Source organism: Anguilla anguilla, chromosome 16, assembly GCF_013347855.1.
Source record: "Anguilla anguilla isolate fAngAng1 chromosome 16, fAngAng1.pri, whole genome shotgun sequence".
In the NCBI taxonomy this organism is placed as follows: Eukaryota; Metazoa; Chordata; class Actinopteri; order Anguilliformes; family Anguillidae; genus Anguilla; species Anguilla anguilla.
In genome coordinates, this window is record NC_049216.1 from 248770 (window position 1) to 392948 (window position 144179).

Genomic DNA, 144179 nt, shown 5'->3' on the forward strand with positions numbered 1-144179 from the left:
CTGCATTAAGCATTCAGTCTGTGGTAACAGTAAAAAAAAAAACACTGCACCTGGTGAAATTTTATCGATGACTTGGAAAATATTACAATTCTTGATAAATTCTGAGCATGGCTAGATCTAGCTGATTGTTTTCTGGGTTAGAACTTGGGGAACGACGACATTGATTCTGTCTCTGTCTCCATCAACTGGACACAGATAAGATTTTATCATCCAAATGTAAGTGTTACTGCTGAAAATATTTTGGTTATATACGTTATTCTTTAAATATGTTAGTGGTATTTTATAATGAGGATATTTCACACTAACATAAGCGTTCGATGGTTTGCTAATTGTGTTTGTGTTTAATACACTGTATGTGACCTCAACTGGAACATTGCCAAAACATGGAAGGTTGAATATTGTTTTAATGTTGCCCCATCCCCATACAAGAAAACATCACATACTGTAGAGTACAGAAAAACACAGGAGAGTTAATGATTACACATTTAGGACCTGTACACATAGTGTGATAATGTTTTTGCATTTAAAAAAAATCTGATATTAATGCTTTCATCCTTAAACCTTCATAAGGGGCACACATATATGGCTTTTTAATGGACAAAAAGCATTTTATTCATTTTTGAAGAGTTTTTGGATATGTTTCAGGACCCCTAGCCTGACAGAAAGCTTGTAATTGCCACTTAAAAATGATGCAACAGTGTTTCTTGAGTCGAAAAAGTTGATTTGTAGTGAAATACATGATTATGTTGTGATTTACAGCAATGCATAATTTAGACATTTTGGATACATTTGGAGACACTGGGTACACTGCTTACCTTTTGATTCATAGACCTTTAGTAGTTCTGCATATACACCCTTAGATTTGATGCACTTGGCATGTGTAGTTTAACCTTCTGTGTATTTGCAATCTCTCAGTATTTCACTGCAAACTAAAAAAGAACAAATTCATTTTAGATTGTTTTGCCCAGACAATTGCATTTGTGGCACTTTATTTCTTCCTAAGTTATGATTTTAAACTAATCTAAAAGTCTCTGTGATGCTCACATCTGGTGTTATAAAGATTTAAATAGGGTAGTCCCTAAATAGGCAAGATTGGCCAGATTTGGCATGTGCGTTAAGGGGTTAATATGCCAAAAAATTAAACACTAAAGCATCCTATCATAAAAGAAACCTATCACAGTTTTCACTGTGCAGGGGCAGTACGTGATATGATTGCAACTATCATTTGTGTTGATATTATTTCATGCTACTGTACATTAAATGCTCAGTATCATTTGCTGAAATTCAGAAAGCCTTGTGGGAATTTGGTCCTTTGTAAAGTTTAATTTGTTCTTCCAAGTTTAAGTCAATTACAATTTATTAACAAAGCCATACTAGTCTCCTTTACAGCATGAAACATACCAGGTAAAAGCTGGACATTTACAATTATAATAGTGTTATTCAAGCCCCTGCTTTTCACCCATATTCCTGAACAAAATCTACCAATAATTTATCAGCTAACCGAATGGCCATTTTTACCTTTGTGTACTTGTCGGATCCACTCTAATAGATCTGAACACCCCTATTTGTGCTTTCACATCTATGGCAAGTCTATCCAAAATCAACATTCTTGATTATTTCATTAAATAGACATAGTAGCGTTTTTTTTTTTTTTTAAATTTGCAAATAATTTTAAACTGCTGTAGCACTGTATACAAGATGCCATTCAGATGTTATGACAGATGCCATAAATTTAATCTAGTCTTTCATTTATTACTGTTCTGTTAATGCATAATAATTGTTGTCATGTTCCTTTGTAAAGCATTTTAGACTGCTATGGTACTGTTTAAAAGATGGCATAACAGATGCTATCTGTTGTATTTAATGCTTAAGATAGAAATGTGTCACGGTACGGGTAGGGGGGACCCAAACGCAGAGGGAAAAGAAAACACAAATCCAAAATGGGAGGGGAACAAAAGACTTTACTGACGAAAAGGCAAACAGGGAACAGAAAAGGCCACGATGGGCAAAAACACAAACTCAAAAAATATCTAAACAAAACAGAAAACAAGAGGAACTCGCAAACACAGGCAGGGCAGAACACGGTCAGGGCAGAACGCAGGCAGGCAGAGCACAAGGGCAATTCAAACAAACAGGTAGGTCAAACAAACACAAGTCAGGAACAAACACAAGGAACCAGCACCCGAGTCAAGGGCACAAAGAACTTAAATAGACAGGGGGAAACAAGACACAGGTGAACTCAAAAAACAATCAAACCAGGAGGAGGGGATAACAAGACACAGGTGGGAACAATGATGGAATAACGAGACAAACAATAATACAATTAACAGGGGGGAGCAGGACACAAAACAGAAGTGCCGCCATCTGGCGCCCCAACAAGGGAAACACAGACAGGAAAACACAGAACCATGACAGTACCCCCCCCCCCCCCCCAAGGGACGGCTCCTGACGTCCCAGGAGGCCGACCCGGGGAGGGAGTGAACAGAGGGTGGGAGCTGGAGACAGGACTCAGGACAGAAACAGGACTGGACACTGGACTGGAACGGGACTCGGACAGGGAAACAGGACTCGAGACTGGAGAACAGGACTCGGACGGGGGAACAGGACTCGGGACCCGATGGGGACAGGACTCGGACGGGGGAACAGGACTCGGGACAGGACTCGGACGGGGGAACAGGACTCGGGACAGGACTCGGGACTGGACGGGGACTGGACTCGGACGGGGACAGGACTCGGAACAGGAACACCGGGAAACCTACAAGGACAGACAAAGGGACAAGCAGGCGGGGAGACACACGGCAAGACCAACAGACACACTAAGGGACAGACAGAGAGGGAAGGAGAGGGGTGAACTATGACACACAGACTGACAAATGGGCAGACATGACAAAAAACACGCAGACTGACACACCGACAGACAGGCAGACAGGCGGGAGAACAGATTGGCCGACGAGCTGACGGCCAGGGGGGCAGACAAACAGGCCAACATACTGGCTGACACACATGCGGGCAGACAGGCAGGCGGGCAGACAACTAGACAAGGGGGCAGGTGCAAAGGCAGACACACGGTGGGGAACATGGATAGAACAAGAACGGGCACTAGAGGGAGCACGAATGCCAGGGGGAGCACGAACACTAGGGGCAGCACGAAAACTAGGGGGAGCACGAACGCCAGGGGGAGCACGAGCGCCAGGGGGAGCACGAACACTAGGGGGCAAGGCAGGTGGCTTAGCCTGCGTAACAGCGGCCAGAGCAGGCCGCGGCGGCCCCTGCGGGACAACAGACTGAGAAGGTGTCCTCTCCGGGGCTCTGGACGGCTCTGGGGGCCTTTCCGGGGCTCTGGACAGCTCCGGAGGCCCCCCCGGGACTCGAGGCGGCTGCGGAGGCCCCCCTGGGGCTCGAGGCGGCTCCGGAGGCCCCCCCGGGGCTCGAGGCGCAAGCAAAGCCTGAAATCTGGGTTTAGCAGGCGGCAGTGGCCCCTGTGGAACGAGGATCAGAGCAGGCGGACCCCGCGGAACGAGGGTCAGAGCAGACGGGCCCTCCGAGGCTCGGGGCGGCTCTGGGGGCCTCTCCGGGGCTCGAGGCGGCTCTGGGATCCTCTCCGGGGCTCGAGGCGGCTCTGGGGGCCCCTCCGGGACTTGGGGCGGAGCAGGCCGTGAAGGCCCCTCCGGGACTCGGGGCAGAGCAGGCCGTGAAGGCCCCTCCGGGACTCGGGGCAGAGCAGGCCGTGAAGGCCCCTCCGGGACTCGGGGCAGAGCAGGCCGTGAAGGTCCCTCCGGCACTCGGGGCAGAGCAGGCCGTGAAGGTCCCTCCGGCACTCGGGGCAGAGCAGGCCGTGAAGGCCCCTCCGAGACTTGGGGCGGAGCAGGCCGTGAAGGCCCCTCCGGGACTCGGGGCGGGGCAGACCATGAAGGCCCCTCCGGGACTCGGGGTGGAGCAGGCCGTGAAGGCCCCTCCGGGACTCGGGGCGGAGCAGGCCGTGAAGGCCCCTCCGAGACTTGGGGCAGAGCAGGCCGTGAAGGCCCCTCCGAGACCTGGGGTGAAGCAGGCCGAGGCCCCTGCCATCTGGGCTGGGCAGGGGACAGGAACACAGACCCCAGCCATAGGGAACCCGGCTGGGCAGCCGGACGGGACCGGCGGGACCCCCACGGGCCGGACCCCGGAAAAATGAACAGCCGAGACCCCTCAAAAGGGTCAGGATCCGCCGGCTGATCAGCTGGAGGTCCAGCCGACCGGGAGGCAGCCCGACCACGGCGCCTCTGCGACCGCCCGCCCCGGGCATTGGGAGGCTCAAGCTTCCACCACCCCGGTGGCATGTTAAACAAAACAAACAACAAACAACCCAAAAAAAAAAAAACCTTCTGCTGGGTACCGCACTGGCTGGTTCCTTCTGTCATGGTACGGATAGGGGGGACCCAAACGCAGAGGGAAAAGAAAACACAAATCCAAAATGGGAGGGGAACAAAAGACTTTACTGACAAAAAGGCAAACAAACAGGGAACAGAAAAGGCCACGATGGGCAAAAACACAAACTCAAAAAATATCTAAACAAAACAGAAAACAAGAGGAACTCGCAAACACAGGCAGGGCAGAACACGGTCAGGGCAGAACGCAGGCAGGCAGAGCACAAGGGCAATTCAAACAAACAGGTAGGTCAAACAAACACAAGTCAGGAACAAACACAAGGAACCAGCACCCGAGTCAAGGGCACAAAGAACTTAAATAGACAGGGGGTAACAAGACACAGGTGAACTCAAAAAACAATCAAACCAGGAGGAGGGGATAACAAGACACAGGTGGGAACAATGATGGAATAACGAGACAAACAATAATACAATTAACAGGGGGGAGCAGGACACAAAACAGAAGTGCCGCCATCTGGCGGCCCAACAAGGGAAACACAGACAGGAAAACACAGAACCATGACAGAAATGTTTCCAAATATAAATGTACATAAGTGCACAAAAGCTGGAAACCAGATTTTAGCAATTATCCTTCCTGTACTGTAATCAGTACTACTGTAAACAATGAAAATAAACTCTTTTACAAGCACACAGTCATGATTGATTAATATTTATATGTAATTAGAATGTAGAAGATGAACATTCATGTAACAATCACTACTTGTGATTGAAAGCAATGAAGTTCTTGAACACTGAATTAGAATATTTGAAAAAAAAACATTTTGAAGGACTAAAGAAACAAACAAGATTGCACAATAAAACTTTATATTATATATGCACATTAACACTTTTAATATATGATGGTTTTACTCGTGCCAAACTGTTATATTAATAGTTTTATGCCTCTGACATTGTTTGTTAACTTTTTAACTGCGTTTATTTCCGTGCTTTAAAAAAAAAATGCAATTTGCGGTGTATTCGAACCCATATTGTAGCAGGGTCATTCTTGATTACTCGTTTCTATTTCTGGTAGCCCATGGGAAAATCCAAGCAACTCAGCCAAGACCTCAGAAAAAAACTGTGGACCTCCACAAGTCTGGTTCCTCCTTAGGAGCATTTTCCAAACAACCGAAGGTACCACTAGCAACTGTACAAACAAAATTGTATGCAAATATAAAAATCTTGGGACAACACAGGCACTGCATCATTCAGGAAGGAGGCACAAATTAAATCCCAGGGCTGAACGAACTTTGGCCTTCGTTACACCAGTTCTGTCAGGAGGAATGGGTAAAAATTCCGGTTAACTCTTTGATGCACAACATGGGTCAAAAGTGACCCGACTGACTTTTTATTTTCTATATCTTTGCAATAAATTCATTTCATCATTCAGTATTCCAGGTATCCCTCAATTAACTTGTTTTTGATCATCACAAATCCTTATTTTAATTTTTCCTTACTTTTTGAATAAAAATCTTTTTTGTATCACTACCCTTCTAATGCACAACATGGGTCAAAAATGACCAGTATTCATTTCCTATGTTATTTCATGCATGACTGAGTGTTTATTTGCTATATCTTTGAAATAAATGTATTTTATAATTTAATATGCCAAGTATTCATTAAATATCTTGTTTTTGATTACCACAAATCATTATTTTTATTTTTCCTTTCTTACTTTATAAACAAAAATAGTTTTTGCATTTCTGCATCAAGTTTGGGTCAAAAATGATCCATATGTATTCACTATGGAATTTGATAGGAACTTTTGATATTTGTAAATGTTTGCAATTAGGAACATATTTACTGCGGACAACTGCCACACATTTCACAACTCAACACGGCTGCTTTTGCACATCTGATACATGGATACATGTAAGTCTTCATACAGTTTGATGACAAGAGGACCAGGGCTTTGCGACTGGAAACAGACCACATGGCGGTGTTCAGGTATGTGTGGGACTGTTTCCTGGCCAATGGCAGAAGACGGTTCATCCCCTGTGACTGTGTCACCATAGATGAGCAGCTTGTGCCATTCCGGGGCAGGTGCAAGTTCTTGCAATACATGCCCAGCAAGCCTGCAAAATACAGAATAAAAATCTTCTGGATGTGCGATGAGGATCCCTTATGCAATGGAATGGTCTACACAGGGAGACAGCCAGGAGAGGAGGTTCAGAGGAACCTTGGAGAGAATATCGTCCAACAGTTGTGCAGCAGAATCAGACAGACAGGTGAATATAGAATACAGAAGTGAATATACTCTTGAAGTTCTAACGCAATACCTAGATCATTTTTCCAATCTTTCATAGTGTGTATTTTATTTTTAATAAGCAAAAGAGTAGAATGGAATAAAATGCAATGCAATACAATACAATAGATAATGCATTCTGTTTATTTTAGTGTTACAATTTAAAGAATTCCATGTTGAGTAAACCATTGTTTTTAAAATTTATTTTTTATTTTTTAAATCATAGGTCACAACATCACAATGGACAACTTATTCACCATTGTCCCTCTGGCTGAGAAGCTCCTTGAGAAGAACCTGACCATTGTGGGGACTCTTCGCCAGAACAAGCCAGACATACCGCCTGCCATGAAGCCATCCAAATTGAGGGAGATGCATTGCTCAGAATTTGGATTCAATGGCAACATGACCATGGTGAGCTATCTGCCGAAGAAGGGAAAGGCTGTTATCCTCCTGAGCACCATGCATGATGACAAAGCAGTGGATGACAACAGATGAAGAAGAAAACAGATGTGATCCAGTACTATAACAAAACAAAAGGAGGAGTGGACACAATGGATCAGATGGTTCGTACCTACTCATGTAAGCGGAGAACACGGAGGTGGCCCATGGTGCACTGGCACAATGTGCTGGATGTTGCCACCCTCAATGCCTACACCAACTTCACTGCACAACACCCTGATTACATGGGTGGTGTGATCAATGCATGGTGGCTATTCATCAAGGAGCTGGGTAAAGAGCTTGTCATGCCACATATGAAGAGGTGAATGGAGGGCACGCCCCACCTCCAAAAATATTACAGAGGCAATGGGAAGATGTGGGATAAAAAAACAAAATGCAGCCACCACCCAGCCACAGGAGGACATAGGACAGGAGAGCCAAGTGAAGAGGAAGAAGTGCAAGCTGCCAAAGGCAGGAAAGTCAGCAGCTGGTGTTCCCAGTGCACCAGGCCTGTGTGCAAGGAGCACAAGCATGTAGTTGTCATTTGTGCCATTTGTGAGGCATGTAAGCACTGAGATGGCAATTTGCGCTGTACCCATGTGATTTTATTTAATCAGTTTTATTTTCTTTTATTCGGTCACATTCACCACAGTTCACTACAGTTACACTACAGATACACTACAGTTCAATATCAGTGTTACTGGTTTTCAGTGATATGTGTATGTTATGTGTGACAAAGTGACAAATAAACATATTTCAAATATTAAATGTACTATTGTTTGGTCCAAATCACTGCTAAAATAATTATTTTAACAAAATTATTATTATAGTATATCTTTATTTTTTAAAATCACACTTACATAGATGGGTCATTTTTTACCTGTGTGTGTAAACTTGATGTAGTAATACAAAAGCTATTTTTGTTCATAAAGTAAGAAAGGAAAAATGAAAATAATGATTTGGTAATCAAAAACAAGATATGTAATGAATACTTGGAATATTAAATGATGAAATAAATTGATTTCAAAAGATATAGCAAAGAAACACTCAGCCATGCATGAAATAACATAGGAAATGAATATGGGTAATTTTTGACCCATGTTGTGCATTAGAAGGGGTTTGCATAGCTTTTGTGCATCAAAGGGTTAAGCTATTAAAAGGCAATGCCACCAAATACTAACAAAGTGTATGTAAACTTTTGACCCACTGAAAATCTGATATAGTACATAAAAGCTGAAATAAATCTGTCTCTGAGCTATTATTTTGAAATGACCTCTTATGGAAATAAAGTAGATACCCTAATTGACTTAACACAGAAAATGTATGGTAACATGAAATGTGTGTGTAGTTGTGAAAAACCTTATTTTGAATATCTTTAGCTTAGGTGTATGTAAACTTTTGGCCTCAAGTGTAGCTGAATCCGCCACCTTGCCTCCTAACAGTTAATAAAAGGACTATAATACCAACCAAGGTTTCAAAGTAGACAAAGGCAAAACTGGGCTATATCTATGTTATATCTATTTTTATCCCCCTGGAATAATGACAGATCTCCAGTCAGATTTCCAATCTCAACCACTCCAAAATACTGATGGTAGAACCTTATTGGAGAGACAACGAATACTGATTTTCTAAATTGGAGTTACTGAATATACAAATACATTTCTTTACTGATGGTTTTCAGAATCTGAATTACACATCTTTTGTAATTGTCTGGGTAGCAGCACACTGTGCCATGAGTGCTTCCTTGTATAGGAAAGATTGAACAGTACAGGCGTCTCCCACAGTTAGCGCAAAGAGATCCTCTCTTTACTGTCTAAATCTTCAGCATTTACCAAGTTCCGTGCTCCAACATTGATGTGCACAGGGTTTTTCTTTGATTTCACTACCCCTTCTACAAATCTGCATGTGCACACACTGAAGTTGGAATGATAAAGCAAATGTTTCTTTATTTCGAGAGGTGGTAGCCTGTGTTGGTCGATTATAAGATTTGCCATTTAGGGATCAGACTAAAATGAGGAAATGGGTTATGAAATTATTCTGAATGGACAAATGACATTTCTCATCTGGTACTTTTTCCAGAATGAGGTGGGAATGATCAGTTGTATGGGTGTGGAAGACAGCCAGGACTAATACACATTTTACAACTTTTGGACAACTAGAATAGATATACTGAAGTTTAAAAGGAAATCTAAACCAGGCCCTAAGAAAGAACAAGAAAGCAAATGAAAGCAAAACTCAATGAAATTGTTTGCTATAATTGTGTCCCTACTGATTTGAAAGAGGTGTAAAAACATTGAAGTTGATTGTCTTGTGTAAAAACACTAAGTCTGGGATTCTATTGTGTGTGCACAAACAAAGTGATTTTGATGTCAGCTTCATGTCCTCTCCAGACAAATAGGTGAGAAGCAACACATTCTTTGAGCGTCTTTGTTGTAAAGAAATAGTCATATTCCAAGGTGATTTGTCCCTTGTGTGTCTCACATAAAAATCAAACCCTGGCGCCCGTGGTCTCACCCACATTCGCCGTGATTGTGCTTCATTCAAAAACTGATTCTCATTCAAATTCGCAGTTGATCATGAATCCCAATGGGAACATTCATTTAGCCGCTGAACAGGGAGTTTTTTTTGGGGGGGGGGGGGTGTGACAGAAGTGATCCTATGGTAGGAAAGGAGGCCTTCCTTATCTGTCCATCAGCAGTTTCAAAGCTCTCTCTATGTTCATTCTGTGGCCCACTCGAGTCACACCCAAATCAATCAGGTCCTCCTTCTGCAGGTTGGGCAGGTGAGCTCCCTCAATGTCGTTGTACATAAAGGCGTCCCTGTGCTCAGCCAGGTTGAGATTCTCCAGCCAGTCCGCTACATCCTGCTTGGTCCACAGCGGGACAGGCTTGGAGGCAAACGGCTTGTCAGAGACAGCCTGGGCGAGGGTGAGAGGGGACGAGGACCGGCTCCCCCCCGACCCCAGGCTGCACGGCCCGGAACACAGGGGGGGTGTGGGCAGACTGAACACTTCCGTCAGCGTGGGGGAGGGAGAGTGGGACAGGGAGGACGCGTGGCTAGGGGTGGGGCTGGAGTCCGGAGGGGAGGTGAGGGGGTGGGGCTCGCTGTTCGCCTGATGGGCACCAGGCTGTGTGGGGAAGGTGACTGTGGTGTTTCGCTGTGTACCTGAGACTGAGACCTCCAGAGCCCTGGAGAGCGAGAGAGAGAGAGAGAGAGAGAGAGAGAGAGAGAGAGAGAGAGAGAGAGAGAGAGAGAGAGAGAGAGAGAGAGAGAGAGAGAGAGAGAGAGAGAGAGAGAGAGAGAGAGAGAGAGAGAGAGAGAGAGAGAGAGAGAGAGAGAGAGAGAGAGAGAGAGAGAGATGTCATGTCATGCTCTGCTATCTTTGTTAAGAAACAGTCTAAAACTGTATTTTTAAATTTAATTACAACAAAGATAGTTAATCATGTAGATAAGGAAAAGCAACAAATTCAGAAAAAGAAAGGACAATCTGAAGAAACAACACCCTAATCACAGGAGAGGGAGGAGATACAGCAACAGACCTAGCAAACAGGACAGCAAAAGAAATCAGGAGGAAAATCTGACACAAAAAGCAGGAGTGAGTACATTAGTAACCAACAGAAAAACCTATTCAAGTACAGAAGAACATAAACTATATAACTGTTGTTTTTTATGTTTAAATTTTTGTGATTTTTAAATTACAAGCTATTGCTAAGCGCTAAGTAATAAGCTAAAGGGCTAACAAAGTGGGCTAAGAAAAAAAACTTTTAAAAAATGAGATTTGGGCTACCAGTAGTTGAACTCCAGCTCCACTCTGTTTAAATGTAACAATTTAAACTAGCTGCATAAATGAGCCAATCAGAAGAGCAGCAGCCCCTCCCCCACTGCGCAGCAAAGAAAATCCACTCAGTGATACAATCTACCCACACTGCAGACCAATTCACTATCCCCCAGAAATCACAAATGAGAGCAACATAAAACAGTTTAAACAACAGCTTCTGAGGGAGAAGCCAGAGACTGTGTTTGTTGACTGTTATAAAAACGGAGAAGTTAGCAACCTCATTCTGTACTCTGACCAGCCTAAAGCCCTTCTGATCCACTATCCTTCGAGTAAAAAAGAGGGAATTTGCAATGGGTTGAAAGTAAAAATAAAGGAACCTGATGAACTTGACTGCATTATGATGACAGTCAATTTATATAAAAATGGAACAATAATGGTGCAGGGCAACCTCAGAGAATTCCAAACAGCTTTCCTGGCTCTGAAAGAAACAGCTACAAGGGAAAAGGCCTCTGCTAGTCTAAGCCCCCCCCACAGACCCCCCACAGACCCCGATGTTGCAGGTACAGTCAGCAGCCAGACAGAGGAGCAGGGCCAGGAGGAGAGTGAACTCCCAAACTCAGATCAGGCCCAATCCCTCCTAGCCAACAGAGCTCTGACCAAAATAAAGGACAATTTTCACACAGCTGGAAATAGAGCTAGTGCAGCTGAGGGAGAGGGTCCTTAAACAACAGACAGACAGAGACACAGACCAGCAGAATGGCACGCTATCAGAGCTGCACCAGGACAGGGAGAACCACAGGTCAGAGCTGGCAGGACTGAGAGGGCAGGTGAGGGAGCTACAGCAGAACAGGGACAGCTACATGGAGCAGCTAGTAGCACTGGCTGAGCAGGTCAGAGAGCTGCAGCAGGACAGAGCTGGCAGCACTCAGAGAGGAACTGCAGGACAGGGAGAACTACAAGACAGAGCTGGCAGCACTCAGGAACTACAGGACAGAGGGAATACAGCAGACGGAATGAGGGAACAGATCCACTCCACTGACCCAAACCTCCCCACGACATTGAGCTCCACCCAGATCAGCCCGGACCCCCAAACTCTGCAAACGCCCTCAACTCTTATCAGCGCAGATGCACCCCGCAACCAAGAGTCATCACCAGAGCCCAGCACCCACTCAAATGGGAAAGCAGACATTGTGCTGCTAATTGATTCGAACAGAAAATGTATTGAAGAGAAAAAGCTCTTCCCCAGACACAAAGTGGTCTGGTGTCCAACCACCCAAACGGCATTGGAGCTGCTCTCTGAGTCCCAGCTCAGCTGCCCCAGCCACAACCCAATCCATACAGAAACCAACAACCTGAGGGCTGAGCAAGACAGAGTAGCAACATCACTGAGGGCAGTTATAGAGAAGGCTAGCCACACTTTCCCAAGCTCTAAAATTGTGATGTCCACTTTGCTGCCAAGAAAGGACCCACCCTCTCACAATAAACAAGATCAACGCCAGCATCTCAAGGGACCTTGATGTCCACCTGGCCCACCACCCTACACTCGGCATAGACAGTCTGTACAACCACATACATCTGTACAAGCTAGCTGTCCCTACCTTTGCCAAAACACTGAAGGATGTTGCTTTTAACCATGAGACTACCTTCAGCTACAGGACAAACAGACACGCCCCCAGTCCTCTGAGAACAGAAAGACACGCCCCAGCACCAGGACACACAGTACCGCCAGGGAGACACGCCCCCTAGTACCAGGACACACAGCACCGCCAAGGAGACACACCCTAGCACCAGGACACACAGCACCGCCAGGGAGACACGCCCCAGCACCAGGACACAAAGCACCGCCAGGGAGACACGCCCCAGCACCAGGACACACAGCACCGCCAGGGAGACACACCCCAGGACCAGGACACACAGCATCGCCAGGGAGACACGCCTGGACCAGGACACACAGCACCGCCAGGGAGACACGCCCCCTAGTACCAGGACACACAGCACCGCCAGGGAGACACGCCCGGACCAGGACACACAGCACCGCCAGGGAGACACGCCCCAGCACCAGGACACACAGCACCGCCAGGGAGACACGCCCGGACCAGGATACACAGCACCGCCAGGGAGACACACCCCAGCACCAGGACACACAGCACCAAGCAGGACCCCCCAACCGACGTCAGCACCCTCACCTAGGCTATCCACCACAACCAGGCCGACAGGAAATCCCTGGACACTTTCCACCAGACCAGCACACAGCCAGACCGGAACCAGCACTGCCCCCCAGCCTTGCATCAGTACCCCAGCAGGAACCTCAGCCAGGAGCACCCAGCTTCGCTCAGGTTGTAAGTGGAGTAGCAGGCCCAGCCACAAACCAGCTCAGGGACATCCAGCAGATGCTAAGCCTTATCTGCTCACTCATGGTCCACAGACAGTGGCATGAACCACTGAGTATGCATAGCTCCAGTGCAGTGCTATACCACTGTGGTACAAATAATACAACCAACCATAATAACAATAACAATAATAATAATAATAATAATAATGTTCAATAATCTTTTCTGAATAAGGTTCAAAATCAATGTTAATATTATTTCATGTAAAACTTTCTTGTTTTTTAAATGACGAGCAAAAACAAAAATTATTCTAACAAATAGTTTAAAAATTAAATCTTTTAGAATTTCTTCATGGAATATTCAGGGTTTGAGCGCTTCTGTGTTTGGTTTAAAGAGCAAAAACCAAGAATTCATAAAAGAGATAGGAGATGTTGATGTTCTCATTTTACAGGAGACATGGTGCAGAGGAGACACACCCACTGGTTGTCCCCCAGACTACAGGGAATTAGTAGTCCCTTCCACAAAACTAAAAGGTGTTACCCAGGGGTTAAATTGGGATTTGGGAGGTGGGTGGACCCTGAGATCCGGTGGGAGGTGGGTGAAAAAAGGTACACACCAATGAGTGTCTCAGCTCAAAATAGTTGTATTAATGTATTGTGCACATAATTGTAATTAAAGAAAACAATGTTTTAAAAAGAATGCATACTATTGATCCAAGCTTTTACATGAAATATTTCAAGTTTATTGAGTGTCATTAATGCTGAGAATTTTTTTTTACCCACGAAAATAATCGGTCATCCTCCTCTTTTGTCCTCACTTACTTCCTCCATTATCCATCTTTCTTAATCTGGTGCGGCGCAAAACTTTCCTTTAAACTAATCATTGATTTCAAACTGTTTTAATTAATTTCAGTGATTATCAAGCATGCAAACATCAGACTAATCAATTGGAAAGGGACACACAGCTTCTTCGCATTGTGTTAGGGAGATTAAATGATAAATGCGATTTAGAAAAATCAGTTTTAATCACTAAGTAGTGGCGGAATCTTCCCCTGATTTTCCCCCTTGAGTATCAATACAATTAATCCACAAAATAGGCCACTCAATACTATCATATATAGCCAGCTCTCCCCAAACAGGCAGTGTTAGCGAGTAGCCTAGGCCTTATAGCGTACATTTATTTTCATTTGCAGTAGCCTATGAAATTGTGCACATTTTTAATCAACATCATTTGCGGATACATGCACTTCTTTCTCCGCACTCGTATTCATGGAAAATATCTGCAATGCGTTGATTGTAAACAAAATTGAAGTGCAGGCTTTGTTTTTGCTGGTTATTCTGATAGCTAACATGGTAGATAACAGACCGGTGTATCTTGTTTGTTAAGTGTAGACTACTTGGTGATTAAAACTGATTTTTAACGGATAAATTGAATTTATGATTTAATCCCCCTAACACGGTTAGGGGGATTAGACGCTGTGTGTTAGGCTACTTGCCATTTGATTAGTCCGATCGTTGGCACGCTTGATAATAAAGGAAAATTACTAGTGAAAACAGGTTGAGATCAATGATTAGTTTAAAGGAAAGTTTTGCACCCCACCAATTTTCAGCTCATCAGTCGCCGCTGAATAAAACGTTATGTAGCTTATGTGGGAAATATTCAATCCTAGTTTAGCTGCTGACCAGCAACCTGTTGATTTTGCTCAAGCAATCAAAGTTGCCGTTAATAATAGCTGGCGTTCGTGGGGGCTGTTTATTCATCTTTCTTTAAAATGTTCCATAGATGAAATTACTTGTTAATGAAATTCCCTACCGCGTCCACTTCCAAACAATCAAGACAATCAACAATATTTTTCTTTCTGTGCCTGTCTATATAGCCTAGATGACTGTTCCTCCTGAGTTTTTTTTTTCTTCTGATTTTTTATTGGTTGAGCGAGTAATTGGCTAGAGGGAGCACATGGACTGGAGAATTATAACTGATCTATGCATAGGGATACCTTTATTAAACCACCAGTGCAAAGATAAGTTATAATGTGTACGAGAGGTTAGTTTATAATATTTACAAAACACAAAAAATTAGCATCAAAAAGAAAAAAGCTATCTGCTTATGCTATACACAACATGCCCCCCCCCCCCCCATAACCCAGATGTGACTGAAAACCTCCTAAAGTTATTTCTCAAGCTTATTGTATGACATGGTCAACTCTGAGTCTGGCAGCTATTAGCCCTGTTGCCACCTGCACTGGGTCTGCAAAACCCTTAATTTTATTATTTTTTAGTAATCCAGATGGCAAGCTTAGCCATTCCTAATAAGAAGTTTAGCAAAACATGCACATTTCTTTTTCTGGCCTTCATGATGTGTCCCAGCTTCATGTAGAGCAGCTCGTAAACTGGCTAAAGACAGTTTCAGTCTGTAGTAAGTTGTTTAAAGACAGAGGCTCCTCACATTCCAGATGGCTCACCAGCGTCTCTGGAGGCCCTGCCATGAGTGAAGAACTGATGTGTAGAATGGTGTCAGCCCTGTGATGTCCACCTCCTCTAGATTCATCAGTCTATTTGAAAGTGCCCTGGAAAGCACTTTGTAATCTGTGCAAAGAAGTGCAACAAGTCTCCAGTTTTTTAAAAGGGTCAGGTCCCCCCTTTTTCGGAAGAAGTGTGAGGATAGCCCTCCTGTATGATGATGGTACTAAGCCTTTGGGAAAGCATTCCACGATTGCATTCATGAAAATCAGCTCCCAGGCAATCCCAAAACTTATAAAATACAATGGGCAGCCTATCTATCACTGGTTCAGGCCCCAAGGCCAGCTGTTCCACCACCGTGGTCAACTCCTCCAAGGTCCTTGTTTAGAGCAACTTTTTCTCTGGGACATAGCTGAGGTAGTCCCTCCCGGAGCTCTGCTGTACACTGTTCATTACAGTCCTCTACTGCAAAAAAGGTTAGTGTAGAAATGAAAAGCATGTCTCCTCATCTCGACAGGGTCTGTAGTGACCCTTCCATCTGGCAGCATGAGGCAGAACATCTACTTGCTGTATTCTTCTCCAGATTGAAGAAGAATGAACTTGGGGCATTCATGTCCTTTACTGAAATAAAACAAGCTGTGACCAGTGTCCCCTCCTACATAAAGGAGCTGAGCTCCAGTTTCCTTTTCTGAAGCAGTGTTACATTAGCAGAATCTATGTTGAAGTGAATCTCATGTTCGATACCCCTTTTTCTAGAATCTGGACTACTTCTTTGATGTTAGTTGTATTATAGGAGCTATACTGCTGGCACAGAATATGAATCTGGACGTTTACCATTTCCAACCATTGACTTAAGGATTCAAAGTTACCCTTTTTCTCCTTCTTCTTCTTATTTTTCCTGCCAGATTACATCATCAATGCTCCAAGCCCACAAATTGGACATTTCGGGTATGTCAACTATTCAATACATCGGATGCAGATGCAAAATTACATATATACCAGTGCACTTATTTAAAAAGCCACATTTTGATATTCCTACATCTTCTGTGTTAGCTCACCAGGTACTGCATCTGCCTACATTTTCGCACGCTTGCAAAGGGAAACTCTTTCTTTTCACTCGTTAGACAGTCTGGCTAACTCAAAATATAACATTATCACTTCTGCTGTTGCATCTGTATAATCTCTGCGGGAAACTCATTTATTTCTCAAATACATATAAAATACACCCTCACTTTACACAGTTCTGCTTTCACCATTTTCACTGAGTTTTACGTCAGCTACCTTGTTGTTAACGACAACACAGACTGGCTGCATAACGGCAGTTCATTACCACTAAACCCTTTACACAGTTCTGCATTTGGCATTTTCACCGACTTCAACTACTCACGCAAAATTTCATACATACTAGTGCACTCATTTAAAACAGGTAGAACATCTGCCTGCGACATTTTTGCATGACTGACAGGCGAGGTTCAAGTCCTGTTCAGACTCATGAAAACTTTTATTTCACTCATTAGACAGCCTTGCTGGGTGACTCAAAATGAAACATTAACACTTTTGCATCTGTGTAATCTCTGCAAGAAACTAATATTTCTGAAATACATGTACAAAACACCCTCACCTAACACAGTTCTGCAGTTTCACGTCCGCTATACCTTGCTTAAGACACAACAGACTGACTTGCATTACTACTGCAGACGACTGTGAAATTAACAAGCACTAAATTCTGTGTTGGACTTCGGTACGGTAGGTAACGTTACTAGTCGTATAGAAACTGCGGCAAGATAATATTATAATAATAATAATAATAATAATAATAATAATAATAACTTTATTTGTACAGCACCTTTCATGCAGACTGCAGCTCAAAGTGCTTAACAGGAAAAATAAAAACAAAAGGCAAAAACAGGGAAAAGCACAGCAAACCAGTTATAAGGGTTTAAAACATAAAGAATAAAACAGTGTATATTGAAATAGAAACATGAATAAAATATATTTAATATGAAAGAGTCAATGAGTAATGAGTGAAATAAATGAGTAAAATAAAAGATAAAAGATAACAATAAAAATTTTATAAAACAAGAAATAAAAATATGAATAAGTATCGATGGACAGAATAAAAATGAATTAAAAGCCAAATTAAAAAGGAAGGTTTTGAGCTGCTTTTTAAAATTGGCAACTGAGTCTGCTGTTCTAATGTTTTGTGGGAGAGTGTTCCAGAGTTTTGCTGAATAATAGCAGAAAGCACCTTCACCACTTTTATTCTGTTTAACCACAAGTACATTAAGTAAGCCCACTGTGGATGATCTAAGTGCTCGAGTTGGTACATAAGGTGATAGGCTATCTTTGATATAAAAAGGTGCAAGGCCATTTAAAGCTTTATATACAAGTAACAAGACTTTAAAATCAACTCTAATAGAAACTGTAAGCCAGTGCAGAGCAGCAGGGACGGGTGTAATATGTTCTCTTTTCTTGGTTTTTCTTAGGATTCTAGCAGCCGCATTCTGGATAACTTGGAGTTTATCAATAGACTTCTTGGGCAGGCCGGTAAAAAGTTAATTACAGTAGTCCAAGCAGCTAGAAATAAAACCAAGCTTTTCAGCATCTTGGTCAGTAAAAAGGGTCTTACTTTGGCTATGTTTCTGAGGTGAAAAAATGGTCACCTTGTGCAAATTTTTAAGTTGAGGTCAGCATCCAAGATCACTCCCAGGTTTCTGACCTCAGATTTTGTCTGTTGAGCCAGGCTTCCCATCTTTGCCTGCAGCAGGTATCTTTTTGACTTATGCCCACTAGAAGTACATCTGTCTTTCCTTCATTTAATTTCAAGACATTTTTGTTCATCCATTTATTTATGTCGGCTAGACAGGCTGCAAGAACGCTCATGGCATTTGGGTCATTTGGCTCAACAGAGACATATAACTGCGTATCATCTGCATAACCATGGAAATTCACATGGTGAAGCTGATCTTGCCTAAAGGAAGCATGTACAAGGAGAATAACAGCAGTCCAAGAATGCTCCCCTGCGTTATGCCACAGTTTGCATCTACAAGCTTAGAGACATTGTCACCAAGTTTCACTAAACACTTTCTATCCATTACATAGGTACGGAACCATTATAGCACATTACCAGAGAGACCGACTGTAAGAGTAATTTTCTGATTGACAGTATACGTTTGTTAACATAGAGACAATCACATGATTAAATGTATCCTTTATTACTGTCTTGATTATTGTTATACCATATTGTAAGGTCAACCTTATCAGAAGATTAAATAAATCTAGAAGACCAAGGTTGTCCGACGGGGTGTCCACTACTAAGAATGGTGGAAGATTAATTAGGTCAGAGGGCAATTGTTTGTGTGAGAAGGAGAAGGAGTTTGTGTGCATAGTGGAAAGTTACTGTGATTGTGGGTATAAGGAACGGCCTTCATCTGAAACTTCAGAGAGTTTTGTGAGACTCTCTCATTCTTTCTTCTTGCAAGTTGAATAAATTCTTATTGATCTTTGAAAGTGCTGTGACCCTGTGTTATCAAGGAAGGATCTCACCTCTGGTTATGTTGGGATGGAAAACGGTAAAAATGGTAATTTCCCTAACACTGACCCACCTTTCAATGCTATGGTGTATGGTATCGAAAGCGGCACTCAAATCAAGCAGGACAAGAACTGAAACATTGTTACTATCAACACTTAACCGTAAATCATTTACTACTATCCCTAAAGTGATTAGGGATGATTAGCACGGAATTCTGACTGGAAATTTTCAAGAATATTTTTTTAGACAAGATAAGAATTAATTTGTTTAAAAACTACTTTTTCTATAATTTTGCTCACAAACGGCACGTTTGATATTGGTCTGGAATTTTTCTGAACAGAAGTATCCAGATTAGATTTCTTGAGTAGTGGTTTTACCAGACTGGTCTTAAAAACATCTGGAGTGGCTTGGTGACGCCCAAAAATTGTATTAATTTACTAAATTCTTCCTTCAGTCTATTTAGCATTTTGTGTGTCTGTGTCTGCGTGTGTATGCTACATTTCTATATGTAGGCTACTGTTGGCCAGAGCTACTATCTTAACTAGCCTACGTTTTCCATTACCATGTGTGTACTTTCTATTTCTAGAATCAAGTACCTACAACTGCAGGCTAGCTGTATTGTCATAAAAGTGCCTTTGTTAGACCAGCATCATTTCTTCACTAAGACAATCCCAGTTTACATTTAAAACCCCATTTTCCATCGGATATTGAAAGCAAATCCTAAAATAGTTTTCTTGCACCAGTTGCACTGCCAACATGTGTTACTATCAGGTTCAATGTAAGCCAAATTGTATGGCAACCTGTATTGCCATAAAAGTTAATTCATTACACCAATGTCATGTCTGGACAAAATCCCAGCTTGTACATTCACACCATTTTCCGTCGGATATTTACAGTGAAAGTCCCTGCCTAAAATGGACAGGTTTTTATCCAGTTACTACAACGCCTCTGCCCCATATAAAACGCAAGTAATCATGTTGCTGTCATGTCATTGCACATTTAAGTTACCATACCATGAATGAATGCACACGCTTAATGTAACAAAGTTCTCAACAGCAGCAGGTTGGCCACATTTCACGTCAATCAAGCGTACCTGTCTGTCACACAGAAGCCGTTGGGAATGGGATGAAATGGCAAGAATTCTGCATTCTTGCTGGTTGATTGCTGACACGGCAATCTGTTTTTTGTCTTATGAAGTGAGTGAGGCCAATTTGCTATGTTGTGCAGTCAGTCATGTTGATGGAGCTTCAGTTTGACCTCACCCAGGCCATGTGACAGGACACAGAGCCACACTGCTGCCCAACTGTGGTGGCCCATACAGTACATTTTTATTTCTATTTTAATGACTCAAATAACAGAGTAAGTTTCATGTTAAAATATAATTAAGTCTGGAATGACTAGGTCTACTTACAGTGGTTTAGGGTCTCATTTGACGCATTTGCCTCTGCGGGAAAGGTGCTGCCGGCCAGAGGGAAATTGTTGAAGGGTTATGACAGTTAGGGACAGCAGTAAGTCATTTTTCATCACAAGGACAGCTTCTATAATTCTGCATTGAACTTGACATCATGCCACATTGCATTTCGGGGTGATTCGCTATCTTAAGATGACTGCTAAAGCTCTGTGATTTTAAGATAACATTAGTATTTGGGAAAAAATAGAGCCCTAATACCAGCTAATATATCAGCATAGAAACCATTCAAATATTTAAAAATATCATATTTTGAGTTTATTTTTCACAATGTCATAAATGCTACTCAGAAATCAACAGTAAAAATACCTAACTTGTCAGAAAATAACGGCTGTTTCCTTTAAAACGATTTTAAATTAGCTGCTTCCCTCTTCCTGTGGAATCACTCTAGTTGCAGAGGGAGGTGACACTTTCTGTTCACAACGTATTCACGTGTGTTCCATGTACACACATTAAAACAAAATTTGTATCTTGGCTCACTTTAGCAGGTCATTTAACAAATATATTAAATTAGAGTAGATAAAGCTACATATTTTTTTTTAATTGCAGTTAAATGATGTTATTTTTTTCTTGAGAAGTCAGTTATGTATACATGCTTTCTTATATTTAGGTGTCCCTAAATGTTACACTGCTAGCGTCCTGAGGAACTTAGAATTCTAAAAAAGATAACCCCTCTTCAAATGTTGCACAGAAGATTGTGCCTTTCCCTGTAATGACAGTGATTACATGCCGAGGGAAGCGGCTAATTTTTAATGTCATAGCCTATTAAAGAACTGAGCAGTGACCCAGGGAAGGGCTGGCCTGGGAACATTCTCAACTCCCCAGTATGACAAGGCTAAGGGGAAGGAGAGGCGCAGGCTGGTCCAGGAGGAAGTGAGGGCAGCGGTGGAGAATGAGAGGTCCAGCAGAGCTGTAGGCATGAGACAGCAGGGGGCCTGGACAAGGTGGGAGCATGCCATGGACTGGAAAGTCACATGGACAGATCTCTGGCAGGCAGAACCGCAGCTCATCAAGCTCCTGATCCAGGTGGTGTACGACGTCCTGCCCAGCCCATCAAACCTCTTTAGCTGGGGCAAAGTTGAGTCTCCGGACTGCCTGCAATGCCCAGGCTGAGCACCTTGGAGCACATCTTGAGCTGCTGTCCAAAAGCTCTGGGGCACGGGCGGTACACCTGGCACCATGATCAGGTGCTGAAACCTATTGCAGAAGCCATCAGCATGGGAATCAACAGCTGCAGACGAGCACGCCCAACCACCCAGATGATCACCTTTGTGAAGGCTGGAGAGCGGCTGCCCACAGGAACTAAGAAGCCTGTAGGAATCCTGGAAACTGTGCAAGACTGGCAGCTTTTGGTGGACCTGAAAAAACAGCTGAAGTTTCCACGGCACATTGCCACAACCACCCTAAGGCCACACATCCTCCTGGTGTCAGAAGTGGCCAACGTCATCCTTTTTTTTTAACAGTGCCGTGGGACGACCGCCTGGAGGAGGCCCGTGAGAGGAAAAGGACCAAGTACGGAGACCTTGCCATTGACTGCCGTAAGCAGGGCTGGAGGGCTAAGTGTATGCCTACCGAGGTTGGCTGTAGAGGTTTTGTGGGGCAATCACTCTACAAAGTCTTGAGTGCACTGGGCATCACTGGAATGGGGAGAACGGCCATCAGGAACATCACAGAGGCAGCGGAGAAGGCATCGAGATGGCTCTGGATCAGGAGAGGAGGTCCATGGGGAGGAGCAAATGCCACCTGAACACAAGTCGTGGTCTGATCAACCGTGGCTGGGTCGCCTGGAAGAGGGTGTCTGATGTTGAAAGACCCGAAACACCCAATGACCCCAGGTTCTATCAGCATCGAAAGATGTATGCAATCATCTTTCAAAAAAAAAAAAGGAAGCAACTATTTGTTTCTGGAAAGTCAGCGATTTATATATTGTTAGTTGATTACACTGTAGCATTTATGCCATTATGCATGAAAAATAAACTGTCAAAACAAACCCACCCATTTGTGAAAAATAAAATGCTTTATACCACACTGTAGAAAAGATCTTGGATAATGAGCACTACACTACACTACATTACACTACTATTAGGGAGGACAACCGAAAAATTTATTTCAGGAAATTAACATAAGTATTGTGGTTAAAATACCAGTTTAGCCTTAAATTAACGTATTGTGAACAGCGATCGTACATATATGGAATATTAATGTGATATATTGGCTGTTTTTGTGGCCTTTTAGCTCGCACTTTCCCAAAATTCCATCAATGATAAGATCGGGACTCCGACGGCACCGAAAACCGATAGATTTCACTGAACATTCGACTGTTTACATTTATGGGGTTCTGAACCAGTGACATCATAATAACTCTTACTGGTTGATTTTACGCGGTCATTTATGGCAGTTGGTTCTCTCAGAATTCTGACTGATAGCCAGGTCAGTATTTTCACTGGACACTTGATACATCCCGACTTATAACTTCAAAGTCCCAAGTCATTTGTGAATGGTTTAAATGGATTTTGAAAGTAGACACTTCATGCTACAAGCATGCTAAGGGATTTGAGTGTGCTGTGAAGTTTAGGTAGCAAACAACAAGGCTGAATCCTTCTGACGTAATTTACATAGCGACTATATGCTCAGATCGCCTAGTTTCACTCACTATGGCCAAGCGGAATCGATAAGGTTTCAGAAAATATATAACTTTAAAAGATTTAATTCAATCTTCTACTGGGACTTTTGCTGTTTATCGAGGGTGTGACAGAAAATTTCGGTGCCGCTGACTATAATCAAATGTTTTTCACATTTACCGTTCGATTGACCAAGTACCATTCAAAGTACATTTTTATGGGTTAGTACTGTCAGATTGTGCTAGCTACTTCACATTAACCTTGTACAGTGATCAATAAAGGCTAACAGCACAGTACCACTTAATTCTAGTAACTTCTATCACCACTGTAATGAACTAAAAAAAGGTAACAAACGACATTTCTGTGAGAAATGTATTGTCAAGCTCACGCACATACACTGCTGGCGACATTCTAACGCTTCGTTTTGCCCTCCCTACTACTATGCCTGATTATCTGTATCTGTTCAAGCAATAGGTGGCCTAACATAACACTTTTAATCAGTTTCTTTGATGACCGATTGTCCGATTTACACCTCCAATTAGACTACTCATTTGCGAAACAAAAGGAACCTGCTTGATGTATTTTGTAACAAAAAAACTGCCTGTAATTCTTAACTGATTCAAAAAAGAAAACAAAGAGACAAGATAGGCTTAATGATTTTTACCATTTAAATCATGGCACAAGTGAAAACACGTTATCTTTGACCACAGTGGCAGAGCTTGGGTATTAGGACGGGGAGTGCGGGGCCAGTTTAGGAGGGCCATATGACCCATTATTTTAGAAATATTGTGGTGACCCAATGATGCATGTGTGTATCAGCATATCACACTTTGTTACAGAAAAATATCTCATAGGCTATGACCACTGGAATCCCACAGCAAAGCTATATCACAAATTGGTTAGGCCAACAAAAAAGTTTCTGACGCACCAAATTATAGGTATCACCCATAGTCCTGTAATGGTTAACAATGCAGAACCCTGCCAAGATGGCCACAGACTAAACACGGCTGGTGACAATAGCCCAGAAGTGTAAGAGAAGTGTGAAGTCGTTTTTGTTTGTTTAATCACTCTAGCAACCGCGTTACATACTCAAAACAGAAATGGTGATTAATTGCTGAAGTAGGCTAATTGTGCCTTTTACTCTTTTAGCTGCATTTTTAGATGCTACGCCTGCATTTAGGTTAGTGAAGAACAGGTGCACAATTGTATAGCGTCACATGCCCAACATTTTAAACACAAGCGTGAAAATGCCTTCATATCTGCGCTGCCCTCTAACTGACCTGCCTGTTTGGGGTCTCTTCATTGAGCTCTATAAGCCTAAAAAAAAAAATTGGAACTGCTCATGGATTGGTCACTCGGTGTTACAGTTAATGTTCAGCCCTGTAACAAAACTTAAAAAAAGGAACTGGGCTTGTAATCAAAAGGTCATAGGTTCGATTCTTAGGTAGGACACTGCCATTGTACTCTTGAGAGAGACACTATATTTGCCATTGTAGGCATACAATGAAATTGTGTTTGGTACCTCTCAGAGGCCAGCAGCAATAGAAAACACAAACACGTGACCTCTTCTTTGGTTCATGACCAACCTTTCCACAAAATCTTCTGCAAAGGTATGAATCCATTCAGGAGTAATGCAGATTTTTGTGATAGGCCAACGCCCATCACCATGTCCCCTCCCACGCCCTCACACAAACACGTGACCTCTTCTTTGGCTCATGACCAACCTTTCCACAAAATCTTGTTTAAATCTGTGAATCCATTCGGGAGTTATGTGCCTTTTTGTGATAGGCCACGCCCATCACCATGCCCCCTCACACACCCTCACACCAACACGTGACCTCTTTTTTGGTTCATGACCAACCCTTCCACAAAATCTTGTGCAAATCTGTGAATCCATTCGGGAGTTATGCGCCTTTTTGTGATAGGGCACGCCCCCCACCACGCCCCCTCACACACCCTCACACAAACATGTGACCTCTTTGGCTCATGACCAACCTTTCCACAAAATCTTCTGCAAAGGTATGAATCCATTTGGGAGTAATGCAGCTTTTTGTGATAGGCCACGCCCATCACCATGTCCCCTCTTGGTCAATCAGCCTGAAAGTTACTCAGCTCTACCTTCCGGGCATGACTAATGTCCATGCCAAATTTCAGCCTCCTGGGGCTGCTACGGGGTGGGACACTTTCTGTGGACCAACTAACTGACCGACCGACTGACAAATAGAGCTATAGCTGCTGCAAAACTGTTGCTGCCCATTTTTAAAAAGTAGTCTTTTTCCAAAAGATGTCTTTGGAAGATGACCTTATACCGCTCGTATCCTATGTGTCTAAGCACAATCCAGGCCTTCATCCACCGATTACCTTTATAAAAAAGTTCCCTGATTCATTTGGCAAGACCACTGCTACATCCGGCAGCTTTGTACAGCGTCATAATACTGAACAGTCACTGACATTATCTAATCAAAGACTTTCAGCTTAAGAACCTCTCACATAGATCCAGGGTAGATATAGCTTAGGCAGTTCTCTGAAAAGGTGTTGAATGTTCAAATCATAGACATGTCCAGTTCAAGGGTTAACTTGATTATTATTGAAAAGATTTCTTTGGGCAGTGCTAAGAGTGCCATGTTTTCTGTATCTCCTCCTTGGTTTGTTCTCTGATCTGCTGCTTTGGTCTACTGCATCACCTGCTCCCTGGTCTGCTCCATTACCTTCTTTCTGGTGTTCTTCATGGTCTGCTTCCTGGTCTGAACTCCAGTCTGTTCCATTGCCTGCTTCCTGGTCTGAACTCCAGTCTGCTCTGTTGCCTGCTTCATGGTCTTAACATTGGTCTGCTCCATTACCTTCTTTCTGGTCTGCTTCCTGGTGTTCTTCGTGGTCTGCTTCCTGGTCTGAACTCCAGTCTGTTCCGTTGCCTGCTTCCGGGTCTGAACTCCAGTCTGATCTGTTGCCTGCTTCCTGGTCTTAACATTGGTCTGCTCCATTACCTTCTTTCTGGTCTGCTTCTTGGTGTTCTTCATGGTCTGCTTCCTGGTCTGAACTCCAGTCTGCTCCATTGCCTGCTTCCTGGTCTGCTCTTTTGTCTGCTTCCTGGTCTTAACATGGGTCTGTTCCATAAGCTTCTTTTCCACAAAGGTTTCTCTATCATCTCCCTGGTCTGATTCCTGGTCTGCTCTTTGTTCTGCACCACTGTTTGATTCCTGGTCTGCTCCACTGTTTGATTCCTGGTCTGCTCCACTGTCTGATTCCTGGTTTGTTTTATTGTCAGCACTCTGGTCTGCTCCATAACCTGCTTGAACTTCTCCATTAAAATCCATCCTTTCACACTCAGCCTCCTGAATGGCCTGGATATAATGACTAACTGGACCTCCAAGACTTTAATAATGATCCCCATGTCGCTCAGCGATGTGGCCAAGAACCAAAAGAGACAAGGTATCACAATACCTATTGGACGGCATTATAACACAGGTTGCATCAATTCCTAGAGTGGACACAACCAGAAATTGAACATGGAAAATCTGAGAGGCTCTCTGAAGTGTTGTATGATATCCATATGTTCCCTGTTGTGCCATACTTTGCAAGTATGCACTCCAGTTGTTGCCTTCCACATAGTTTGGCAGTGGTGTACCATGACCTGTATGTGGATCACTTGTTAGATCTCCCACAATTTCCTCTCTCAGGGATGTCGCTGAGTGGAAAATTCCTAGTGGCCAACTGATCAGCCATGGCTTCAAACTGGCAATTACCATCTGGGTCTGGGTCAAAACTTATGGTAAGGTCTGAGGATTCATAAGACTCCAATCTCTCCTCGTGTGTGTAAGGCATTAGTAACTGGCTTTGGGGATTTTTTTGCAGACAGAGAAGACTTAGTTAGACATAGTTTTTCTATCTTTTTTGTCACACTGGTCACATCAGATACAGAAAACCATTGTTCTGTCACAGTGAATTTGCCTGGTATCTGAAACTGGACCTTGTATTTTGATACCTTTAAATTTCTCTTGATTATTATACCTGGCAATACCAGATGTATTTTTGAAACTGTGTGTATACTATCCTTAATCTTGACCAATACTTTGTCTGTTACCTTGTAAACAGAAGGTGGATGTTTTCCTGATGCATTCCGAATCATTTGTCTGTTGCAATGCTCAGTGGCCTTCTGTGCCCTTTTTCTTAGTTTACAACCTTTATCCTCAAACTGAAGTCTTTGTTTTAGGGAGGGTAGATTGGCCTGTGGATCTTGTGCGGGGTGTTCATTACTGATCTTGGATGGAGAACATGTTAAGGGATTGGTTATCCTGTGACTTTTTCTTCCATAATATACCTCAAAAGGAGACATCCAATTCAACACCTCTCTTGGATCTTCATTCATTACTCTGGAGTAAACTGGTGTGGCAAGACGAGTGCCACCCCTCTGAACTTCCAACACACAGAAACACGGGAAACCACAAGTTCTTTCCGCACTTACGTGCTCTTTTATTTCTGCCGATCTGGCTTTTTTTTTACACATACTCAGGACACGGTTTTTCTCTCCGTTGTTCTGTTTTATATGACGAACATACGTCTTTTATGCATACAACCGATGCAGGTCCTTTCTCCACGTGCAGCTTCTCCCTTTTAAGGCTCCCGGTCTCCGCTTTTAAAATCCCAGGCTCACTGTTGAACAATCAGATGCAATCAGCGCAATCAAATAATTAGCAATTATTGGCGCCGACTACCTCCACCTGACAGCTGCGACGTTGGATCCGAGAGCTGCTCCTGTCACTCCTTCTCTGCAGCCGACACCAAACCACGCCCACCCTACCACATACCCCCACCGCCCAACTTAGGCCGGGGAGCCATCCGGCCGATGACCTACTGGACCGGATCTGAGGCACCTTTTCGGGTTAAGTCAGTTAGGGGACTGGTCAGCTCCGAAAATGCAGGGATGAACCGTTTGTAATAGCCGGCCAGCCCTAAGAACCTCCTTACCACTTTTTTTGACTTGGGTCAGGTACAGGTTGCAATTGCAGCGGTTTTGTCCACTAGAGGCCGCACCTGTCCACTTCCCAAGTGGTACCCCAAATACCGAACCTCCGCCCAGCCAATAGCACACTTCTTTGGGTTAGCCGTGAACCCCGCCTGCCTTAAGGATTCAAGCACCGCTCCCACATGCTGCAAATGCTGCTCCCAACTGCTGGTATGGATGATTACGTCATCCAGATAGGCAGCAGCATATTCAGCATATGGACGCAATACTCGATCCATCAGGTGCTGGAAGGTGGCAGGGGCTCCGAATAACCCAAACGGAAGTGTTCTATAAAAAACGAGCCGTGCAAAAGCCGATCCAAGAGCTCGTCAACCTGAGGCATTGGATAAGCATCAAACCACTTCATTTACTTTCCTATAATCCACACAGAAGCGAATAGACCCATCAGGCTTACCTACCAGCACAATGGGCCTACTCCAGGGACTGTGGTTTTCCTCTGTTACCCCCAGCTCTAGCATTGCATTTATCTCTGCCTGAACCAATTTCTTTTTGTGTTCAGGCAACCTATAGGGGCAAGTCCGCACTGTCACCCCCGGGGAAGTTTCAATGTGGTGATGTATGAGGTGCGTGCATCCTGGTATGGGGGAAAACACATCAGCAAATGCTTTTGCAACAAGACAAGGTCTGCTCTCTGATTCGGTGAGAGATGGTCATCTAAAAGGGGTGAGATTTGATTGGACAAATTTGGTACCTCCGGGCCCAGCTCATCTCTCTCCTTATCCACCGTAACCAGAGAGCCAGCCACCACCTCCTTCCATGCTTTCAGGAGATTGAGGTGATAAATCTGTTTTGCTCCCTCTCTATCAGAATGCTCTACCTCATAGTCCACCTCCCTGACCCGCTGTGTGACCACAAACGCCCCTTGCCACTTGGCGAGTAATTTAAAACTATCCAAAAATGCCTCGGAGTCGTCATCCTGGGTCATTTTTGGAAGATGCACTTGGGGCCGTGTCTGTCGCTCTCAGGGGCTAGTTTCTCCCGCAGCAGCCGGCTGCAGCAGCGCCTGAGTCTGGAGGGAAGACTGGGCACACAAAGCCTCCAATTGCTCCGCGTGTGCCGCAGCCTGCCTCTCTTGCATGGCTGCCGTCCCCTCCAGCATCCTGGCCAGCGCTACCACAGGTTGTGAAGTTTCGTCATGCTCCGGGCTGTGTTCCATTTTATGCTGTGTCGGAAGTTTTGTCAGACGAACTAACGCTACAGACTTTATTTAATTAGACTAACGTTAACGTTCACTGAATTAAATCGCTTGCCTGTATGTAACATTACAATGTGGCTAACTTATCTAAACTTCGCTAAATTGGTCCGCAAAGTCAATGTTAATACACTCATCTTTATATGTGTTCTTAGATTTGTGTTTGACAGTAGAGAATGTATTTAATCTCAGCTTGCATAGCTCATAAGTAAAAACGTAGGTTTTGACCGTGGAGCTAGTCAGTGTCATGTATTTGCTTTGTCAAGTATGGCCATGGTGATTCTTCCTCAGGCTGAGATTTGGGAGGCTTATCCATGATGAGGCTGTCGCTGTGTGAGCACTGAGCAACGCCCGCCCTTTTGCACATGCACTACACAAAGGTCAAGTGTGTGGTGGTGGCTGCCTGACGAATGCATTGCCTGGGCATGCCTTCACAGCGGTCAGGATGAAAGAAACAGGGGCTGATCAAAAGGGGTTCAATTACAGTAGAGAAGCAATGGTAAAATAAATTTTAAAAAATCATTCCTTTCCTTTTACGGCCCAAAATAGTTTGTAGTTTCAGTAGTTAACTACACAAAAAATGGCAAAAAAGTAATTTAACTACTTGAATCACTATGCAAATATGAATGTAGTTGAATGTGGTGGGGTGTGCGTGGTTTGAGCGTTGGCTGCAGAGAGAGAGTGTGAGAGGAGCGGCTCTCGGATCCTTCGTCACAACTGTCAGCTGGAGGTAATCAGCGCCGATAATTGTTAATTGTTTAATTGCGCTGATTGCCTCTGATTGCTTTCAACAGTGAGCCTGGGGTTTTTAAAAGGAAGACCGGAAGCTGGAGCGAGGGAGGGGCTGATGACAAGACGGCTGCGGAACCGTCGTGTTTGTGTGAAAATTGTCTGTAAAAGACGCATCTGTAAATAAAAGAGCACGGCAGTGCTGATTACGGAAACAACTGTCTCCCGTGAGTGTGTGTTTAAACAGGAGGGGTGGCACTCGCTTGCCACATTGAACTACCAGCAAGCTACTGCAAAATGTTGTTAAACTACTAGTTTAATTACATGTAGTTCACTACTCTCCAACACTGACAATGAATCACATACTTTCAAGGCACTGAAGGGGGAATTCAGTGTCTCTGTAGCAGAGAGATCAAGAACCCAACATGCTGCTCTTGTTTGATTGTGGAGGAATAGAGACCGTTAGGCTCTCAGTGAAGATAGACAGGCAATAACATGCACTGAAAAACTGGTAGCTAAGAAGTGTGCCATCAGACAAATTGTGAAAAGAGGTCTGCATGAGACGAAAGGGTCTGGTGCAAGAAAGTTGCACAAACTACTAAAGGAACAATACTCTGGCATACGTGTTGTGCATGCGCCAAACTAAAACTTCCCTTGGGGATAAGCCCCTGATGTCTTTGAATCCTAGAAATGCCCCTGGTATAGTTTAACCTGTTTATACTGTATATGCAAACTAAAAAAAAAGGAAATTCATTTTTGATTTGTTGCCCAGACAATTGCATTTCTGGCACTTAATTTTTTCCTAAATTATAAATATAAACTAATCTAAGTATTGTAAATGGTACAAATGTCTTGCTTCATGTAAGCCATTTTTCAAGTCTATGTGATGCTCAAATTAGGAGTAATAAAGTTATAAATAGGGTACCACCTAAATGGACAAGGATTGGCCAGATTTGGTATGCGTGCGAAGAGGTTAAAAAACATTTAGAGGGTAAAATATTCAGAAGATTGCTGTCCCTTCTCATGTATGAAAGGTGCTAAGGGGTGAAATAGTCCTGTCAATGTTCACACTGAGCACATCCCAGAGTGTGGATTCACTTTTGGTTACCATGAAAAGGAAAAGGAAGGAAAGGAAAAATACAATTGTATGTAAAATACACAGTTCAATGCAAAAGTACAGTGACACAGTTTTTGTTGTTTTATCTCTGTACTCCAGCACATTGGATTTTAAAATAAAACAATGAATTTATGATTAAAGAGCGGAGTATTTACATATTCTTACAATTACAGCCATTTTTACAGAACCAAAACAGCAAAGTCAAAACAACAAAAATAGCGTCACTGTCCCAATACTTTTGTATTTAACCATATGTGCCAAGTATCAAGAACATACACATTACCATACAAATGGGCACAGGTCCCTGATTGGTCAGCTCACGGGACTACACCTGACAGATAGCAGCTGTGTCTCTGATTGACCAGTTCGTTGGACTCTGCCTAACAGACAGAAGTGTGTCTCTCACACCTGGGAGCTGCCCAGCACAACCACAATCCTCTATTGTTGGCCACTGAGCAGCTCCACTGGAGGGAGAGGACATTTTTTTAGCCAATTGAATCAGGGGATGATTAGGTAGTAAGTTTTTGTGAGAGCCAGATCTGGGATTTTAGCCAGGACACCAGGGAACCCCTACTCTTTGCAATAAGTGTCATGGGATCTTTAACGACAACAGTGAGTCAGGACCTTGGTTTAATGTCTCATCTCCTACAGCACAATGTCCCCGTCACTGCACTGGGGCATTGGGGTTTGTTTGACCAGAGGGAAGATTGCCCCCTGCTGGCCCACCAACACCACTTCCAGCTCAGTATTCCCTGGTGGTCTCCCATCCAAATACAAACCAAGCCCACACTTGCTTAGCTTCACCCAGTCGGCAGGAGCAGAGTATGTGGTGGTATGGCTGCTGTTTCATGTTTCATTCCTGGGCAACATGCACTTCATCTGTGTACCAAAAAAAAACTCCTTTGGTTAGGATAGTGATTATCACTGATAGCTAAAAACCATTAAAATAAGGAATGCAAACTCTGGGTGACCCTGGCTGCTCCACACCACCCCACCCAACCCCCCCACCCGGCAAGTAACTGGGAAAGTTCAGTTCCGCCTGCTGTGTTCCATAAACTGCACAGTTAGGCCCTTTTCAAAAGTGAGTAATGTGTGTGTAATTGTTATGTCAGGAGTGAGTAAAATGTAAAATGTGTGTAAATGTTATGAATGAGTAAAATACATGCAAATGTTACATCAAGAGTGAGTAAAATGTGTGTAAATGGTATGGGAGAATGAGTAAAAGGTGAAGAAATGGTATGGGAGAGTGAGCAACATGTGTGTAAATGTTATGAAAGAGTGAGTAAAATGTGTGTAAATGTTATGAATGAGCATTGGAGGAGGCATGTGGCAGTCTACACCCTCCCCAGACCGACAGAGGATAGCGCATCGACCAGAAATGTGATGCACATGGGGAATTGGTGTAACGACTAAATTGGAGAGAAAATGGGGATAAAAATGGTTTTAAAAAAAAGTAGTGAGTAGTGTGTCTAAATGTTATGAGAAAATGAGAAAAATGTGTGTAAATATTGAGAGTGAGTAAAATGTGTGTAAATGTCAAAAGTTAATGTGTGTAAATGTTATATCAAGAGTGAGTAAAGTGTATGTAAAGTAAAATGTTTGTAAATTGTTTGGAAAAAATGTTTGTAAATGTTATGAGAGTGATTAAAATGTGTGGAAATGGTATGGGAAAGTGAGTAAAATGTTTGAAAATGTTATGTCAAGAGAGGAAAATTTGTGTAAATGTTGAGAGAGTGAGTAAAATGTGTGGAAATGTTATGACAGAATGAGTAAAATATGCGTTAAAATTGCATAAAGAGTGAGTAAAATATGTGTAAATGTAAAGAGAGAGTAACGTGTGTACATGTCATGAGAAAGTGAGTAAAATGTGTGGATATGTTGAGAGAGTGAGTAAAGTTTGTGGAAATATTGTGAGTTAGTAGAATGTGTGTAAATGTTACTCACTCTTGATGTTACATCAAGAGTGAGGAAAATGTGTAAATGTTATGAGAGAGTGAGTAAAATGTGTGTAAATGTTACGAGAGTGAGTAAAATGTGTGTAAATGTTATGTCAAGAGTAAAACGTTTGTACATGTGATGAGAGAGTGAGTAAAATGTGTGTAAATGTTACGAGAGGCAGTAAATTGTGTGGAAATGTTGAGACAGAGTAATATGTGCATACATGTTATGAAAAAGTGAGTAAAATGTGTGAAAATGTTGAGAGTGAGTAAAATGTTTGTAAATTGTATGTCGAGAGTGAGTAAAATGTGTGGAAATGGTATGGGAGAGTTAGTAAAATGTGTGTAAATGTTGACAGTGAGTAATATATGTTGAAATGTTATGTTAAATATGATGTTATGTTAACGAGACGAGACAAGATGAAAACGTTAGTGGTGGACTTACGGACATTGAAATTACATGAATTCTTTTTTCCAATCGTGCATGCATCTACCGGTATCTTGCAAAATCTAAACAAAGCAGTGCATCCTTGTCATTGGTTGAATGCTGCCCGGGTCCTACCCCTCCCCACAGGGAATGGGAATAAAAACCTCATTGAGAGCTTATTAGCTAGCCCAAGTGTACTAAATGCACATTGTGGTGTTGTTACACACTAGCACACTGTTTAGTGGCTATCATTTAATATTGTTGTTCATACTGTATGTAAAATTGTCTAATCTTTAAGTAATCCGATTCTAATTGCGGACAGATTTTTTATATTCACTTGACAGAGCAAAACAAAAATACAGAAGGCAAGATTAAGCAAAATAAATATTAAAGGGAATAAATGAAATAGCTTCTTTTTGAAAAATACACTGCAGTTTTGTGAAACATTAATATGCCAAAAGCTATATTTTTTCATACATTAATGCATATATAAGAGACCCAATCCATACTTAAAGATTAAGGAAAACCCCATTCATTTTTTCCATAGACCGTCTGTTTTTAGATCCACGGAAGTAGATAATGCTAACATTGACACGAAAATGTTGACAGCTCTTACAAGGTCTTTTTTTCCCCTCCCCATCGATGGGGTGCGGCCTATGTGCCTAGTCTCCACCAAGTAATTTCACTGACTTATCAGAAACCTTTGTTGGTTGTTCAGCCAATGAAAAAAAGTTTTTGAATTTCAAGCAAAATAATTCTCTCTGTGTCAGGCAGGTATATAAGACATTTATTGGTAGAACAAGCCACAGACAGATGTTTTCTTGCTTGGTAAGCCACAATAATATATTCAGAGACTTTTTTCATCTTTTTCTAAAACAACAGTTTTTAGAGGCTATTATTTCAACAATCCCTCCTAAGGGCTATTTTCTAACAGCCTTTTTAAAGGGTTAGGGTTATTTTCTTTTATGTGCTTTTCTATTTTTTATATCTTCTATGTACTCAAAGCTGCCTTTAGGTACAAGTAGACTATAAAATACTACCACTTGATTGTATTTTCCAACAACAGTATTAGAAGGGTGTTGTCATTATTAATATATATTCATTCAATTATTATTTAATAAGTATTGACATGCTATAAATATATTCATATAAATAGCATACTAGTTCTGAAATATGGACCACAAATGTTGGAATAGTGGTGCTTCCAAAGGAAAGCCAAAAAAGAAAAGAAGGCAAGAGAGGCAGTTTTGCTTCAAAGTGTTCCACTCATTGTCAACTTCTTTCAAAAACCCTCTGATAGTAATAATGATGACCGCAGCACTATTGTCAGCTGAGAGGAAGGAACTAGCACTAGTTCAGTTTCCAGTAATGTTGTCACTCCCCCAGAGCCATCCATTGAAGGCAAACCCTCAACAGCTATGGTATACAAGAACCATCATTTCCACCTAAGGAGCAATTTGGCAGTTCAAAAGAATCAAATCAGCAACCAAGCCATTCCTGGTGCTATGAGGTCACTGACCCTGCATTATGGCAAAGCACTTCCAGTGACATTGTTAAGTCAGTGCTTATTGAAAGAGGAGCAGTCCCCTTCCAAAACCGCATTGAAAAATACCCAGCTTCAGTGTGAGATGAGCGCTTGATGGAAAGACTAGAAGTTTCAACAATGAACTTCTATACTGTATATTGCCAAATGGGCAGAAGGTTTCTAGACAGTGACTACTCTACTCACCCTCAACAGGTTGTGTGTACTGTTTTGCATGCAAACTGTTCTCCAGCAAGCACGGTGGCTTTGGTCAGGGGTTTAGTGACTGGAAGTACTCTGAAAGAATAGGGGAACACAGAAAGAGTGCAGAACACAGATCATGCATGCTTGCCTTGCACCAGCGGAAAAGGGCAGTGCTCATGCAGATCTCATGCAGCAACTTGATGGGGAACGTAAATACTGGAGGGACATTTTGAAAAGAGTAGTAGCAGTGATCAGGTTCTTGGGTGAAAGAGGACTTACGTTTATAGGGGAGATGATGAACGGTTTGGGTCAACCCATAACGGTAATTTCCTTGGCATCCTAGAATTGCTATCACAATTTGACCCATTCTTAGCTGAACATATTAAAAAGTTTGGCGGAAAAGGAAGAGGCACAGTGTCATATTTGTCATTGACAATATGTGAAGAACTCATTGAGCTAATGGGTCAGAAAACTCACCAAACAATAGCAGATGAGATTCGGGCTGCCAAATATTTTTCAATAATTATTGACTCCACCCCAGACCTGTCACACCCACATTAGAGAGGCCTTCGGTGGTATGCTCAATGATGATAACGAGAAAAGAGATACTCGAATTGAGGCCGCTGGACTAAATTGGACACCTTAGAGACAGGGTTCCTGGCACATTTCTGGGACGTCATACTTGACCGGTTCCACGCTACAAGCATGCACCTACAGAAAGGTGACATTGACATCTCTGTAGCAGCACAGCTTTTGTCTTTGTTGAAGGATATGGGGCCGGACAGAGAGACCATTTAATTGGCTTGTGCTATTGGAGTGGTCAATGAAACATGAGTAGATAGACCATTGATGACTGTGTTACAATTTTTTTTGATTGCTAAGACACATTTTATGAAACAGTTCCCCTTTTTCTCAAATCTATTAACACAATCCCAAAACGACACATCAATCAGTATCCATCAACATCCATGCCAAACTCAAATTCTCTTCTCAAAAAAATGAACTCTTCCATCAAAATTAAACTGACTTCATATGGCACACTCAAGCCATCAAAATCACAGACAATGTAGATTACCTGTAACACACCAGTAAGTTAAATTCAAAGCACTACTGCAAAAGTAGCAGTGAGTCAGGAGTTGCAACTTTCCAGATATTTTATTTGCAGTACTGAAAAGTGAAAAGAACTATACAGTAAACAACACAGTTGAAGGAAGACAAAAATGTAGTAATTTCAAAAGAGAGTAGCATTCAAAAAAGGAACTAAAAAAAGTATGTGTAGCACAATAAAAAACAGCAATTTAGAGAATAGTTTACACATTACTCAGCATCGTCAGCTTGATCGCCGTCTCGTCTCTGGGCTGGGTCAGGCCACAAAATTTCATCCACATCACACATGATGTTAGCTCTTGCAAGGCAGCGTGGGAAATATGCCCTGGTATGCCTGATCCACCCTTGGATGGATTCAAGCGCAACATTTGTACAGGCCTCCTCCATGGCTCTACATGGAGGAGGCCTGTAGAGCCATGGCATGAGATTTTCCTGCACATAAGGGTTGCGATCGTACACCCTCCATCGCCATGCAGAGAAAAATTCCTCAATAGGGTTGAGGAATGGTGAATATGCAGGCAGAAATAACCAGAGCAGCATGATGGACACTGACGTTGTCCCAAATGACAACATAGTGGGACTGCTCTGGCTGCCCTGGCTCCCCTTCTTCCTCTTGATGTATGTTGTTTTCCATATTATTTAGGAATGCAATGAGGTGTGCCGTGTTGTAAGGCCCCAGGGTAGCATGGTGGTGGAGGACGCCCTGCTGGCTGATGGCGGCACACAGGGTCATGTTGCCTCCTTGTTGTCCTGGCACCTTAACAATGGCGAGCTGGCCAATGATATTTCTTCCTCTTCTCCGCCTTTTTGTCAGGTTAAACCCCACCTCATCAGAAAAGACATATTTGTGGGGTTTGGCCAGAGCATGAAGCTCAAAAATTCTCTACAAAAACATTGTATATACATATATTGTAAATACAGTAAGGTATGCAGTGTACACACACTTTGCCACAATGAAAGATATGCCTTGCATACAGTAATTTACAGTAAGGCACTACAGTATGCACATTACATTACCATACAGTACTGTTGTACTGGAGAAGTAGACCATCATAGTATACTCTACAAATATAGTACTGTACATGTACCTAAAAATAGTGTACCATATTGGGCTTATCTGCACATATTGAAACCGTCGGTTCTTCACCCTGATTGCATTCCTTTCAAAAGGTACTCTGTAAACTTGCTTCATCCTCAGCCTATTGCGGTGACGTACGCACTGTATGGTTGATATGGCAATATGGTCAATCCCTCCAAAAATGCCCTGATCTTGAATGATCCTCGTCTGAATTTCACGCCGGCGTATGGTATTGTTTGCAATGACCATGTTCACTACTGCCGTCTCTTGGTCATCTGACAATAGCCGTTGCCTGCCTCCTGCTTGTGGCTACCTCTCAGTTCTGCAAAAACACAATGTGAGAAAACAATTACTGATGATTACTGAGTCATCCATTTTTACAATGAAATCTAAAGAACATAGTCTATAAATACACTTCAACATTTACATAGACAGCATATCATCTCACAATAGTACAGCAGATACAATATGTAACAGTACAGTAAATTACAGTACCTGTTTTCTTGTCTGAAAGTATGGACAATGGAAGCCACTGTGAAACGGTTCAAGTTTGGCTGAACTCTCTGTCCAGCTTTCCTCATCTTCATACCATGCACCAGCACATGGTCAATCAAGGTGGCACATATTTTATCTGGGACAAATTGTCTCCTGCCTCTTCCAGTTTGTCTTCCTCTTTGTCTTCCTGTCGTCCTTTGTCATCCATTTTGAGGATCCATTGTTCAAAAGCACACAGATGCAAACTGTGGCCCTATTTATTGATCCCGAGATTGTGTCTGGTGTGTTAACAATTTTGCTGCCAAGTGTTTGCACGTAGAGAAAGTTGTGTTACCTGAGTTTAGGTTGTGATGACTTGAGTTAAATCTTTTGACTGCTAGTGTTTGTTGCATAAGCACAGTGTGTAACCAGTGATTCATGAGGGCATTTGTTTGTAGAGATTTGCAAAAAAAGATTGACAATTTGCAGCATGTGTTAAAACAAGTGAAAAGTGTTTTTAGTTTTGAGAGATGTGCTGGTGCTCTGAGAGCTGAAGTAATCATTTTGGAGTTTTTGCTAAAAGAACCAGTGTGCTTTTAGTGTGTTAGCAATCGAGAAAAACTGTCATGTTTAAGCTTGTTAAATTGGGCCCCCCATTCCTTCAAAAGGGGGGTGTTCCTTGCCCCAAGCTGATGCTCAATTGTTCACGCAGAGAGTTTATTGCAGGGTCACAAGAGGAAGGGGACAGGCACTTGGTTGACCAGAAAGTTAATGATGAACCTGACTCAGCAGCGTCAATCCCATGGTCAATGAGCCAGAGGCCCCAAAGTTCCTGTGCACAGTTACACATCAGACCTGGACATGAACTTTGCCAACAAACTCATCCAATTCAAGTCTTTCATGTCTAACTCTGAGGGTGAAATGTGCCCAACTAAATTGCTTGAGACGTTGCAGGCACTTAATCATTAAAATGAGCTCTCAGCCAATTCTCTACCTGTAGAAATACAGCCCCAAACTACGATGCCCCAGTTGCCTGCTTTAAGAAAGACTACAACAGATGGGCACTTACAGTCCATGGGCGGGCGACAAAGAGCGCCAGGCACAGGTTGCCACTCCTACAGTGGGGCTGGGCTTAACTTGACCTGGAAGCCTTTCTTCAAGAGCAGGTACAGGTTACCCACTAACAAGCTAGGCACTGAAAAAAGAAAATCTAGGTTTATGGTGTTCAGTTTACTTTAGTGCTTAAGTTCTAGTGAAAAGAAAATTCTGAATGAAGAAATCAATTTTTACAAGATAGAGAGAAAACAATGGCTGACTGAAATTGGTAAGGCTAAAAATCCTTCAAATACTCCTGAGGCAGCTAAAGAATGTGTGAGTGAGTAGCAGGAACTTCAGCTCAGTTGATTTTCAGGTGAACATTCAGGTGGGACTTCTGAGCATACCTAGCGAGCCTTTGCTCGCTCGGCCAATGCTTCACCTAATACGCGAGGTTCGGGTCGATATTTCCAAATTGAAACGAACATGGGTAGACATTATTATGATGTACATCTCTATAGGTCCCTGTCATTCTGTCTGTGGAGAGATTGCTCTAAGAGACTTTATCAGTTATAGAGGGGGGTTCCCCCTCTGATTCTTGTTCTGCTCAAGGTTTCTTCCTGTTTTCCTTGCCACTGTTGCCCTAGGCTTACTCTTTGGGGACCGGTTCTCTGTAAAGCTGCTTTGTGACAAAGCTCCTTTGTTAAAAGCGCTATAAAAATAAAATGGATTTATTGATTGATTGAACATTATAAACACACAGAGTATGCTGCACAATCTACACTGAAAATTATAAACACACAGAGAAAGCTATACAATCAACACTGAACATTATAAACATGGGGCTTGAGAGGGATACTCTGCCATACACTGACACACCAATAACATCATAAATCTAAGGGACCCAGCTCGAAAGCTCCTGACAGCACACAGAATCTTAACTATGCATTGGGGCAGATACTTTATTTCTGAGCATTTTCCCATTTCAGATTGATGCTTAAATATGCACAAATTAGCCTTTCATGTACAACTGCAGAGACAATGTTGTGCACATATTCAACACATAGCTTTTATCCTGTACCATGGGGTGACACTGTGCATCAGTTGTAAAGTTGTCATTTCTGGACAGCCTGACTGTAAAAACATCCATGCTACCTGTAGATTACTGTGGTCTACGTGTTCGATTCCTGGGATCTGCAGTACTTTGTTAGGGTTAGGGTTAGGGTTAGGGTTCTCTGACACCTCCCTCACTTCAAGTTCTTACATCACCCTCTCACACCAGGAGAAGAGAAAATATAAATGACTGTCTCAGACATACATATCTAAATATTCATTCTACATTCAAGGAAGTATACACAGAATCCTAACACAGTAAATACAGATTTTCTGCCCCAATATACATCTGGAGCCGCAAGGCTTCATAGTTGAATTGCTCTCCTGCTATCAGTTATCACAGTGTGATGTGTGTGCGTGTGTATGTGTGCCTGTGTGTGTGTGCGAGTGAGAGTGTGTCTAAGAATCTGTGTGTGTGCATGTGTGTGTTTGTGTGTGTATACAGGTGTGTCTCTGTGCGTGGGTGAGTCTGTGTGTGTCTGTGTGTGTGTTTGTTTTTGTGAGTGTGTGCATGTGCGTGAGAGAGTGTGTGTGTGTGCATATATGGCATACCCAAATCCCCTGCCTCTGGTTGACATTTAGGCAATTAAATTAATATTTCCTGATTCATTAGGAAAAAGCAAGAAAGGCATTAGAAATTAGTTGATTGTTCACGACTGCTAATCACTGTCAAAGAATGGAGTAAAGCCTAGGGCCCCCAGGGACATTTAAGGGCTGAAAATCAGTATTAGCTGATTAATCACGTCCCTGTACATCAGTCCTGGCTGTTTCCGGCTGAGTGACCCTGGCTGATGCAACCCCAATCTATATAATAGCAGTCAAATAATGACAGTCATAACCATGTCAGTCAAATTATATTCCAGTCCTGTTAAACCTCTGTTCCAGCTTGCGGGACAATGTCAGTTTGTTGAGAATGCTATTTCAAAGAAGGTTGGTTGGGGGCGGGTTATTGGTACTCTAGTGAGAGATCACAACTAAAGTCTTAGAGCTGGTTGCTGGCATAACAACATTCTATGCAGCACTTTAGGGCCACAACCACCCCTTTTTAAAAATACTTTTCAGCGACAACAATCTTGTTTAGGGCCACCAAAACCCTAGGGCCAAGTCTGCATGGACTGAAAACAATGAGGAGTGAAAGAGCATGTGTAAAAACAGGGAAGGATTACCTTGCTCCAGAGTTAGCTCTAGATCCTGTGGGAGAGTCCAGTGTTTCCCCAGGCTTGGCTGTTCTATCTCTGTTCATCTGTTGCAGCACGGAGTTGTGTTCACTCATCATGTTGGTTTTGGGGTTGGGCAGGGGTGGGCTTGTGAGCTCTGGTGGGTTGCCCCAGAGCTTTGAGGTCCTTTGTGTGGGGGTTTTGGGAGGGTCCAAAGGGGGGGTGCTACCACCTGAGGGAGGGGGAAGGGCAGGAGCAGGGGGCAGAGGCATCCCAAATGTGTCCAGGTCTTCCTCAATCAGAGCGTCCTTGTAAATTGTATTGGATTTGTTGATGATAGGCTTCATTTTTGGCTTAGGTGGGACCGGGGGCCGATCCGTCACAAATGCCTGCCCATCTGCATAGATGGTGCATGTATCCAAGGGCTCCCCGCCTTCTGAGGACAGGGTGGAGATGCTGGACACGGTTGAGACGGTGCTGGTGGTCTCCAGGCGGGGGTCACCGCTGCTCCGGCTGTCTGCCTCCTCAATTCCTGAATCGTTGACAGGCTCTAAACTCTCAGGGGGCACACAGCTTGTCAGGCTTGCTGGCGACTTCCGCACATCTGCAGTCCCCACCCCCTGGTGAGGGTGGTGGTAAGGGGCAAGAGAGGATGCCCCCGTCCCAGTATTATGCTGTTTGACCAGCTTGACGATGACCCCAGCCTGGTCCTCTGGGATGTCAAAGCTGTTGGCGAACTCCAGCGGTGGCGGTAGGGGCTCAGAGAACACAAACTCCTCAGTGATGTCGACAGAGGCCAGGGGTGGTGGGGGGATGTGGAAGGGTAGCTTTTGGAATGAGTCATCCACTGAGCTGACAGAGATGAAGGCCTTGCTATGTGATGTGGTGGTAGCAGGATCATGCGTGTTAGGGGTCTGAGGCTTGCCAGCGGGGATGACTGGCTGGTTGGAGTCCCGCAGTTCAGATGGGGTGCTGTCTGGGCCCTCGGTGATGGTATTCTCTCTTTCCCCCACTGATGGGCTGTTCACATCAGGTGTGGTTCTGCCAACCATGTGCACCATGAGGAGACCGGCTGACTTGTGCTGTGACGTGTCCACAATGTCAATCAACATGTTTGTCCTCTCGACCTTTTCAGATTCATCCTTTGCCAAATTTGTCTCGTACTTAGCCCCTGTCATTTGCCTCCGCAGCCCCCCCCTGCCTGGCCGGCCCGTGGCAGTGACCGTGTTGGGGCGCAGCTTGGTGTCAATAAAGAGGGGCTTGTTGAGATCAGGCTTGGGGGGGTCAGTCTTGGACTGCTGTGGAGGTGGTGGCTGGTACACCTGCTGTTCCTTCATGGCTCGGTCTCTGGCCGCCAGAGCCAGGGCCAGCGGAGAGCTGGGGTCCAGCACTTTCCCTGTAACTGGGTGCACATAGGTGCCCCCGTTGCTGCTGCTATAGGTCTTGCCCACGGTCACGGGCAGGCTGAGAGGGCTGTCCAGGTGGGGGCTGTTCCCAGTGCACGTGCTCAGGGGGACCCTCACAAGCGTAGATTCATGGGAAGTGAAGTCCGTCACATTTCCACTGCCACCTCTCTCTCCCTGGGGGATAACCAGGAGTGAGGAAGGTGGGTCCATGAGCTTGTGCAGATGCTCATCATTCCTGAACATGCCTTCATCAATGGACTTGGACTGGCGGAGACGGGGGGCGGGGACGGGTACAAGCCCTACGTCCTCATCTCCCAGGTCAGTGGAGATGAAGGCCGAGGAGCAGCGGTGGGCCTCTAGCCGTTTCTGGCGGTTGCAGATCTTTCTGTGGCTGCCATCGGGCCGCAGCTGGCCTGGGTGGTCGGACGCTGACGTGTCGATCTCCATGCTGCTGCCCTGGCTGCTCTTCCCGCTGCTGCTGATGGATGGCTCCTTGATGATGATGGTGGGGATTGGGATGGAGCAGGTCTTCTCTGGGCTGTCCTCTACATTGAGCTGTTTCACCAGCATGCCCTTCCTCCTGGCAGGCTTGGCGGGCACATACAGAGCCTTGACACCTGGCTTCCCCGTTTTTGAGTAGGGATTCTCAAGCACGCTGGACCTGTGGTTGTGCACGTTCTGCAGGCTCAAGACGTTGGTTTTGTAAGGATTTACGGAGTCAAAATGCTCAGAGCTCTGCCGGCAGTACATGCCCTTGTGCCTCCTCATGGTGCCCATGTTGGAGTCACCCCGAGTCAGGGAGCCAGTGTCTTTGGCTGCGGAGTTGGGGGTGAAGCCCGGCCGGATGGTGCCACTGTCCCCCCCGACCACAGGTGGTTTGGGGCTGTTGTAAGGGGGGGCTGGAGGGGAGATTGCGGGTGGAGGCGGGATGTCCTGGTATGTGTCAGGCACAGAGAGGCTCCTGGAGAATTTCAGCAGTGGAGGGGTCAGGAACTGCCTTTCTTCTTCTGTTACTCCTGTGAAAGAGATGTCAGTTACTTGCTTCAAGAAATTCAAAACAGCAGTGAAGCTATGGTGCCCTCCTGGACCTGATAGTATGAGCACACTAGAAAGGCTGAAAAAAATATTTATTTTTAAAAGTATGTTATAATACATTGAATAATACATCTGACCTTATGGAGGCACTACAATATATGTACCTATACAATATATTTAATAATAATACAATGTACTGTGTGTGTCAAATAACAGTTTTTTCTTTGACAAATTGATATTGTTGGAATGCGTAATTAAATGCTTAAAATATAATCAGAACAGCCTTTCATTGTCTCAATGTATCTCCATTCAATTAAAAATATTTTTTTGTTGTGCATGATGGGGAGGTGGCAGCAGCTGCAAATGTCCTTGGGTTAGGGTTAGGGTTTGTTGAAAAAAGGACTGTGGCATCACTGAAAAACCAGAAAGATAATGTGGCTATAATTTATTTATTATTTATTTATTTATTTTTTTGACCCATGGTTATGATTAGTTTCAATATATCTGGCTCACAATTCACATTGTTATCAAAAATGTAAATTATGTTATGTTAGAATCCTTAAAAGTGAATCCTCAAAAGTGACTCTAGCGTTCAAACAACTCCACAAACACACCTTAGCTATCCTGCAGATTTGTTTGTCATGTGCATTTAAAATGAAATGGCTAAAAGCGACATTTCTGATGAGATTAGATATAAGATAATTCAATTGCATAAGGAAGGTGAAAGTCAAATGAAAAAACAGGAGTTTACAAAAGATTGTTGCTAGATACAGAGAACATGGGACTCTTTTGAAATTACTTGGATTGAGAAATTCAGAAAATTCAACCAACTTTTAACACTGAACGTTGAAGTTGTTTACAAGAAGCATGGAAAAATATCCCAGAAGATTTCTTTGAAAAACTGTTGTGGAGGTTCTTGTGTAATTTTGTGTTAGTTATACGTTTAATGTATTTTTTTCTGACACTGAAAAATAAATATCTTGCATGCATGCAATGGCTGTTTTCACTGGAAAGTAAATATACAGTCAAAAGTTTGCACAGTACTCTATATTTTTGTTATGTTAATATGTTGTAAATTATTAAAGACAAAGGCCTGGATTCAATTGAGCTTTGTTCTCATGTTTAATTTATAAAGAAATGTTTGCTTAAGTAAAGCAGTCACTCTATTATTTATTAAGGGGAAAAAAAAAAATATTTTGTGAACATAATCCTGTGCTTGCACTTAACTGCAGTCTAGTCAAGGCCATGTGATGATTGAGGCCTGGGTCAGGTCAAGGTCACGTGTTGATGGAGGCCTGGGCCAGGTCAAGGACACGTGTTGATTGAGGCCTGGGCCAGGTCAAGGTCATGTGATGACTGAGGCCTGGGCCAGGTCAAGGTCATGTGATGATTGAGGCCTGGGCCAGGTCAAGGTCATGTGATGATTGAGGCCTGGGCCAGGTCAAGGTCACGTGATGATTGAGGCCTGGGCCAGGTCAAGGTGATATGTTGACTGAGGCCTGGGCCAGGTCAAGGTCATGTGATGATTGAGGCCTGGGCCAGGTCAAGGTCACGTGATGATTGAGGCCTGGGCCAGGTCAAGGGGACATGTTGACTGAGGCCTGGGCCAGGTCAAGGTCATGTGTTGATTGAAGCCTGGGCCAGGTCAAGGTCACGTGATGATTGAGGCCTGGGCCAGGTCAAGGTCAGGTAATGATTGAGGCCTGGGCAGGTCAAGGTCATGTGTTGATTGAAGCCTGGGCCAGGTCAAGGTCACGTGTTGATTGAGGTCTGGGCCAGGTCAAGGTGACATATTGGCCTGGGCCAGAGCGCTAGACAATGTGCTGTAATGCAGATGCCATGGGCCCTGAGACTCCATGACTGACTGGAGAAATGTCTGAATGTAAAAGAGGCCTGGTCTCCAGGTGCTGCGGAGACTGCTTCACCATGGTTACTCATGGTTACCTATTGACTTCTGCCTCCTCATGGTTCCCTTTGACACCCCCAGGTGGGACCCCCCGGCAGGGGTCCCTGGCACTGTGGGGGACACTACGGCAATGCCCTGGCGCTCGTACAGGGACTGCAAAGAGAGAGAGAGTGAGAGAGAGAGGGGGGAGGGTGACTCAGAGCTAGCTGATGCAACAGCACTGCCTGAATAAATTTGCAAGAACTGTCACACACTGCTGTGGTGTTTTTTCCAGTCCTAACTGATCCATTTATTATTATCATTCATTTATTACTGCAGTTACAAAATATTTTATAAATGATATATATATTTCATTACTTCAGCACTGACACTGACAAGATTCAAGATTCAAAAATCTGTATTGTCTATCACATAGTGTTAGAAAATTGTCTTAGGTTAGGGGCTCACAAACAACATAAAAACATACACCCATGAAAGGCTCACAAAATTACATTAAAAACCCTATAACGGTTGCTTTGTACAATGACCAAGACCGTTAATGACATTGATAATAATAACAATAATAATAATAATAAGAAGGAACGTGGGTCATGCTCAAGAAGATAGTTGTATTAATCTATGCAACTCAGTGAAACAGTAGATAGAATCAATACAAGATGTTAAAGGCTAGAAGTCTAGTTATCAATTTGCTCTACTGATAAAGTCACAGTCCACAGCTGAAGAAGTTCACAAAAAAAAAAAGATGAAAAAATCCAAAATATGAGGAACAAAAAAAGAAATAGGATAGATCTCACTACTCTGTTGTATAGAAATCCATCATTTCAGTTCATAAACTCCAGTAATCCATGAGAGCAAAAGAAAAAAGGTCTTCGGAATCCGTTGGGCCTTTGTCTTTCTTAATCCCAATGGTTCAAGCAGTCCAGCAAAGCAAACAGAGAGATTGCCTGAACTATATGAGCAGTGATATAGAAAATAAGCCCAAAAGACTCCTTTTACTTGTTTTAAAGTGACCAAAATACTCTCACTAGCCAAAACCATGCACCTAGTTTTCCTCCTCACTCCACCAAACATTTTTTCCTTTGTCATCTCTCTAGCACACCCACTTCCTGTCTCCTGGTGGTGTAAAGGTATCGCAATCAAGAGAGAGGGGAGAGTTTACAGGCCCTGCTAATTGATGGAACCCCGTTCATTCTGTGGGTTACAACACAAACAATTACATTTTGGCCAGAGGTACTCTGAAGCGGCGGCCTAACGGGAGTCACTGAAAGGAGGGGTGAAGGGGGTGTGAAGGGTCCTTAGTGATGGAGTGTCATGGTTCTGTGTTTCTGTCTCAGTTTTTCCTTGTTGGGCCACCAGATGGCGGCACTTCTGATTTGTGTCCTGCTCGTTCCCCTGTTAATTGCATTATTGCTTTCAATTATTTTATTATTGTTTCTGATTGTGTCTCGTTGTTCCCACTCTGTCTTGTTTTGATTTTTAATTGTACCCTCCTGTGCCTTGTTGGTTTTGAGTCTATTTAAGTCCTTTGTCTCCCTGACTCGAGTGCTCCTTCCTTGTGTTTCTGACTTTGTTTCTGCCTGCGTTCATGTGTTTTTCTGCCTGCATTTTAACCTGCTTGTGTTTCTGACTTTGTTTCTGCGTGTTTCTTGATGTCTTTCTGCCTTTGTATTTCTGCCTGTGTGTTCTGCTTGTGTTTCTGCCTGCCTGTGTTCTGACCTGCTTGTATTCTGCCTGCCTGTTTTCGTTCACTGTTTCTGTCCTCGTTGTTTGTTTTCTTGTTCCAATTTTTTTCATGTGTTTGAGATTTTTTGGTTTTGCCTGTCGTGGCCTCTTTTTGGTTCCCTGTTTTGTTTATTGTTATAAGTAGTAAAGTCTTTGTTTTATATACCTTTTAAGTCTCTTTTCTTTCTTACTCTGCCTTTGGGTCCAACCCGCCAAAACCCTAACATGGAGTCTGCCTTTCTTTTTACTGTGTGACTGTAAAGGTCTGAGAGTTGGGTCTGAGTGGCACAGATTATAGCACAAAATGCCTGGGGATATAACTTTCTCACTGTGTGGTATGCTTTTGTATTTTTCTAATTGTTTTGATTGAGACATCTTGGTGTGAAGTGCATAAAAATGAGTGATGATGTGATAGTGAATGATGACATTGCTGTGGCGATGTGCACATGATTGTACAATATACACTCACCGGCCACTTCATTAGGTCCACCTGCTCAACTGCAAACTGCACCTGTTAACGCAAATATCTAATCAGCCAAACATGTGGCAGCAACTAAATGCATTTAGGCATGAAGACATGGTCAAGACGATCTGCTGAAGTTCAAACCAAGCATCATAATGGGGAAGAAAGGTGATTTAAGTGACTTTGTGAATGTGGCATGGTTGTTAGTGCCAGACCGGCTGGTTCGAGTATTTCAGAAACTGCTGATCTACTGGGATTTTCACGCACAACCCTCTCTAGGGTTTACAGAGAATGGTCTGAAAAAGAGAAAATATCCAGTGAGCGGCAGTTATCTGGGTGAAAATGCCTTACTGATGGCAGAGGTCAGAGGAGAATAGCCAGACTGGTTCAAGCTGATAGAAAGGCAACAGTAAGTCAAATAACCACTCGTTACAACCGAGGTATGCAGAAGAGCATCTCTGAACGTACACCACATCAAACCTTGAAGTAGATGGGCTACAGCAGCAGAAGACCACACCGGGTGCTTCTCCTGTCAACTAATAAAGTGGCCGGTGAGTGTATAGTATGCTTTCAGAGGTGAGAAAACCCAGCCGCGCTCAGACACACAGCAGGATGCCCAATACATTGATCCCGATCGACCAGTCGATTGCAGAGGCCATGCTGGTTACATTACATTACATTACAGGCATCTTATCCAGAGCGACGTACAACAAGTGCATTAGTTCAAGGTGCAGAGGTGCAGAAGAAACATACTAGAGTTAAGTAAATATCGTAGTGCCAGAACTGACCACATAGATCAGGACTTCAAACCTGTAGAGTAACCTGTTCAGCAAACAAACAATCCTGCCAAGTACAAACTAGCACTGAAATCACATTTGCCTTTGGTTGAATGTCATGTCCTTTTAAAAAAGCATTAGCTTTCATTCCTTATCCCTATGGCTTCTGCCTGACAGACAGGTATATTGGATTGACGTGCAATGTGGCCAACCTGCAGTAGTTGAGAACTATGTTACATTACGCATGTCCATTAATTTGTGGTACGATTACTTAAATGTCCAATATTACATAATAGCAACAACATGATAAGTTGCATTTTATATGGAGCAGAGAAGCTGTGGTGACACGATAAATCAGGTCCATTTTAGGCAGGTAATTTTGCTTTAAATATCCGACAAATAACGGTGTGAATGTAAAATCTGGGATTTTGTCCAGATGTGATACCGATCTAATACATTGACTTTGATGCCAATACAGGTATCTATACAATTTGGCTTACATTTTCATGTGATAGTAACAAACTTTGACAATGCAGCTGGCAAATCGTGGTTGTGACTCAATCTGGTCCATTTTAGGTTTTGCTTTCAATATCCAATGGATAATGGTGTTTTAAATCTAAACTGGGATTTTCTTTGTCCACATATGATGCTGGTCTATGATTTTACTTTTTTGCCAATACAGCTTGCTTACAATTATACCTGACTTTAGACAAAGAAACTACACACATTCTCCTATTCTTACATCATTCCCCTCCCGCTACCCGATATTCCCATTCTCACATCATTCCCCTCTCGCTACATGATATTCCCATTCTAAAATCATTTCCCTCTCTATACCCGATATTCACAATCTCACATCATTCCCCTCTCTCTACCCGATATTCCCATTCACATCATTCCACTCTCTTTACCCAATATTCCCATTCTCACATCATTCCCCTCTCTCTCCCTGATATTCCCATTCTCACACCATTCCCCTCTTTACCTGATATTCCCATTCTCACATCATTCCCCTCTCTCTACCCGATATTCCCATTCTCACATTATTCCCCTCTCTCTACCCGATATTCCTATTCCCCACCCCAACAGAAATCCCTGTCCTCCCCTTCCACATTTTAGAGGAGATGGATTACCCATCACCAAAGTATTAACAGCCAAAACATTGCACCCACATAAATTGGATGGAGCTCAACCTCCCCCCCCCCCCGCCCCCAGCCCTCCACCCAAACAGGATGGAAAAGACCTGCCGTACGTTCATCTCCTTGGGCGTGGCCAAACACCTGCTGGATGGGCGTGGCTTAATGGCGGCCACCCTCATGTCTGTTGACATGTCGTCCCACAGTGGTTTCTGGGAGGGGGTAACTTCGTCCACCTTATCTGCAAAACACAGCCCCCATTGAGCCAGTTGAGAACAGCACTTCTGTGGCCTGAAAACACTCTCTATGAGCCATTGAGAAAATGGCTCAAAAATGAAGATGAAACATAATTTAAAAAAAAAGTGATTTGTGTTCAAGTCAAAGCCGTGCAAGCTCACGATTCTGTAGGTCAGACTGCTTATGCCATAGGTTCTTAGGATTAGGCTCCTGGATCTATTGTTAGCGGCCGCGCAACATGCTAGCAGTTTGCTTTGGAAAAGCTACCATGCATTGGTTGAGAGATTACTTAGTGTGACTTGAAAAACAATCCTCTTCCTCAGACCTTCAATATTTGAAGGCTGAGCATCTACACAGAAACAGAAGAGAAGAAGATTCAGTGCTGGGCAGGCAGACTGCAGAGAATGAGATGGCCCTGATTAGGATCACACAGGTGGAGAACAGGAACCTACAGGTGTAAATTCCTAAAAGCAAGCCATCGTTTATGCAACACCACCTGAGCAGAATGCAGACTTTGTAGATGAAAGAGATGACAGAACCAGAACTTGTAAGTGGGCTCTGTTACTGTGCTCCTTTAGTAACACAGAGATATACACCAGGTGAAGCCATAAGGAGAACTACTACAACCACCCCTACTCCCAAGGAACACACACACACACACACACACACCTGGCTGTCAGTTCCAACAGATGGCGATTACAGTGCCCTGATTTACACAGTTACACAGAACAGCAAGCTAACACAGTTACGCAGGTCTAACAGGTGCACAGAACAGCAGCAGGCTTTGCAAAAAACGGCAGCACTGAGGGAAAGCTGGCATAGGGCTCTGTAAATTAACAGCAGCACTGAGGGAAAAAAAAAACAGTTACACAGAACAGCAGCCTAACACAGTTACACAGGTCTAACAGTTACACAGAACAGCAGCTTAACACAGTTACACAGGACACCGATCCAACACAGTTACACAGGACAGAGATCTAACACAGTTACAGTTACAGCTGCCTAACACAATTACACAGGACCCCGATCCAACGCAGTTACACAGCTCGGAGATCTAACACAGTTACGCAGTAATAGTTATACAGAACAGCATCCTAACACAGTTACACAGGACACCGATCCAACACAGTTACACAGGACAGAGATCTAATACAGTTACACAGGTCTAACAGTTACACAGAACAGCAGCCTAACACAATTACACAGGTCTAACAGTTACACAGAGGGAAATCTGGCATCGGGCTCTACAAACGAGTGGAAGCACTGAGCACTCTGGGAAAGCTGGCATCGGGCTCTGCAAACAAGCAGCAGCACTGAGGGAAAGCTGGTATCGGGCTCTCCAAACGAGTGGCAGCACTGAGCACTGATGGAAAGCTGACATCGGGCTCTACAAACAAACAGCAGCACTGAGGAAAAGATGGCATCGGGCTCTGCAAACAAACGGTGGCACTGAGCACTGAGGGAAAGCTGGCATCAAGCTCTGAAATTGAGAGGCAGTACTGACGGAAAGCTGGCATCGGGCTCTACAAACGAACGGCAGCACTGAGGGAAAGCTGGCATCAGGCTCTGCAAATGAACAGCAGAACTGAGAGAAAGATGGCATCGGGCTCTGAAAATGAAGGGCAGCACTGAGGGAAAGCTAGCATCGGGCTCTACAAACGAACAGCAGCACTGAGGGAAAGATGGCATCAGGCTCTGCAAACAAACGGTGGTACTAAGCACTGAGGGAAAGCTGCCATCGGGCTCTGCAAACGAAGGGCAGCACTGAGGGAAAGCTGCCATCGGGCTCTGCAAATGAAGGGCAGCACTGAGGGAAAGATGGCATCGGGCTTTGCAAAAAACGGCTGCACTGAGGGAAAGCTGGCATAGGGCTCTGTAAATGAACGGTGGCACTGAGCAGTGAGGGAAAGATGTCGTCGGGCTCTACAAATGAAGGGCAGCACTGAGGGAAAGATGGCATCGGGCTTTGCAAAAAAACGGCAGCACTGAGGGAAAGCTGGCATAGGGCTCTGTAAATGAACAGCAGCACTGAGGGAAAGCTGGCATCGGGCTCTACAAATGAAGGGCTGCACTGAGGGAAAGATGGCATCGGGCTCTGCAAATGAACGGTGGCACTGAGCACTGAGGGAAAGCTGGCATCAAGCTCTGTAAATGAACGGCGACACTGAGGGAAAGCTGGCATCCAGGTGGAATGTTTGTATACTGGACAAATGCAGCATTGTTTCCATAGTAACGGCTTGTGTCTGAGTTAGCCAAAGTCGTGAGTTGGCCAAGATACTGAAGCCTTCACGGAGACAGGAGTCTCTCTTTAAAACTGCAAAAACCACCCAAAATGTAGGGCTGCTGAGAATTCCTCTGCACAAACAAAAAAGTCCCCACAGTCAATAGATGTGTGTTTGTTAGTGTTCCTTTCCTAACCAAATCGCATGACACTTTTAAAAGTGGATAGAGCTTTAGTAAAAGTAATTTAATTCTGACACAGGAGACTTAATAAATACATAACTGATAGATAAATAACTGAAAAGGAGACAGTGTATAAAACATGCCTGTTAAACTTACCGCCCTTCTTTTTCCTCAAAGTGGCTTGGGAATAAAAAAGAGAACAATGTACAATTCTGGCTTTAGAGTACAAATACACACACTCTCAGAGACACAAAACCATCACCACAAGATGGGTGGCCCAGCAAGAGGCAACATCCCCAGATAATGAACAACAACTAAAACCTTTTTTTAAGTGAGTCATGAAACTAGAGATCAACTCAATTCAAAATGCCTTATTTGCACAACATTTTCCAGTATATGTGTTGTCAAAGTTTTATAAAACACATTGCAATGTGCATAAAGTACAGTGTAATGTTATCAGTCATAAACAAATGAACAGAAAAACATGGAAATACATGAACTGAAGAATAATATGAATAAAACAACAAATGACAATTCATTATGACTTATGAACATTAAGGGTCACAACTGTCCCTCAGGCTGTGACAGCTAGCTACATATTGTGCAGTCAAATTTCAGCAGCCCCGTTCCTCTCGCAGGAGAATTTTATGTGATCCAGGTAGAATAACGAAATAACCACAACAGCCACAGACACTCAGCCCTTAAAAACATTAAATTCTGTACATTCTGACCCCATTTCAACAGACAGATTTCATAAACAACTTCACATGTCCACACAATAAAGCCCCAAACTAAGGGGATTTTGCGTTCTTCTTCTTTATTCTTCTTCTTCTTCTCATTCTTATTTTTCCTGCCGCCTATCCCACTAACAACATGTCTCCCCATTGGACATTTTACAGACACCAGCCAAATCTTCACCTACACGACCCAATCAAAAACTTGCATACACACACAAAATACCCATACCTTTTTACTCTGAAACATTTTCAGTTTAAACAGCTAGCCTGCCTGTGGCCTACTGGGCAAGATTATAGTCTTGGGAACATGGGGTTGTAGGTTCAAGCCCAGCTAGGAACATGTTTCTTAACCTGCTTTTACCCTCATTAATAATTGTCTACTACTTCTCAATTATTGCTTTTGCACAATATCTACCCGCCGTTCACCGAACGTATACCGAACTGAACTGCATTATGACGTACCGTCTGCACGTTCAGTTATTAACCGGCTACAATATTGCAAAGCCATATGGATTCAATGGGAGCTCTTCTGTGCTTACTGGCCTGTGTTCTTCTGTAAAACCATGGACACGTTTGCTAATGATATTTCACGCAATTCATAGCTATGTCACGGTGCTGCACTAACAAAGTCACAGACTGGTAAACCTCCGGTTGAAGGATTGAATCCCGCCTCGCCCTCAGGCAGATAGTTTCCTCTTTTACACTAACGTTTTCTTACGCTTATATTTGCTTTACCAAAACTCACTCACGGCCACCCTTATGCATTTCATGGCGGCAAATGTATTCCTTTTATTAAAAGGTTACACCAGTTCACTACTGTGCCATTTCTACTAACTATATTTCTTCACTTGGCTACCGTACAAAACCTTCTTATCAGCAAACACCACGTTTCTACATTCATGTCACCTCACCCTGTTCTCTATCTAGCCACATACAAACAATTACTATGTATGTATGTTCTGCAACTCCACATTAAAACATCACATTTAAAATCATGACTCACTCATAATTATAACTACTACTGAACATGACAAAAGCACATCAGTGCAATAGATTACACGTTACTTAACCCTCCACTTCAAGAACTAATGTTTTATACAGACTGTTATATATACCATTCGATAAGGAAACTAAGCTCGCTCATGGTCACTTCATTTACTCCGCACTATAGTCTGTGATCATGTCAACCTTCACCTACATGCCCATTCTGCTAAAAACATATTGTTTCAGCAATTTCATAATTTCTCCTAATTTATCTCACACTGTTGTTATTTTCTCATATGCAAAGCCTGCTGGGACATATGCGTCTGCTCCTATTCTCCACTATCAAGTTTTCCGGTTCTAGCTTAGCAAAACAGCGAAGAGGATTCCCACCTGCAGATAAGCCTATCAAAATGCCTTATAAACCTTACAAACACTAAAAGTGCATCTCCACGAAATAAAAGACAATGGAGCAGGACAGAAGGCTACACAAGTTGCGACCTAGGGAGCTCAAATTTTACGAGCTTGCTGATTCTTTTGTCAATCAAGGCTCGTTGGATGGCCGTGAGTACATACACTGGCCATATTTCACCTGCGTTTCTCATGCGTTTACGCTTACGCCACCGCACCCTTTCTCACAGCCACTCTTTTACATACATAGCAAACCGAAACTGCTAAACGGTACACGCTCATCAGACTGTACAACTTCACACAAGGATAGCCATAATCCACAACTGTTTCTTACAGGGTCACTTCGCATTTCTCACTCTCATAATAAAACGCTTTGCAAAAAGAAATGATATCTCATAAAAAACACGTTTTCAACGTACAAAAATGGCAAGTTAGTCACACATACAAGACATACACCGTCTATAACTCATTCATTCAGACTGCCAAAATCCAGGCCTGCCATTAAAAGTATTGATATCCAAATGACGCCAAGCTATGGTACTACAAACAATATAGGCTATCTTGCCTCACCAAACTTAAATAAGATGTATTCCAAAGCAATGCTACCCAATATTTCCTCAATTCTTTCAAGTCACTTGGCCCTGTGTGTATACGCATGCAGTACATGGACAGGCTAAACATATGTGTGGATGGCTTTCTCAAAGTCAAGATTGATTGAATAGGCGTCTATATGTCCAATTTGTATTGGTATATATGTATTTCGCTGCCCAGCCTTTCTGTTGCGTGAATGATTGTATGTTTCTTGGTATAAATGTCTGTTCATAAATGTGAATGTAACATGCTGCGAGGAAAATGTCCCCATGGGGATAAAGAAGTTCTCTATGTATGTATGTACAATATGTATTTTAATATGTAGACATATGTTTTCCGGGGGAAATATGCTTCCTGTAGTTACTGACCAGCAGTTTTCTACATGAATTTCAATGTGTTCCATGAGGCAATTCGAAATATTCGACACTTTGATCTGACACAAAGTGTGCATGACATTGTGATGACACAATGCGCCTGCAGCACACTTAAGTGGGAGCAGAGGAATCTGCCACAAACGCAGGAGCTGCAGGTGTTCTGCATCCCCAATCAGCCTGCAGCACACTTAAGTGGGTGCAGAGGAGCCACAAAGGAGGAGTAAGATAGGGCCTCAGGAGAGGAGAGCATTGAGGAGCAAGGAGTTATACTGTTTGACTGGTATTTTGTGGATTCCCCAGAATTGGGAACGGAACAAAGGATCTGCAAAAGGACAAAGGACAACCCCAGATCGCCTGCAACCTTTTCACACCCCGTCTCACCCCTTTCTCCTCTCCCCACTCTCCCCAGGAGGAGGGGCCGGTGCAGCCATAACAAACCCAGGAAGGAAGAAGCTTGGTTGTAGTATTCTCCCAGTCCTTTTTTCCCACCCTTTATTAAAAAACATTTGAGTTTTGCACTGGAACACCGCTTTTGGCTGTTTCTTTTTTGGTGAAACTGCCACAATGTACACATCTGCAAGGAAAGAAAATCGCCTTTGTTTCAGCATACACCCCCTCCATCTTTGACCCTTCCTTTTTTCCATGGTTAGGAAAAGAATTGTTGGCCTTGTAATAGGAGGAGACATGAATGTGGTTTTCGACTTGCAAAGATAGATCCACGCCAACTTTTACAGCCTCACAACGGTTGGCCTCTACTGCTTTGAATAATTTCACCAAAGACCTGTCTGATGTGTGGTGTTCTAATGTTTACACTTGGCCTGTCTTGTCATTAGCAAGGTAGCTGACGTTAAGCTTGGAGTAAATAATTATGTATGTCTGGTGTGTCCACAACTACAGCAGCAGAGGTTATACTTGATTTTCAATACTCCATAAAACATTCTCCAGAATGGACCATGTACTGTGTTCATATAATCAAACCAGAGCTGTTGAACGTAAAGACAAACTACCAGCCTTTAATCACTGAATGTTCTCTTGCACAGATGGCTTGGCTGGTTAGCTAGCCTCATCCGATCGCTATGTGCCATTTAGCACTGATGAGTTAGCCTGACCGTAGTCATGTGACTGTGTCAGCGTGCTGCTCCAGGAAGCGAGTGCTCTCCAAGGAGAGACCCCCCTTCTAGATATTTACCAAAGCTTCTGATGCTCAGCCAGATTTCCAATGGCTGAAACGGGTAATTGTGGAATTTTAGATCAGCAAAAAAATAATGTAACTGCATGGCAGCCTGTACAGTTCCCGACCCCCAACCCCCCTCATCTATATTCAGGTTATCAGGTCATCAGACCATCAGATACTTGTTAATATCAAAAATATTCTTCATTGCAATCAAAAACTGTGCAGGCAAATTGTAAAAAAAAACAAAAATCTTTAAAAAAATTAAATCTGAACTAATATTTCAAAAACTCAAATCCACATGGCTATTTCAGCTCGAAGCTCGTTCCCTGAAATGCGGTACAAGATCTTTTCCCACTGTTAATACCCATCTCCCATCTGCAGAGCCTGATTAGAAAAGTCAGGGAATGGATTCCTGAAGGCCAGCCGGTGAGCGCCATCGGTCAAGCTTAAACGCCAAATATTAACACTCATCCACCCGCAAGTCACCACATTAACACTAATCCATCCGCAAGTCACCACATTAACACTAATCCTCCTTCAAAGTCACCACATTGACACTAATTCTCCTTACAAGTCACCACATTAACACTAATCTATCCACAAGTCACCACATGAACACTAAACCTCCTTCAAAGTCACCACATTAACACTAATCCTCCCTGCAAGTCACCACATTAACACTAATCCACCCGAAAGTTACCACAATAACACTAATCCTTCTTACAAGTCACCACATTAACACTAATCCTCCTGTAAGTCACCACATTAACACTAATCCTCCTGCAAGTCACCACATTAACACTAATCCTTCTTACAAGTCACCACATTAACACTAATCCTCCTGTAAGTCACCACATTAACACTAATCCTCCTTGCAAATCACCACATTAACACTAATCCTGCTTGCAAGTCACCACATAAACACTAAACCTCCTTGCAAGTCACCACATTAACACTAATCCACCCGCAAGTCACCACATTAACACTAATCAACCCACAAGTCACCACATTAACACTGATCCACCTGCAAGTCACCATATTGACACTAATCCTCCATGCAAGTCACCACATTAACACTAATTCTCCTTGCAAGTCACCACATTAACACTAATCTACCCACAAGTCACCACATTAACACTAATTCTCCCTGCAAGTCACCACATTAACACTAATCCACCCGCAAGTCACCACATTAACACTAATCCTACTTGCAAGTCACCACATTAACACTAATCCACATGCAAGTCACCACATTAACAATAATCGACCCGCAAGTCACCATATAAACACTAATCCTTCCAGCAAGTCACCACATTAACACTAATCCTCCTGCAATTCACCACATTAACACTAATCCTCCTTGCAAGTCACCATATTAAAACTAATCCACCTGCAAATCACCACATTAATACTAATCCTCCTTGTAAGTCACCACATTAACACTAATCCTCCTTGCAAGTCACCACATTAACACTAATCCACCCGCAAGTCACCACATTAACACTAATCCTCCCACAAGTCACCACATTAACACTGATCCACTCGCAAGTCACCATATTGACACTAATTCTCCATGCAAGTCACCATATTAACACTAATCCACCCGCAAATCAGCACATTAACACTAATCCACATGCAAGTCACCACATTAACACTAATCCACCTGCAAGTCACCACATTAACACTAATCCTACTTGCAAGTCACCACATTAACACTAATCCACATGCAAGTCACCACATTAACAATAATCCACCTGCAAGTCACCACATTAACACTAATCCTCCTGCAAGTCACCACATTAACACTAATCTACCCACAAGTCACCACATTAACACTAATCCTCCTTGCAAATCACCACATTAACACTGATCCTGCTTGCAGGTCACCACATTAACACTAAACCTCCTTGCAAGTCACCACATTAACACTAATCCACCTGCAAGTTACCACATTAACACTGATCCACCCGCAAGTCACCATAGTGACACTAATCCTCCATGCAAGTCACCACATTAACACTAATCCACCTGCAAGTCACTACATTAACACTAATCCTCCTTGCAAGTCACCATATTAACACTAATCCTCCTGCAAGTCACCACATTAACACTAATCCTCCTTGCAAGTCACCATAATAAAACTAATCCTCCTGCAAATCACCACATTAACACTAATCCTCCTCGCAAGTCACCACATTAACAGTAATCCACCTGCAAGTCACCACATTAACACTAATCCACCCGCAAATCACTACATTAACACTGATCCACCCGCAGGCCACCACAGTGACACTAATCCACCCGCAAGTCACCACATTAACACAAATCCTACTTGCAAGTCACCACATTAACACTAATCCACATGCAAGTCACCACATTAACACTAATCCTACTTGCAAGTCACCACATTAACACTAATCCACCCGCAAGTCACATTAACACTAACCACTCGCAAGTCACCACATTAACACTAACCACTCGCAAGTCACCACATTAACACTAATTCAGATGAAAGTCACCACATTAACACTAATCCACCTGCAAGACACCACATTAACACTAATCCTCCTGCAAGTCACCACATTAACACTAATTCTTTTTGCAAGTCACCACATTAACAGTAATGCACCTGCAAGTCACCACATTAACACTAATCCTTCCTGCAAGTCACCACATTAACAGTAATGCACCTGCAAGTCACCACATTAACACTAATCCTCCTTGCAAGTCACCACATTAACACTAATCCACAAGCAAGTCACCACATTAACACTAATCCACCGGCAAGTCACCACATTAAAACTAATCCACCGGCAAGTCACCACATTAACACTAATCCACCGGCAAGTCACCACATTAACACGAATCAACCTGAAAGTGACCATGTTGGAGCCATTTATCTTGTTAAGAATATTTTGGGAAAATTAATTATTTCCTATATACGTAATCATGTTCTTGGTTTCATTATTTCTTTATATATAATCATGTTTATTTAACAATAATTATTAACATTTGGCACATTCTGGAATGACTCTCATCCGCTTCACAATTCAGCATATTAACACTCATCCTCCTCACAAATCAACACATTAACACTAATCCACCTCACAAATCACCTCATTAACATTCATCCGCTTCACAAGCTGCCTCATTAACACTCATCTGCTTCACAAGCCGCCTCATTAACACTCATCTGCTTCATAAGCTGCCAATCCATCTCACAAATCACAATATTAATGCTCAGCATCTCTTGTATAACAGTGACACCTCCTTGACATTCTGAAGCCCAGCTCATCTGAAAGTTGTGTACTTCCAAAAATTTTGTGTATATTTTTCACATGAGGGGTTGATGTATTTTGTGAATTCTGACACTGGTGACTGAAGCTACACTTTGCATATAATTTAGAAGGAAAACAAAATGACAGGAAAAATCAAGGCAGAAGCGAGATGTAACTATGACAGCATACTCAGAACACATGTACAACTGGGGGCAGTGGACAGCGAAAAGGCAGATGAAATGAAAAGAGAAAGAGAAATCTGTTCTTAAGAATAAAAACTTGGCACCACCACTTACCTTTATCCACTGCTCTCGCCCATTTTAAAAAAGGAAGCAAAGGAATGAGCATTAAAGAGGAAATAACCACAAATGTCAGAGAGGTCTGTATTATTTATGGCTGATTTACCTCCTCTGTGAAACAAAGAATCAACACACAGTGCAACACCATATGCATAATTAAACATAATGCAAAACATGCACTTTTCCAGTGACTGTCATTTTTTTACCCCTGATGCAGTGCTTACCTAACTCCTCGAGCTCTGATGTCATAGACTTGGAGCGCCTGGAAAGTGCGGTGGAAGGGGCCCGCTTTGGAGCGGGTGGGGCTTCAGTCATGTACAGCATACCATAGACAGAGGGAGAAGTGGGAAGACTCTAAGTTATTATTCCAGTTTAATGGTCTGAGTTCAAGTTTGACTGTAACACGGTGCAAAGCACCCTGGGTAATTCCATGCTACCATTCCTGAAGAGCGTGCTGAGGGACCTCAGCCACTCAGCCCTTCTTAGAGAACAGAGCTAAATCCATACACAGATTGAAACCCAAGAAAGTAATTTGCATATTATTACACTAAGAGGGTGATTTGTGTGCTGGGTCACATCACTGCTGTAGAGTGGAGCTGTGTGCAGGTGTATTTACTACTGAGACAATGACTGCTTTAGCGAAGCAAATGAAGACATTTCTCTTTGTGACTGTGCTTCCATGTAATTTGTAACTGACTTCGTGAATTCTTAACTGATTGATTTCTTTTGTATATGAGACACTTAGCGAGAGAAACAGAGAGAGAGGGATAGATTGAGAGAGAGGGAAAATGAGAGGGACAGAGGGAGAGGCAGAATGAGAGAGAGAGAGAATGAGAGGAACAGAGAGAGAGGGACAGAGAGAGGGAGAGTGAGAGGGACAGAGGGAGAGGCAGAATGAGAGAGAGAGAGAGAGAATGAGAGGAACAGACAGAGAGGGACAGAGAGGGAGAGGGAGAGAGAGACACACATTGAGAGTCATACTAAAATGAGCTCCCGAACTTCTAAAATAATTTTGTTTATAAAAAAAATAATCCAAGGCAGATCTGTGTACCGCCCCACATTGGAGGTAGGCAACCAAAAGCCAAAAGATCCTGAGAGAATCAGTTATATTAATGAATACATCCATACGTTGATAGCTAATACAAATCCAGATTTTACCCAGGACAGCTAGCTAATCAGCTATTGCCTCTTCTTCTGATTGGATAGTTGACCTGCTTGTATTTTTTTCTTAACTGATACATTGTAACAAAATGGCAGGAGCAGCAGCTATAGCCAGCCACCCCTTTACGTTTGCACCAGAGATCCATACAGAGTGGCAGAATTAAATATAAGCAAAAAATCCAGAGAGCGAACCCAGTGACCCTGTTTTGACTGCAGTCAAATTAAGGGAAAAGATGTAATTACTAATTTGCTCACCGCCCACTACCACCCGGACTGGCCCATTGCCCCCCCCCACCCGGACCAGCTCACCTCCCACCTACACCCAGACAAGCTCACCGCCCACCATCATCTGGATCGGCTCACCTCCCACCTCCACCCGAACTGGCCCACCGCCCACCTCCACCCGGACCAGCTCACCTCCCACCCCCACCTGGACCAGCTCACCTCCCACCCCCACCCGGATCGGCTCACCTCCCACCTCCACCCGGATCGGCTCACCTCCCACCTCCACCCAGACTGGCCCACCGCCCACCTCCACCTGGACCAGCTCACCTCCCACCTCCACCCAGATCGGCTCACCGCCCACCTCCACCCGGATCGGCTCCCCGCCCACCCCCACCCGGATCGGCTCACCGCCCACCACCACCTGGAACGGCTCACCGCCCACCTCCACCCAGATCGGCTCACCTACCACCTCCACCCGGATTGGCTCACCGCCCACCTCCACCCGGATCAGCTCACCTCCCACCTCCACCCAGATCGGCTCACCGACCACCTCCACCCGGATCAGCTCACCGCCCACCCCCACCCGGATTGGCTCACCGCCCACCTCCACCCAGACCAGCTCACCTCCCACCTCCACCTGGACCAGCTCACCGCCCACCTCCATCCAGACCAGCTCACCTCCCACCTCCACCCGGACCAGCTCACCACCCACCTCCACCCAGACCGGCCCACCTCTCACCTCCACCCGGATCGATTCACCGCTCACCTCCACCCGGACCAGCTCACCGCCCACCTCCACCCGGTCCAGCTCACCACCCACCTCCACCTGGACCAGCCCACCTCCCACCTCCACCCAGATCGGCTCACCGCCCACCTCCACTCGGACCAGCTCACCACCCACCTCCACCCAGACCTGCCCACCTCCCACCTCCACCCGGATCGATTCACCGCTCACCTCCACCCGGACCAGCTCACCGCCCACCTCCACCTGGACCAGCTCACCACCCATCTCCACCTGGACCGGCCCACCTCCCACCTCCACCCAGATCGGCTCACCGCCCACCTCCACTCGGACCGGCTCGCCGCCCATCTCCACCCGGACTGGCTCACCTCCCACCTCCACCCAGATTGGCTCACCGCCCAACTCCACTCGGACCGGCTCACCTCCCACCTCCACCCAGATCGGCTCACCGCCCACCGCCATTGATTTATCCACTTAAAGCATAATCTCCCTTGTGGTCGGCACGCCGGTCTGCCTAGATTGCTCAACTCAGACATTCATTACTCCAGCAACCAAAGTATGAGTTGAAAACAGAAACTCTGTTTTCTAGTTTCATTAGTAGATGATACATGACAACTGTGCCGAATACAGAGTTTTGCAGCACCACCATTGTCGTGCTGGTCATTTATTTAACAAGAACCCCCTCCCTGCAGTCTCATCTGCAACTACACCCACCACCCATGACATAATGGACAATAGTGTCTATCTGGGCATTCACAGAAATATTCTTTCGCCACGCAAAAATCGTATTCTGTCATAGCAACAAGATAAATGGAACAATAGCCCTAAAATATGTCAATACAGTAGTGAAAACGAAACTCAGTGAATAACAAAATAAACAAGACAAATTAAAAAATATATATATACTATGTCATTCTACAGTCAATATCGTGTACCTCCCAAATAGCTGTGCGTAATACCACACGTTGTTTACGGTGTTGTCGCCTGTTTTTAGTACAGCATGGCGTGATCAACAGTCAATTGATCCAATAGGTGACAGAAATATCATTCTAATAATGTATAACATGCCTAATTTTGTTTTCAGATTAGTGTTATATAGCGTAGCGTAACCAAACATTTTCTCATAATCGCATTCACTTACGCATTCACTCTGTGTTAGCAGTAAAAGACAATGCCCCCGACGAAACATAATCAATGATTTTCGTAATTAATTGGAAAATATTATTATTATTGAGGACTTCTGAGCATAGCGAAGCCATATATTTGCTAATAGACCTAGCTGACATAGTTTTCTGAAGTAAAACAGAAGTAAAACAAGAGAGGAGAGAGCATTGATTTACTGTCTCTGTCTCTATCTATTGAAAAAGTAAGTATTACTGCTCAAAATATTTCGGTTATATACATTATTTTTGACTTTAAATAGGTTAGTGGTATTTTATAATGAGGTTATTTCACACTGTAATGTAAGCGTTTGTTGGTAGCTTAGTAGTTTTTGTGTGCACCAGTTATGACGTCAGAGTTGGAACATTGCCAAAACGTGGTGGACGGTTGTATATTGTTTTCATGTCGTCCCATCCACATATAAGAAAAAATATGAGAGTACAGAGTACAGAAATGCATACAAGAGTTAATTATTAAACATTTAGGTACTGTACTGCGTTGTGTGAAAATGTTTTTGCATTATTTTTTTAATCTGATATCAATGTTTTGTCTTAAACCTTCATAAGGGGCTCGTTGATATGCTTTATAATGGACAAAAAGCATTTTATTCATTTTTGGAGAGATTTTGGATATGTTTCTGGACCCCTAGATATTTTAGACCACTGTACTGATGGACACCTTGTAATTCCCACTTGAAATGATGCAACAGTGAGTTTCTTGAGTCAAAACAGTTGATTTATAGTGAAATATGTGAATATGTTGTGATTTACAGCAATGCATAATTTAGACATTTTGGATAGATTTGGAGATTCTGGGTACACTGCTTAGTTTTTGCTTCATAGATCTATAGTAGTTCTACATATCAACCCTTACGTTTTATGAACTTGTGGTCAAGACGTTTTTGATCCAGCACATGTATAGTTTAACCTGCTGTATATATGCAATCTCTCAGTATTTCATTGCAAACTAAAAAAGTGCAAATTTTTGATTTTTTGTCTAGACAATTGCATTTGTGGCATTTATTCCAAAAATATAAACTAATCTGCCCTAGTATTGTAAATTGTACAAATGTCTTGCTTCATTTAAGCCATTTTCAAGTCTCTGTGGTGTTCACATCTGGAGTTATAAAGCTTTAAAATAGGGTACCCCTAAATGGGCAAGGATTGGCCAGATTTGGCATGTGCGCTTTGGCAAGGGGTTAATTTTAAATGAATTAGGAGTCATACGATGTAGAAACCCTTATTGTTCTTGTTGGTATTATTATTATTATTATTCTTTTCCTGGTCAAATAACTCAAAAAATCCTTGACCAAAAATGATATAAATTACCAGATCAAAACTAGAGACCATGAGTAACTATGCCAGAAAGAATGACCATGATTCGTCCATAGGTGGCGCTATAGTAACCGATTCAAAACGGAAATTTCAAAATGCTGGCATTTCCACCCCGTTTGATGAAAATTCATGAAACCAGGAGTACTTGTGTCATTCCTCATGAGGAACAAATATGTCTCAAGAACCCATAAAGTCCACCATGATGGATTTTTCTGCAGATTGAAAATTTGGCAAAACCTATAAAAAGTTTCTTCTATTAAACTGTAAGCCTGATTGCTCCGAAATTGCCCATGTACATGTATGGTGCATGTCTCCCTATAGGGTGTTAACAGCTAAGAGATCCATTCCACGATGGTGAAGAAACTGGTATTTAAAAAAAAAAAATTTGGTCACAAGGGTGATAAGGACAAGTCGTTTCGTAAAGAATTGCATGATTTGTGGTGTGACAAGGTTAACACTTTATGCTAATGCACATTCATATTTCAAAGTAATGTTTCTCATGAACCGGAAGTTGGATCATCTCATGCATGGGTATGTAGAGTGTCCAAAATCCTGAAATTTGGACACGCTTGGACTCTTTTCTCCTTCGCCTTGTATTTACCTGGCTTGGACATGTCCGTAGGGCCCCGCATTGCTGCTTGCAGCTATATTTTATTGTATTATTTCAAATTTAATTACAGTTCAGTGTTCAAGAATCACTGTTCAGGGGGTTACACTCAGCTACCCTGTTAATGGAACAGCACTCTGAATTCTGAACCCAGAATAACTGTAGATCACCATTTATCAACCTCAACACTTAAAATTATTTAGAGGGAATTGACCCTCGGCACTTATGAATTCACATGTCTCTATTTGACTTTGTTGGTGCATCATTCCATCAGTATGAGAGAGGAAACACAATCACAGATATACCAAAAATATAAGCTTTATGACAAATCATTCCAAAAATTAAGCAGTTTGATTGTAATATGGGATAGGATACTGGCACAGTATAGCACAACAAAACTCCATACATATAATGTAGAATGTAGTGATGAGTCAGACGTTACAGTATTAGTATTATGGTTTATAAGTGATACGCTATCTCAACAAGGTTGCTGGGTACCGCTACACAGAAGCTCACTATGAATATAATACAATTCTACACATGTAGCCTATGATTAGTATGAGGCAGACAAAAATCAGTTACACTCGACTCATAACACAAAGGTCTTTAACCATACAATTAGGTTTACAGTCTAGCAGCTGTCTTGCTACTACTGGCTCCATACGGATGTACACAAATAGCTAACAGTAGGTTAAACTTCCAATTATGGTGTTACAAGTCGGAGTGTGGAGAGGACAGGAAGAGAGGAAAGAGGGAGGAGAAAGTGATCCCCGAGACCCAGCTGAGGCAGCACGCGCTAAGTTCAAAGCCAGAAAATGCAGCTTGAGACAGGCCAGCTTGATCAGCGACACCGGACTCCTAACACAAGCCCGTCAGTACTCCAAGGCGTAGAAATACGGTTTTCAAAGCGTTTCAAAGTCCAACGGTACAGCGATCCAGGTTTATTCGGCAGGGACATCGAGGCTCAGGTAGCTTCCTAAAAATCAACGTGAGCCTCGGCTCGGGTACGGAGAAAAAGGTAAAATTTGAAAAAAGAAAAAGGAAGAAGAGGGCTAGCTTCGGTGGTCATTGACTTAAAAACTGAACCAGGAGAGAGCGGTCTAAGCTGTCATTAGCTGTTTGGAGGGCACACCTTCATATCACATCTGCCTCTCCCATTGTGGGGCGGGTTTAAATATTTATTCAATTTTGATCTAGTTGCATAATTATTTAGCAATGCCAGGAAGGTGAATTTTGTACCCCAACCTTCGTTGTAAGTATTAAAATATACCCATACCAAACATGATTACTTTTGGTTCAGGTTATGAGAAGATGAAGAATTATTTCTTAGTCGTGCAGGCTAAGGAACTCAGAAACACGATACTGTAAAATTCTAAAAGCCTGCACTCACTTTGAGTTTTTCAGACCTGTTGGATATTGGAATTGTATTTACTAATTATTAATTTAGACTTTCCTCCATTCGGTGTGAATGGAGCGGCTTGAAACACCGAGGGTGCCCGCTAGTCAACGATGGTGCTCTATGGGTATTGTGGTACCACAAGCCACACTCTGTGTCCCACTGGATGTGCCGCAGTCAGCACAAGAGCACAGCGCTAGAGAAGGCCTCTAGACCAGGTAGTAGAGGGGAAATATCAGCCAAGGGAAATCCTGGAGAGCATTAGGACCCTGGGGGAGACGACCAGGCAAGGAGAGCACAGGTGAGGCCCCTTATTCAATCATTGACAGGATTAACTCTCCACACCTGTGGACCCTTGACACCACCCCACCATGCCCTACGAGCAGCGGAGCTGCGTTAACAGAACAAGCCAGGAGAGTTTAAAAAGACCAGAGAAAGCAGGAGTGGAGGGAAAGGAACGAGGGGACAGAACCGCAAGGCAACTTTCTGTTCCTGTGTTCTCAACCACAGACCCGAAGCAAGAGAAGGACTGCTTAGCCGAAGTTGGAAGCTGGGCACCTCTAGCATGTTTGTTTTGTTTTGTCTCGCTCCCCTTGTCTCTCTCTCTCTCTGTCTCGCTGGTTGCCACAGAGCCAGCCCCTGAAGCCTGACGGAAGTGGTGATTCCTCAGAAGAATTGCGACCTTAGTTTCCATATTCCTCGTTCCTGTACCCGTCCCGGTAATTAATAAATGACAACCTTGGTTTTGAGCACTAAAATCGTGTGACAGTCCGGTCTGTTGGTCATTGTTGAGCTTGGGGTCCCACAATATATGCAGCAATTATCTAGGTGCCGAGTTGACGCAGTCCAGAGATATCACACCGTGGGGGGTTCACACCGCGAGCGTGGTTAACAGCGAATGAACGTTCATTACTATGCCTCCTCTAGGTGCAAGGAGGTTGTTAATCCCCCCCAGTGTCATCTATAGCTTTGATTTTAGAATTATGAGTATCTGGTATGAGGGGTCTGGAGATCCTGAAGGGAAGTGGAAGATAGTGTTGGAATGTTGAAAGTAACAGACACAGGCTCATTTGGGAGCTTATGCAGAAATAAAGCATTTGAGCCCTCAGAGAGAGGACTGTAGAGAAACAACTTTCAACTGCCCTACAATGTTGATTATAAACTTGTACAGGCTTACAGGGGTGGGGCAACACAGATATACCACCTCAAGCTCCTATACGCTTGGAGAGAGGCAGCTCCTGTTTCTCTGGTTACCACACTCAGTGAGAGTCAGGTCCGGAGGTGACAAAACCAGCCAATTCAACCCCCGCCCTTAGTGATGATCATCTCTCCCTATGCCAGAGAGCAGATTTGGCCCAGTTGCAGAGGTGCTTTGGGGATGTGTTCTCCCCCCTGCCAGGGCGCACAAACCTCATCCACCACCACACTGAAACATCTCCAGGGATTCTCGGCCCTTTAGATTGCCTGAACACAAAAAGAAAACTGTGCAGGCTGAATTGCAGACTATGTAACAGATGTGAGTGATAGAAGAATCAAACAGTTTGGAGCAGCCCCATTGTGACTGTGCCTAAGCAGGATGGGTTTGTGCGCTTCTGTGTTGATTATCACAAGGTGAATGACATCTCACGTTTCGATGCTTATCCTATGCCTAGGGTTGACGACCTCCTGGACCGGTTGGGCACTGCTCGTTTAACTGTATTTAACTAAGGGCTACTGGCAGATTCCCTTGTCTCCAGAGTCTATGGATAAAACTGCCATCTCCACTCCCTATACGTTAAATAAATTTGTCACACTTCTACTCGGGCTGCCACTCTCCAGATGCTGCAACCTACCTGGATGATATGTTGTACGTCGCTCTGGATAACAGCGTCTGCTAAATGCCTGTAATGTAATGTAATGTAATGATATAATCATTTATAGTGACACCTGGGAGTGGTATGTGGAGCATGTGGGGGTCGTGCTTGGGTTTCTGAGGTGTGTGGGACTTATAGCTAGCCCAAAGTAGTGTGCAGTTGGACAGAGGGAGGAATGGTATCTAGGGTACCACTTGGGCATTGGGCAGGAGCATTCCCAGGTTGATAAGACAGCAGCTACTGCGGCCTGGCTACTATAAGAGATTTATTCCAGCATTCTCTGAGCTGACTAGTCCTCTGACCGATCTGACCCGAAAGGGTGCCTCAGATCCAGTCCAGTGGACAGAACGGTGCCAGCAGGCATTTGAGAAGGTAAAACATGATTTCTGTGGTGAACCACTCCTTTATATACCTAACTTTGCTCTCCCGTTTTGTCTGCAGACAGACGCATCGAACAGCGGGCTGGGGGCCATTTTGTCCCAGGAGGTTGAGGGGGTCAACCGCCCGGTGCTGTACATTAGCCGAAAACTGTCACAGCAGGAAGCGAAGTAGAGCACAGTGGAGAAAGAGTGTCTGGCCATCAAGTGGGTGGTTGGCGCTCTCCGCTATTATCTCCTGGGACACCCTTTCACCCTCTGTTCGAACCACATGCCCCTTCAATGGCTCCACCACATGAAAGATGCCAATGTGCAAATCACTTGTCGGAATCTGGCATTACAACCGTATAAGTTCAAGGTGATCCATAGGCGGGGGGCTGACAGAACCTGTTACAGGGTGCTCTCACACTACCATCATATAGTTCAACCTGAAGATCATTCAGTGACAATGTTGTAACACTGCATTACTGTACACTACCATTAAACTCAACAATGTGTGCGTGTGTGTAGGGGGGCAGAGCCTGTGAAAGGGGGATGGAGCCTGTGGGGAGAGGTGGAGCCTGTGTGCTTGTGTGTGGGGGGGGCAAATCATGTGAATGGGGGGTGGAGTCTGGATTAGGAGGCGGAGGTACCTATTTTACGAGCAGTATCCCCCAGGTCCATATTCCTGCTGACAGTTACCACCTTGATCACCAGATGGTTGCCACCCTGCCGGATCATGTTGACCACCTGTCTGTGGCCTACTTTCACCACGCTGCCCTGGTTAACCTACAGAGTGAAACAGAGAGTGACACATATCTCTCTACATATCTCTCCACAGTGTTTTAAACACACAAACGCATCGTAACACAGACTGATATCTCTCCACAGCGTTTTAAACACACAAAAGCACTCTCTCCACAGCATTTTTAACACACAAACGCATTGTAACACAGACCGATATCTCTACACAGCGTTTCTAACACACAAACGCATCGTAACACAGACTGATATCTCTCCACAGCGTTTTAAACACACAAACGCATCGTAACACAGACTGATATCTCTCCACAGCGTTTTTAACACACAAACGCATCGTAACACAGATTGATATCTCTCCACAGTGTTTTAAACACACAAACGCATCGTAACACAGACTGATATCTCTCCACAGCGTTTTAAACACACAAACGCATCGTAACACAGACTGATATCTCTCCACAGCGTTTTTAACACACAAACGCATCGTAACACAGACTGATATCTCTCCACAGCGTTTCTAACACACAAACGCATCGTAACACAGACTGATATCTCTCCACAGCGTTTTTAACACAAAAACGCATCGTAACACAGACTGATATCTCTCCACAGCATTTTAAACACACAAACGCATCGTAACACAGATTGATATCTCTCCACAGTGTTTTAAACACACAAACGCATTGTAACACAGACCAATATCTCTACACAGCGTTTCTAACACACAAACGCATCGTAACACAGACTGATATCTCTCCACAGCGTTTTAAACACACAAACGCATCGTAACACAGGCTGATATCTCTCCACAGCATTTTAAACACACAAACGCATCGTAACACAGGCTGATATCTCTCTCAACAGCATTTTAAACACACAAACGCATCGTAACACAGGCTGATATCTCTCTCAACAGCATTTTAAACACACAAACGCATTGTAACACAGACTGATATCTCTCCACAGCGTTTTTAACACACAGACGCATCGTAACACAGGCTGATATCTCTCCACAGTTTACACACAAACATGAACATCAGCTGGAAGCTAGTAAAGCTGTTTGTAAGGAAGTTTGATTCAAGGAACAGTCTGCTTATTTGACCCCATCCTTAAGTGGAGACAGGAAGAAATTAATAACATTGTTTAGGGAACTCGTATTGGAGTTAGTGTTTGTGTCAGACTGCATAACTTGGTAATTGTGATACAGCAAACTGAGTTTATCGTCCTCAGATAAGAATGGGCAATACCAGGAATATACAGCAATACTGCTCTAATGCTTTCACTGGACCAGCTAAGGGGGTTAAGGGGAGACATCTGACCTCACCAGAAAACAAAACATTAACATTCCATTACAGGAATTTAGCAGACACGCGTATGCAGAGCGACTTACACAACTTTTACAACTTTTCCATTTATACAGCTGGATATACACTGAAACAATGCAGGTTATGTATCTTGCTCAAGAGTACAACAGCAGTGCCTAACCTGGGAATTGAACCATTAGGTTACAAGACCAGCTCCTTACCTCCTGAGGTGGGTGGTGCCACCACTGGATAGGAGACATGGCAGCACCTCAGCAGTCCAGTGCTACCACAGAGCGCACCAAATGCCCATCCCCACAGGTAAATCACCTGGGCTAAAACACACACAGCCCTGCCCTTTACCTGGACCAACCCATTCCCACAGGTAGAGCACCTGGGCTAAAAGACCCATAGTCCCACCCCTTACCTGAACCAACCCATTCCCACAGGTAGAGCACCTGGGATAAAAGACCCACAGCCCCACCCCTTACCTGAACCAACCCATTCCCACAGGTAGAGCACTTGGGCTTTATACACCCACAGCCCCGCCCTTTACCTGGACCAACCCATTCCCACAGGTAGAGCACCTGAGCTCTATACATCCACTACCCTGCCCTTTACCTGGACAAGCCCATTCCCACAGGTAGAGCACCTGGGCTTCCAATATGCATAAGTTTCGATATGCAGGAGGTACTGCGCTGGAGCAACTGACACGGGCACGAGTTCCGATACACAAGAGGTACTGCGCTGGAGTAACTGACACGGGCACAAGTTTCGATACGCAGGAGGTACTGCGCTGGAGTAACTGACACGGGCACAAGTTTCGATACGCAGGAGGTACTGCGCTGGAGCAACTGACACGGGCACGAGTTCCGATACACAGGAGGTACTGCGCTGGAGTAACTGACACGGGCACAAGTTCCGATACACAGGTGGTACTGCGCTGGAGTAACTGACACGGGCACGAGTTCCGATACACAGGAGGTACTGCGCTGGAGTAACTGACACGGGCACAAGTTTCGATACGCAGGAGGTAAATGGTAAATGGTAAATGGACTGCATTTATATAGCGCTTTTATCCAAAGCGCTTTACAGTTGATGCCTCTCATTTGCCAGAGCAGTTAGGGGTTAGGTGTCTTGCTCAAGGACACTTCGACATGCCCAGGGCGGGGTTTGAACCGGCAACCCTCCGGCTGCCAGACAATCGGTCTTACCTCCTGAACTATGTCGCCCCCAGGAGGTACTGTGCTGGAGTAACTGACACGGGCACGAGTTCTGATACACAGGACGTACTGCGCTGGAGTAACTGACACGGGCACGAGTTCCGATACACAGGAGGAACACACACACAAACACAAGATTTTAAAAAAAAGTTACAATCTCGAAGATTTCTGTTTCGTTCTCTTTGGCAGCACCAATGGCGAGAAGCGGTAATTGCAGGTGTGTTTTTGGACCTCACTTCCCAGAGATCTATTCTGATCATTATAATATACTGATGAACTTGATGGCAATGTAAATAACGGTAACGTTAAGGCCAGTTCAGATCAATGATTCGCAACGAAACGAAAAAGTTTTAGAATGTTGCAGAGAAAATTGCACCGGTGTGAACTGGTTAGTTGCAGAGCGTCTGAAGTAGTTGCCTGGGGTCTCAAAAGACCCACTTTGTCAAATCGCCAAGTGCAGTTTGAGAATGTTTATAATCAGACATCTTGGAATTTTGCAAGTTGCACCCAGTCTCGTTGCGAATCGTTGATCTGAACTGGCCTTTAGTTAGCTACATTGCAACAAGGTAGCATTGCATTTGAGAGACTGTTTGCGAGGTCGGTATCGGTCGGTTAGCTGACATTAGATTGTGTTAATTACATTAGCTAGCTAGCTAGTTAGCTAACGCAATGTTACCTGATATGAGAGATTGGATACTGTGCGCAATGTTGTCTGAACTAATGTTACCTTTCTTGACATGGTCCGGTAGCTAGCGTTAGCTGTGCAAATAGCTATGTAATTTAGTAACGTTACATTGTCATCAAATGTAATATGAAATCTACATCAACAAATAATATGACCTCTCATGTTACACAAAAACTTTTTAGGGTTCCATAACCCCCCCGCCCCCTTTCTGTGTTATTGTAACACCAGCAGACACCGGAAAAAACAGTATGCCGCTCACACACAAGTGAGTTGAAGAGCGAGCCTGTTGCGTTAGCTCCGCCTACCCTCTCTGGCGGACCAACCACTGATGGGTGATGGAAAACGCGTCACTAACTATGCACCGCTTATGATTTTTTTCCCGGGAATGTCGCCACAGACACCCCGTCAAAAGATACCTGCCACCGGGCCTACCAACTTTTCTGGGGGAAACCCTGTAGGGCACCTACTTTGTTCACATTAGAGGTAATGTTAAAATAATCGATTAGAAACTGATGTTTTTCAGCTTTAATTCACTATATCAGAATTCCAGTGGGTCAAAAGTTTACCTATACCAAGTTGGCTGTCTCTTTAAACAGTCTGGAAGATTCCAGAAATTGATGTAATAAATTTTTTGAAGCTTCTGGTTGGCAAATTGTCATAATTAGGAGTTAACTGGGAGTTAATTGGCACCTGTGGCTGTATTTAAGGGCCTACCTTTAGAGCCACTGCCTTTTTGCCCATGATACCAATTGGAAAATCCAAGCAACTCAGCTACGATCTCTGAAAAAAATTGTGGACCTCCAGAAGTCTGGTTCCTCCTTAGGTGCAATTTCCAAACAAATGAAGATACCACGAGCATCTATACAAACAATTGTATGCAAATATAAAAATCTTGGGACCACATAGACACTGCATTGTTCAGGAAGGAGGCACAAATTAACTCCCAGGGCTGAACAAACTTGGGTCCGAAAGGTCCAACTGAACCCCAAGACAACAACAAAGGAACTATTGTAAGAGTTGGAGGCATCAGGTACCAAAGTGTCTATAATCACCATTAAGAGGATCTTACATCACCATACCCTGAAAGGCTGTCACACAAGGAAGAAGCCCCTACTCCAAGACTGACATAAAACAGCCAGAATGAAGTTCACAGGTGATCACCAGGGCCTCATTTATAAAAATGTTCTCAGATTTATTTGTGAACTTAGTCTTAAGATAATTTCTGACTGTGTGCTTACGTTTGATTCATAAAAGATACTGAGCATAAAAAACCTTGCTTATGCAAGATCTGAGAAGCCCATTTGTAACTTACGCACCTATGATCTATAAATCTCAAATTAACTTAAAATTGACGACACCTGAACGTGCCTTACAATCAGCGATTCCCCCTTATATAATGCTAGTACAGAATGAGGGTTTAGTCAGGAATATCCATGGACCAAAAGAAGACGAGATCACAGCGATGGTAGAGGAGATTGAAGACAGGCAACACATATTATTCGGTGGACTAAATAGTGGGTTGGCAAACAAAGCCAAACAGGTAGATTGGTAGTGTGTTGCTGCTGCAGTAAACAAATTGTTCATAAAGCTAATGCAAAGTTCACCACAGGCTTGGGCGCATATGCGTCCCAAACTGCAATACCCCTACATAGTCAGCAGGAAAATCACTTACGTCAAGTCTAGACTTTGCGTAGAGATAAGATCATTTCCACATCAAAGTAAGGTTTTATAAATAACTACTTACACATGATTTTCTGGTGTAAGTCATACTTATAATTAAAATTGATCCTAAGTCTGTTTTATAAATGACTCTTTTGGAGGAGTGTTCTCTGGTCAGTTCTCTGTGGACTGAACTGAAAAAGCATGTCTGAACAAGGAGGCCCACACACCTGACTGAGTTACACCAGTTCTGTCAGGAGGAATGGGCAAAAATTCCAGCAAATACTAAAGTGTTTGTAAAGTTTTGACCCACTGAAAATATATAGTACATGATATAGTACAAACAAGCTGAAATAAATCTGTCTCTTAGTTATTATTTTGATATGACTCTTGGAAAGTTACCCTGATTGACTTAACACAGGAAATGTATGGTAACATGAAATGGGTAGACTTGTGAAAAACTGAGTTTGAATGTCTTTAGCCCAGGTGTATGTAAAATTTTGGCCTCAACTGTATCTACAATCTATTACTTTCAATTGAGAACACCTGCTCAATATGTGATGTTCTGTGCAAGGACCCACACGCAGACCAGGGAAATCCAAAAAACGTTGTCTTTATTCAGTCCGAGGTTCGAAGCCAGGTAATCAGAGAGAGTACGGTGCCGAATCGAGTTTCCAAAAGAATAGTGAAAAAACAGGCAAAAAATCAAAAACCAGGAGATCAGAGCGGCGAAGGTACAAAGGGACAGGCAAAAGAGAAGTCAAGGCAAAGCGAAGGTCAAACCAGAAGCAAACAAAACCAAAAGGGGCAGGCAAACTCGAAGTCGTACAAAGGGGTGTCTCAGGAATCTCGATATACAAAGGCTTACTAACAATCGGCACAATGAATTCAATCAACGTTCTGACACTGAACAGGTAGAAAAGACTGACATTTATACACTGGGGAAGATAACAATCAAGGAGGGGTTAAGTGAGTGAGGGAGGAGTAACAAACAACATCCAGGTGAAGAACATTAGGAAAACTAATTAAATGACAGGGGACTGACAAAATGCGGACTGGAATCACATAGACCACAATGATAATAGACGGCCTGGGTTGAGCAGGTACAAACGCGTGCAGAGAGAGAGAGGTGCAGTCAGAGCAAGAGACAGGTGCAGGCAATTGCAGAACTCAGCGTTAGAGCAGGCTAGAAAGAAAAGGAGCGGAGCTACAGCGCAGCATGGAAAAGGAGAGACTGGTTAATGTATTAGTATAGTGATCTAAACTATCAAAAACCCAAAACTAGTGTGTGTTAGTCCATTAGTAATATTCACATGTTAGTATATTAATGAGGTTAGTACTTTACAATCTATAAATTAGTAAGGATTAGTAGAAATTAGTAAAACTAGAAATAAGTAGGAAGTAAGTAAAAACGAGACTGGAAGGAAGGGGGGGAAACCACGAAAACCCGGAACCACCCGAATAGTGAAATCACACAAGTACAGGGGAGTGAAGCAGCTCAGGGAACACAGACACAGAGACAGTACTGGGGAGACAAGTGACCGGGACTTACAGACTACAACAGATACAACCATCAAATGAATGTCTATTGTGTGTAACTGCTGCCAAACACTTGGACACACGTAGCACAGTATATTTTTATGTTAAACTCAGGTGTTTTCAAACAATAAATATTATGTTTCCAATCAGCTTTTATTTCTGCATGTCACTCACAAGCAGGAAACCTATGCAAGTCTGTATTGAGGATTTCATATTTCCTGAAATGACGATGAATATTCTGCACAAACAATCTGGCTTGTCTTTGCTGACATGGGTTGAAAATGGAAAATAACTACTGTTGTTTGTGTTCATAGAATGTATTCCTGGTTTTGACACCGATGACGTCGGAAATCATACCATAATACTCATACCAAACTGGACAATGTTTTTTTCAGATGGAGTTGAGACACTGGTAAATGTTTGCTGCCTATGCTCAGCAGGAACTCACACTATCTACTCACTGTTGAACAGCAGATGAACCTTCTGTCTGCCATATTAGGTAAGACACTGTATTTGCCTTCAGGTCCTGTAGGAGCATGACCTCAAGAAACTGTTGAATGTAAATCTCATTTAGTATAGGTTAATGTGAGTGCAGGCACTACCTGCCAGATTATTTTCACGTTTTAGTGACATTTATCATAAATGGAACCAAATTCAGCTGTGCACTCTCATTACATACAAACCCAGCCTGGACCAGCATGTGCACTAAAATAATTTACATCACAAATCACTGCCATAAAAGTTTCAGTTTGGTGTGCTTCACAGATAACTTCGAACAGCTTAGCAAATTCACAGCCCCTGAACATTAATTAAAAATCTCCAGTGCACTTTGTGGAAGCATCCATCCTCCATGTTTATACAGAACATTTAAACACCCATTTTGCCCTCACACTGGGCAGGAACAGAGGTTCAGCCCAGACAGGAAACTGCCCTCCTCCCTACCTCGATCAGGAAGTCTCCAGTCCTCAGTCCCGCCTGCCAGGCCACTCCACCCTCGTCAACGGACTCCAGGTACTGCAGAGCGGGGAACACTGGGGTAGGCGTGAACTCCTCGATGGGTGTGTTGGCTGGGGGGGGGGAGCAGGAGGGAGGGGGTGTTCAAGCAAAAGATGAAAGGTAGAATCACACAATTAATGCCTGCAATCTTCATAGCAACACCTGTGCCTTCTTACAGCAGTAAAAACGGTCCCAAAGTGGATGCATCTGTGAAAGAGTTGCTAAGGGACGACATGGCTCTGCTGTCTAACACTCTGATGACCTGGCAGTGGCTGGTCAGTAAGACAGAAAGGGGTGCAGTGAAGTCTCTGGGTGTGTAAAATGGCCACAAAACCCATTAGGCCAAACTGTGTAAAGCACTGTATGGACACAATCATGTAAAAACCAACCAGAGCTCAGTGTTCATCAAACATTAATGTTGTGGGTAAAACACCCATAGGAATACAGGACATGTGGCTCTCTATGGGAGAATGTGTACCCTACACCCATAGGAATACCGGACGTGTGCCTCTATATGGGATGACGTGTACCCTACACCCATAGGAATACAGGACGTGTGTCTCTATAAGGGACAACGTGTACCCTACCCCCATAGGAATACAGGACATGTCCTTCTCTATAGGAGAATGTGTACCCTACGCCCATAAGAATACAGCATGTGTGCCTCTGTAAGGGAGGCCATGTAACCTACACCCATAAGAATGCAGGAGATGTCCCTCTCTATGGGAGACCATATACCCTATACCCGAAAACAGGACGTGTGCCTCTCTAAGGGAGAATGTGTACCCTACACCCATAGGAATATAGGACATGTCCCCCTCTGTGGGAGACTATGTACCCTATACCCATAGAAATACAGGACATGTCCCTCTCTAAGGGAATGTGGGGGGTATGTGAGCATTGGGGGTATGTGAGTGGGGGATATGTGAGGAGGGGGATACGTGAGTGGGGGTATGTGAGTGGCGGGTATGTGAGCAGGGGTATGTGTGTGGGGTGGATGTGAGTGGGGGTACATGAATGGGGGTATATGTGTGGGGGCTATATGAGCGGGGGTGAGTGATGGGGTAGTACAGGAGTGTGAGGGTGAAGGTGAGTGATGGGGTAGTACAGAAGTGTCAGGGTGGAGGTGAGTGATGGGGTAGCACAGGAGTGTGAGGGAGGAGGTGAGTGATGGGATATTACAGGAGTGTCAGGGTACAGGTGAGTGATGGGGTAGTACAGGAGTGTCAGGGTGGAGGTGAGTGATGGGGTAGTACAGGAGTGTCAGGGTGAAGATGAGTGATCAGGAAGTACAGCAGTGTCAGGGTGGAGGTGAGTGATGGGGTAGTACAGGAGTGTCAGTGTGGAGGTGAGTGATGGGGTAGCACACGAGTGTGAAGGTGGAGTTGAGTGATGGGGTAGTACAGGAGTGTGAGAATAGAGGTGAGTGATGGGGTAGTACAGGAGTGTGAGGGTGGAGCTGAGTGATGGGGTAGTACAGGAGTGTGAGGGTGGAGGTGAGTGATGGGGTAGTACAGGAGTGTGAGGGTGGAGCTGAGTGATGGGGTAGTACAGGAGTGTCAGCGTGGAGGTGAGTGATGAGGTAGGAAAGGAGTGTCAGGGTGGGGGTGAGTGATGGGGTAGTACAGGAGTGTGAGGGTGGAGGTGAGTGATGGGATATTACAGGAGTGTCAGGGTGTAGGTGCGTGATGAGGTAGTACAGGAGTGTCAGGGTGCAGGTGAGTGATGGGGTAGTACAGGAGTGTGAGGGTGGAGGTGAGTGGTAGGGTAGTACAGAAGTGTTAGGTTGGAAGTGAGTGATGGGGTAGTACAGGGGTGTGAGGGTGGAGGTGAGTGATGGGGTAGCACAGGAGTGTGAGGGTGGAGGTGAGTGATGGGGGAGTATGGCAGTGTCAGAGTGAAGGTGGAGGTGAGTGATGAGGTAGTGCAGGAGTGTGAGAATGGAGGTGAGTGATGGGGTAGTACAGGAGTGTCAGGGTGAAGATAAGTGATGAGGAAGTACAGCAGTGTCAGGGTGGAGGTGAGTGATGGGGTAGTACAGGAGTGTCAGTGTGGAGGTGAGTGATGGGGTAGCACAGGAGTGTGAAGGTGGAGTTGAGTGATGGGGTAGTACAGGAGTGTGAGAATGGAGGTGAGTGACGGGGTAGTACAGGAGTGTGAGGGTGGAGCTGAGTGATGGGGTAGTACAGGAGTGTGAGGGTGGAGGTGAGTGATGGGGTAGTACAGGAGTGTGAGGGTGGAGCTGAGTGATGGGGTAGTACAGGAGTGTCAGCGTGGAGGTGAGTGATAAGGTAGGAAAGGAGTGTCAGGGTGGGGGTGAGTGATGGGGTAGTACAGGAGTGTGAGGGTGGAGGTGAGTGATGGGATATTACAGGAGTGTCAGGGTGAAGGTGAGTGATGAGGGAGTATGGCAGTGTCAGGTTGAAGGTGAATGATGGGGTAGTACGGGAGTGTGAAGGTGGAGGTGAGTGATTAGGTAGTACAGGAGTGTCAGTGTGGGGGTCAGTGATGGGGTAGTACAGGAGTGTCAGTGTGGGGGTGAGTGATGTGGTAGTACGAGAGTGTCAGGGTGGGGGTGAGTGATGGGGTAGTACAGGAGTGTGAGAATGGAGGTGTGATGGGGTAGTATGGGAGTGTCAGGGTGTAGGTGAGTGATGGGGTAGTACGGGAGTGTGAAGGTGGAGGTGAGTGATTAGGTAGTACAGGAGTGTCAGTGTGGGGGTCAGTGATGGGGTAGTACAGGAGTGTCAGTGTGGGGGTGAGTGATGTGGTAGTACGGGAGTGTCAGGGTGGGGGTGAGTGATGGGGTAGTACAGGAGTGTGAGAATGGAGGTGAGTGATTAGGTAGTACAGAAGTGTCAGGGTGAAGATGAGTGATGAGGTAGTACAGCAGTGTCAGGGTGGAGGTGAGTGATGGGGTAGTACAGGAGTGTGAAGGTGGAGTTGAGTGATGGGGTAGTACAGGAGTGTCAGTGTGGGGGTGAGTGATGGGGTAGTAGAGGGGTGTCAGGGTGGAGGTGAGTGATGGGGTAGTAGAGGGGTGTCAGGGTGGAGGTGAGTGATGAGGTGGTACAGGAGTGTGACGGTGGGGCTGAGTGATGAAGTACTACAGGAGTGTCAGTGTGGGGGTGAGTGATGGGGTAGTAGAGGGGTGTCAGGGTGGAGGTCAATCATGGGGTAATACAGGAGTGCCAGGGTGCAGGTGAGTGATGGGGTAGTACAGGACTGTCAGTGTGGGGGTCAGTGATGGGGTAGTAGAGGAGTGTCAGGGTGGGGGTGAGTGATGGGGTAGTACAGGAGTGTCAGTGTGGGGGTGAGTGATGGGGCAGCAGAGGGGTGTCAGGGTGGAGGTGAGTGATGAGGTAGTACAGTAGTGTCCGGGTGGAGGTGAGTGATGGGGTAGTACAGGAGTGTGAAGGTGGAGTTGAGTGATGGGGTAGTACAGGAGTGTCAGTGTGGGGTTGAGTGATGGGTTAGTAGAGGGGTGTCAGGGTGGAGGTGAGTGATGGGGTAGTAGAGGGGTGTCAGGGTGGAGGTGAGTGATGGGGTAGTACACGAGTGTGAGGGTGGAGGTGAAGGATGGGGTAGTACAGGAGTGTCAGGGTGGAGGTGAGTGATGAGGTAGTACAGGAGTTTCAGGGTGCAGGTGAGTGATAGGATAGTGCAGGAGTGTCAGGGTAGGGGTGAGTGATGAAGTAGCACAGGAGTGTCAGGGTATAGGTGAGTGATGAGGTAGTACAGGAGTGTGAGGTTGGAGGTGAGTGATGGGGTAGTAGAGATGCGTAAGGGTGGAGGTGAGGGATGAGGTAGTACAGGAGTGTCAGGGTGGAGGTGAGTGATGGGGTAGTACAGGAGTGTGAGGGTGGAGGTGAAGGATGGGGTAGTACAGGAGTGTCAGGGTAGGGGTGAGTGATGAAGTAGCACAGGAGTGTCAGGGTGGAGGTGAGTGATGAGGTAGTACATCAGTGTCAGGGTGGAGGTGAATCAAAGGGTGTAATACAGGAGTGTCAGAGTGCAAGTGAGTGATGAAGTAGCACAGGAGTGTCAGGGTGTAGGTGCGTGATGAGGTAGCACAGGAGTGTCAGGGTGCAGGTGAGTGATGGGGTAGTACAGGAGTGTGAGAGTGGAGGTGAGTGATGGGCTAGAACAGGGTCAGGGTAGAGGTGAGTGATGGGGTAGTACAGGGGTGTGAGGGTGGAGGTGAGTGATGGGGTAGCACAGGAGTGTGAGGGTGGACGTGTGTGATAGGGTAGTACGGGACTGTCAGGGTAGAGGTGGGGTTTGTGCTCTGTCAAAACTGTGCCTTAGATCTTTAGCACCAGAAACAAATGTAAACAAATAGCCAGCGGGATGCTATAACAACCAGAGGAGATAGGAGGTTGATTAAGGCGAGCATTCTCAAATACACACATGCTCATATGCACATGCACACCGGCACACACACTCACACACAAACCGCACAGCAGACGGGTCTGCTTCTCCTACCTTTGGCCCCTCGCAGCACAAACCCGAATCCCTCATTGTCCCGCTTCTGCATAACCACCGTCTTCTCGTCAATAACGCAGTCACTGTGGAGAAAATTCCGCGCATAACGCCCGTTATTACACCCCATCATCCTCATCATGGCCACTGCCGCTCGACTGGAGTGGAGGTTCATCATGATAGGCACCGAGTGACTGGGGAATTGATTCAAATGAACAGTGAGAAAACGCCGCCAGCCTGAGAACGTCCTAAGAAAGACACCACCACTGCTACTGAAGACAGAGCTGTCACCGGGGAAATGACACGAAGAGGCCCGGGCCTGCGGGAGTCTGAGACGTTGAAGAGAAGCATTACCGACTAAATTAAAGATGAAACCAACGGGAAGAAACCGAGTAGCAAAACAGAATCCCGTGGAAAGGCGCCGGCACCTGAGGGAGTCACAGGCAGCATTAGCGCGCTCTCGAGCTGGCTGGAAGGCCGTGCGCGAACGGCTGAATGGAAGCGAGTCCTCCCGTCACCAGCTTGGTGGCGGAGCGACGTGGAAGGGAGAAATCTGTAGCGAACGGAACGGCATCTTCATTCATTAAATCCTTCGCAGCTACAGAAGCTGGTGCTTTAGGCTACCCGAGCCAAGGGCGCAATCTGAGAATGAATTACCAAAAGAAAAAAATCCGGTAATTATTAGCCGATGATCTTGTTGCTGTAGGATTACACTGTTTTTTTTTCTGATAAATGAACTTGTTCCATATCATTGCTTGTGATGATTCCATTAATCCATTATCTTCGACCCCTTTGCTCCAGTTCCAGTCACAGTTTTAGAAATTTTCAGAGAAACCTAGGTTCGGTTACAAATCTCTCTCTCTCGCTCTCTCTCTCTCCCTCTCTCTCTCTCTCGATTCACTTCTACACGCTGTTTGCAGCCCATATGATCGCTTTGACAGCCCACTCAGCTATTAGGGTGCATCTTGTATCAGCGTTAGAAGCCAAGCATTAGCCTAGTCTCCAGCGCTAAACATTTACATAACCCAACTAACCGAGGAACAGACGCGAAAAACTTAAGTGGAAAACTACCAGTAACCTGCCGCCACCAAATCTACGAGGTGATCACGGTATAATTTAACCATTCTTTCCGCGAAATCACTGCCAGTAAGCCTGTATTGCGACGCAAATACCTAGCCTATGTCCCCATGAGTATTGAACTATGCGGTAAATGTAACTGTAAAGGAATTAAACCGAGTATGGCAGCGGAATGTTCGGTGGCTAGGTTCTAATAGACAGCAATCCGCACATTATTTTTTATAGAGAATAATAGTTGAACTAAAATGAAATTGAACAGTTCATCTGCGATGTAGAATCAGAATACAAACCAATACGACGTGACACAATCACACCATTTTAAACACATCCCCTAGCCTATATTAAATTTAAAGTGAATACAGACGGCTCACGGGGCTTACGGCAGCTGTGATCTACTTCTCACTCAAACATTCTCCGCGTTTAAGTGTGCAACAGGGAAAAACGTGCGCGTGGGAATTTGGGGCATGCTTCTGGCAATATCCCAATGCCGAAAAACCTGGACTGGAAAGGAAATGCATCATACAGCGCAGGACACAGCATAGCTGCATGCCGGGTTGCCGTAGTAACGCAATCTGTTTTTAGAGGACGCCATGGATTCGTCAGAGCAAGGTTATTAAAATCTCAGCCTGCTGATAACCGAATTCGATTATTAGGGGTCCTACGAAGTAGGGACCCTATTGTTTTTGTTAGTATTATTAGGGGTCCTACGAAGTAGGAACCCTATTGTTTTCGTTATTATTATTATTATTATTATTATTATTATTATTATTATTATTATTATTATTATTATTAGGGGTCCTACGTAGTAGGAAACCTATTGTGTCTGTTAGTATTATTATTATTATTATTATTATGGGTCCTATGAAGTAGGAACCCTATTGTTTTTGTTAGTATTATTATTATTATTATTATTATTATTAGTATTAGGGGTCCTACGAAGTATGAACCCTATTGTTTTTGTTAGTATTATTAGGGGTCCTATGAAGTAGGAACCCTATTGTTTTTGTTATTAGGGGTCCTACGAAGTAGGAACCCTATTGTTTTGTTATTATTATTATTATTATTATTATTATTATTATTATTATTATTATTTTCCTGGAAATGGTCAAATAACTCAAAACAACCTTGACCAAAAATGATATAAATTGCCAGGTCGAAACTAGAGACCATGAGTAACTATGCCAGTAGGAATTACCACGATTCGTCCATAGGTGGCGCTATAGTAACCGATTCAAAAAGCAAGTTTCACAATGCTGGCATTTCCACCCCGTTTGATGAAAATTCATGAAACCAGGTGTACTTGTGTCATTCCTCATGAGGAACAAATATGTCTCAAGAACCCATAAAGTCCGCCATGATGGATTTTCCTGCGGGTTGAAAATTTGGCAAAACCTATGGAAAATTTCTTCTAATAAACTGTAAGTCGGGTTGGTCCAAAATAGCCCATGAACATGTATGGTGCATGTCTCCCTATAGGGTGTTAACAGCTAAGAGATCCATTCTAAGATGGCGGAGAAACTGGTATTTTAAGAAAAAAGAAAAATTTGGCCACATATTTCAAATGCTAATAAGTTTCTACAACAATAATCTAGGGACTTGAAACGGACTCGGCATGAAGAGGGCACTACCATGTTGTACCATGTCGATGAAGTTGCAGATATCTCAGCAACAAAAAAAGGAAATTTTGGCAGGAAGCTAACGCCAATATAACGCTTTAAAACTCATCTTCTGATGAACGCTTTACCTGATTCCATCACCATCGCACATGTGTACTCTTGGGTATTCTCTCCATCAAGGGTGATAAGGAAAAGTTGTTTCATTAAAAATTGGGTGATTTGTGGCGTGACAAAGTTAGCACTTTATGCTAATGCACATTCATATTTCGAAGTAATGTTTCTCATGAACCGAAAGTTGGATCGTTTCACGCACGGGTATGTAGATCGTCCAAACTTTTGAAATCTATGCTGCTTTGACTCTTTTCTCCTTTGCCTTGTATTTACCCAGATTGGACATGTTCGTAGCGTCCCGCATTGCTGCTTGCAGCTATATTTATTATTATTATTATTATTATTATTATTATTATTATGTAACCTGCTACATTGTTTGTGGTTCAGCCACCCCTCTCATTCACCTGTAGATTGTACTATATTAAACTTGCTTCAGTGTCACGCACATGCAGCCTCAGAATATTCGTCCCTCTGGCATTTACACAAACCGACATTGAGTCCTCATCCTAAGGACTGCCACACTCTATTTACTAACAAATTGTCTCGGAAAGTTTGCCCCGGCCCTCACGATAGATTCATGGAAACCTTCTGTATATTAAAACATACGATAGCCAACTTATTAATGTTTGAAGCGCCAACAGCAATACTGTTGCAGAAACGTAGAATTAGTAGAAGTAAATTATGCAGTTCTAAATCGACTCAGCATGCACATGGTCCCTACTGGAAATTCTAAGGTGGTAGCCTACTATGGGTTTGCATATAATCATCAGACTTGCTTTAAAACTTGTGCTGTGTCTAGTAGCCTATCATTTAATAGTGTTTTGGAAAAATATGTTTTAAATCATATTTCTGTAAACACAAATATATAATGTATATATACATTTTGCTAAAACATGATAAATTTAAGGTGAAAATAGCAGCACCTAGCTCGCTCGCTTCTTGTATAATTCAAGCTTGAATTCAAAGGAAAAAAAGTTTGAAATTTTGAAAGTCTGCACGTAGCTGACCCCAGCCCACCTGCAGATGTATAAAGGCTTGTTCAAACTCAATAAATCATCAAAATAGCAAATTTGAGTTGAAGTCAGATTAAACATCCAAATCCTGAAAATAGACTAGTGAACACAATTTCTGAGCATAGTGCATTTTTATACTTGTACTTCCATGTTTTTGAATTTGCTCTGTGTGGACGACCCATCTATATCCCAATCCCGTTCTCATTTAAAGTCGGACTGAAATTGCTTCGCTTATATTTTGTACTACCCTGGGTGGTAAAATAGGCAGTGTCAGTTGTATTATCAAATCATTTACAATTTATAATTTTTTGTTTTGAATTATAAAAATTTGTGTTTTAAAAATTCACTGCGCCGCCTACTGTGCCTTTTCCCCCACATTTTTAAAATTGCCGCTTCCTGACATCAGGAAGCGGTCTCATTTGCATGCAGCCTATCACAGCTTGTATTTGCTTATGATTGACATTGAGGGCTAGGCTGCATTAGCCATTGTCAAGTCTGGCAAACATGCAAGACATGCAAGCCGCACTGTTGTGTTGAAGGATGCACAAATAGTGACCCACTACACGCAATCCCGAAGGACACAAATGTAAAAAACAAGTGGGTAGAATTTTTATCAGGTCCATTAGTGTCAAACAACACAAGAGTCTGCAGTCTATATTTTAAACCAGACGACTTTTTGAACTGGGCGCAAAAACAGAGTGGATTTTGCGAAAAACTGCGACTGAACCCTGGAGCAGTCCCCACAATTCAATCAAGCACAATACGGAGCAGGACGGAGGATAACCACAAAGTAAGTTCCTTTTATTATTATATTTAGATGTATATTACTGAGTGTATGAATTACCTTGGTTTACAAGGAGGACAGCTAACAGCTACATTTGCTAACGTTAGCTGGTATAGCTGAAAAGAAATCTTAGCATCAACATGTCACACGAAATATAAAGCAACAATTCAGGAAAGCCGAATATTATTTATCTAACTAGTTATAGAGATTTTTGATTTGTAACAACAACCGTGAGAGTTATATGCGCTGACAAAAAAAATTAAAAAAATAAATAAACAGAGAGGGCATTATGGTTTTAAACACTCCGTGCTTTGATGAGATTATATATAGCCTAGAAGTTAGTGATTGACGAGCATTTTTGTGCATGGTAGGTTTGATCTAAATGCATTTACAGAACATAGCGTAACAAATAGGCTATGGTATTTGCGGGTCAGGCACTCTTCAAGGTAAGAAGAAATTTTAGGATAGCGCTTTCGATTTTGCTTGTGTCGAAAGTGCTGCGATGGAAACAGCGATATATTTACCCACTAGCCACATCTGTCCAAAATGTAAACAAGTAAAGCAGTTTTCACGGTTGGGAAACATTTTATGACGACGCTAGCCAGCGAAGCTAATTAGTTGACGTTACATAAAGATACCTCGACTGAAATAACGTTAGTATCTAACGTGGCTTGGTCAACAGTTAGGCTATGTTCACACGTAACGTCTTTTTCTGATGAAATGTAATATATATATATATATATATATATATATATATGAAAAAATGCTTTGACTTATACTTTGTTTATATATGCTTTGACACATATATAAACACTGTTCCAAAATATAGTTGAGAACACCTAACCCCTCTGAAAACCTAGGGAAAACCCTGCTTTACCTATCTACTGAAATGTAGCCTGTTATCCTATTATTTTATCTTGATAGCTGTCACAGTCAACATTTTCGCACTTTTATTTTTTTTCCCGCCATCGTAATTTGAATTTACCCAAGTTCATTGTACTAGCCTACTGTGAGGGAATGCTGACTTCAGCTGTCTACTTTCCTGTCCTTTTAAAATGTATTTTTAAAGTATTTTTCTGTGCGCCCTGGGAAAAACCGGCTGTCACTCTGTAATCTCAGCCTCAGATGGTCCGCCCACTAGCTGTCACTCAAAACGCAAGGAGTACACCCTCTACCCCGCCCACACAGTATCCGATCTTCATAGTAACATGATAGTAACATTTTTGTGATATATCCAAAAGTATACATTTTTATCATTAAAAAAAACATTTTAAAACCATTTAAAAATAATTTTGCAATGGTATAGAATATACACAATGATACAGTATTTCATTACATTACAGGCATTTAGCAGACGCTCTTATCCAGAGCGACTTACACAACTTTTTTACATAGCATTTTACATTGTATCCATTTATACAGCTGGATATATACTGAAGCAATGCAGGTTAAGTACCTTGCTCAAGGGTACAAAGGCAGTGTCCTTACCCGGGAATCGAACCTGCGACCTTTCGGTTACAAGCCCAGTTCCTTACCCACTGTGCTACACTCCGTCCTCCGTCCATTTCAAGTTTCAGTCCTGCGGAAGCACGCAGTTGATGGACGAACTGCACCACATTCACGCACTGTCAGATGCATCTTTCTATACCTATGGGGGCAGCGCTGTCCCTCGTGAGAAGGGGCAGTTATTGAGTACTTGAGGGATGCACACCCTTCAGCTGATCCTGAGCAGGTTGAGGCTGAAGCACAGGAGCAACGTTATCCAGTAGATTAATGCCCTCTCTCACTTCCCGTTAAAGCGCTGTGCTGCCATGGTAACCTAGCAACCAGATATAGCAAATATTTCAAAGATGTGGCAACATCCCACAAAATATGGAATCGTCCCTTGGACAGTAGACTAGGCGTTTTGTATTTAACTCATGGCTACGGGACGCATTTTCATCTGCATCTTTGTGAATGATTGCGTTTATAGTAACCGCTGTTTTGAATACAGTTCAATACTTAGCTAGCTAGCTAGCCAGGGTAACAAGCATGCCGTGAGACGATTCTGACCTAAAACCCAGAATTTTAATATTAGCTAGGTTACCAGTGATGGCGAACCTATCATAACGCTAACTAGCATTCAAACCCAGTTTCAGAGGGTTTTAGAATGACACTATGTCTACACTGCGTGACCGCACCATTTTAAAAAGCAAGACAGAGCTAGGGAGATGAATTTGATTGAGTTATGGTTTCATGCAGTTTTCTTGAATAATGTAATGACAAAAATGACCAAAATTGATGCTAATTATGGTATAAAACAAGAAGGATCTATTTTTTCTTGATAGAATTGTTGTTTTCATAGAATTAACGACCGGAGGTTTTTGCTTAACAACGGCGCAAATAGAACTACCAACCAGAGTTTTTGCATAACACCGGTCCAAATATAACTACCAACGAGAGTTTTGCTTGACAACGGTAAAACAAGATGCCCCAACGGCCACGGAAGAATATTTCAATTTCAGGTGAAATCAATAAATATTAAAGTAACCGTTTATAGTCATTGTTGGTAACCCGTTGTAGCCTATAAGTGGAATAAACCCCTCCGGGCTGTCCCGTTATTGGAAAATAATGTACTTTGGGGCAGGTTAAGCGACCCTTGTCTTCACCTCGGCTGCACCACCACCCCCATCGTACATTATTTCCAGGTAGGTTAGCAAGACAGACAGACTAGAGAGAGATGCACTGCAAGCTAGCACATCAACTTAACATTACTGTGTTTTTTTATTATTGCTATACCATTGTATCGGCATACCTTCGAGATCATTGTTAGTTTTATCTTGTTGCTGACAGAACACACATTTTTGGTGGTGAAAGAATATTTTTATGAACACCAAGGTAGAAATTGTCCAGAGTATCATGCTTAGGGGTTTAGTTGCAGATGAGACTGCAGGGAGGGGGTTGTTAAATGGACGACCTACGCAACAATGGGGGCAATAAGAAACTCTGTATTTGGCATTGTGTTCTTGTATCATCTACTAATAAAGCTAGAGCACAGAACTTGTTGTTTCCACTCATAGTTTGTTTGCAGAAGCAGTGAATGCCTGAGTTGAGCAATCTCAGGACACCAGTGTCCTGACCATTAGGGGGATTGCTCAAAGGGATTAATGTAACAAAGATCTCAACAGCAGCAGATTGGCCACATTTATTGTCAATAAAGTGTATCTGTCTCTCAGGCAGAAGCCACGTGAAAGGGGGATGAAAACAGGACGAATTAGAATTTTAACTGAGGCATTTTCAAAAATTACATGCAATCTACCAGCATGACCTTTGCGATCATCGTGTTGGGCACCCCTGGTTTAAGTGAACTATTCTTTCGGGACTGCAAATCAGAACAAGTAGGCCAGGAAGTGCAGAGTACTGAATCATCACAATTATGTCATGTGGCAAAACACTTTATATTGACACTTTATATTTTGTTTTTTTAGAGAACAGTTTTTTTACATAATGCATGTTAGACTCTAATGGGTAGAGTATGTTTTATGGTGCCAGGAAGGGAAATGGCATGCTGTCCACCTGGGGGCAGCGCCAGCCCGACTCACAGGCAGCGTGGCAGCAGAGGCTCACTGCCGTTAGCCCAGCTGCTACCCATGGCTGCTGTGGGGAGTTTTATTTTATTTTATTACTATTTTATTTGATTATTATTTTTTGACTGTTCGTTTACTGTGGACTCTCTTGCACTGCAGTATAATAATAACCCATGTGATTTGGCATCATTTGGTATTGGTATTATTTCCTCATGCAAGACAGCAACATAAGCTAGGCTTTACCATCATATACTATCATGGTTCTGTGTTTCTGTTTCTGATTTTCCTTTTTTAGGGCCGCCAGATGGCGGCACTTCAGTTTTGTAGTTCAGTTCATTTTCCATTATTGCTTTTCCCTGTGTTAATTGTATGATTGTTTTCAATTATTCTACTGTTTTTTTGGGTTTGTCTCGTTATCCCTTCCCTCTCTGGTCTGATTATGAATTGAGTTCACCTGTGTCTGGTTATTGTCTAGTTTATTTAATTTCTTTGTTTCCCTGACTCGCGTGCTGGTTCCTTGTGTGTGTTTGCATTCCTATGTGTTTCTGTATGTATCTGATTGCCTGTGACCTGCCTTTGTCCTGTCCTGCCCATGTTGTGTTTTTGTGTTCCGCCTGCATGTGTGTTTTGACCTGCCAATGTTCTGCCTGTCTGTGTCTACCGAGTTCTGTTGTCTGCCCGGCATTTATTTTTTTTGTGTTTTTGATAATTGCCCTTCGTGGCCTCCCTGAGTTCTTTTTTGAAAGAAAAGTCTTTGTTTGAATCTTTATTTGAAACCTTTTGAGTTTTGTGTGTTTTCACTCTGTGCCTGGGTCCTAACCCCCCAATCCGTGACATACAGTTAAACGTGCAGGTCATTCAATGTGAAATAACATTGTCACATTGTGCTACTGTACTTTAACAATAGACTCCAACAGCAGTTTCCAACCCTGTACATCACACCCAAATAAAGAAAGGCTTTGATACCACATATCTATGCTTCAAGGTATTTAATTATTGCTAGCTAACAATAGGCCTATTTATTGATCAATCACAAGTCTTTTCTATGACAAACGGGGGTGTCACTAGCAGCAATATTTGGGAGGGAGGTGAAGGGAGGGAAGGCAGTAGACCATGCGCCAGTGCTAGCTTATTAGCAAAGCCACACTATTTTTGTAGATAGTTGGTGAAATCTTTCTTGCAAAAATGGGAACTACAAATATTAAATGTTGGGGTTATTGCAAGAAATGACTTCATTTCTTGGAAAAACAAAAAAGGTGTTTCTTCATCCAGAGAAAGCGCAATACTTCAGCATTCGCAACTTAGCTTGGCCGCACAAAAGTGAAAAGTGCATCATTTACATATTACAAGTAGAAAGGATTTCACTGGTCTTGTTATACCCAGCCGACCCCACCTACTGAAAACCTGGCATTTAGCCATGGGGTAAAGCAAACCAATTTTAGCACAGGCTTTTCAAGGTTTTCTTCTGGGCCATTTATGAGTGCAAAAAAGGATTAAAAAAAAAAACACAATAGCAAATAAGTCACAGATGTCAGTTTCCTTGACCTTTACGTTTTTTGCTTTAGTTCAGAATACAAGCTATCTCTTGGCATTAAATGTTGTGCATTAGTTCAGAATGCAAGCTATCTCTTAGCATTAAATGTTTTGCATTAATTCAGAATGGTAGCTATCTCTCAGCATTAAATGTTTTATATTAGTTCAGAATGGTAGATATCTCTCAGCATTAAATGTTTTGCATTAGTTCAGAATGCAAGCTATCCCCCAGGATTAAATGTTTTGCATTAGTTCAGAATGGCAGCTGTCTCTCAGCATTAAATGTTTTGCATTAGCTCAGAATGGTAGATATCTCTCAGCATGAAATGTTTTGCATTAGTTCAGAATGGTAGCTATCTCTGGGCATTAAATGTTTTTCATTAGCTCAGAATGGTAGATATCTCTCAGCATTAAATGTTTTGCATGCGTTCAGAATGGCAGCTGTCTCTCTGAATTAAATGTTTTGCATTCGTTCAGAATGGTAGCTATCTCTGGGCATTAAATGTTTTGCATTAGCTCAGAATGGTAGATATCTCTCAGCATGAAATGTTTCGCATTAGTTCAGAATGGTAGCTATCTCTGGGCATTAAATGTTTTTCATTAGCTCAGAATGGTAGATATCTCTCAGCATTAAATGTTTTGCATGCGTTCAGAATGGCAGCTGTCTCTCTGAATTAAATGTTTTGCATTCGTTCAGAATGGTAGCTATCTCTCGGCATTAAATGTTTTTCATTAGCTCAGAATGGTAGCTATGTCACAGCATTAAATGTTTTGCATTCGTTCAGAATGGTAGCTAGCTAGTTCAGAACTTTTAATTGGAGCACTACCATAATGGACACTGACACAGAAGAAAAAGAGCAACAAAAAGCATGTTTATATTTTTGTGTAGAAGGTACATTGAACGTAATAGGCTGACTTCAGCAAATAATCTAAAAATATGGTACTGGAAATGACCAGAACATTAAAATTGATTTCTCCTACTGAGGTATTATTATTCTTGATATACTGTAGAAAAAATGTATTTTTCCCAAACATTACAGAGCTCACGGTATTATTGTATACACAATAGACGTGATAGGTGAATGGCATGGCAATACAGTCTGTCCAGTGTGTTACAAAGCAATGAATGCCCAGACTGGTTAGGGCTAGACCACCCTGCATGTACTTGATTTCATCTGATCTGGGAAACTAAGCAGGATCAAGCTTGGTTAGTAATTGAACAGGAGACCACCTGGGAATACCAGGGGCTGTAAGTACTTCAAATTCAAACCTACTGTGTGCTAGCCTGTCAGGCAGCTAATAGGATAGCTCTGTTATATCTTTAAAAGATGAGCCAGATCACATCTCCTGTCTGTTATGCCCCCTGGTGGTGGAATGAGTTTCCCACTGCAGTCTGAACGGCAGGAACTTGGCTCCCCTGAGATCTCAGAACTCATAAGTTCTCTCTCTAGTTGTACCTTCCTGTTACACTGCACATTGTGGTTTACTAGGTGTACATTACACTCAGTGATGATAAATGGGGAATCTGCCTATTTGACCTTAGCGCATATTTGAGAGTTACACACTGATGTTCTCTACTACTGTTCATCACTCTGGATTAGAGCCTCTGCCATATGATAATGATGTCGGTTGCACTGTAATGTACACAGCCTGCCTCCGATTGGCCAGTACACGGCAAAGCCCCTGATTGGTCTAGAAATGCTCTGAGCACAGCTCTACAGTTGAGGCCAAAAGTTTACATACACCGAGGCTAAAGATATTAAAACTCAGTTTTTCACAACTCCGCACATTTCATGTTACCATGCATTACTTTTGGCAAGTCAATTAGGGCATGTACTTTGTTCACATCAGACGTCATTTTAAAACAACCGATTATAGACATATTTATTTCAGCTTTAATTCACTATATCAGAATTCCAGTGGGTCAAAAGTTTACATACACCAAGTTGACTGTCCCTTTGAACAGTGTAAGGTAAAATTTCAATTTTCCCAATCAACTCTGTTGTCCCTTGACAACGGGACATATTCTTCCATGGTGCGCACACTGGTGGAGTTGTAAAATTGCACTGCCGTACGAGTGGAGCTGAATGGAGCCATAAAATGCCCCAGGATGGGGAGAGCAGCTGAAAGCTGCATGGGACTGTCCTTTGTGGCCCCATTTATTGAGGGGAAGCAATCTTCAAATGGCTTATCCTCCTGGAAGAGTTGGAGGAATCAGATGACAGGATATTACCCTCTTGGAGCTATGGCCATACCAGGTGGAGGGTCAAGAAGAACTTCAATTTGGGGCCATAAACTGCTGCTCTGCAATCCATGTACAATGGCCTAGGCTGTCCTGGGTCAGGCAAACCTACTACCATGGACTGAAAGAATGCATCATATGTATTTGCATGCAGATAACTAAGGATGATATGATAAATGTGGGGGACTGTGAATAATATCATACATAGACAAGCACACTGAACGGGTATGAAATGGTATATGTAAAGCAGAGTATATTTATGCACAGGTATGGCTACATAATTGTCTGGGTCACAGATGGGTCACCACCATGGACTCCCATAGAGAAGTATTTGGAGAATTGATAGGTAGAATCATAGGATCACGTACCATCGTACAAAGTATCTTATTACTGTCACTGGATTTTGATGCTTCTCCTGTGTCTACAGAGGAGGGGAGAAGTGCAGTTTCTCTCTTCCTGGAGGAGTAGGAGCGGGGTCTCTTGGTTGGGCAGATGTTACCGGCCTATTTGTGTCCAGACCTTATTTGGGCAAACCAAAGGAGCTGTGGGGTGTGGAAGGCTTTCTCAGGATTGGATTTAAGGGAAGTCCAAAGAAACATTCGGGGAGAATCTGCTTAAGTTCTCCTGGTACCATAGTCTTTGCTGTACAGAATATTTGGGCATCCATCAACACTCACTTTGTGTTCCTTTTCTTTGTCCTAGTTTGTTAGTTTGTATGTCTTTTCTTTTCATAGCAGTCTTTTGTCTTGCTTTGTAAAATAAAATGTTCACCTTTTCCATCATTGAAACTGCCTATCCTCGGTTATTGCCAACGGTCATATTGTGTCATAATAAACAGTTTTTTTCCCTTTTTCAGAACAACCAATACACGTATACACTGTGGCGCCCCGATCCCTTATCGGTGCTCCCCAGGAGACCACCAGGACAGCCGAGCCCATGGACACCGGCGGCCGCTGGGAAAAGTGGTGAGTGGGCGGTACCTAGCAAACCCCTGTCTAGAGACGTTCAGGACCCTGGACAGCCCCCGGCAGACCAACTGAGGCGACAACCGGCAGCACCATGGACAGGGCTGCAGCAGAGGGAAGGTAGGTGGAATTTTCCACTCTGCCACACACCTGAAGCTGCTTGCGGGATTGGCTGCCGGCGCCCACCTGAAGCTGCTTGTACTAACGAGCAGGCAGGCTTATATAGAGCGGCACAACCCAAGGAAGGGGAGAGTTGCTGGGGCTTCCGTCGTAGCCACGCCGGACGACTCTACACCGAGAAGAGACTGGAAGCGGCCGTGGGCCAACTCGCTTGGAACGGAGGATCACCCGCCGACAGCCGGAGCAAGGAACCGGAACCGGACCCGGATCGGGCTGACCACGCCCTGTCCCCCTTAACCTACTTCTTTTTTTCGTTTCTCTCCAGAAGAGGCTGTGAAGACCTGGAGCGGAACACTGATACCCCGACCGGGAAGACTTTTTAGTTGTTTTTGGCTCCCCCTACCTCTACCCCCACTCATTATAATTATTAAAGACCTTTTTTGTTAAACACTACCTCTGCCTCACCGTGCTGGTTCTTCCGTCACTCAACCCCCCGTTGGCTGAGAGAGTTCACACATGGTGGAGAATGCGGGCATGCTAACTCCACGCTACGGGGTGACGGAACCAGACAGAAACCAGCTCTAAAAAAAAAAAAAAAAAAAAAATTTTTTTTTTTGTAAAATGGAGGAGGCCATTAAGGCTGTGCTGCAGACGCAGAAGACGCTGGAGGCAGCCATGGCGGCCCTGGTCACCCGCCCGTCAGAGAACAAACTGACGCCGCGGGATGTACTGACAAAAATGACTCCTGAGGATGACGTAGAAGCCTACCTCGAGTTGTTTGAACGTACCGCCCACCGAGAAGGCTGGGCCCGGGGAGACTGGGGGGGCATCTTGGCGCCGTTTCTGATCGGGGAGGCCCAGAAAGCCTGCCGGGACCTGACCGATGCAGAGGCCGCCAACTACAACCACCTCAAAGCAGCCATTCTGGCGCAGTATGGCTATAGCTTGCCGGCTAAAGCCCAGCGGTTCCACCAGTGGGCCTATAGCCCCAGCCAGCCAGCGAGAGCCCAAGTGACAGCCCTGAGCCGCATCACCCGGAGCTGGCTGGTGGAAGGAGATGGTCCCGCCCTATTGGATCGAGTGGTGCTGGACCGGTGCATCCGGGCCCTGCCCCCGGATGCGAAGAGGTATGTTGCCCAACAGGGCCCCCGAACACTAGAACTATTAATTGCCCTATTGGAGAATCACCAGGTCACGCAGGAGATGCTGCGGACCAGCCGACCCGACACGGTAAGAGGGACAGCCGGGGGATACAGGCTGGAGAAAGGCCCCACCCGGAGAATGGCTGAACCCCTGGAGCCGCGACCGCTTGGGCGCCCTACAGCGCCCCCAAGGGGACCCCCGGAAAGACGCAGGTGCTATACCTGTGGAAGAGAAGGTCACCTTGCCCGGGATTGCCCCGACCGGGATGAGCCCATGCCCACCGCAGATACGTCGGAGCCCCCGGTGTTCCCGTGCCGATACATCACCACCTGCTGGGCACATGAGGGAGCCAGAGCCCCAACATTTCCGGTAACCATCGGCGGACGGGATACCGAGGCCCTACTTGACTCGGGCAGTATGGTGACCCTCATCCGGCCGGAGTTTGCGGGGGACTCCCGAGGTAAGGCAATTGCCGTGGCCTGTATTCACGGGGACACTAAGCAGTATTTCACGGCTGACATTATGATGACCACCCCCCGAGGCTCGGTGGCCGTCCGGGCAGGAGTCGTGGAGAACCTGCCCGTCCCTGTACTGGTGGGCCGGGACTGTGCTGTATTTGGTAGGTACTGGAAGGAGTCTCCAGCGAACCTCGAACCAGAGGGCAGGCGCAGACCCCAGAAGAGGCGACCCCAGCACACCGAAGGGGGTACTCAACCGGCCTGGGCTGGCCTCTCGGGGGACAACCAGGCAGGACCGACGGATGCTGCGGGTGAGGGGAGGCCGCAAACCGGCCGTACTAAGGAGACCACCGCCACCGCATCAGAGGCCGTAGCCGAGAACCCCGTCGGCCTGGAGGAGGTAGGCTCGGATGAGACCTTCCCTGAGTTTGCACCACAGCCAGGGAGCCAGACCGGGGAGCAGGGTCGCTTTGGAACCGCGCAGCTGCAGGATCCCAACCTGACACAGGCCTGGAGGGACGTCCAGAAGATCGATGGGCAGTTACTACCGGGGGTAAGTGAAACAACCTACCCATATTTTATGAGTGAGCAGGGGTTATTATATAGAGTATCCCAGGTCAAGGAAGAGATGGTTAACCAGCTGTTAGTCCCCAAGACTTACATTTCAAAGGTCCTGTACCTCGCCCACACCCACCTCCTGGGGGCCCACTTGGGAGCGGAGAAGACATATGAGCGCATAATCGCACGGTTCTACTGGCCCGGAGTGAAGAGGGCCGTCGAGGAGTACTGTCGCCACTGTGCTGAGTGCCAGCTCCACAGCCCCAAGGTGAAGTATAAAAACCCCCTGATCCCTCTACCCATCATAGAGGTCCACTTCCACCGCATCGCCATGGACATCGTGGGCCCCCTTCCAAGGTCCAGCCGGGGGCACGAATATATCCTGGTCATCATGGACTACGCTACCCGGTTCCCAGAAGCCATTCCGTTGCGGACGGCCACCGGGAAAGCTGTAGCCCGAGAACTGTTCCTGCTGTTCAGCCGGGTGGGTATCGCGTCGGAGATACTCACCGACCAGGGGTCCTGCTTCATGTCCACCGTAATGAAGGCAATGTGCCACCTGCTGAAGGTGAAGCAGGTGAGGACTTCCGTCTATCACCCGCAGACCGACGGGTTGGTAGAGCGGTTTAACCATACCTTGAAACAGATGATGAGAAAAATGATCGAAATAGATGGTAAAGACTGGGACCAACTGTTACCATACCTCATGTTTGCCATTCGTGAAGTACCTCAGGCGTCTACAGGGTTTTCACCATTTGAGCTGCTGTATGGGCGGCGACCCCGAGGATTGTTGGACCTGGCCAAGGAAACATGGGAGCGCCAACCTTCGCGACATAGCACGGTCATCGAGCACGTGGAGCAGATGCACCGACGGATGGCCCAGATCTGGCCCATGGTCCGGGAAAACATGCAGCAGGCACAGCAGGCCCAGGCCCGGGTATACAATCGCGGAGCTCAGGTGAGAGAATTCCAGCCGGGCGATAAAGTGATGGTCTTAGTCCCCACCCACGAGTGTAAATTTTTGGCTAAATGGCACGGGCCATACGAAGTGGTTGAGAGAACCGGGCCTGTCAACTATAAAGTCAGCCAACCGGGACGCCGCCGTCACACCCAAATATACCACATAAACTTGTTAAAACGTTGGTATGAAACTGAACAACCGCCGGCACAGGCCCTCTCTGCTCACGTCTCCCCGCAGGGCACCCCTGAGGTAACGATGGGAAAGCAGCTGACGGGCCACCAGATCCAAGATCTCCGAGAACTTCTGGAACGGAATCGGGATGTGTTCTCGAAGCTCCCAGGCCGGACCTCCATCATAGCCCACCACATCACCACAGAACCCGGAAAGAAGGTTAGGCTGAGGCCGTACCGGATCCCTGAGGCCCAGCGTGATACCATCCGGGAAGAGGTCAGGCAAATGTTAGAGATGGGGATCATTGAAGAGTCCCGCAGCTCGTGGAGCAGCCCAATAGTCATTGTCCCCAAACCCGAAGGGAGCCTGCGGTTTTGCAATGACTTCAGGAAGTTAAATGAGATCTCACGTTTTGACGCTTACCCCATGCCCAGGGTCGATGAGCTGATCGAGAGGCTGGGACCAGCTCGATTCCTCAGCACGTTGGATCTCACCCGTGGGTATTGGCAAGTTCCCCTTTCCCCCCAGGCCAAGGAGAAGACGGCCTTTGTGACGCCGGATGGTCTCTTCCAGTACCGGGTCCTACCGTTTGGGATCCACGGAGCCCCGGCAACCTTCCAGCGGCTCATGGATCAGATCCTCCGGCCTCATCAGGAGTATGCGGCGGCGTACCTGGACGACATCGTGGTCCACAGTGCAGATTGGAGAACCCACTTGGGCAGGCTAGAGGCGGTGCTGGGGGCCCTCCGGGAGGCCGGCCTGACGGCCAACGCAACCAAATGCCGCCTGGGATTGGAGGAGGCGGATTACTTGGGATACACCGTCGGAAGAGGGTGTGTGAAACCCCAATCCACCAAGGTGGAAGCCATCGCGACGTGGCCCAAGCCCCAGACGCAAAAGCAGGTGAGAACCTTCCTGGGCTTAGTTGGGTATTACCGTCAATTCATTCCAAATTTTGCCGCCATAGCAGCCCCCCTGCATGACTTGACTTCCAAGAGTCGAAGCAACCGAGTCGGCTGGACGGAGGAAGCTGACGGTGCCTTCGAAACCCTGCGACAAGCCCTCTGCAGCGAACCGGTTCTGGTGACTCCGGTCTTCGATCAGACCTTCGTACTCCAAACGGACGCTTCCATTGTGGGGATAGGAGCCGTTCTCTCACAGATCCGGGATGGGGCCGAGCATCCGGTAACGTACATCAGCCGTAAGCTCTTAAAACATGAGCGTAACTATGCCACAGTTGAAAAAGAATGTTTAGCTGTCAAATGGGCGATGGACAAGTTGCGGTACTACTTACTGGGTAGGGAGTTTGTACTGATCACTGACCATGCCCCACTCAAATGGATGGCAGTGAATAAAGATAGTAACGCCCGGGTTACTAGGTGGTTTCTGGGGCTACAGTCTTTCCGCTTCAGGGTGGAACATCGAGCCGGGAAGCTCCACGGGAATGCTGATGCCCTGTCCAGACGGGAGGAATGCCTATGGACGGGCGCTCCAGGGAACGGCATGGAGCTGAGGGAAGGGGTATGTGGCGCCCCGATCCCTTATCGGTGCTCCCCAGGAGACCACCAGGACAGCCGAGCCCATGGACACCGGCGGCCGCTGGGAAAAGTGGTGAGTGGGCGGTACCTAGCAAACCCCTGTCTAGAGACGTTCAGGACCCTGGACAGCCCCCGGCAGACCAACTGAGGCGACAACCGGCAGCACCATGGACAGGGCTGCAGCAGAGGGAAGGTAGGTGGAATTTTCCACTCTGCCACACACCTGAAGCTGCTTGCGGGATTGGCTGCCGGCGCCCACCTGAAGCTGCTTGTACTAACGAGCAGGCAGGCTTATATAGAGCGGCACAACCCAAGGAAGGGGAGAGTTGCTGGGGCTTCCGTCGTAGCCACGCCGGACGACTCTACACCGAGAAGAGACTGGAAGCGGCCGTGGGCCAACTCGCTTGGAACGGAGGATCACCCGCCGACAGCCGGAGCAAGGAACCGGAACCGGACCCGGATCGGGCTGACCACGCCCTGTCCCCCTTAACCTACTTCTTTTTTTCGTTTCTCTCCAGAAGAGGCTGTGAAGACCTGGAGCGGAACACTGATACCCCGACCGGGAAGACTTTTTAGTTGTTTTTGGCTCCCCCTACCTCTACCCCCACTCATTATAATTATTAAAGACCTTTTTTGTTAAACACTACCTCTGCCTCACCGTGCTGGTTCTTCCGTCACTCAACCCCCCGTTGGCTGAGAGAGTTCACAACACAAACCTGTATTCACATACATCTTCACTTTACAGGATTTGAAGTTAATGGAGTTAGATAAACATGTTTTCCTCCCTGTGACTAAATCAAATTCCTTACAACAGTATGGAAGATTCCAAAAACTGATGTAATTACTTTTTAGAAGCTTCTGATTGGCCAGTTATCATAATTAGCAGTTAATTTGGAGTTAATTGGGAGTTAATTGGCACCTGTGGCTGTATTTAAGAGCCTACTTTTAGAGCCACTGCATATTTGCCCTTGATGCCATGGGAAAATCCAAGCAACTCAGCCAAGACCTCAGAAAAAGAAACTGTGGACCTCCACAAGTCTGCAATTTCCGAACAACTGAAGGTGCCAGGAGCATCTGTACAAACAATTGTATGCAAATATAAAAATATTGGAACCACACTGACACTGCATCATTCAGGAAGGAGGCACAAATTAACTCCCAGGAATGAATGAAGTTTAATCCAAAAGATTAAATTGAACCCAAAGACAACAACAAAAGGAACTGGTGGAGGAGTTGGAGGCATCAGGTACCTAAGTATCTACATCCACCATTAAGAGAATCCTACATCGCCATGGCATGAAAGACTTTCACGCAAGGAAGAAGCCCCTACTTCAAGACTGCATAGAAGAGCCAGAATGAAGTTTGCAGGTAATCACCAGCATGAAGACCTAGCCTTGTGGAGGAGAGTTCTCTGGTCAGATCAAACAAAAATAAAACTGTTTGGCCGTAATGATCAGTGCTACGTATGGTGGAAAAGGGGTGAGACTTTTAATCCTAACAACACCATCCCAACTGTGAAGCAATGGGGTGGAAGCATCATATTGTGGGGGCATCATGCTGGAAAAGGGACTGGTGCACTTCAGAAAATCATGAGGAAGGAGGGTTATCTAGAAATACTGAAGGAACATCTCAAGACATCAGATAGAAAGTTAAAACTTGCTTGCAACTGGGTCTTCCAGCAGGACAATGATCTTAAGCATACCTCCAAAGTTGCAACAAAATGGCTGAAAGACAACAAAGTGAAAGCATTGGAGTGCTGACCTGACCTGAATCCCATAGAAAATTTGTGGACTGAACTGAAAAAGCGTGTCCGAGCAAGGAGGCCCACGAACCTGACTGAGTTACACCAGTTCTGTCAGAAGGAATGGGCAAAAATTCTGGCACAGTATTGTGAGAAGCTTGTGGAAGGCTACCCCAAATGTTTGATTCAAGTTAAGCGATTAAAAGACAATGCCACCAAATACTAACAAAGTGTATGTAAAGTTTTGACCCTCTGAAAATCTGAAATAGAACATAAAAGCTGAAATAAATCAGTTATTATTTTGAAATGACTTCTTATGGAAATAAAGTAGATAACCTAATTTATTTAACACAGGAAATGTATTGTAATATGAAATGTGAGGAGTTGTGAAAAATTGAGTCTGAATGGCTTTAGCCTAGGTGTATGTAAACTTTTGGCCTCAACTGGACGTGCAACTCTACGTGGGAATCTCAGAATAAAAATTACCACAAGATTCTACATGAATCAATGCCAAAGTCAGTGAAATGCAGGGGGTTTGATTTTGTGCTGTCCGCAAATAGAAAGACTGCCTAGGGTTAACATCCTGTACACAGCACAGAAGAGAGCTCATATCCCAGATCTACAAGTAGACTGCCCCTACCTGGAAGCATCAAAGCTGTCATAGGACCCCACGGTGTAATGTCGAAAGAGCTTCCTTCGGTCCAATCTGTCCACTCGTGTTTCTGCAGATGGGAGAGCATCAAGGATCATTCACTGACAGAAAAAAATCACGTTTCTGTGAGACGCAAGCAAGCCAGAGCCATAGACAGTTTCCAAGAATCATTCTCCAGGGCGTCGAGCACTGTAATTATTCCCTTTGGCAAAGAAAAGAGCTTCCTTCCCTGCCACTACCTTTCCAGATGAAGGGGGCCCCACAGACTCTGTCTGCCAGAATCTGCACATGGGGCTTACAGGGGCTTGACTGTCTGCCACACCCTGCTCACGGGGCCCACAGGGGTGGGGCCTGCCTATCTGCCACACCCTGCACATGGGGGGCCTGACTGTCTGCCACACCCTGCCCATGGGTTCCACAGGAGCCTGACTGTCTGCCACACCCTGCACGCGGGGCCCCACAGGAGCCTGACTGTCTGCCACACCCTGCACACGGGGCCCACAGGGGCCTGACTGTCTGCCACACCCTGCACACGGGGCCCACAGGGGCGGGGCCTGTTTGCCACACCCTGCACACGGGGCCCACAGTAGCCTGACTGTCTGCCACACCCTGCTCACGGGGCCCACAGGGGCGGGGCCTGTCTGCCACACCCTGCACACGGGGCCCACAGGAGCCTGACTGTCTGCCACACCCTGCACACGGGGCCCACAGGGGCGGAGGCCTGTCTGCCACACCCTGCACACGGGGCCCACAGGAGCCTGACTGTCTGCCACACCCTGCACACGGGGCCCACAGGGGCGGGGCCTGTCTGCCACACCCTGCACACGGGGCCCACAGGAGCCTGACTGTCTGCCACACCCTGCACATGGGGCTCTGGACCTACGAGCCACATACTGTATATAAATCCTGCCCAACCCTGGACATACAGGCGAGATACTGCAGGTCAAAGCTGCCCAACCCTGGACCTACGGGCCACATAGTTTATTTACTTTATTTTATTCAGTTTATTTTTTTATTTTTACATTAATGAACATTTCTGTAAATGTACCAGTTTAGCCAGCATGGCTAATTTTCAACTGTAGTCCCTGGGCAGGTACATTAAAAACAACAAATACAAAATACAAATTCAGACATAATACAAATAAGTTAAAACAAAGATTGTTATGCATAAAACAGACAGCACAGATATGTTGGGATATTACAGAGCATGGTAACACACCTCGTTGTCTTTTAACCATACTTTCAGGTAAGTTGTGAATGAACGATATGTGTTGCAGTTTCTCATGTGTATATGAAGATTTTTCCATATATGAGCTGCCCTCACTGAAAAAGCTGACTGTCCAAAAGCAGTCCTCCTCATAGGAATAATACAACCCCCCTTGACAACAGATCTAGTTGAGGGGAGGGGGGGAGCCAAGCCATATATAGCAAAATATTGAATTCAAAACAGACAACTGTGAATTTTATTAAGTTGTCCCAGCTCAATAAATTCAGATTTCTTAAGCAGTGCCAGTGGTGGTAACTATTGGGCTTCCTGTCAAGCACCTTAAGAGCCTGGTGGTAAGCTGACTGTACAGGTTTCAGTGGCTTAAGCCCAGGTTGTCAGACAGTATGTTAAGTGTGGAATGATCAATGCATTAAAATTTAATATGGCTGCCTTAGTGATTAAAGAATTTGTAATATAATGGAAATCGGACAAATTACATTCTACTATTCGTTAACTTCTTGATTTGCTTTTTGAAGGTGAGATTAGAATCAATTGTAATGCAAAGGCAACTGAAGTCCGACACTTCCTTCAGCTTTTCCCCTGATACATAGATATCTGATACAGAATCATCGGTTGTTCTTTTTGTGAAGAACATACAAACTGTTTTCTTTACATTGAGATGAAGATAAGAGTCAGTGAGTCACTGTGTGACATGGACCATCATTGCAGATAACTTATGTGCAGCTTGCTGTTTGGTCATTGCATGTACATAAATCACAGTATCATCTGCATACATATGTACTTCAGTGTCATGGTTTGTTGAGGTAGGACCCAAGCGCAGAGTAAAAACATGGACAGTCCAAAAGGTAAATTTTAAACAAAACCTTTACTTGACAAGATAACAAACATGGAACCGAAATAAAGCCACAACCGGAAATTCCAAAAAACTCCAAAAATGCTTGTAACAGAAAAACACAAAGAACTCAAAACACTTGAAAAAACTTGAAACAAGAAAACAAGCAGGGGAATTCAAAATCCTCAAAATACACAAAACACAGCGAGGAGAGGGATAACGAGAGGGATAACTAGACATAGGTGGGCACAATGATTGAATAACGAGACACCAATAATAGAATCAACACAGGAGACAAATGAACCACAGTACAAAGATGTGAAATGCCACCAACGGGCGGCCAAAAAAGGAATAACCGGAACAGAAAAGGAAGAACCATGACACCTCAGACTCGCTGGAAACAGTGGGCAGGTCATTTATATAAAGACTGAATAAGAGAGGACCCAAAACGGATCCCTGAGGTATGCCCACATCACAGCTAAGGGCAGATGACAACTCTCTATTCACCTTAACCCTCTGAGCCTTGCCGTCCAGATATGGCATCAGGGGAAAAATTGAATAAGGACAGCTTTGCAACAAGGACCCCATGAGTGACAGTGTCAAAGGCCTTCCTTAGATCTAAAAATATGGCCCCAACAATCCCCCCTTTATCCTGTTTGGACTTAATACTCTCCAGGAAATAGCAGTTAGCTGTTTCCGTTGAGTGGTTGGCTCTGAAGCCAAATTGCATAGGATGCAATCTGAAGGGGCTGTTGTTGAGATGGGCAGTAGGTTGCTCTGCCATATATTTTTCTATGACCTTTGACACCACAGGGAGTATACTAATTGGTCTGTAGTTGCACACATCTAATGGGTCACCTGTTTTAAAGATGGGTGTTATTATGGCTATCTTCCATGCCCTTGGGAAGACCCCTACATTATCTGTTTAAGTTTGTTATGAGATCAGATATGCACTCATTGAACATTTTAAAGAACACTCTGTCTATTCCAAAAACATCTTAATCAGTTATCACCTACAGGTGATAACTGATTAAGTCTCTCTTGGTGGCTAGCTCAAGCAATCACTGCACCCTTTCTCATTTTTGAAAAACTACAATGGGCGGGTAATTTGAATTTGGAAATACCTCCCCCCAACATCCCATGCTAGGCAAAGGAGGGGTTGACCGGGCCAACAGACAATTGCTTACTTCGTTCAGTAGTCTTCAGTAGTCACTTCTGCAATTTGTCTCAGGTGTATCCGGAGGATATTTGGCCTTGCCAATTTCAGTCAGCCATTGTTTTGTCTTACCCTCATCTTGTGGTAGGCAAAAAAATTCCTTCCTTTGCTGATATAAACCCATAAAATTTGCCTCACTACTGCAAAGTCGCATTGTCTAAAAAGTAAACTTAACTGAAAACCATTAAGTTTACTGTACTGCCTCACAAGGTCTGAGCGAAGAAGTAGCAAAGGACCCAGTTGACGGTTGGGAGTCAGGGAGTGGCTTGGCCTAGGTGACCTCCAAGGCGGTAAATAATTACAAGCAGTTGGAAAGCTTGGAAGTGTGAAATGACTTTACGCTGAAGTATCTGAAGCGTAGCCCACCAGTGCATGTACTCCCCTAGTGGATGTACAGTACACCATCAGTGCATATACTCCCCCAGAGGACGTACACCCCCAGTGCATATACTCCCCCAGAGGACGTACACCCCCAGTGCATGTACTCCCCCAGAGGACATACACCCCCAGTGCATATACTCCCCCAGAGGACGTACACCCCCAGTGCATGTACTCCCCCAGAGGACATACACCGCCAGTGCATGTACTCCCCCAGAGGACATACACCCCCAGTGCATGTACTCCCCCAGAGGACGTACACCCCAGTGCATGTACTCCCCCAGAGGACGTACACCCCAGTGCATGTACTCCCCCAGAGGACGTACACCCCAGTGCATGTACTCCCCCAGAGGATGTATGCCGAGCTGGAGAAACTTCACCCTGCTCATGTGTGCTAGGCTAACGTATGATGTTCTTGGGGCATTGATCTGACAGCACTTTGGTGCAGCACTACAGAGATGCTGAGATGGCTTCCCACTGGCATCCTGCCTCTCTGCTGCGGATGTGTGATGATATGAACTCTTAGAAGGCTGCGTGGGATTTGCCACCTCCTTCCGACCTGCTTTAACCATTCACTGTCTGGAAGCCACTATTCGGATCCACCATTTTCTGTTCTCCAATTGGATATGACACAAATGCCATGCAGCCGGTAAACTTCATTTTATTTCCTTCAGCACACAGTGCAATAATGTAATCGCCAACACTGACAGAAATAAAGCAGTTTTTTATTTTTGTTTGTTACATCCTTCTGCCCAAATAGGGCGCTGGCTTCCGAGAGCTATATGGTCGATCTGTCAGCTTTTAGGGAAATGTGCTCACCTGCAGGAGACCCATGTAAGGAGATCTGAGGTGATCTTTTTTCTACATAAGGACCTCATCTGAAGGAGTTCCAGTCTGATTAGGGAAAGTAATACAAACCACAACAAATAGCTGATATATAGTAAATCTGGGGGAGACTGGTTTGATAAGATCTTAAAGTAGGCTTGGGCCTGGGGCAACTTGTCCACTGAGCCGGATTTGTCAGCACAGATATTCCCCGATGCTTTTCCAGTGGCGATACTTGAGCGATGAGTCGCAAGAGAGATCCAGTCTCAGTTTTGCTTTTGCCTGATTCACCCTGCAGCTATAATCTCAGGAACATGTTTATGCTAAATCCTGAAGCGTGTGTTCCACCCCAAGATTTCCGAACAGCTAAAATCCAGAGGAAAAAATTTTGGGTGCGTTAAGCGGTTTGCTGGTGTCCTGAGAGAAACTGATTTCAGTTCAGAAGGCTGATCTTTCCCTGTCTGATTCCAACTCACTATTCCTTCTAATAGTGAGCTAGACTGATTGATTAGATTTTCTTAAAGATAATTTGTTAATGAGGCCGTCTGAGTCATGTGGAGGTATAATCACTCGCCTACCACTGCAGAGACCCAGGTTCAGAGGATGTACGCCCTAGTGCACACCTGTGTTTTGTAGTTGTCATGTCCGTGACCATGAAATGCACTTTTTGTACATCGCTTTGGATAAAAGAGTCTGCCAAATAAATTTAATGTAATGTAATGTAATGTTCAATCCCCGGCAGTGGTACTTCCTGTTGGTCAGATGTTCCTACGAACACAATTGGCAGTGTTCGCGGGTGGGAAGCCGGTGAAGGTATGAGTCCTGATCGCTGCATTAGCGACTCCTGCTGGTTGGTCGGGGTGCCTGTCCAGCGGGGAGGGGATCCGGGGGAGACAGCATGAACCTCCGCACGTGTTACGCTCTCCAATGAAACTCCTTGTTGCAGGGGCGTGTCTACGGGTGGGCTGGGGTGGGCATTGCCCACCCAGAGATAAGCCTTGCCCACCCAGAGGAATCATCTGCCCATCCAATGAAAACTCTGAAAAAATCACCGTTATAGCTATTTTTTTAGCATTCATAGTTTTCGGTAATTTTGTCATTGGTCATACAAAATGCACTGCTTTCCTACTGACAATTTTGAAGGTGTGGGTGTGCTTAGTCAGTGCTGCTCCTTATTAACACCAAACCACAACACTTCTTCACAGTACAGACATGATTAAGTGAACTGCAAAACCTGTTTGTAGCCAGCTGCTCTCAGTAATCCAGCTAAAACTGTTAATACCTTTCATTCTCGTTCTTTCTTTTCTCTGGTTCTTATAAGTTATATTAGTAGTCTTGTATAGTTTCAGAGTTGAGTTTGCACGTTTTGCAAGCTGCGTGTTTCTTTAAAATTACCAGCTCACTTGGTGGCCTTTGGTTTAGTGATTAGCCAGCTAAATAGCCAGCATTTTTGTACAGCTGTTTCCGTGGATAAAATCACATTTATAATTGTTATTTTCTGTTAAAAAAACATTTAATTCATATTCAGGGAGATAGCCAGCTACTCGCAAGTTAGATGACACGTGTAGCCGTTTACTAATACCATCGCATCGTTTCAGGCTGGAAAATAACCCGTTAATACAGAGAATTTGCCCAGTTGAAATCGCCGCAGAATGCAGCAGCAAGGCTAAAAGCATTGGCATAGCAGCAAACGCCGCAACGAAGCTTCAGACGTGTCACAACAGGTACAACAGCTGTTTTAGAATGTCATTGCATCGTTTTTGCAGCCCGGATCAAAATCGGCGTGACAGTACCAAATGAAACATTTGTTTAGTGTCACAGAGTTTGATCATTTTTTCTTTTTCATGGGGTAATGGTCTCAGACCCCCCTCCTAGAACCCAGATGGAAAGTGGGGAATCTGCTTTTAGTTCCTATGGCCACAAACTCTGGAATTTTCTCCCAGAAAACCTTAGAGCCATTGTGGGGTGGGGATGGCTGGTTTAAGCAGCCACACCTGCCCTGGGTCAAGCTAATTAGACCTGGCCAATTGGATAATTGGTTAAGAATTAGATAATTGGCCAGGCTAATTGGACCCAGGAACAGGAGTGGCTGCACCTGTGCGTAGTGAGGTAATCAGTGCGCACAGGTTAAATCTGCCATCCCCACCCACACCAGGGAGCTTCGGTCATGACTGGGTTACATCTGCTCACTTTGGCTGTTACCATCTTGCCAAACCCTCGTGAAATAAATCTGGACTGTTTGAACATCTTCTCCCTGTGTCTCTGTGCTGGAGGGCCCCAAAGAAAGCCACTTCAGTGGCCTGTGGCAGGCGTGTTTGCCACAGCCATCAACACTGTCAGCAGTGTTTTTTAATAATAATTAATTAGTTTTTTGTGCTATTTTCTGTAAAGCACTTTGTAAACTTTGTTTAAAAAATGTGCTATACAAATGAAGTTTATTATTATTATTATTATTATTACAAAAATTGGATGCTGTAATTGTATTCCTTTTGCCCCCCCCCTTCTCAAAATTAAACTATGCCCGTGTTTACATACCCTATTTAGGAAAAGCAACATTTTTGTTGTTGCCCACCCAAATAATCTAAATGCCCACCCAAAGATGACATCCTAGTAACACCTCTGCTTCGCTGTCAGGTGAAAACAAGCGGCTGGTGACACATGTATCAGAGGAGGCATGTGGCAGTCTACACCCTCCCCAGACCAACACAGGATAACGCATCGACCAGGACTGTGGCTGGTCCACACGGGGAATTGGTATAACGACTAACGACCAGAAAATGGGGGAAAAAACGGCAAAAAAAGAAGATTATTTGTTAATGAGGAAATGGAGGTCTAGTGGCAAAACAGATGATGTGGTTTAGCAGGTGGTTACCCCGTTTTTTAATTTTTATGAGGAAGGTTGCAGGTACAAACCCAAAAAGTTACATTCATTCACGTATAAGGAGAAATGATATCTGAATGTACCTGCTGGCTGCCACTCCATATAGCATAATGTAAAAAAATAAAATAAATAATAATAATAATAATGTAACATGCACATACACATATAGCTTCTTGTGCATATTTGCATATTATTGCACATTATACATAATATTGTTACCTTGCAAATAGCAAATAAAAATAAAACAAAAGGCCAGTATATATATATATATATATGCATACACACATACATACACATACATGTACACATACCCATTACCCCCCCTCCCTCTACACATCTCCTTATACAACCCCCCCTCTTTAACTCTTCAATCGTATCAAATCACCAACCCCTTCTCCCTTCCCATCAACCCCTGTATCCCATCACCAGCCACCATTAAAGACAATAAATAAATAAATAAATAAATAAATAAAATAAAAGAAAGTGCATCCATGACCAGCATGTATACCAGAATTGGCCCACTGATGAGCCACAAAACAGAGGCCTCCTTTACATAATGAGGGATTGTGGAATAAGGGAGTCTGGGCATGCCACTTAGTATCCCAATTAAGTAGTTTTTCATATTTACGCCAGATTGATACTGCGTGAGCAATTATTGGGCCAAAATGTAATCTACACTGTTTCAATGAGATATCTATGAAAATTATGTCCTGTAGGGGGGTAGGAGCAACCATATTTCTCTCCATGTTTATCCAGGGGGGCTCACAATCTGAATCAAACCAACTTGCTAAAGGACGAAATGATAAAGCTTGAAAATACAGTTTAAAATCTGGTACAGCAAGTCCACCAGATTGTTTTCCATTCTGCAAAGTTGATAGTTTTATACGAGCTCGCTTACCTTTCCATATGAATTTTGATATACTTCTATGCAACTTATCCCAGCAACCACTGGGTGGAGCAATGGGAATCATAGAACTACAAAAATTAACTTGAGGTAATATATTCATTTTATTGATAGAGATTCTTCCGGATAAAGAGACAGGTATATTACACCATCTATTGAGGTCATCTAGGATTGACTTCTAGATGACCTCAATAGTTCTATTATAATTTACCGATACAATTTTTTCAATAGAAGGAAATATATCTATGCCCAAATATTTAAAGTGAGATACAGTAGGGATCTCATGAGTGGGGATATCTTTGGAAGGGGTTTTAAGCTACATTAATGATGACTTGGACCAATTTATTTTATAATTTGAGATTGAGCTAAAATTGTTAAAAATATCAAGAGAGAGATCGAGCGATATCAGGTACAACAAAATGTCATCAGCGTAAAGAGAAATATGATGGTCAGAAAAATTAACAGTAATTGGTTTGATAGTTTTAGATTGACGGATAGTCTGAGCTAATGGGTCCATGGAGAAAATAAACTGTATAGGTGAGATTGGATCGCCTTGCCTACTGCCACGGGTAATTTTAAATGAAGGAGAGCAGATATTACCTGTTATAACACTAGCTGACGGATTAGCATATGTTTTAAATCATATTTATAAACGTTGCACCTAGTCCCATATATTTTAAGACAGACCAGAGATATGGCCATTCTAGACGATCAAAAGCCTTTTCAGCGTCAACAGAAAGAACAGCTGAAGAAACTTTAGCATTAGAGGAAGAATTAACAATATGAAGGAGACGGCGTAGATTATCTGAAGAGACCCTTTTCATCACAAAACTGCTTTGGTCTGGGTGAATCAGTTTAGGGAAAAACTATTCCAGATGATGAGATAAAACTTTAGAGAATAATTTGACATCGGAATTAATCAAAGACTGGGGGCGGAAATTGGAACATTGGTTCGGCTCCTAGTCTTTTTTTTAACAGAAGCGAGATTAATGACATATTCACATCTCTCTCAAATGAACCTTTAGAGATGGCTGTATTAATCATCTCAAGTAATAAGTAATAATGGTCACTATTACGTAATTTATTAGCCAATAACTGACTGGGTCGACTGCCATGGAACTAATAGTTGACTAGAACTCTGTGGATAGCAAATTCAGCTCTTTTCCTGATCAGGTTATTTAGTTCAGTCTTAACCTTGGCCAGTGTGGAGGCTACATGTTGAGAATAATTTCTTTGTTGAGAGAGCTCTAAGACAGATAACTGGTGTTCTAATTCAGATATTTTCTTCTGTTGTGATTTATTAAGACCTGAAGCAAATGCAGTTGCATTATTTCTTATATAGCCTTTAATGACATCCCAAAGTATCTAAAAATCATCAACTGAATTTTTATTGATCATTAAGAAATGACTTAACTCAGATTGAAATTGTTCACAGAATGTTCGGTTGCCCAATAATGTACAGTTAAAGCGTCATCTGGTGGCTCTTTTTTTCTTAAACTTGGAAAATTGAAATTAACAGAAATAGGCATGATGATCTGATAGACTCATGGGTCGAATTTCTATTTTTTTAACAGAGGAAAATAATGGTGAAGATATTAAAATAAAATCAATCCGGGAGAATGATCTATGTCTATTAGAATAAAAGTTAAATTCCCTGGTGCCTGGATTATGAGCATGCCAGGTATCAATAAGGTTAAAATCAGATAGCAAATGTCTTAATGCATTTGTAGACCGAGAATGATGGTTGAATGCCTTAGATTTATCCCACATATGATCTACAACAGCATTCATGTCTGACCCAATAACCTGTTGAAATTCAGTTAGATCCATCAATATATTGGTCAACGATTGAAAGAAATTTGGTTCATAGGAATCAGGTGCATACACACTAACAAAAACAATTTTTATACCATTATAAATACATTTAAGGAAAGCAGTTCTGCCCTCCTGATCATTACCTTTGTCTGCAATTAGCTTCTTGTCAATGATTATAGCGACTCCCTTAGTTTTGTTTGGGGGTGAGGCGAAAGCAGCTAATTCATAGCTGTGATTTTCTATGTACTTCTATGTACATCTCTTTCACGTAAGTGAGTTTCTTGTAACATGGCAATCTCAATTCCATTTCTTGCTAAAATGTCCAGACAGCTAGCCCATTTAATAGCACTGTTAAGACCTTTAGGTCTTTAGGTTCCATGAAAAAATAGTTAATGAGGACATTTCATTTAGAGGAGTAAAGTATAGATTAAATATGTCTTTCTTTGTTAATAAGGATCCTAAATTCAAAACAAACAAAAAGGGCCATAATAAGTACCACCCCTTGGTCCATGCCCAAAGTAACCCAACTCAAAAATTGGAATAAAAAAGTATATAAATATAATGGTGATTGGTGTCCCTCCCAGCAAATCCTCCCCACCCTGCATAACTATCGCAGGGTTGCAGCATAGCTACAAATGGCGGCCCATCCCCTAAAGTCCCATAGGGTGGCGATGGACCGGTCAACTCCCGGTGCAACATTGTTGGGGAGCGCCAGGTAGACAAATGTCTCAAAGCATCTGTGCCATCTGAATTAACTATGTGACAACCTCCCATTACCAAAATAAATTCCATTATACATTTTCCTTGTATTGTACCTACTTTCCCATTGGTAAGCGCATTGCCCCATCATGCCGACCAAAAAAAAGAAAAAAAGAAAAACAAATAAAAACTGGCCAGAATACCGCCACCCACAGGTTCATCATATGATGGACTAAATCAAGACTGTATGTAGAATGATTTAATTTGAAGAAAAGAAGACCATAATATTAAAATAATGATGATGACGATGATGACGACGAAGATGACAACAATACTAATATTATTATCATTATCATCACACAATAATACCAAACACCAGCACCATTATGACAATAGACAATCATAAAAGTAATACAAACAAGATAAAATGAAGTAAATAAGAATAAATAATAATAATAACAGCAGATTCTGAGCAATCTCTCATGATGGTGTTGCAGGGCAGGAGTAAATAAAACCTACGATTGTGTTCTAAGTCAGTTTGTCTTGGGGTAAAAAAAGAAGGCGAGACTCTGCCGGTAGACAGTATGTGAGGCTAGGTTAAACAATTCAGAATTTCCAAGACATCTCAAAACACATTTTTCACATTTGTCTAGTGCCCAGCAGTCTGATCTTGTCCATCTGAACAAAACCCATTTGGTGTCTGTGCCGCGATGTTCCCTCCCAGACAACGTTCGTGAAGCACAATTTTGATGTTGGTGACACACAGCTTATTAATCAGCACTTTCACAGTGTTTCTCCAGAAAGAACATCTTCAAAAAGAACATCTTTGTAAAGAGCTGAATTACATGCTCATAAATAACAGTACACAACCCAGCTCTTGCAACTGGTCTAGCCCATGCTTATTAATTAGAAAACTGGATGGTTCCTATCAGTTCTGTACAGACTGCAAAGTTAATGCTGTCACTAAAGCCAACTGCTATCCACTGGAGGCTGAAGAATGGAGGCTGTTATTGTGGTTTCTGCCCTAATTTCTCTACCGTCGTGACTCCCATGATTAACTCCTAAGAACAAAGGTCTCCTTCCACTGGTCCCCTACTTGTTGACTAGCATTAGAGAGCATTAAGGCCCTTTTGTGTAGTGCTCCCGTTCTGTCAGCCTCTCGTTTCAATAAGCCACTTAAACTGGTATTGATGCTAGTGACGTGGGAGCTGGTCCAGTTTTGTTGCAGGAAGAAGATATGCAAATTGATCATCCAGTGTGTTTTTTTCTCACAAGTTCAAAAAACATCAACATGACTATTCAGCCACTAAGAAAGAAACACTAGCTCTCATATGGGCAGTTCAAATTTTTGATTTGTATCCTGGGTCTGTTCATATGCCCGTGGTAGTACTTATGGATCATAGCCCACTGGTGTTTTGCAGAACATGCAGGACAAGAATCAATACCTTGTGCGTTGGGCACATCCGGTGAAAAGAGAATGCATTGGCATTTGCATTGTCCCGTGCATGTGCCTGGACTTCGGTTTGTAAATTGATGACCTGAATTGACAGGGCGATATGTTTTTAGTGTTCTTCCTATCTGTCCCCCAGTCTGTTTCCCCTTTTTCACTCCCCCTTTTTTGGGCATCAGCTAGTCTAGTGATGTAGTGGAGTGCTGGGCTGTCTGAGACCTGGAGCCTGTTTTTTTCTTAGATGGTGTACCCTGCCATCTATGACTGGCTACAATCTGGATGGTTGGAGTGGCACTGTGCTAAGTCATGAAAATGGAATATTGTACAAAAATGCCATGCTATGGAATATTATGTTTGCTATGCACCTGCTTAAGAATTGTGGAGACTGGTGCCCCCAGCTGGTGGTGCAGGTGTTACATCCTTCTGCCCCAAATGGGGGCACTGGTCTCCTACAGCTGTATTGATCTCTTTCCAGGGAACTCTGCTCACCTGTGGGATACTCAGTAAGGAGTTCTGAGGTGATGCTCTCCCTGCATTAGGAGCTCTGAATGAGGTGATGTTCTCCCTGCATTAGGAGCTCTGACTGAGGTGATGCTCTCCCTGCATTAGGAGCTCTGACTGAGGTGATGCTCTCCCTGCATTAGGAGCTCTGACTGAGGTGATGCTCTCCCTGCATAAGGAGCTCTGACTGAGGTGATGCTCTCCCTGCATAAGGAGCTCTGACTGAGGTGATGTTCTCCCTGCATTAGGAGCTCTTCAGAAGGAGCTCTGAGGTGATGCTCTCCCTGCATAAGGAGCTCTGAATGAGGTGATGCTCTCCCTGCATTAGGAGCTCTGACTGAGGTGATGCTCTCCCTGCATTCGGAGCTCTGACTGAGGTGATGCTCTCCCTGCATTAGGAGCTCTGACTGAAGTGATGCTCTCCCTGCATTAGGAGCTCTGAATGAGGTGATGCTCTCCCTGCATTAGGAGCTCTGACTGAGGTGATGCTCTCCCTGCATTAGGAGCTCTGACTAACGTGATGCTCTCCCTGCATTAGGAGCTCTCCAGAAGGAGTCCCGGTTCTCTTTCTCCATGGGAGGAAATCAGAGGGAACCCACACAGACACGGGGAGAACATCAAAACTCCCCACAGAAAGGCCCAAGCTGAGATTCAAATCCACAGCCTTCCTGCTGTGATGCGACAGTGCAACCCACTGCACCACTGTGCCGCCATTGTAACAATTTTTTTTTGTAAATAAAATTTAATCTTCGTATAAACCAGGTGTTGGCTTCTCTTTGTTTACAGTGGCAGTGTGCAGCCATAACAAGACTTGTCAGATTCCCTACACTGGTTATGACTACAGCAGCTTGCCTATAAAAGCAAGGGAGAGCACATAGACAGCTATGTACAGAACAGAAAAAACTGCTTGACTCAAGTGGATGTAGCGTTGGACAGCTAGCAATGAATGCTAACACCATCAGATCTAGCTAGCTCTGAAATTTTCATGGATAAATCAAAAAGCTCACATATTTATCATATACCCATTGCCAAGGAATACTACTGTTTCTTAAAATGATAAAGGATAAATTATTTGAATGTTTCTATATATATCATCTCACATTTTGTACCCACGTGTACACTCAGACATTTTATTCAGGTTAAATATAACAGCCACGGCAAGGCAGCCCCTATACAAATGAGAAGAGGGAAGGTACAGAGCGCAGCAATACCAAGCTAAAGTATGCTGTGCACCAATCCACCTACAGATAGCCACAGCTAGTACAACCAGCAGAAACCCAGCCAGCCAAAACAACACATTCAGTCTGTTGGCTCTGATATTAAAACACAACCCCTGTCAATCACATCACTGGCTCCTCCCTCACCCTCCCTCTGTTTCCCAGTCCCCAAACTCATGTTACCTCTGAAGTGAACTTTCTTCCTGGTTCTGGGAGTCTCTTCCATTTGGTCCTGCGAGCGTGCCTCCCCGTGGGCTGACTGGAATTTTCCGGAATCCCAGATGCTCCCCCTTCTCCCCACTACACCCCCGGGACTACAATGCCCGCTGAGAAGCTCCCACAAAGCGTCCTGAAAGCTGTGGGTGAGCAGCCATGTTCCACGGCATGAAGTGTTGCAATGACAGACGCCTGGAAGGAGGAAACACAGCTCTGCACTCCAGGAGAGATGGAACAGAGGATACAGCGCAATGGCAGAGAAAGGAACCGGCATGCTAAGGCCCACGCCATAGCAACCGTGCTGCACGGTGTCCAGGATGTTTCCATGGAAATGCATCAATCTAGAATGTGGGTTAGTGCTGTGCTGAAGGGGTCTGGAGAGACGGGGGAGGGGGGCACTTGTGCACACTACGAACACCCAGCCGGGGGGGGGTGGGGGGGTAGGGGGGAGAGACCTGCTCCCTCCACCCCATAACCATCCCACCACTCCCCATTTATGCTCTCCCATTTGGATTTGGCCAGTGTCATTTTCATGTCAGTGATAATCTTTGGAAACCTGAATGCACACGTGCGTGTGGACTTCACAATGAGGTCGACCAGATGACAGAAATCCACAGTACTGCATGTGTTCTACGCTAGCCAGCCACACTGATATACTTTCTGACTGTAAGGATTTAGTGGGTGCAGTGCTGTTTTCGACCTATATGAACAAACCTATATGAGGCACCACAGAATTGCAACTAGGACAATAAATACAACATCCTAAAAAAAGATTAAATTAATCTGAGATGAAAAATCCTTTGATTGATGCAAATAGTAATAGTTGTCATTAAAGAATACCCAGTGTATAAATGCAAAGTATGTACAAACAAAGCTACATTTTCCTCCAGTGTAAAATTATTAAAAACAACAAGTAAATATATTCATATACAGTTTATTATATAATTATTTCTCCCCCTCAGAATTCATGAGGGTCTGGGCAGAGAGGCAGTTGCTCTCCGGCAGAACATGAGAAGCCTGCACCTATGTTTGACCTGTACTACATATACACAGGCATGCTGCATTGAGCACAGCACACTGTAACAGAGCAGGGTGTGTTGTTCTGGGCCTGATCGCTTTGTAAACAGAACAGGGTGTGCTGTTCTGGGCCTGAGCGCTCTGTAAACAGAGCAGGGTGTGCTGTTCTGGGTCTGAGCGCTCTGTAAACAGAGCATGGTGTGCTGTTCTGGGTCTGAGCGCTCTGTAAACTAAGCATGGTGTGCTGTTCTGGGAACCAGACGGATCGCTCTGTGAACAGAGCATGGTGTGCTGTTCTGGGTCTGAGCGCTCTGTGAACAGAGCATGGTGTGCTGTTCTGGGCCTGATCGCTTTGTAAACACCACTTTGTACCACTTATTGTAAAGTGTCTTTGAGTTCATGAAAAGCGCTGTATAAAATAAATGTATTATTATTATTATTATTATTATTATTATTCATAATAATAATTTATTATTCTGTAAACAGAGCATGGTGTGCTGTTCTCCACTGCCAAGTGTACTGCTGGCTGGAGCCACTAGTTAGCATCTAGTGAGCTGCTGAGCCAGAGCAAAGGGGTGGCCGGTGTCCTCATATTGAAGAGACCTGAAGTGGCGACAGTGATCCTCTGTCGTTTGACCTACTCAGTCTAAAATTGCCCACTTCAGGTCCTCATAGATGGATCTCGAGGACGCCGGCAGGCTGTGCGCAGCTTGCTGAGCTTCCGTGGTGGGAAGGGGAAGCAAACGCTCAGCCCACTCCTCTGTAGCCCACCCGCAGGCAGCCGCTGTACCCTCAAACATGGCCAGGTACGCCTGTACGTAGGGATGGGCGATTTGGCCTATAAATAATATTCTGATATTTTAGGCTATATCGTGATACACGATATATCTCAATATTTTGAAATCTCCTCTAATGTACTTCATAAATACTCGATTTAACCCTTTGATGCATACACTCACACCAGTATGATGATTCTAGTAGTCCCTGCAATATATGTCCGCATTAAAACATTCTTGTTTATATTCATTAGTGGTTCCTATTAGAACAATTTTAAAGTTGCATGCAAAAAGGGGGAAATCACAACCAAGTCAAATTTAAAGCAACAAAAACGTGCAGGTCTTGTTTATTTATGGAGAACAGAAAGATGATCATAAAGCCACAATCATGCCAGTGCTAGATTATGGTGATTCATTTGCATGCTCACACCTCTGCTCTTAAGACACTGGATGCCATCAATCATAATGCTTTGCGCTTTATTTATATCATATAAATATCATATATGATATTTCTCTGTGACTTACACAGAATGAAACATCTACGTTTTGTGGACGAACTTAAAAACATAAATAATTGCCTGAGAAAAGACAAAAATTTAGAAATAAATAAATTAAAAAATAAATTTGTTATTGTATTATTTTTATTTGTTTCTGTGTTTTGTATTGACTATTGTGAAGCACTTTGTTTCCTGTATTGAAAAGTGCTATACAAATAAAGCTATTATTATTATTATTATTATTATTATTATTAGAAAACTTAATTATTACAAGTTTTAGCGTAGCATTTTTACACCTGTGTGGAATCATTGTTATTGCGCTTGAAAACTTGCCAAATCTACTCAGTTCCTTCTCCATCACCCCATTCTTAATGAAGGGTGGAACAATTGAAATGGCTATTTTTGTGGCCGGTGCTGACAGTGGTGTTATTTGCACAAACATTTCCTTCACCCAGAGACCATTTTCAATCAGCTGACCGTCAAGATATTTGTTTTTTAGAAACAGGACAGCCTTATTCATCCTCGACGCCGAGTCGATACTATTATGCCCTACTTGTTCTCCCACTGCCATGAGTATCTCTTCGACAGTTATACCCACCTCAGGGAAAGGGCTTACGCTCCTCCGTCAGGGCGGGACACCATTCCCCAACCCTAAACTGCCGAGCTGGACAGTTCCTACCCTTCGATTTACTGTACTGAAACAACAATAAAAGCAGAAAACCCAAAAGTAAAGTCCAACACGCTTCAGCCAAGTTTCCAATGAAAAGGTAGTTTTTAGGTGCTTGACAGTAGAGGACAATATATATATGTAAGCAAGGCTTTTTACCTGGGCACTTCAAATACACTACCTGAAGTAAGATACTGGAGCACTCGTAAAGTTTGCGCGTTTATTGCAGGGGGTGACTGACTGTGGCAAACACGCCTGCCACAGGCCACCAAAGTGGCTTTCCTTGGGGCCCTCCAGCACAGAGACACAGGGAGATGATGTTCAAGCAGTCCAGATTTATTTACAAGGGTTGGCAAGATGTTACTGCCAAGGAGCAGATGTTAAAACTGTCATGACAGAGAGGCTCCCTTGTGTGGGTGGGGATGGCAGATTTAACCTGTGTGCACTGATTACCTCACTATGCACAGGTGCAGCCACTCCTGTTCCTGGGTCCAATTAGCCTGGCCAATTCTCTCATTCTCAACCAATCATCCAACTGGCCAGGTCTAATTAGCTTGACCCAGGGCAGGTGTGGCTGCTTAAACCAGCCATCTCCACACCACAACGGGAAAAGAAACACACCGGGTGATCAATGGTCAGCTCATCCTCCTGTAACAAGACTGCACCAGCACCTACGTCGCTAGCATCAATGGCGAGCTTAAACGGCTTGTCAAAATGAGGGGCTGACAAAACGGGAGCATTACATAAAAGGGCTTTGGCATTTTCAAAAGCGATCTGACAAGCGAGGGACCAATGAAACGGGACCTTACCCCCGAGGAGGTCAGTCAAGGGGGCGACTACAGCAGAGAAATTTGGGCAAAACCCACGATAATAACCAGTCATTCCTAAAAATCTCATCACTTCCTTTTTACTAGTCGGAGCCGGAAAATGGTCAATAGCCTCGACTTTGGCGCGCACGGGCCAGACCTCACCACGGCCAACCACCTTGCCAAGGTATGTGACCGTGGCTTGTCCAAACTCACATTTAGCCAGGTTAACAGTAAGGTTTGCATCTATGAGACGAGCAAACAAGGCTCTGATCCGCGCCAGATGTTGAGGCCAAATGTCACTGAACACAATGACGTCATCTAGATATGCAGCGCACCCCTCGAGACCAGACAGCACGCAGTTCATTAACCGTTGAAAAGTTGCGGGGGCGTTACGCATACCAAAAGCCATGACGGAATAAGAGTATAAACCCTGTGGGGTTACAAACGCAGAAATCTCCTTCGCTCTCTGCGTCAACGGGACTTGCCAGTAACCCTTGAGGAGGTCAAATTTACTGACAAATTGTGCCCCAGCGAGATAAGCTAGAGAATACCTACCGGATCAGCAGATCCCGGACGAGCCCCCAATTATGTTACGGTTGCTCTCCACACCCGCAAACATAAGCGATGCCGACACCAAGGTTTCCCAATAATAACCAATACTTTTTATTATTAGACACCATACGTAAGGACAAAATAACTATACAACATAAGGTGAAAATCCCGACACGGCCTTGGTCCAACGGCGAGGAGAAAATCAAGCCCCCTCCCGAGAAGCCGACTCCAGGCTTCCTTTTATGGGCACCACCACAGGTGCTTCCAATTATCTGAAACAAAAAAACACAGGCCTCCAAACGGCCAGTGCCCCCACCTGACGCGGAGGGGCGTAACACTGTATAATAAAGCATGGGAAGAGGGAAGAATGCCAAGGAGCTGGAAGGAGGCGATAATTATTCCAATAAGGAAACCTGGAAAAGATGCCAGCAGGCCTGGAAACTATAGACCAATTGCCTTGACATCTCACATTTGTAAGTTAATGGAACATATGATAAATGAGAGGTTAATGTATTTTTTGGAAAAAGGAGGTGGCGTCATATCAAAGTGGATTCAGGAGAGGAAGGAATACTATGGATCCAATGTTGTGTCTGGAGAATGAAATAAGGAAAGCGCAAGTAAATAAAGAGACAGTGGTAGCAGTGTTTTTTGATGTTGAGAAAGCTTATGATATGCTATGGAGAGAGGGACTTCTAATCAAACTGCACTTAATGGGAGTCTGAGGGAAAATGTTTAATTGGGTTATGGACTTTTTAGATGGAAGGACTATTCAGGTGAAGACAGGTTCAGAGTTATCAACCCAATATGTTGTGAATGATATCTCATAAAAAAAAACACTTTTTCAACGTACAAAAATGCCAAGTTACTCAAAAGTATTGATATCAAAATGACGTTACGGTACTACAAACAATATAGGCTATCTTGCCTCACCGAAATGACATAAGATGTATTCCAAAGCAATGCTACCCAATATTTCCTCAATAATATTGGGTAAACACACCTGGATTTTGGTCTGAATGAATGAGTTACAGACGGGATAGGTCTTGTATGTGTGAGTAACTTGGCATTTTTGTACGTTGAAAACGTGTTTTTTATGAGATGCTCTTTACAAGAAAGAAACTCAGGGAATGCAATTTGAAATTGTATGGAAATAATTTAGAGAAAGTTGTGAGTTTTCGTTTTTTGGGAGTATATTTTGATATGAGGTTAACATGGAGGGAGCATATTAGATATGTTGTTAGTAGATGTAAAAAAGTGATAAATGTCATGAGGTGTCTTGCAGGATTGGAGTGGGGAGCTGATATAGCATCTCTGAAATATATTTATGTAGCCTTAATTAGATCAAGATTAGACTATGGAAGTATCGTATATGGATCATCAGCAAAATCTGTGCTGGCGGACCTAGATGTTATACAATCTCGGGCTTTACGAGTGTGTTTAGGAGCAGTTAAAACTTCCCCAGTGTGTGCACTCCAAGTGGAAGCAGGTGAAATGCCACTGTGGTTGCGTCGGAAACAGCTGGTGGCTAACTACTGGGTTAATCTAAGGGGGCATGGAGATAGTCATCCAACAAAAAGGGTACTGCAGACAAGCTAGGAGAAGGAGAGGATGGAAAAATCAAGTTTCGGATGGGCAGGAGATCAAGTGGCAAGAGATATGGGAGTCTATGATAAAGAGTTTGGCGAAACTGTGGTGTGGCCTGTTAGACCTGTCTGGGAGTTAGAAAGTGTGGGGGTAGATCTGGAATTATTTAAGATTAAGCATTACAGTCAATAAACTGTAGGCGTTAACTTACTCTGAGAGATGGCAGTAATGCAATTTTTAAGGATGCAAGCTGCCGGTAAACAACACCGAAGAAGAGCGGCGTATGCTACTGTTTTTTCCGATGTCTGCTAACGTTATGGAACCATAAAACGTTTTTTGTGTAACATGAGAGGCCATATTATTTGTTGATGTAGATCTCGTATTACATTTGATGACAATGTAACGTTACTAAATTACATAGCTATTTGCACAGCTAACGCTAGCTACCGGACCATGTCAATAAAGGCAACATTAGTTTAGACAACGTTGTGCACAGTAGCCATCTCATATCAGGCAACGTTGCGTTAGCTAGCTAGCTAATGTAATTAACATAATCTAATGCCAGCTCATGTCTAATGTAGCTAACGCTACCGACCGGTACCGACCTCGCAAACGTCTCTCGAATGCAACGCTGCAATGTAGCTAACTAAAGGCCACCTCAGAACAATGATTCGCAACGAGACTGGATGCAACTTACAAAATTCCAAGGCGTCTGATTGTAAACGTTCTAAAAACTGCACTTGGCGATTTGACAAGGTGGGTCTTTTGAGACCCCAGACAAAGGCTTCAGACGCTCTGCAACTAACCAGTTCACACCGCTGCAATTTTCTCTGCAACATTCTAAAACCGGTTTGTCTCGTTGCGAATCATCGATCTGAACTGGCCTTAACGTTACCGTTATTTACATTGACATCAAGTTCATTAACATATTATAATGATCGGAATAAAGCCGTATTTTCACAGAGCCGGGGTATAGGTGGAGCAGAGCCGGTTCTGATTTCTGTGTAAAGATGTCAAGCTGGAGAAAACTAAATAAAAAAATACGGCAGTATGGATTAGCGTTGTTATTTTATTACGCTTCCTCATTATGTTCCTTCAGCCTTGATGCTCTTTTTGATGAAATCACCTTTGTTTTTGTTTTATTCTTCTTGTTCTGGTTGCTAATTTAACACCCAGCTCAGCTTTATTCTCAAACAGTTTAGCTAGCAAAACCAGAAACACCAGGGGCAACATTTTGCAAGGCAGTTGTTTCACAAATATCACACAACAATCATTCACGAGGAAGACAATGTTTATTGTGCACGAGATACATAATTGCACAAGCCACAGCAAATCCCGCGGATTCTTCTCTGCAGTGTAAAGATGTTCATACCGGGCAAAAGGTGGATAAAGACGTCTGTGGAACTTGATTATCACTAATTCTACCCCAGGTCTGCTACAACATTTTAACCCGGCTCGGCAGTGTAAAGACAGCTTAAGTTAGCCTAATGTTAGACAATGAATGAATGTGTACATAACGTTACTTTTATAACAACCATGTTTAATTCAGTAAATTGCAAGTGTTATCGTTACCGTGGTCCAGGTGCCAACTGACTGACGTCACACACAGGCGACACTGTTTGGAAGTTGGGAAGTGAGGTCCAAAAACACACATGCAATTACCGCTTCTCGCCATTGGTACCGCCAAAGAGAAAAAAACGGAAATCTTTGAGATTGTTATACTGTATTGACTACTCATCAATTAAATATTGAGCATCTTTCATTTATATTCTGTGTAACTGTAAAGTTTTTGTCAGGATTTATTGAAAAACATCCATGATGATGAGCCTTGTGTTCTACAAACAAAGGGGAGATGGTTAGATAATTTATATGCTTGGCTAGCCAACACTAAGGTATGATTTTACCCAAAAAACACACCTGACACAAAATAACAACCGCAAATCCATGTTTCGGTGCCTGGATTCGAGTTGTTTCTGCGAACTGCAGCGATGCATTTGCTTCTATTTTCTTTAGCTTCTGGCAGAATGTAAAAAGATGGCTCCGATTCCTTGTTGAATGTCCATGGACCACTGGTTCTTTGGTAAGTTGTAAGGATCACTGTCGAGTCCAACTGCCTTTAATTTAAGCAGATAATCATTTGTTTTACTCCCGGTTTTGCAGTTTCCTCTATTAAATGCAGCCATGTGTCAGCATGTTTTGCCACTCAGTCGAGACTGAGAGGACGTATTCCCCTGGGAAAGTGACGTCAATGCATACCCTCTAAACGTGGACAACCTGGTGGAAAGTATTACTTCATTACCATGGTTGGAATTGAAATAAAAAAGGAATATAGGCTAACAGTCACAAAAGTGAAACTAAATGGTTGTCACATTGAGATGGTTGCTCACGCTCACCCTCCTGTCCACTCATATTTATCGACATGAATCCCAATTAGTATGATTGTATGAAAATAATTCATTAAATGTAATGCAAGATAGTCATAACATGTTAGGCCTACAAATGTACTACTGTACATATTATCATTCGTAAGTTTTAAACATGAGGAATTAAAAACATAATCTGGCTAAAACGTCTCATATCCCTTTTTTCTTGAAACACAGACTTCCGTGTTATGGTTAATATGCTGATTATTATCTGATTATAAGCCTATGCATAGAATAGCTTAAAGAACCACCACACAACTCAGTCATGTTGATCGTTCGTTTTCGTGAACGGCCGAATTGTGCTTCGCTTTAAATGTTGCTGCCGTAAGGAATTGTGGGACGGCATTATCTCCTTTCCTTTCGTAAAGGATGGTCCAGTGTGCCCTATGCTAAATGAGATAAGATAGGAAGCATTGAAACACCTTTCCTTAGCATTTAGAGAATTTGAACAGCTCGTATCATGGCTGCCACTTAAATACTTTTGGGTCATTTCACTCAGTTAGGAACCTTCCTAAGCAAAAAAGACTATTCGGACGCAGCCTTACATACACACTCATTTGGCCGGCGCCCTTCACCCAGGAAGTATATGTATTCACACAGAAATTAACCAAATACAATTTGATTTTGGAACCAATTTTTAATGAATGCTGACAGGCGCTGACAGACTACCCGGCGCATTGTACGAGTAAAAAAAATGTATTTAATAATTATTTCGCATTTAGGGGGGCGGCGCCCCAGTGCCCCGCATTAAGGAACCGCCACTGGTTAGCATATGGCTGGTGGTGCTTTGGACAAAGTGAGGTTATTAAAGAAATTATGGGTCATGCTGAAACATAATGGTTTATTGTCACGCTATATATAAAAAAAACAGAAACATAATAGTCTTTACACACATATAAGTTCCAACATAGATACATCCTAATAAACACATACATAAGTCGCAACGTGACAAAATTAAATGAGAGCAACATACCAAGATGTTTCCGTACAGACAAGAGAATCTGATAAGCAGGCTTCTCCCAGATCTGCTTCCTTGCTCCCCTTAAATGACATCCCGACCACACCGCCCAAACTCCATATTTCCCTTAATTTGCCCAAATAAGGCTGAACAGAAGTAGCACTGTGGTGCCACCAACCAGAGATCCCCTTCCCCCTTCTTCCCCTGTAGATACAGGGGAGCCATTATCCAAATGATAGTATTAAGATACTTTGTATGACTGCGCGCGATCTCCACCTCATTACATTTTACATTGCCTCAAATGTTTTAATAAAAGCTCACACTTTATTTAACTACAGAACGTCATGCCCCAGAGTTATTAAGGATTCTGTTTGAGGGTGACCTGACCCAATGATGCCACATGGAGGCGCTGTGGCACTGTCCATGAGTGGTGTCCAGCCTCGCCTTGTCCGCCTGGCATGTCCAACCAGCAGGGGGGTGAGCTGTATGTCAACTGATCCCCCAGTTGGTATGTCCATAGCCCTACCTTCAAAAGGGCAAGATGTCTGAAGGATGCAGAAGATTGCTCTCGTGCAATAAACGGTGTCGTGACCAGTCCCATGCAGGATGCCTTGATGGTTTTCCTAGCTGCTGATCTCATCCTGTAGGCATTTATGGCCCCCCACTTGTGTGTAGCAGTGGAACACAAGTAGAAACCAGACGCGACCTTTTACAATGAATTTTTGTGAGAGTCCTTTTGCAGTGAATTTGTACATTACAAGTATATTTACATATATTATATTTATATGTATTGCAAAAATAAATTTCCATGTGGGTTCAGAAAATATGAGTTTCAATATTAATTTAATTCCATCTGCTACTGCGGCTTTTGCCATTTGTTCAGGCTGTGGAAACTTTTTGGTGACGCTGACCATAATTGAACGCTTTCACTTTTAAAAATCAATTTTGTGGGTTAGGGCTATTGGCTTGTGTTGGCTACATCATACTACCTCATGCAGTGTGCAAGAAAGGCTAACAACACACACGCACTTAGGCCTACTCGTAAGTTTTATCACCACTGCAGTGTAGTAAAACAGCATTTTCTGCGAGAAATGCATTGTCGAGCTCACATGCATACACTACTATGCACACACTACCCTGCATTGGCCTATATTATTGAATGCAAGCACAATATTGTTTACTTGAATAATGGTCAGTTAAGTACTTGGAGTTACTAGCTGCTGTTTACTGTTAACTGATGAATTCTTGAAGGCAACAAGGCCACGGTTCTTGCTTTTTATTCTCAACGACATAGCTTTTTAAAACCTTTTGAAGAGTATGTTTTTGAATGTTTTTTTTCTTCAAAAAGTCTGTGTTATAAAACTCATTTGTACTCAATTACCAGCAGTGATTTTTACATCAGCACCACAATGTTCAGTTAACTTAGCTCGGGTAGTTTGCTAGTGAAGCACAGTAAAGGTTTGGTAAAGCAACAGTCTTGTAGCAGATAACAGTGATGCAACCCTTAACCCTCCTGTTATGTTGCGGGTCAAATTGACCCTTTTTAAAGTTTGAAAATCTAGGAAAAATACTTAAAATTATTTTTTCAGTATGAAACTTCTTCTACTGGCCTTAATTAGTGTAATCAACATTTTAAATGAAAATGGTTCATTTCATGTATTTGCAAACCCCCCCAGTATGGGGATTGACCCGGGAACATTTTTGCTGTACCTAAAAAATGAACAGAACAGGAGGGTTAAACTATAAAGTAACGCCATTGCCCTTGGCTAGGGGTGATTTCGCCTTTAGCTGACTGTTTTGCGAATTAAATACAATGAATGTTTCAGCCAATAAAAAGTAAATAAAAACCGCTTGAGCCAGTAAAAAAAAAGTCCAAACGAGAAACTGAAAGTAAGACGGGGGATGGGCTACTCCTCTCCATTTTAAAGACGGAGGAAAACAGGAAGGAGTAGAAGAAGGAAGGTATAGCTGAAGGGGTGTGGGAAAGAATGAGAATCTTGTACTATAAGTCGCGTTTACAAGCTTAATTCAGTAAAACGCAGACCTGACGCAATTTTGGCAAGGTGTATTACGCTAGTCACCAATGTCCCATTTTGGGAATCAAAAGGTAATTAAAAAAAAAATTTCACTTTAATTTCAGTATTTTTGATATCTTATTACAATTTTTGCCTCGTTGGATATGACGGAAGTCACAGGCCCTGATGTTTGATGAAAATAGTGTAGGGTAGGCTATATGTTGTCAGCTGCTACTGCAGCAGAAAAACAGATCGAACATTTTGCCAGACAGTATCGAACAGGCATCGACTTTGCAATGAAATCAGATTTGAATCCAGCATACATTCAGTGCTTATTGGTCTGATGACTTCATATCAAGAAGACGATAACCAAGCTATCACTTGGTATCAATACAGGTAAACATAAATACATAGAAGAAACGTGGGTAAACAAAAAATCGAAGTTACGGTTCAGCATTAATTTGTATTACGTGGATACGTTCGTGGACGTAGGCCTCTTACTTTTGTAATTATTAAACGTTTATATTAAATCAGACATTACGTGTGTTTAACGTCATGGTTTTGTAGGAAATGTTTTTTTTCCTATTTTTATTTATTTTATTTTGAACTTTTTATTTTTAACAGACGCATTTGAAACGAATAGCTTTTCCGACACATTAATAATAGGTCAATATAAGCCTATTTATCTTTAATTAAGATTGATGGATATAATAACAGTTTGATGGGCACATCAAATACTTGTATGAATCTTGTGTGGACAAAAAAGTCAAAATTAGATTTTTGTTCCATCGTCAGTTTGGGTTTGATTAAATGTAGAATATAGGCAGAATGTTCTGAACTTGACCCGTTACAAAAACAAAAAGGAGTGGTCCAGAAGTGCAAAACATTTGCACCTCAGGGCTTTTTGTTTTTGTATGTTGCATCTGCACCTCAGGGCCGAAAGCTTGTGTTTTTGCGTTTTCTATTTGTTTTTGTGTTTTGCACTTCATAGCCACCGTACACCGAAGTTTCAAAATCGACAAATAGAAGCTCCATATTTACAGTTGGATCCTACCACTATAACAAATGTCTGTTTAGAATGATTTCAGTCAAAATGGCTTTATTCAGAACAAGCACCTAGAATTCTCTAAATGACATTGTTTAAAATGCATAGACAGATTATAGGCTTGTACGAACTGTGAAATACAGTGGGGAATCTTCAGTGTTATGGGGCTGTTCTGCTCCCACTGGTCCTGGGGCCCTTGTTAAGGACAACGGCATCATGAACGCTGCCCGAGTACCAGGACATTTTAGCCAAAAATCTGGTTGCCTCTGTCAGCAGACTGAAAGCTGCAAGTACTATAGATCTTCCAGCAAGACAGTGACAAGCACAGAGTACAATTTACAAATAAATGCTTAAACCACCAAAGAAACATCATTTAGAACTTACACATCATTTACACTTGTGGTTTTAATTGAAGAGGACAGTACATAAACACAGTTAAAAAAATACTAAGTATATGGAAAGATTCTAGTTGTAGGAAGGGTTTAAGATCTCTCCCAATGTGTTCTCCAGTCTAATAAAACTCGATATAAAAAGACTCCATTATTCCTGCAAGGGGAGGGTGCACAAAGTCCTGACTACAGGGAGGGGCAAGAATTGTGGCAAATAATTTCTGGAAATAGAGCCTAATTAATTTCCAGTCAACAGTAAATATACTCTTTAAATATGTGTTTCTGTTTGGATTAGTGTGTGTGTGTTAAATGTGTTCTCATTTTGTGTGTTTTCAGATTGCCTATTTTAAGTAAAGACCCACATGTGGTCTAACCTGGTCTGATGTATTCCAGTCTCCTTAGATAGGGGGAACTGTTTCCAAAATGAGCCTCTCAGGGGAGCCAGAGACCAAAGAAGAGATCCTCAGCACTGACAGAAAGAGGTATACATGCTTGAATCAGATATGCAATGTGATATGAGATAGTGCTGCAGTACAAGGATGAGTTTAACTGTAGTAAAAGGATGAGTTTAACTGGAAGCTCTGTCTCCATGTGCTGTGAGTTAGAGCTGCAGTAAGAGGATGAGTTTAACTGGAAGCTCTGTCTCCATGTGCTGTGAGTTAGAGCTGCAGTAAGAAGATGAGTTTAACTGGAAGCTCTGTCTCCATTTGCTGTGAGTTAGAGCTGCAATAAGAGGATGAGTTTAACTGGAAGCTCTGTCTCCATGTTTTGTTCACAGAGTCCAGGCAGAAAGAGCAGGGTCACCTGCACCCAGCTGTCTGTCTATGAAGAGTGAAGAATCATTGGGTCATTTAACCAACTTCAAAGGAGAGTCCACTGTTGATCAAAGGTTAATCAAACATATTTATGTTGACACTGTTCCTTTATCATATGTCACTGGCACATTTCAGGTGTAAGTCGGTGTATTATATCATATTCAACTCGTAAGTGGGGTGTATTATGAGATATTCAGATATGCTGTGAGTTAGCTGCAGTAAGCAGATGAGTTTAACTGGAAGTTCTGTCTCCAATTGTGAGTTAGAGCTGCAGTAAGAGGATGAGTTTAACTGGAACATCGGTCTCCATGTGCTGTGAGTTAGAGCTGCAGTAAGAGGATGAGTTTAACTGGAAGCTCTGTCTCCATGTGCTGTGAGTTAGAGCTGCAGTAAGAAGGTGATTTTAACTGGAAGCTCTGTCTCCATGTGCTGTGAGTTAGAGCTGCAGTAAGAGGATGAGTTTAACTGGAAGTTCTGTCTCCAATTTTGAGTTAGAGCTGCAGTAAGAGGATGCATTTAACTGAGTTGGAGCTGCAGTAAGAAGATGAGTTTAACTGGAAGCTCTGTCTACATGTGCTGTGAGTTAGAGCTGCAGTAAGAGGATGAGTTTAACTGGAAGCTCTGTCTCCATGTGCTGTGAGTTAGAGCTGCAGTAAGAGGATGAGTTTAACTGGAAGCTCTGTCTCCATATGCTGTGAGTTAGAACTGCAGTAAGAGGATGAGTTTAACTGAGTTGCAGCTGCAGTAAGAGGATGAGTTTAACTGGAAGCTCTGTCTCCATGTTTTGTTCACAGGGTCCAGGCAGAAAGAGCAGGGTCACCTGCACCCAGCTGTCTGTCTATGAAGAGTGAAGAATCATTGGGTCATTTAATCAACTTCAGAGGACAGTCCACTGTTGATCAAAGGTTAATCAAACATATTTATGTTGACACTGTTCCTTTATTATATGTCACTGGCACATTTCAGGTGTAAGTCGGTGTATTATATCATATTCAGCTCGTAAGTGGGGTGTATTATGAGATATTCAGATATGCTGTGAGTTAGAGCTACAGTAAGCAGATGAGTTTAACTGGAAGTTCTGTCTCCAATTGTGAGTTAGAGCTGCAGTAAGAGGATGCATTTAACTGAGTTGGAGCTGCAGTAAGAAGGTGAGTTTAACTGGAAGCTCTGTCTCCATGTGCTGTGAGTTAGAGCTGCAGTAAGAGGATGAGTTTAACTGGAAGCTCTGTCTCCATGTGCTGTGAGTTAGAGCTGCAGTAAGAGGATGAGTTTAACTGGAAGCTCTGTCTCCATGTGCTGTGAGTTAGAGCTGCAGTAAGAGGATGAGTTTAACTGGAAGCTCTGTCTCCATGTGCTGTGAGTTAGAGCTGCAGTAAGAGGATGAGTTTAACTGCAAGTTCTGTCTCCATGTGCTGTAAGTTAGAGCTGCAGGAAGAGGATGAGTTTAACTGAGTTGCAGCTGCAGTAAGAGGATGAGTTTAACTGCAAGCTCTGTTTCCATGTACTGTGAGTTAGAGCTGCGGTAAGAGAATGAGTTTAACTGGAAGCTCTGTCTCCATGTGCTGTGAGTTAGAACTGCAGTACGAGGATGAGTTTAACTGGAAGTTCTGTCTCCATGTTTTGTTCACAGGGTCCAGGCAGAAAGAGCAGGGTCACCTGCACCCAGCTGTCTGTCTATGAAGAGTGAAGAATCATTGGGTCATTTAATCAACTTCAAAGGAGAGTCCACTGTTGATCAAAGGTTAATCAAACATATTTATGTTGACACTGTTCCTTTATTATATGTCACTGGCACATTCCAGGTGTAAGTCGGTGTATTATATCATATTCAACTCCTAAGTGGGGTGTATTATGAGATATTCAGATATGCTGTGAGTTACAGGCCTGCAGTAAGCAGTCGAGTTTAACTGGAACCGCTTTCTCCATGTTTTATTCACAGTATCCAGCAGTCACTGGAGTCCCACTCTTTAGATAAGAGTTCAGTGAAATCATTTTCCGCAAAACAGGTGTGAGATCTGATTTTTTATCTCATTGTTTGTAATTAATTATAGGTTTATTCGTACAGTAAATTTATATAATGTGTATGTAATATGCAATACATAGATGTTTTCAAGTGCCTAATGTGGCACATAACCTTCAGGGTTTCCGCCAGATAAGTTGTTAGGCCCGGTGGCAGGTATCTTTTGACAGGGCCCAGCGCGGCCCAGCGGCCAAGCGTCTTTTTTGATGGGGGTCGACGCGGGCCAGCGACAGACTGATGGCAGCATTAAGGTAGGGCCCTATAGTTTCTTTGATAACAGAATCACGGACGGAATCACGGAATTAAGAATTTAAAAAAGCTATAGATTCCATAGGGCCCTACATTAAGTCAGTGCTAAAAGCTGACTGGAGATTTGAAAATATGACTACATAATGTGAATGTTGTTATAAATAAGTCATTTATTCTACACACATTTTTAAAAAACCAACAACTATTTACAGCATAACAAAGTCTTACAAAGAATCTGACAACCATGTACAGTCTTGGAATGCTGTATTTTCAACAATAACAACAAATTAAATTCAATTAAATTCAATAATATCAAAGTTTTTGCGCTGTACAAAAAACTTGAAAGAAGTCCTGATTGGCTACTGATTCTTACAGCCTTGGAATGCTGGGCACATTTCAACAACAACAAAATAAATTAAATTAAAATAAATAATATCAAGTATTTTGCACTCTACAAAAACTTGTATTCAAGTCCTGATTGGCTACTGAATCTGACAACAAGCCTTGGAATGCTGTGCACATTTAAACATTTAAAAAACTCTAAGGTTTTTGGCTTTTGCACTAGGCTACCTTTCCTCCTTGACATTATCCCTAAATGGCACAAAGGAAGTATCTGTGTTACTGACTGTTTGGCTAGCTAGTTAAGTTAGTTACATGACCACGTTGTCATAAAATTTTTCCCGACCGTGAAAACTGCCTGACTGGTTTATTTTGCCCAGACGTGGCTCCTGAGTAAATCTATCATTGTTTCCGTTGCAGCACTTTAGACACAAGCAATATCAAAAAAATCTTGAAATTTCTTCTTACCGTGAAGAGTGCCTGACCCTCAACCGTAGCGTTGTTTTCCCCAAAGATAGTATTTCTAGATATAGCCTAATTTTGCCGCTGTGTTAACACATTTCTACGGTTGCCAGTCAGGCACTCTTCACCATAAGAAGAAATTTTAGGATTTTTCCGATATTACTTGTGTCAAAATCTGTCCAAAATGTAAACAAGTCAGACAGTTTTCACGGTCGGGAAAAATGTTATGACAACTAAATAATAAATGGTGGCTTGCTAGGTAACGTTAGCTTGTGATAGTTGGAAGCATCAAGTGTTGAACGTCACAATGAGGGTAAAGAACACTGATCTCAGACCTGCTGTTTTCCTATTGTGCGTTCATATTTTAACCAACAGATGTCGCTGGTGAGCTTTTCAACTGAGCCTCCCCACTGTAACTGTAGTTTAAAAAACATCTTAAAAATACATTAAAAAAAAAAAAAATAATTCCCTGATGCTCAGGCCCGGCGGGGGGTCAACTTAGGCCCGGCGGGCCACCGGGCTTGCAATACACTGGCGGAAACCCTGACCTTAATCACACTGATACTGCACACTTCTTCTTGTGTTTATTTCACACTGATACTGCACACCTCTTCTTGCGTTTATTTCACACTAATACAGCACACCTCTTCATGTGTTTATTTCACTCTGATACAGCACACTTCTTACTGTGTTTATTTCAGTCTCTCCTGCGCACTCTGATGAAGCTGAAGAAGGATGGAAAGTTGAAACTGTTTCAGAGCCATCTGAGTCAGGATTGCCCAGAATGCTTTAAGAGTCTGTCTGAAGATTCTTCTGTCCTGGTTAAGTTTATGAAGATGAAGGAATTATTCAAAAGTCATCGAATTGAAGGTTACCCTGAATGCACTGAGAGAGAGCAAGAGGTTCCTGAGGCCCTGTACATAGTTGAGAAGTTGCTGGAGACCTGTGGCAATGAGAGGTCTCTCAAGATCACCCTCCACATCCTGAAGAACATGAAGCAGAAGGATATCGCCGACTCACTGGAGAGAGATGAGCAGCACAGTAAGAGTTCTCTCTCATTGCTAATGTGTGTCCATTCAAATATTGAAATTAGTTATAGCATCTACACATCCATAACAGTGTTTTACATTTACAATATTACAAATAGAAAACGTCACAAGCAATGCGCACACGAAGGCATTTAAAATCAAACTATGTAATGAAGCAGTGATTATGGGGGTAAGCAAATGTACATGAGATTAAATGTCCCTGAGGGGGATTCAAAACAGGAACCTTGTGCTCGAAAGCTGGTAAGTACACCGCTGTCCCATAAATTTGAGTTAGCATCCAGGGCTAAAGAGCTCTCAGGATAAAAAAATATTAGATTGTAAAATAACCATGTGACCTTTGAAGACAGTATTTACCACAAAGACAAATCTACATTATAAACCCAAAAAAAAGAAATGTAAAAGGACGATTGAGCTTAAGTTTTTCCTTCATCGTTATTGTACAAATGCATGCATTTCTGTTTTTCGCTGATGTTGGATTTATTATGGATTATAATTCAGAGGTATGCAATACTGTGTGTGAGGTGTGTTACACACTTTGACAGAGGTGTGCATCGCTGTGTGAGGTGTGTAACATACTGTTAGAGGTATTTAGCATTTTGATACATGTAAAATACTGAGAGAACTGAGTGCATTAACACTTTTATTGACCGTTCCATCTTAAAATCTGTTATTGAGTGGGAAATGTTTACCATATTTTAAAGATAATTAATTATATTTCCCTTTTCAGATGAACCCATAAAAAGAGCCCAGCAGGAACTGAAAACTCATCTGAAGAAGCAGTTTGAATGCATATTTGAAGGTTTAGCAAAGCAGGCCAACCAAACCCCTTTGAATGATATCTATACAGAGCTCTACATCACAGAGGGGGGAAGTGGGGGGGTTAATAATGAACACGAGGTCAGACAGATTGAGACAGCATCCAAGAGACAAACCACACAGGAGACTGCAATCCTCTGCAATGACATCTTTAAGCCTTTACCTGGACAAAAGAAACCCATTAGAACTGTGCTTACAAAGGGCATTGCTGGCATTGGGAAAACTATTTCTGTGCAGAAGTTCATTCTGGACTGGGCAGAAGGAAAAGCCAATCAGGATGTTGATTTCATCTTCACTCTTCCTTTCCGAGATCTGAATTTGAAGAAGGAAAGAGCATTCAGTCTGATGCAACTTCTGCATCACTATTTTCCACAACTGAAAGAGATAAAAAGTATTGAAGGTGATAAAGTCAAAGTTGTGTTTATCTTTGATGGTTTGGATGAGTGTCGACTTCCTCTTCATTTCCAAAGCAATAAGTTCTGCTGTGATATAACAGAATCATCATCAGTGGATGTGTTGCTGACCAACCTCATTAAGGGAAATCTGCTTCCCTTTGCTCTCCTCTGGATCACCTCCCGACCAGCAGCAGCCAGTCAGATCCTTCCCGACTGCGTCCAACGAATGACAGAGATACGAGGGTTCAATGACCCACAGAAGGAGGAGTACTTCAGGAAGAGAATCAGAGATCAGAACCAGGCCAGCAGAATTATCTCACACATAAAGTCATCCAGGAGTCTCTACATCATGTGTCACATACCAGTCTTCTGCTGCATTTCTGCTACTGTTTTGGAGACAATGTTGGGTAAAGTAGAGAGTGGAGATCTGCCCAAAACACTTACTGAAATGTACACACACGTTCTGCTCATTCAGACTAATGTGAAGAAACAGAAGTATCATGGCACCAATGAGACAAACTCAAAGAAGATGTCAGCATCAGATACAGAAATAATCCTGAAACTGGGACAGCTGGCTTTTCTACAGCTGGAAAAGGGCAATCTGATATTCTATGAAGAGGACCTGAGAGAGAGCGGCATTGATGTCAGTGAAGCTTCAGTGTACTCTGGGGTGTGCACAGAGATCTTTAAAGAGGAGTGTGGGTTGGATCAGGAGAAGGTCTACTGCTTTGTGCATCTGAGCATTCAGGAGTATCTGGCTGCCTTGTTTGTGTTTCATTCATGTGTAAATGAGAACAGAAATGTATTTAGAACAGAAGAATCAAAATCTCTCAGTGAGAGAGTTGAGCTGTCTGAGTTACACAGGAGTGCAGTGGATCAGGCCTTAGAGAGTAAGAATGGACACCTGGACCTTTTCATCCGATTCCTTCTTGGCCTCTCACTGGACTCCATTCAGACTCTTTTAGGAGGTCTACTGACACAGACAGGAAGCAAATCTGATGGAGGAAGATACAAAACGAGGCCCAGTTTATTTCTCAGTCTATGGTCTGAAAGCAGATCATTGAGCATTGACATAACAGTCCAATACATTCAGGAGAAGATCAGGGAGGAATCTTCAGCCGAGAGGATCATCAATCTGTTCCACTGTCTCAATGAACTGAATGACAACTCTCTTGTGGAGGAAATCATGAATGCCCAGGCATCAGGAAAACTTTCTGATAAAGAGCTGGAACCACACCAATGTTCAGCTCTGGCCTTTGTGTTACTGATGTCAGAGAAGATCCTGGATGAGTTTGACTTGAAGACCTACAACACATCAGCAGCAGGTCATCAGAGACTGGTACCAGTAGTCAGGAGCTGCAGGAAGGCCATGTGAGTATTACACCATTAATAATATAGATGTCTGACTGCATATTTTCACCCTTTATATTCCTGGTCAGAATAAAGTGCAATCAATTGTCGGGTAAGTGAAAATTTGGTTTAAAAAGAAATCATTGCTTAACCTTCCTCCAGTTTTTGGGTCAAATCTGACCGATTTACAACTTTTGTTTTCATTGCCTCAAGACCTTATGTTTCCCTCCACACTAGGTATTTGAACATATAAAATTGCTGATCACCACTTTCATTGAATTTTGAGTGGTTTAGTCAACTTTGTCACACCTGTGGTGTTCCGGGTCTAAAATGACTGCCATAGGAAATGAATGGGTAAGACTACATTATGTTCATCCAGCAGATGGAAAACATCCCCATACACACACCCACTCACCCACACATCCACAACCACAACCCCCTCACCCCCACCCATCTGCACCCCACCCTTTCATCCCCCCCCCCCGCGCCCCCCACTGTTAAACAAAATTTGGTGATGATTTATGGTTTTTGTGTTAATACAAGAGCGGTTAAAACAGACCAGCGAAATTTGGCCATGAACACAATAAGGGGGGGAGCAACAAACAAAATTAAAATTAAAAACTAAAATTATGATGAAATAGTTCAGTCTCTTCATGGTAATACTACATGATACTACAACTCCCATGACCACTGTGTGGATAGTGTGTGCTCATCCCATTGACCCTGCACTTTACCCTCTCACTCTCGCCTTCCCCTCAGTGGGAGAAGGTGAATAAGGCCAAAATCAAACATCCAAACACGGCGCCTCATCCAAAAATGTGTGTACATTTTCTTATTGTGGCTTCAAAGTATTCGGTTAGTGACACTACGGCAGGGGAGAGCGTAGATTCATATTTTCCGGTTCTGAAAAGACAGCAGTGACAATGATTGCAGCATCAAACACAAACAAATTGAACTGTTTGGCCATAATGATCAGCGCTATGTATGGAGGAAAAGGTTGAGGCTTTTAATCTGAAGAACACCATCCCAACTGTGAATCATGGGGGTGGGAGCATTGTATTGTGGGGGTGTTTTACTGAAAAAGGGACTGGTGCATTTCAGAAAATAGATGGCATCATGAAGGAGGAGGATTATCTAGAAATACTGAAGCAACACCTCAAGACATCTAGAAAGTTAAAATTTGGTCAGAACTGGGTCTTCCAGCAGAACAATGATCCGAAGAATACTTCCAAAGTTGTAACAAAATGCCTTAAAGACAACAAAGTGATAGTATTGGAGTGGTCATCACAAAGCCCTGACCTGAATCCCATAGAAAATTTGTGGACTGAACTGAAAAAGCGCGTCCGAGCAAGGAGGCCCACAAACCTGACTGAGTTACACCAGTTCTGTCAGAAGGAATGGGCAAAAATTCCAGCAAAGTATTGTGAGAAGCTTGTGGAAGGCTACTCCAAGCATTTGATTCAAGTTAAGCAATAAAATGGCAATGCCACCAAATACTAACAAAGTGTAAAATCTGATAGAGTATAAAAAAGCTTAAATAAATCTCTCTTAGTTATTGTTTTGAAATGAGATCTTATGGAAATAAAAGTAGATGCCCTAATTGAGTTAACACAGGCAATGTATGGTAACATGAAATGTGTGTAGTTGTCAAAAATTCAGTCTTTAGCCTAGGCGTATTTAAACCTTTAGCCTCAACTGTACATTGTACAATTACGTATATTTATTTTAATCAACAAAGTTTAATCAACAAAAGCTCTGTTTTTTAGTTAAAACAAATTCATGTTTTATATTAATCTTTAATGTCTCTTTTGTCTTCATAAAGTAAAGCTGATTTGTGACAGTAATGTTTACACTGCAGCTGGACATTGCTGTTTGCACATGTGAAGCAGTGTAGTACCACTCTGGTCTCTGCTTTATTCTGATATGGCCTGACCCAGAATCTCCAACATAGTTCTTGTTGATAGAGTGAAAATAGGAAGGTTGAGGAATTGTAGGGTATAATGGGTGCCAGAGTGAGGTCTACTCAGGGAACTGTTAAAATGACCTCTGCACCCAGTGCCTGTTCTTGAGTTCTTGAGGCTTATCTCAGGGTAAAGCAGGATTTGAGTTCCTACAGACCTTTGGAATTCTTGGTTACATGTAACACCAGCAGACCTATGTTATATGTAAACAGATCACCTCCTTGCCATCCAGGATGTAATGTGTGTCCAGCTTTAGTGTGTTAGCTTGCAGTGCTGTGGGATGTTTGTCACAGAAAACCGCAAGTAAAGGAGAAAAATGAATCTGAAAGACCTTTTCCATCTTCCCTTTGGTTGGTAGCTGTACAAAACTGCAAACTCAATGTCCACCCTGACAATGTAATCCATACCCAAAATGCTCATATGAAACAAGTATAATCTATACCCACTTATTCCTGATTAGGGGAGGTACTGGAGCCTATCCCAGCATGCATTGGACAAGAGACAGGAATACACCGTGGACAGGTCACCAATATATCACAGGTCACATACACCATTCACTCATGCACTCACACCTATGGGCAATTTAGAGTCTCCAATTAGCCTACTTACATGTCTTTGGATTGTGGGAGGAAACCGGAGTACCTGGAGGAAACCCACACAGACACAGGGACATGTGAACTTCACCCAGAAAGTCCCAGGATTCAAACCCACGACCTTCTTGCTGTGAGGCAACAGTACTACCAACTGCACCAGACAGTGCTACTCTCTTCCCCACCGTGCCACCCTGGTATGAGGATAATTAAGTACATTGTTTGAGATTCCCTTAAGTGCCATCCCATATTCCACACTACTTTACATTTTCTAGTTCTCCCGCAGGCTCTAAACAAGGGACTTTGTCTGACTGGCGTGCCCTTATGACCAAATCTATCAGTTCTATAAATGTTTCATGTCCTCCTGCAAGGGTCTATGGTGATGATCCTTCTAAATGTGGTTTTCTAACTAACAATTCCATTTCCTTCCTCTTCTGTATGGTGTACTAGTTCCTGTTTCTAAAGTCAGTCTATCTTTAGTTATTCAGGTTGCAATGCTGTGGGAACACAGTTAAAACCAAAACTAAAGATGTAAACTCATTGTCCACTGTGAAAGATATGTGTTTTACATCTTTTCTTTTGGTGGTAGCTGTGCCAAAAGTCCCACAGTATTGCAAACCAACTCACTGTCCACTCTGAAAGATGGGTGGCTGGACTTTTGGGATGGGATGGGAGGGAGGGTTACGCCCAGAGATAAGATCATAGAAAAAGTATGAGCCCATTTGCCCCAATTCATAGAACTTACAGTATAAGAAAAGGGTCAGAATTTAATCTGTAGAACTGTCAGAGTTCAGTCCAGCAGCACGTCTAATTATCAGATCCAAAGCACTGCAGTTGGAGAGTGTAGCACAGAACATCTTCAAACTTAAAATACACAATTCTCAAAAACTCTAATAAACAATTAAAAAAAAAATTGTTTATTAGAGTCAAAGTAAGCAGTTTCTCCAAATGTTTGATCAGAAAATTTGAATCTTTAGCTCTATTTATTTTATAAAATTATAATTATAATATTATGAAAGGTGCCAATAATTCAGCGAGTTGAATGTATGAACTCTTCTTTGCAGACTGAACAGCTGTGGCCTCACAGAGAAGTCCTGTGATATTGTGGCCTCAGCTCTCCAGTCATCAAACTCACCCCTGAGAGATCTGGACCTCAGCTACAATAACCTGGGAGATTCAGGAGTGAAGCTGCTCTATGCTGGACTGATGAGTCCAAACTGTAAACTACAGAGACTGAGGTGAGTTGCGCTGTGTACTGTGTGACTTTATATAAATAGAATTAGTGATCCTGGTTTTGTAATGTATCGCTTCCTGTTTCTAAAGGGAATCCACCTTTAGCTGTGTGTTTGCTTGCAATACTGTGGGAATTGTGTGCAGCTAAAACCAAAAGTAAAAAAGCAAACTCACTGTTCACTCTTATGTGTTATCTTTTACATCTTTCCATTTTGTTGGTAGCTGTACAAACTGATTGTCCACTCTGTAAGATGGTAGCTGCAGTTCTGGGATGGGATGGGAGGGTTAAGCCCAGAGAAAATCATAGAAAAGAGGCGTTAGTCCCATTTCAGAGTACGTACTGTCACGGTTGAGGAGGGTGGGACGCAATTGCGGACCAAGGGGATCTAAAAAAAGTTAACCCTGAGGGGTAACCACAAAATCGCCGAGCGATAGAAAGGGACAGGGGAAATACCAAATAAAGAGCTAGATAATTGCTCCCTCCACTCACTGAAACTTCTGTCAGTGGGCTCAGAAAACTAAAAGAAATGAAACACTGCCGCAGCGTAGCTACCCAGAAAGAAAAACCCCACTAGAAAAACAGAGTGGAGTCACTTACAAAAGAAAAAGGACACTCGCAGCCTGGCAGGTAGAAAACAAAAGGAAAACTAAAGAGAAGAGGGCAAAATGTCCTCCACAGCGCAAAGAGATAATCAGCTCGAGAAGAAACTAAATGGTGATCAAATCTGGCAGATAGGATCAATATGGTAACTTCTGCCGATTCTTACACCCCTACACACCAAGAGCATGACAAACAATGAGTCTGCGCTGAACCCCAGAAATCAGGGGCTAGATATAGGCCTCCCACACCTGACCATCATCAGGGACAATTAGCTCAGAGCAAATGCCTGTGAGGTGCCATCACCTCACCATAGCACTCACACACCTGCCCCTCCTCAGGGTCAATTAACCCACAGAAATCAGAGTGAGAGGTGCCACCACCTCACAACTTACAATATAAGAAATTGGACCGTTTGGATCAGAATGACATCTGTGCAACTGTCTGAGTTCAGTCCAACAGGACGTCTAATTCTCAGCTCCAAAGTGCTGCAGTTGGAGAGTGTAGCACAGACATCTTTCCCAGAGCATCAACAAGCTTAAAATCCTCGATTTCACTCTGCATCACTGAACAGGTCCATTGTTACATTTAACATTGCATGTTTTTTTATTTACCTAATATTAGATTACATTACATTTATTTGACAAACGCTTTTATCCAGAGTGACGTGCAATAAGTGCATACTGAAATTCATTGGAACAACTACAATACACAAGTCCAATAAGGTACAATGCTCATTATGTAACAGTTATCAATGGCCATGAGCACTCGAAAATCACACTAGGAGTCATGATCAGTCGCGATTTTAGCATAGCATTTCTGGTGGGGCAGTTTTGTATGACGTCACCATCACAAAAAATAAAGGTAGCCAATTAGTCTATGGTAGGCCTATTCTATTATATGGACTGCTCTGTAAGTGCCAGGGAGCAGAAAGATTTACAAAATGAATAATAAAATAAAGACTCATTCAAACTTGAACTTAAGAAACTTCAAAATTAAAATAAAATCACACTTGCCTTGAAATTGAAAACTTTAGCTGGCTAGAGTGAGAGCACCTATTATCGACCACCCGAGGGGACGGGTGGGGGGGGGGAACGTGTATCGACCACCCTAACCGCTAGTGTATTTACTGTCTAAATGTAAAAAAACTAACTTCATACATATACATTTAGTTATATTAATACAGCCTTATTTACAATATCAACTTTAAGATAAGCAACACGCTCGGAATTATCTCATTGCGACCCATTAAATGCAAAGGCGCAGAGGTTGCTTCATAATTTCAAACTGCTTTCCTAACGGCTATTTTGCATTTTGCGACTTGGGTTACAACAGTGAATATGTACAGATTCCTAAACGTGCTGATAGCTACCACCCTTTCTCATATTAACCTCAAATACGCAAGATAGGACACTTATACAGTATGCTAGAAAATTTATGTGAAGTTCCATTCATTTATATGGGGTAGTCGATACACGTCCCCATAGCTAGCGCTGGACCACCTCTGACTTATTTTCCGGCACAGAAAAAAAATTGCTAAAGTACTGAAAAAATAACCACTGAAGGATAACAAGGACATTTTTTCCTACATAACTAGGTACAGGTTGTTACCGATATTTCACCTATTTCATATATAGTTCAAATCTATTTACGTTTTCTTGTCTGTCTAAGGTACTCTCACTCTAGCATTAGCGATAGACGTACATCAACCGATTAACGGTTACGTTTATTATTTTTTCGCCACCTGAGGTGGCTCACCTGTTGCTAGGCAGAGTTCGTAGGGGCAGTTTCTGCCCCTCCGCCCAGCGTAATTTGCGGGAGGTTTTCCCTGCTTACGCAGATCACGGTCACGTTGTTCCCCTAGCAACGATGGGGCAGAGTGCTCCGCTGCCCCACAGCAGAGAGATAGGACAGGGAGCGCAGTCCACAGTGCGAGCACACACACATACACACAAAGGAAATTACTCCAAAACAGCACTATAAGGATTGTGTGTCAAGTGTATCATATTTATACATGCCAATTTCACCACTGAATCACTATTTTGTATTAAATATAAAATCCATTATGCCACAACGTTAAGATGTTATGAGAATCTTGCACCACAGCGCCATCTTTGGTGGGGCACTGCCCCACATGCCCCAAATGTAAAAATGCCCCTGGTCATGATAACAGTATAATGTAGTTATACTATAATGCATTATCTCTTTGCAGACTGAACAGCTGTGACCTCACAGAGGAGTCCTGTGCTATTGTGGCCTCAGCTCTCCAATCATCAAACTCACCCCTGAGAGATCTGGACCTCAGCTACAATAACCTGGGAGATTCAGGAGTGAAGCTGCTCGGTGCTGGACTGATGAGTCCAAACTGTAAACTACAGAGACTGGGGTGAGTAGCGCTCTGTACTGTGTGACTTTAAATGGATATAATTAGTGATCATGGCTGTGTAAGGTTTTGAATTTTTTTCATTTTTTACAAAATTACTGACTCCATTAATTTTCTATTCATTCATTTTCTAAATCAGTAAAATGAATGTTTATGTGTGAATATAAGTTTACACACTGTATGAGCACATTCATATGAAATGATGGGCGGAAAGACCTATCGAGTGGAAATTAAATTGATAATCGGTCTAATTTGTTAAAAATGATCAAATATACGGCAGCACAGTGGTGCAGTGGGTAGCACTGTTGCCTCACAGCCACAGAAGGAATTAAATGAAAGGAAATTCCTAATCACAGCTTGTTTCCCCTAAAAATAGTCCCAGAAGGTCCAAACTGTAGCGTTTTTTTCCCCAAAGATGGTATTTCTAGATATAGCCTAATTTTGCCACTTCTACGTTTGCTGGTCAGGCACTCTTCATGGTAAGAAGAAATTTTAGGATTTTTCCGATATTACTTGTGTCGAAAGTGCTGCGATGGAAAAAACGATAGATTTACTCAGTAGCCACATCTGTCCAAAATGTAAACAAGCCAGGCAGTTTTTTTTTTTGTTTTTTTTGGCTTTTACAGTAGGCTACCTTTCCTCCTTGACATTATCCCTAAATGGCACAAAGGAAGTATCTGTGTTACTGACTGTTTGGCTAGCTAGTTAAGTTAGTTACATGACCACGTTGTCATAAAAATTTTCCCGACCGTGAAAACTGGCTTTATTAGCCTGCTTGCTAAAGCACCGCAAGCTTAGTAGTTAGCTAAAGCAAGTGTACATTTCAATAGCTACTCACTTAGCTATCAGGCTACCCAGATAGCCAGCGCCAGACCAGGTCCGTACCAGTTCTGGCCAAGGAGTGCTGACTTTTCCACGATATGAATTAAATCACATTTAATGCAGCTTTATTTATTTTAGGCTTACCTATTCACTA

General features: G+C 43.5%; 1 protein-coding gene across 1 annotated transcript; it reads right to left on the minus strand.

Annotated features, from left to right (window-relative positions):
* Window positions 1–8367: 8367 nt before the first annotated feature.
* LOC118215029 (SH3 and multiple ankyrin repeat domains protein 2-like) lies at window positions 8368–116576 on the minus strand. The gene is made up of 14 exons (XM_035395401.1): window positions 116179–116576; window positions 102038–102119; window positions 81804–81886; window positions 77265–77389; window positions 69807–69942; window positions 60543–60623; window positions 60316–60324; window positions 52630–52653; window positions 50360–50419; window positions 49950–50074; window positions 47928–47969; window positions 45775–45889; window positions 41399–43811; window positions 8368–10274 (listed from the first exon to the last, which is right to left on the minus strand). Exons 1-14 carry the CDS (start codon window positions 116546–116548, stop codon window positions 9767–9769), a joined length of 4173 nt encoding a protein of 1390 aa, XP_035251292.1. The 5' UTR covers window positions 116549–116576; the 3' UTR covers window positions 8368–9766.
* Between the last annotated feature and the right edge of the window lie 27603 nt (window positions 116577–144179).

Coding starts and splice junctions, on each gene's coding strand:
- LOC118215029 (XM_035395401.1), bottom strand. CDS start 116,548: ATGCATTTCCATGGAAACATCCTGGACACCGTGCAGCACGGTTGCTAT. Junction 60,624..69,806: donor GGATACTGCTCGTAAAATAG/GTACCTCCGCCT, acceptor ACATGACTGAAG/CCCCACCCGCTCCAAAGCGG. Junction 10,275..41,398: donor AGAGCTAACTCTGGAGCAAG/GTAATCCTTCCC, acceptor CTCGCTCTCCAG/GGCTCTGGAGGTCTCAGTCT.